The sequence below is a fragment of the Lampetra planeri genome, chromosome 1 (genome assembly GCF_965212315.1).
Source record: "Lampetra planeri chromosome 1, kcLamPlan1.2.h2, whole genome shotgun sequence".
NCBI lineage: Eukaryota > Metazoa > Chordata > Hyperoartia > Petromyzontiformes > Petromyzontidae > Lampetra > Lampetra planeri.
This window is the reverse complement of record NC_136107.1, coordinates 13135870-13280048: the sequence shown is the minus strand read 5'-3', so window position 1 is coordinate 13280048 and position 144179 is coordinate 13135870. Positions and strand designations below refer to the sequence as shown.

General features: G+C 45.9%; 3 protein-coding genes and 2 non-coding genes across 7 annotated transcripts; 2 read left to right on the top strand and 3 right to left on the bottom strand.

Moving 5' to 3' along the window:
* Nucleotides 1–8267: 8267 nt before the first annotated feature.
* Nucleotides 8268–13831, bottom strand: AKAP19 (A-kinase anchoring protein 19). Its single transcript, XM_078594009.1, has 2 exons — nucleotides 13492–13831; nucleotides 8268–12937 (listed from the first exon to the last, which is right to left on the bottom strand). The coding sequence occupies exon 2, from the start codon at nucleotides 12882–12884 to the stop codon at nucleotides 12582–12584; it is 303 nt and encodes a 100-aa protein (XP_078450135.1). The 5' UTR covers nucleotides 12885–12937; nucleotides 13492–13831; the 3' UTR covers nucleotides 8268–12581.
* A 10309-nt stretch (nucleotides 13832–24140) lies between these two features.
* INPP1 (inositol polyphosphate-1-phosphatase) lies at nucleotides 24141–43830 on the top strand. 2 transcript variants are annotated; one of them, XM_078593995.1, is made up of 7 exons: nucleotides 24191–24280; nucleotides 26970–27032; nucleotides 28698–28949; nucleotides 30566–30626; nucleotides 31329–31532; nucleotides 37270–37444; nucleotides 39568–43830. In XM_078593995.1, exons 3-7 carry the CDS (start codon nucleotides 28746–28748, stop codon nucleotides 40088–40090), a joined length of 1167 nt encoding a protein of 388 aa, XP_078450121.1. In that variant the 5' UTR covers nucleotides 24191–24280; nucleotides 26970–27032; nucleotides 28698–28745; the 3' UTR covers nucleotides 40091–43830. The 2 variants fall into 2 exon arrangements, with proteins under 2 accessions (XP_078450111.1, XP_078450121.1); XM_078593985.1 differs by lacking the exon at nucleotides 26970–27032 and having other exon boundaries at nucleotides 24141–24280.
* A 121-nt stretch (nucleotides 43831–43951) lies between these two features.
* LOC144718588 (dynein axonemal heavy chain 5-like) lies at nucleotides 43952–141396 on the bottom strand. Of its 2 annotated transcripts, none has more exons than XM_078593965.1 (76): nucleotides 140867–141396; nucleotides 136273–136370; nucleotides 135603–135797; nucleotides 134268–134342; nucleotides 134033–134131; nucleotides 130880–130951; nucleotides 122608–122709; nucleotides 120439–120625; nucleotides 119778–119943; nucleotides 117542–117635; nucleotides 116032–116130; nucleotides 114479–114660; nucleotides 113701–113820; nucleotides 112505–112706; nucleotides 108384–108479; nucleotides 107548–107721; nucleotides 107345–107434; nucleotides 106343–106498; nucleotides 105965–106104; nucleotides 104649–104800; nucleotides 103980–104187; nucleotides 102288–102375; nucleotides 101818–101941; nucleotides 100362–100528; nucleotides 96767–96859; nucleotides 95994–96197; nucleotides 94864–94944; nucleotides 93793–94197; nucleotides 93230–93348; nucleotides 92036–92172; nucleotides 91102–91264; nucleotides 87718–87829; nucleotides 86544–86672; nucleotides 85809–86008; nucleotides 84881–85034; nucleotides 84177–84443; nucleotides 80432–80560; nucleotides 79279–79494; nucleotides 78550–78696; nucleotides 77933–78105; nucleotides 77154–77332; nucleotides 75775–75962; nucleotides 74825–75019; nucleotides 74454–74588; nucleotides 73565–73754; nucleotides 72783–73000; nucleotides 72205–72516; nucleotides 71805–71894; nucleotides 71392–71628; nucleotides 70762–70929; nucleotides 69377–69583; nucleotides 68826–69155; nucleotides 68347–68553; nucleotides 66984–67226; nucleotides 66348–66502; nucleotides 65515–66179; nucleotides 63975–64255; nucleotides 63319–63534; nucleotides 61848–62015; nucleotides 60633–60851; nucleotides 60035–60211; nucleotides 58890–59081; nucleotides 58430–58585; nucleotides 56456–56638; nucleotides 55762–55932; nucleotides 54891–55269; nucleotides 53288–53559; nucleotides 52904–53068; nucleotides 52530–52797; nucleotides 50813–50934; nucleotides 49304–49651; nucleotides 48879–49067; nucleotides 48121–48253; nucleotides 47258–47466; nucleotides 45975–46196; nucleotides 43952–44939 (listed from the first exon to the last, which is right to left on the bottom strand). In XM_078593965.1, exons 1-76 carry the CDS (start codon nucleotides 141051–141053, stop codon nucleotides 44700–44702), a joined length of 14031 nt encoding a protein of 4676 aa, XP_078450091.1. In that variant the 5' UTR covers nucleotides 141054–141396; the 3' UTR covers nucleotides 43952–44699. The 2 variants fall into 2 exon arrangements, with proteins under 2 accessions (XP_078450091.1, XP_078450099.1); XM_078593973.1 differs by having other exon boundaries at nucleotides 136273–136367.
* Nucleotides 92794–92882, bottom strand: LOC144723943 (U6atac minor spliceosomal RNA). The gene has a single exon (XR_013586421.1). It is a non-coding gene; the product is annotated as a U6atac minor spliceosomal RNA (small nuclear RNA).
* Nucleotides 92883–93008, top strand: LOC144723940 (U6atac minor spliceosomal RNA). Its single transcript, XR_013586419.1, has one exon. It is a non-coding gene; the product is annotated as a U6atac minor spliceosomal RNA (small nuclear RNA).
* Nucleotides 141397–144179: the final 2783 nt, after the last annotated feature.

Genomic DNA, 144179 nt, shown 5'->3' with positions numbered 1-144179 from the left:
CATGTCTGGTCCCTTTGCGATGCACTACTTGGTACCTGTACTCCTGCAGGCGCTCTATCCATCTGGCCAGCTGGCCCGAAGGCTGGTCGATGCGGAGCGAATACTGCAAGGCCGCGTGGTCAGTGCGGACCGTAAATTTGCGACCATACAGGTAGGGTCGGAATTGCTGCACGAAGTGAACAACTGCCAGGAGTTCCCTACGTGTGACGCAATAGCGCTGCTCCGCTGATGAAAGCACGCGACTACCGTAGGCGATAACCACCACCCGACCCTGTTGGACTTGCGACAAAACACTGCCGATGCCCACATCGCTGGCGTCCATGTCCAGGATAAAGGGGAGGCCAAAATCCCGAAAGGCCAATGGCGGTGCATCTGTCAGACGTGAGCGCAGCTGCTGAAATGCCTCTTCCTCCAGAGGGCCCCAATAAAACCTCTGGTTCTTCGCCGTCAACACGTGCAAGGGCTTGGCAATGGTTGCGAAGTTGGGTACAAACCGGCGGTAGTAAGAAACGAAACCCACAAACCGGCGTACCTCTGGAACCGTTGTGGGAACAGCCCAGGCCCTCACGCAGGCCGTCTTTTCCAGGTCTGTAGCCACTCCAGACTCACTGACGACGTGGCCCAAGTAGCGTACCGACGACTGCATAAGGTGGCACTTCGACGGCTTGAGCTTCAAGTTCGCGTTCCGGAACCGCAGAAATACCTGACGTAATCGGTCAATGTGTTCCTCGAATGATCGGCTGAAGACAATGACGTCATCTAGGTAGATGAGGCACGTTTCCCATTGGAGGCCTGCTAAGGCCAACTCCATTATGCGTTGGAACGTCGCCGGCGCAGTCTGGAGGCCCATAGGCAGGCAGTTGAACTCGAACAGGCCCTGTGGTGTCCGGAACGCTGTTTTAGGCCGGGAGTCCGCGTCTAGTGGGACCTGCCAGAACCCGGACAATAAATCCAGCGTACTGAAAAATTTTGCTCCCGCCAGTGCATCCAATGAGTCTTCAATACGTGGTAGGGGATATGCGTCAGCCAGCGTGATGGCATTGAGGCGTCGGAAGTCCACACAGAATCTCAGTGACCCTTCTGACTTCTTGACTAGGACCACCGGTGCCCCCCAGGGACTCGAGGATGGAGAAATTATGTCGGCCCGCAGCATCTCCTGCACCGCTTGTTGAATGTGCCCTTTTTCCATTGGGCTCATTCTATATGTGTTTTGGCGCAGGGGTGCGGCATCTCCCGTGTTAATGTGGTGCTGCGACAGATTTGTGCGCCCTAGGTCGAACGGTCCCCGGCTGAACACGTCCGAGAACTCATGCAATAATGAGTGCAGCTGCTGTTTCTGGTCGGGCGGCAATCCCGGCTCAGGCCCCGCCAGCTGGTCCATCCACGATTCGGCCCCTCTGTCCTCGGACTGGCTGATGCTGCCTACAAGCTCGGGCTCTGTCCCTGGGGCTCCTAGTGACAAGGGACTAACGTTGGCCAGAACTGTTCCCTCCTGCACCGTCGCTGTTCTATCGGAGGTGTTCAGCACCTGAATGAACAGATGCTGGTTCCCCTGTACAATAGCTTCGGCTCCCACCAGCGCATGGCGATCCATGGCAGCTGACGCCGGAGACACCAGGATGGGTGAGTCTGGTCGGGCTGTCACGAGGGGGGACCGATATTGCAGCGGAATCAGCATCTGGGCTTCCGGGGGAATGGAGACAGACTTACTGACCAGAGCCTGCACGTAGGGTACACCCCGGCTGGCCCCCTCCGCCTTTAGGAAATGGAGATGCGTTCCCTGGACTTCGACCCGCCCATTGGCCAGATCGATTTTCATTGGCATCCGCCTCAGAAAGTCCGTCCCCAACAGGCAGAGTACGGGCAACGTTGCGGAGACAAGGATGGGTCCTGCTACCGAAAGCTGCCCAATCTGTATCGGGGCTTCAACCTGGCCCAGGAAGTCCATGCTGCCTCCATTTGCTGCAATGAACGTTGTCTTGACGGGGACTAAAGGTCGGATTTTATCCGGCAGCATCTCATGCATGGTGCTCGAGATGATCATGGCTGATGCCCCCGTATCCACCAAGATACACGCGATTTCACCGACCAGGACCGAGGTTCCTCACGTGGCCGCTACAACCCGCCTTGCCAGCTTCCTCCATTGTGTGGCTGAGTCCGGCCACTGACCAGGCAGCGTCTCGTTATCCTGTGGTGCATGGTGAGATGATGGGGGATGGATGTGAATGGACCGAAGATGGGGTTCCTCCCTTTGGAGTGCGTCGCAGCAGGGTGAGCGCGCCCTTGTTACATAGTGTGGGCTTCCCCCTGGGTTACGGGCTGGGCTCTCTATGTGGTGCAAATTGCCCCCCCTTGGTGACGTAGGGTGGGCCCCCCTTGTGGTGTGGGGGGGGGGCCCCCATTGTAGGGGGCGGTGGGGACTGGGGGGTGGGCCTTCCCGTGAGCCCCTCCCTTCTCCCCTCCCTTTCCTTTGTCACGGGGGCGTGGTCCCCCTGGTTCCGTCTCGCTCCGCCGCAAAGCGTTGGTGAGGCAGGCCGTGGAACTGCTCCAGGGCGCAATGTCAATTTTGTGTGCCGCCTCAGCACACGGGCCGTTGCCCCTGGCAACTCGCCGGCGTCGCAGGTAACTGGTGACGTTACGCCCGTCCGCGACGTCACGCCTGCCCGCGAAACCACCCCCGGCCGCGACGTCACTTCCGCCCGCGACGTCACCTCCGCCCGCGACGTCACCTCCGCCCGCAACGTCACTTCCGCCCGCGACGTCCCTCGCGGCCTCGGCGCGATTCCCGGCGCGGTCCCCGGCCTCGGCGCGATCCCCGGCGCGGTCCCCGGCCTTGGAGCGATTCCCGGCGCGGTTCACGGCCCCGGCTCAATTTCCGGCACGATCCGCGACACCACTTTCGGCCGCGACGTCACTTCCGGATGCAACGTCACGTCCGTTCGCGACGCCACACCGGGTTGCGACGCCACTTCTGGTCGCGACGCGATCACCGGCCCGGCGTTATCCCTGGCGCGATCCCCTTCCCCCGACCAGGACAGTGGAGACCGGGAAACGACACCGACGGCGCCCACCCTGAGGAGACTCCCGGTGAGTTCGCGGCGTCGGAATTGGAATTGCTCGGCCCGACCGAGAGGCCGGGCGGGACGGCGTCACTCGCCTGGATCCTGTCGGCGTTCGGCCCCGGCGGGTTCCAGGTGACGTTGGTGGCCTCCGGCTCCGTGCGGCACCCCCTCGCCACATGCCCTTCTCGACCACAACGGTGGCAGACCCACGGGGCGATGTTGTAGAGGCGGCTGCCAGCGACGCAGTGGCTGGTCGCGCCCCTGGTCCCTCTGCTCCGCCAGTCCCCGGATCGCCGCGTACACCTCCCGCAGCGATGGCTCAGGCTCAGACGTCGGGGGTCCGTTCCCAGCTGCCCCACAGGCAGCCTGTGGCGACGGTGCAGGTTCGGCGGTTGGTGTCGCTGGACCCAGTAGCGCCGCGGCAACGGCTCTGCTGTTCCCCCCCGCCGCGCCAGCCACCCGGCCCACGGGTGGCGCCCGGCCCATGACCTGCTCGTGGGCTTGGATGGTCCGGGCAGCCCACAGCGAGGTGCGTTCCTCCGGCGTCACCACGGGCATTACAACGCCAGCGCGGCAAGCGTAGGCGATGAGGTGCTCGACCACGAGGTCCTCGAGCGCTTCTTCAGCCAGGCGAGGGAAAGCTCTCCTCGCCAACACGAGCAGTGCACCCCTGTAGGCTAAAGGGGATTCTCTAGCCCCTCGCTGGCGGTCCTGGAATCGTTTAAAGGCTCCTTCCGCCGGGCAATAGATCTCCCCCAAAGCCTCGTAGGCCGCCTGTAGCGTGGTCTTGCTGTGCGAGGGAAGGGAGGTGTAAGAGGAGAGTGCTTCTTCGCCCAGAACAGATGGCAGCGCTCGTAGTGCCTCTTCGTCTGTCCACTCGAGAACAAACCCCTCCCAATCTTCTTCCTCAGCCACGAACTTGTCGTCGGGCCCCAGCCGACGCGGCCATCCTGCCACCTGCTCTCCGTGTTGGGTGTTTAGCCCTGGGGGTTTTGGCGGGAGCGGCGGCGGCTGGCGTGACGAGGTTGGTTGCGGCTCCTGCCCGGCCGGCTGGTCGGCCTCCGGGTCCCGTGGCCTCTCCTCCCGTAGTACGCGTGGGGGTGGGGGTCCCGGTGCTGGCGGGCCCCCCATAGGGAGCCTCTGCAGTAGCTCCTGGAGTGCCCTCTCCACGCGGGCCATGCGGTCCTCCATGGGGTCCTCCAGGCGATCCGGGCCCCCTGCTGCTGCTTCTGATAGCAGGCCCCCTTGTTGCCCGGGATGGGAAGGATCCCCGGCCCCTGCTTCCTCTTCTCTTGGCTCTTTTCCGCGGGGATTCTTCTTTGTAGCCATTGTATATCCCACCGCTGCCACCAGATGTAAAGGAGAGCCGACACAAGATTGCAGGGGTTTCGTCCTTTAATCCTTTTCTTCCATCCACACCTGTCCCCAGCCGTCCCAATATCGTTCCCGCCAAAGGGCCCCTCTTCCCGCCCGTTCTCTCCTTATATCTCCTCGATCACCCCTCCCACTAACCCACCTATTGGTGGGAATCCTTCCCCTGACACCCCTACACCATTTTAAAAGTATTCAGATGTTCCGCCCTTTGTCGATCCAATGCTGGATCAAGGCCTCCCCATACCGTGTCATCTATGGGGTTTGTTTAACCATACTTAATCACGCTGGTGAGTGCGGGTTGTGGAAGGATGGCCCAGAACCGATTGAGAAATCACTTACCACTGATATTGGCCATGGCCATGAATCAAACCCATTTGGCCGAGTTCATAGCGCAATGTGCTAACCACTCCACCTTCCATCTTGAGAGTAAAATGGCTTATATCCTCAATGCGGCACCCGCTTTCCTAACAGCCAGACGCCTCCTTGTGCCTGGCCCTGTTGATGGTTTTTCATTTGGTTCCCGCAGGATGGCATTGGCGATGGAGCCATCTCAAGGTAGACTGAGAAGCACTTGCAGTTGAGGGCGTGCCGTTGTTTTTCACCACTGCAGTCTGCAAGAGGCCATTAGCACATTACTCATGTAATGCTCATGTAATGTGCTATATATGGCCAAGGTAACAGACTGCCCGAATAAATAATTCAAACACTCTGTCATCGGATTCGAGGCCATTTGGGCACACGCAAAAAAAAATAACAGTACAGTACTAGATTTTTTTAAAGTGAATGCCTGAAGGGCAGCTTTCGCGATTGTGTTTTTACCCGACGGTGAAGGGGGACGTAAAACATAAGCCCCCGATGAAAGCACGTAATAATGTATTATAACACGTGCATTTAAAAATGTGTTAATTATTGTGAATTGCTCAGTTTACATACACGGTAGTATTTCCTGCAAATGAAGGGCCTCTATTTATAGTGCTGTGACATGTACATTTTTCAGTGGGACAAGATTAATTTTCTTTCCTCCGCAGCAAAACAAAATCCCTGAAGAGATTCACATATTCTTTCTCTAGATGGCAAGTAAGAGTCATGGAATTGTAATCCGTGCAATTTCCAATGAGATTTCTCAAAGTGATTGGGAATGAGGCTCCAGGAATGTCAGAGGAGAATGGATTCCTCACTTTTCAAGGGCGCCTGGCGGAGTAGAATTAAGACAATTTATTTTAAGGATATAACGACGGCGGCGGTTTGGGGAGGCCTTCATCTAACAGTGGATTGACCAAGGCTGACGGTGATGATAATGATGATACGTATATCGATCCATTCATCGATTAAAATACATTCTTAAGGCTCAAGATGCATGCACACAATCGTGCATTGAAGAATGCATTATTTAGATTTCATGTAAATACTGTAATATACAAATAATATGACAAGGTTGTGTAACGCAGATAAAACAATCTCAAAACAATACATATTTGATTTAAACAAATCTAAAAAATTTTATTTAAAGCTTTCGTGACTGCAGGGATTCATATTTTTGGTTATTTCGGTACAGTCACGTAGAAGGGAAACAATAAAATAATAAAAATATAAAACAATAAAATTCTCACGACGTTTCGACTGCAACACAAGCAATCATCATCAGATGTGAAATCCACAGCAAGAAAATTGTTTTAAATTTTGTTCAAATTTTCTCTGATGATGATTGCTTGTGTTGCAGTCGAAACGTCGTGAGAATTCTATTGTTCTATATTTTTATTATTTTATTGTTTCCCTTCTGCTTGACTTTACCGAAAGAACCAAAAAAATCTAACTATTAAATAATTACATTTTTTATCAAATCGTGATAGTTTTCGTCAGTGCAGATCTCAAACTATTGTACAGAGACAATGGCCATGTTTACTTTATAGATAGAAGAAAAAAAATAGACAGTCCCAGAGCTAAGGGGGGGGGGGGGTTGATGGAAGGAAAACTATTTAGAATACAATAAAAGAGCAACACGACAAAAATAGTGCAACGACCAGAGAAGTGGACTAGATACAGCAATATCGTCACGCAGGTGTTTATAGAGGATGAAGAGATCAATGGAGTAAAAGCCTAAGAGAAGAAAAAGAGCTACAAAACTCACGGTCTGAAGAGAAGTAATTCACTACACGTAGGAGGGGAGTTGTTTCACTTGAATGACCGCGACAGAAATAAGTATAACCAGTAAAAACAAAGTTTTTCACTATAAATCCTTTATATGCGTGGCGGCTAGAGTCCTCTCGTCCTCTGGCTTGAGATGGCTGTCACCTATGGGTCAGATGATTGCATTGCACCATTAAGCAATTGGTAATTAAATATAATATTTTTGTCCTAAAGTGTAACATTTTGGAAAAAAAATTTCACGAACATTAATTGTTACGCACAACGAGTCTGTGTGGAAAATGTCAGCTCGATTGGATCACGGGAAGTGGGTTAAAAACGACCGAAAGATTTGCACGGTCCCAAGTAAGCAAGCGAACTTAATATAAAGGATTTAATAAAGGATTTAAACATATATTCGCCTGTGGAGGACGCGGGGATCGATCCCGCGACCTTTGGCATGGGAAGCGAGGGCGCTACCAACTGCGCTACTCCACCACGGCCTGTGGAGGTGTCACGCTCTGGGCTCCTACACTGTGACGTTCAGCCAAAGCCATGAATGAGTTATATTTGAATAAATATAAAATATATTTTTTTTTGCCTAAAAAGTGTAACATTTTGGAAACATTTTTCACGAACATTAATTGTCTCGCACAACGAGTCTGTGTGCAAAATGTCAGCTCGATTGGATCACGGGAAGTGGGTTAAAACACGACCGAAAGATTTGCACGGTCGTAAGCAAGCAAGCAAGCACGCAAGCACGCACGCAAGCAAGCGAACTTAATATAAAGGATTTAAAAAGGATTGAACTGGTTCGTGAAGGGTCATGAATACTAACGTGTATACATAACGGATTGTCAGGCGCCAGTCCAAGGAAGCGTTTGTATTATTCTGCTTGTTTAAACTGATAAGGTGAGCCTTGAACAGATTCAGTGTGACATATAGGCCTCTTTTAAGACGTTTCGTGCTCTTATGCAATTTGCTTTCCATTGACAGAAACTTCAAAGTGCATTCTTGATTTGGATTGCATTCTCATGCTCACATGTCCTTTGGATTGCACTCTCATACTCACATGCTCTTTGGATTGCATCCGTTGGGTTGCATTAATACCTTTGGATTGCACCACTCTTCGCTTTTATATGAACATGCTAATTTCTCACATTAACATCACTAGCCCCTGGCCACTTCTTTATGACCTTTGGGCTACAACAATTTCAAACCTTTTTAAAACAGTCTGCTTCAGCAGCAGACCATGCTTTCCCACCTGATGACGGATGCTTATGTTGCGCCCGAAACGTCGTGATTTATTTTATTTTTTACACCTACGTGACTTTACCGAAAGAACCAAAGAGTATGTATTCAAAGTGCATGTTTGAACCTGTTCAGATAAATACGTTAGCAATACTGCTTCAAATGCCGTGATGAAAAATGACAAATTGCATATGGGCTATGATCCATACGCTTTTGGCCAAAGTTCATTTTCATCAGATGTATGGTAAGATCGCGGCCCGATGTCTCCACCATAGCCAGCCAAAGGGCATATCTCCAATGCGATGCGTTTCGGTCGATTCGTCAGTTTGTGACTGGCTCATTGCATTTACAAAGGGAGATGGTAAATGTGGTGCGAAATGTGCACAAAAATATCTACTTTAAGGGGCACGTCAAAATCGCGTAAAGATTGGGAATACTATGACGCTCGAAGCAGTAGAATTTCAACGGTTGTATTAATGTTTATATATCAACACAGCATATTTCACTTTACACGGACACATTATGTACAATAACTAAAATTTCAACATATTAATGAATCATCAAATATGATTAATAGCAGCACATCAAGTTGGTTTCACCCTTCTGAATGATACGCAGTGAAATAAATATATCACAACCGCCCACGTGCTGCCAATCATCTCTTAATTTCCTTTTGAATGTCCAACAGTGTACCTCACCTCTTATATTATGCAGCATACAGTCAAGTGATGGTTGTGCCGTCATCTCTTTACCCCCTTTCACATGTAATAACCAGGCCCCTTCTGTAATGCAATTATGGAGTGCAGTCTCGTAGACCTGTACTGTTGCTATGCGCTGTGCAAATATGTTGGACAGATACTGGGCTGCTTCTATCACATACACCCTGCGGATACCATATGCACAAATTGAGACTTCAAGGCGGATCCACATTGCGTTTGTGTTGAACATCTTGAAGCGATGGAACAGCGTTGAACACCTGCAGTTAATTGAACTCATTCCCCAACATGTTTGGAATTCACTCTGCATCAACCAAAGCTTTTGACTGCATATAAAACGTAATGCCACACTGTAAAATGTGCCTACTGCTTCATACGACATCACAAGGCTGGGGTTCCATTTAGAAATATGGGAAATTACTCAGCTTATTTGAAAATAAATATGTATTCATATACATTTGGTAACTTCTTGTTTTGCAAAATGGAATTGTGCCTCCATCGGTTACCACTGGCACTCGAGTGTGCTTTAAACTTTTGTTTCTAAAGTTTCTTACCGATTATCAATGCAATTGCAAGGAAGTTGGTCAAATGTAGCCTATATCGATTTATAACATTCGCTGCATTCTGCATGCATTCATTTGAAAACATAATTAGTGAGCTTACATTGTATCCTCCACGCAAGTGCGGTAGTTTTTATTTGAAAGGGCGTATCCAATTTTCATTTCTCTAATAGCTTTTATGAACAATTCTTGTTTTATCAAATTCAAACAAAAACGTGAATTGGAAACTCTGTTCCAGACACAATTACACAATACCTTGATGAATGGTTGTTCCGCTGGTGGCTCAGAGCTCATAGCTCACCCGGAGAGATAAACCAAACAACACATGTATACGTTTTACAGGAATACTTGAATATTGCCTTCTTATCAGGCTGGTTTTTTTAAGTCACAAAATCAATGACGAGATATAGGATTGAACGTTGGCACACTAATGCGTGCGATGATTCTACCCCCTAGAAATGCAATATGAATTGTTGCTATTCAGAGCCACGATTCAATTCAAGCATCACCTATTTTGTTGTCTCGCTTTACTGCGTTCTTTCTATAGTTTCTGGTTTTCTCTCTGCCTCGTTTGCTACAGTTTGGTTTGCTTCATGAGGCTAAATGTAGCATTAAGCATTTAATGACCGACAACAAAACATCAATCCCTGCACACGCCATTCACTGCACGTGTATCTCGAGCATTAAGAATCTACATAGCAACAATTAATCAATAATCTACGCTCCGAATACGTAAGGGTAAGGACCACGCACGCATAAACTACATGGAGCAGAAGGGTTTGACCTTTTTGAAACGAAATGCTATTACCTTCGTGGCCAGGTCTGTTAAATAAATATAACTCGTGCACAGCCATTTCATATGAGGTCTTCTGGCTGTCCGAGACAACAGCATACGCGTCATTGGAATGTGCAATTTAGATATTGAATTCTCATCCACACTGACTCCAACCATCACCTCTAAGCTTATAAGGTAATGCCTTATAAAAATAATAATCTACAGCCCTTTGGCAATCCACTTCTTGTTGAAGTGTTGTTGGGGTTGTTTGACTGAGCTCTAAAGTGCTGCTGGTCCGTGTATGTTAGTGAAGGGTGTGGGTGGCAAGTGGGGTGATCGGGACTGGTATTATCATGCTTGTTTACCCCGGAAAGCCTGACTGAGTCTCATGGGTCCTGCCAAGTTAGTGTTTAATCCCAACCGAGTTATTTGCAGGTACATTTTCATATTTGGCAACTTTGAACCATGGAACACAGTGGCCTGCTCTTTCGAATGATATTAATCACCACTAACTTTACCCGTGGCTGGGAATCGAACTTAGGTCGCTAGATTATTAGCACGGCATACCTACCACTGTGCCACCATCCCTCGCTCCGTCCCATGTAATTCCAATGTACTCTGTTTATTTCATAAACAAATACATCTACATGTCTTCATTATAATAATATACCAATAATTGAGTTGATTTGAAACATTGGCTTGCACGACCAATATTATGGTTCATAACCAATATTATGAGCCACGTGGGAGCTGAGCTTCTGTTAACGCCTGATAATTATGTGAAAGTAATCTCCAGCGAAATGTCGCATGAAAATTATTTTGAAGAATAAAAAAAAATAGCTTTTCCACTTCCAGTTTTGCTAACAACCCTTATCAATTGGCATAATTCCCACGTAACAACTTGATTTGATTGGCTCTGTCGGGTGGCGGAGGGTATGGGCATTATACCTTCATGATCTAACCCAAAAGAAGCTGATTATGAATTTAAAAAAGTGAGTTGTTTTGGGAGGTATAGCAATCACTGATGAAGTCCTGTAAAATCACTGTTGTATTTCAAGATGGGGCAGAAAAGGGACGTGTAGTGGTTACAAGCCCATGCCTAAGTTAAATTCCCAGCCACGACTAACATCAATGGCAAGTGATATCTAAACTGCTCCTTGGCCTCCTCCCACCTAACGTCACCAACCCATATTGACCAGTGTGGTCAAACAACCCCCATAACTTACACAACGCGAGGAGACTTTCATCCAGCAGTGGATTGACAAAGGGCTGTAAACCATTATTATGCAATACTTTTAAGACAGATTTAGTGTTCACTGTATACTGCACCCTGAAAACACCTACTTGAATAGGGGGCATCCATTTAGTACGTACGCATGGAGGGGGAGGTTAACCCAAATGCGTACGTTTGCATATGGGGGTCTACTGACAATGTACGTACGCATAGGAAAAGGGGGGGGGGGGGCGGGGGGCGGTGAAGCCTTGATAATAATTTGTCTACATTGGCCTTCACATGAGTTATATAGTCCGGCGGTGGACTATCTGTTTGCTTAAACACGTTAATATTATTAATCATTGATCGTTTATGTATGGATTAAATACCGGCCGTTCTATAGGATTCGGGGAGGGGGGGTGCGTCAAGCGTCCGTACGCAGGTGGGGGGGGGTCAAGTTTTGACAGATTTTATTGCGTACGTACTAAATGGATGGCCCCATATGATACATCTTTAGTCACTTTTTCATTGAGAACGTCTTTCCGTGATAATTTAACATGGAGAACATAAGTGTTCAAGGGTAGAAATCAGCAACGTAGCTTGGTTATATTGTGCCAAGATACTAGAAATGAAATGTGCCCCCTCTGTCCAATTTCCCCTTCTCATCGTAGTCTGGCGCCTTGGCCCCTCTGGCCTCATGGGCTCTGGTGTAGTTGCGCGCCACTTGCTTACTCGATAGCTATGCCACTAAGTCAAATACAAAGCCACACGCGCATACTGCACCCGACATGTGCAGATATAGCGCCAGTTTCATGTTGTTTACGGAAAAACATGTTCTGCTAATTTTCAGTAGAAACTGCATAAACAAAAGATACCAATAATTGCTTATCTTTTCAAACAAATATTGGCGGAAACTGCCCTTCTTACTAAAACGTGAATGTGGCCGATGGTGTGTTAGGCAATGTCGTGGGGGGAGGGACAAAGTTGCATGAAAAAAATACTGTGTTCTCTGAAATTCCTGATCTAAGTTTGGATTTATTCATTGGGTAGCCGGCCCACGGTTCAGTCAATAATGTCTGGATAAAAAAAACACTTTTTCTAAACCTCAAATATTATCATGCTCAAGCTCTTTTCATAACAGTGCCAACTCCGTTAATGCTACACAGCACTGTGCAGAATTCGAGATATTAACTCTTATCGGGTACAATCTGATCTGCAGAGTGATAATATAACACGCGCAACACAACAGCGTATTAGTCAAAACACAGGCACGAGTCAAACGCAAGAGCCTCTACAAGAACATACTGAGCAGTAACACTGAGAGCGATAAAACCTGACAATACAACACTGGCTTACGGTTGTTCGAGATTAAAACTGGCTGCACGGATACTACAATAAAAGGCGTACTCTCAAGCGATTCCGTATGCCATTTTCACGGGGAACAAATTAAAGGCAGCGCTTGACCTACGTGGACAACGCAATAGTCTCCGTCTACACCTCGGAGCGTCAACCGTTCTCGATGTAGGGAATGTCGTGGTAGCAGCGGTCGATCTGCGCACTCTGCCGCATGGCCCCAGCCATGATCTGCTCGGAGAGCTTCTGCGCGAAGCCGACCACCTGCGGCTCCACGGCTGGGGACGACGGCTTGTGGGCCCTCTCGAGCGCAGCGCCAGAATCTGATGCCTGCTGCTGCTGTTGGTGGTCAGCGTCGGTGGCGTCGGTGGCGATGCGACTGCTCGTGCGGGACTTCTCCATCCCCGGCGAGTTCTGGTGCACCGAGTAGTGGTTTTTGGACTTGAGGCATCCCATTGGAAAATCCGTCTACTGGGGGATTCGCGGAGCCGGCGTGCTCTTCTTCATGCCTGCGCTCCGGGGGAAATGCGAACGCTGTGAGTTGTTACATGCAGTGCAGGCAAGCGGGTCGTCGTTCCTGCGACGTCTCGCACGGGTTAGGCAAGCTACCGAACCATTGCTGTGATTGCGACAACAAGAAAAGAAAAAAATCCTCACCCGGCAGAGAAGCTAAACAAGACCCGCACTCTGAAGGGCAACACACCGCATTCTCTCTCAACCATTATAGAAATTAAAGTAGCTCGGGACGACCTGCGTTTAAAAGGCAATGCTCCGCTTCGCACGACACCAGCGCGACATTGGCACGCCTCTGCGATTGTTACCGAGGCAGGGCTTGTTATCATGTGCGGCGTGTCCAAGGGGAAGAGAGAGGGCTGGTGGGTCACTAAACAACGTAACTGGGGCTCATCTGGGCACTCGCAAAATAATCATTGGCAGCCGACCCAGCCGGGCTGCGTTCAATGCGGCAGGACGCCCTTGAACGACACAACCGGTCCCTTGCTTCGAATAACGCTGGTGGCGGTGCGCTATTATTCGCAAGGACAACAACAGCTGCGACGCTTACCCCCAAGATGTTTAGCGATCGTCCGTGCGACGCGTCCTGCGAATGTCGTCTCCCACGCCATCATCGACACTCGGGGCCACGGTGGTGGCCGGAACGATGGGTGGCCACGGCGTCAGGCAGCCGTGGTCACCGCTCTCCCGTCGTCACCTCGTCCCATCGGCTCCTCCGCCACGCAGCTCCTCTGAAAAACACGCGAGGCGCCAAGGGTGTGGGGGGCTGCCTGTGCGCTGTGCACAATCACTTATCTGCGTATTTACCTCCTGCCAGCCCACTAAACATGAGCTGGAGAAACTGGGGGGTGGGTGATGTAACGGTGATGGGTGGGTGGGTGGCTTGAAGAGGGGTGAGTGTGATCGGATGTGGGTTGGGGTGGAGGCTGCTTCCAGTGAGAGAAAGAGAGGAGTGGAGCAGTGCAGGGAGGGTGAGGAGGCGGGTGATGATGAGATAGTGAGCGGGAGAGCGGTTTTGGAGACGGAACGGCGCGCAGAAGCAGCAACACCAGCGGAGATGATGTTGCGTCGGGCGTGAATCAGAAGCTGCAGCGTTGGATAAATGTCACAAATCACACTTCCCCTCTCTCATGTTGGAATCCCATTACTATATAAGCTATGCTTGCAACCCTTGGGCAATCGCGTTCATAATTAACACTTTGTCATATTTATGGCGGGTGTGAGAATTGTAGGAAAATAAATGAATGGCGTTTCACGCAGAGCACGGACGTCCTGTTGACACGGTGATTCGCGTGGGGTCGTCGGGGTCGCGTGCTGACAGAGCGATGGCCAAGCCAGGCGGGTTAATACAGAGCGCGTGGGGTTGAAGGAATTTGGGAGGGTGTGGGTGAGTGACTTTTACTCTTTGGTTTTTTCGGTAAAGTCACGTAGGTCAAAAAATAAAAATAAATTAAATCACAACGTTTCGGAAGCAACACAAGCCTCCGGCAATTTTACTGAAGCAGTTACACCTGATGACGGAGGCTTGTGTTGCTTCCGAAACGTCGTGATTTAATTTATTTAAATTTTTTACCTACGTGACTTTACCGAAAAAACCAAAGAGTATGAATCCTTGCAGTCACGAAAACTTCAAATCTAAAATGAGTGACTTTTCTTCGCCATTACGTCTCGCAAGCCACCCTTGACACGACACGTAAACCAGATTCCAGAACACGAAGAAAAATAATTTTAATTATGTGGTTTGAGCGGCAAACACTCGATGACGCTGCAATCTCCATCCAGCGTGGTTAATATTGAATTTCACTGGCAGCTTGCGAAAACGCTTAGTCTTCTAATGTTTTTGATGATGGCATGTGACCAAACCACCTGGAATTCGCCCCCTTCCATCAGATCTCGGAAGTTAAGCAGATTTGAGTCTGGTCAGTTCCTGGATTATTTGATCACCGTGCACAAACAGGTCTTCACAGAAAAATCTTGACTTAAAGCTTTCGTGACTGCAGGAATTCATATTTTTGGGGTCTTTCGGTAAAGTCACGTAGATAGGTTCAAAGAAAATAACCTATCGACGTGACTTTACCGAAAGACCGAAAGAATATGACTAGGTACTCTTTGGTTCTTTCAGATCTAGATAGAATATGAATAGGTCATCACAGGGATGCGTGGCCACGTGGTGGGCAGTAGAGGGCAGCACAGCAACACCAAGTGTTCTGTACAGTACTTCGATGCCACAATGTCATTAATCCCTGCCTTCACCAACCCGCACTGACTAGCGTGGTGAAGTATGGTCCAATAACCCCCACGACCTGCACGGTATGGGGAGGCCCTTATTCAGTAGTGGACAAACATGCAACTTTTATTTAGAAAGATTTGTCTTTCATACCCACAATCTGAAGAAAGTACTATTCTGTAAAAACATTAACGAGGCCATGAATTTTAACATGGGCAAACTCATCACTCCAAGTGGCTATTACATTATTTAAATATCATCCAGACAATACACAGGTCTGAATGTGTAGTAACAATTTCAACCTGAAAACTATGCACATTAAACACATGACAACCAATAGGCAGGGTTATTTAATGGAGACGAAATTGCACCTAAAAACCCCAAAGGCAGCGTGCTTTATCAAAGTCACATTCAAGAACCGCACATCAATAGGACACTTGAAAACAGCAGCCTAAACAGGTCCATTCATGAGGTTATGGTTATAAGTACTATGTGGAGCTGCCGTGATGTACTGATTAGGTTAGCATAGTGGACTCCAGAGGTCGTCAGTTAAATTCAATGGTGGAAGTTTCATAAATCCCCATGTCTTTGTCCATCCAGCAGTATAAATGGGTTATGTCAAAGTTGGTCGATCGACAGATCACATGCGGTGGGGTAAAGCGGGCGTTTTTCCCAACTTTTTTCAAGACATCTGACCAGCTGGGAAGAGTAGGCCAAATATCCTCGAGAGCTCCATTTTAAGTTAAGTCAGCTTTATTGATCACATACTTGACTTAAAGTTTTCGGGGCTGCAGGAATTCATATTCTTTGGGTCTTTCGGTAAAGTCACGTAGATAGGTTCAAAAAAAAAGTTTTTTGTTATTTTGTCATTTTGTTATTTTCTTTGAACCTATCTACGTGACTTTACCGAAAGACCCAAAGAATATGATCACATACTCATGCATACATGAGGTACATGGCAGTGAGATTCTTTGTCCCCGGGTCGCTCTCTCTCAGCTTGTGCAAATTAACAACAATGTAAACAGCAGCAACAATATTTTACAATTAATAAAGAGCTACCCAGCCAACATCCGCTCAATGGCAAGGTCTCTCATTCTCCTCTGCTGCCCGCAATATGAAATATCCCCTCCCTTCCCCTCATCTGCGCCAGTCAACTCCCTACCTCTGGTCAAGTCCAGGCTCTCTTCTCCAGCATATTTATATATACCGCAATACTGTATATATTACCATCTTATAGTGTCACATCGTTTTTGTACAGTCTTAATAATAATAACTCCGTAACATGGCAAAGCAATTGCAAGGGCGTTTTGTATTTAAACGCTATAGAGAGTGATTTTAAATAAATAAATAAATAAACGTTGTGTGGCAGTATGGGTCACACAATTGTAAACAAAAAGTACACTCGTTGTAATGGACATGCAAATAGTAATGCTGAGCAACCAGTAAACCTGTTTGGTCATTTTTTATTCCCACGTTTGTGCTGTGTGTATGTACAGCTCATGAAAGCAAACCACAGCCGACATAAAATTTCGATTTAAAGCTTTCGTGACTGCAGGGATTCATCTTCTTGGTTATTTCGGTAAAGTCACGTAGAAGGGAAGTAATAAAATAATACAAATAAAACATAATAAAATCATTCTCATGACGTTTCGGCCACACGGCTGCTTGCGTTGTGACCGAAACGTCGTGAGAATTATTTTATTATGTTTTATTTTTATTATTTTATTACTTCCCTTCTACGTGACTTTACCGAAAGAACCAAGAAGACACAGCCGACATCTTCCATCCACTTACACTTCTCACCTGAGGCTTAACTCGTAAATCTGCATTCTTGCTCGACGGGTGTGACCTCACGTGTTCTTTGACGACATTCTGTGGTGGCAGTGTGGGTACACTTTTGCTGCACAGGAAGAAGCACCTGGGTTCAATTCTGTGTGGAGTTTGGATGTTTTTCCCCATGTTTTGCATTGGTTTCCTCTGGGTTCCCTGGTTTTCTTGCATCGTAAAAACACACACATATAGTGTAACTGGCATTGGCCTAGCATGCAAGATCAGTTCAAAGTTTACAATCCAGTGATGGTACCCGTGGTCTGGAATTGAACTCAAGGAGCCAGATTTATAGCGAAGCAAACTAACCGCTTACCCCTTTCAAATACTTCATTATTCAGCTTGTGTGGAAATGACAGTCACAGATTGTGTGGACACAATGGTGAGAATTGTAAATGTATGTGCATGATAAATGTGGTAGAATATACTGGTCTGTACTGGAATGTGTTCATACAGTATTTACTTGAATTGGTTACCATGTACTGGTTTTAATGCAGCCATTGAGTATTGGACTGCACCGTAAACCAGCAATCAAATGTCACTGTTTACTTTTTGGAAGGTAAAAATAATAATCTATGAGTCAACTTAAAATGCTCACATTGTTATTTGGCTGTTATTTCTATTATTACAGCTGGACATTGACTTATAAGATAAACAGAATCCTATACAAGAATGTTTTACATAATTTCATGAATGACAAAACGAACAGATTTGTGCTTCCATACAAGTATATCTAACCTATATAATTCATTTTTTGTCTATCTGTCTATCTGTCTGTCCGTCCGTCTGCGTACGCTCCCTTGCGGGGGATGTAGCTCTCGGACCGTGGGGTTCGCCGAGATTAAATTTTGCAGGTGGGCACGCCCCCGGCCCCGCGGTAAACTTAGGCATTTCCGATTTTTCGTCTCTAAACTTTAAATCGGCCCGATTATCGATTTAGTGCGATTTCTTTTTATTTATTTATTTAAAGCTTTATTTATTTAATATCGCCGACGGCGCGAACCACGGCGGTTGCCCCTGGCAACGGGTAGCAACAACTTCGCTGCGGGGTGGACGCCATTTTTAATTCCCGTTAAAAATATGCGCACGCATTAACACGCGACTCTGAGGTAAATTCATCAAAGTTTCACGTCCTCTTCACTCCCCCCCCACCCCAATGTGTGCAATTACTATTATAGGGTCGGTAGATAATAAAATTATAGAGATTAGACAGTATTATTGTAGCGCGGGGGGGGGGGGGTTAACGGCCCCAGTACCCAGCCTCAGCCGGGTGGGCAATCTAGGCGAGGCTGGAGGCTCTGCACGGTACTAGGCCTCGACACGCAAGTCTGTCAGGCGTCGACTTTGTGGTATAAACTCGATATACCCAGCGTTGCCCGGGGGAAAAATACATTTAAAATCTTCTGAAAACTTTAAAACATAACATCCCAATGAAAATACAACTGTGTAATTAAAACTCTAAACCCGACCGCGCCAAGAATCGATTCTCTGAATCGCGAAAAGGAATCGAAGGTTGTAGATTCATTTAGAATCGCCTTATTTCCGTTTAATATTAGTTGGTTATAGAGTTGATATAAACTGCTACGAATGGGAAATATCCGGCGTTGACCGGGGCTAAAATATTATTAAAAACTCCTGAAAACTTTAAAACATAACATAACAATGAAAATAAAACTCTGTAATTAAAAATGGAAACCTCCTATGCGCCAGGAATCGATTCTTTGAATCGCGCAAAGGAATCATCGAAGGTTGTAGATTCCTTTAGGATCGCCCTTAACATGTGGTGAGGGGGAGAGTGGTGAGGGGGAGAGTGGTGAGGGGGAGAGTGGTGAGGGGGAGAGTGGTGAGGGGGAGAGGGGTGAGGGTGAGGGTGAGTGGGGAGGGTGAGTGGCGGTTGTTAGTGGTGATTAGTGAGGGGTGAGTGGTGAGGGTTAGTGGTGAGTGTTGAGCGTGAGTGGTGAGGGTGAGTGGTGATTGTTGAGGGTGTGATTGGTGAGGATGAGTGGTGAGTAGTGAGGGTGAGTGGTGAGGGTGAGTGGTGAGTGGTGAGGGTGAGTGGCGGTTGTGAGTGGTGATTAGTGAGGGGTGAGTGGTGAGGGTGAGCGTGAGTGGTTAGAGTGAGTGGTGAGGGTGAGCAGTGAGGGTGAGCAGTGAGGGTGAGTGGTGATTGGTGAGGGTGTGATTGGTGAGGATGAGTGGTGAGTGGTCAGGGTGAGTGGTGAGGGTGAGTGGTGAGCGGTGAGGGTGAGTGTTGAGGGTGAGTGGTGAGTGGTTAGGGTGAGTAGTGAGGGTGAGTGGTGAGCGTGAGTGGTGAGTGGTGAGCGTGACTGATGAGGGAGAGTGATGAGGGAGAGTGGTGAGGGAGAGTGGTGAGGGAGAGTGCTGAGGGTGAGTAGTGAGTGGTGAGGGTGAGTGGTGATTGGTGAGGGTGAGTGGTGAGGGTGAGTGGGGAGGGTGAGTGGCGGTTGTTAGTGGTGATTAGTGAGGGGTGAGGGTGAGCGTGAGTGGTGAGGTTGAGTGGTGAGCAGTGAGGGTGAGTGGTGATTGGTGAGGGTGTGATTGGTGAGGATGAGTGGTGAGGGTGAGTAGTGAGGGTGAGTGGTTGTTGTGAGGGTGAGTGGTTGTTGTGAGGGTGCGTGGTGAGGGTGAGTGGTAAGAGTGAGTGGTGAGGGTGAGTGACGGTTGTGAGAGGTGATTAGTGAGTGGTGAGGGTGAGTGGTGAGGGTTAGTGGTGAGGGTGAGTGGCGGTTGTGAGTGGTGATTAGTGAGGGGTGAGTGGTGAGGGTGAGCGTGAGTGGTGAGGGTGAGTGGTGAGGGTGAGCGGTGAGGGTGAGCAGTGAGGGTGAGTGGTGATTGGTGAGGATGTGATTGGTGAGGATGAGTGGTGAGTGGTCAGGGTGAGCGGTGAGGGTGAGTGTTGAGGGTGAGTGGTGAGCGGTGAGGGTGAGTGTTGAGGGTGAGTGGTGAGTAGTGAGGGTGAGTGGTGAGCGTGACTGGTGAGTGGTGAGGGTGAGTGGTGAGGGAAAGTGGTGAGGGTGAATGGTGAGGGTGAGTGGTGAGGGTGAATGGTGAGGGTGAGTGGTGAGGGTGAGTGGTGATTGGTGAGGGTGAGTGGTGAGGGTGAGTGGGGAGGGTGAGTGGCAGTTGTGAGTGGTGATTAGTGAGAGGTGAGTGGTGAGGGTGAGCGTGAGTGGTGAGGGTGAGGTTGAGTGGTGAGCGGTGAGGGTGAGCAGTGAGGGTGAGTGGTGATTGGTGAGGGTGCGATTGGTGAGGATGAGTAGTGAGGGTGAGTGGTTGTTGTGAGGGTGAGTGGTGAGGGTGAGTGATGAGGGTGAGTGGTAAGAGTGAGTGGTGAGGGTGAGTGACGGTTGTGAGAGGTGATTAGTGAGTGGTGAGGGTGAGTGGTGAGGGTTAGTGGTGAGCATGAGTGGTGAGGGTGAGTGGTGATTGGTGAGGGTGTGATTGGTGAGGATTAGTGGTGAGTGGTGAGGGTGAGTGCTGAGCGGTGAGGGTGAGTGCTTGTTGTGAGGGTGAGTGGTGAGTGGTGAGAGTGAGTGGTGAGAGTGAGTTGTGAGGGTGAGTGGTGATTGTTGAGGGTGTGATTGGTGAGGATGAGTGGTGAGTAGTGAGGGTGAGTGGTGAGTGGTGAGGGTGAGTGGCGGTTATGAGTGGTGATTAGTGAGGGGTGAGTGGTGAGGGTGAGCGTGAGTGGTGAGGGTGAGCAGTGCGGGTGAGTGGTGATTGGTGAGGGTGTGATTGGTGAGGATGAGTGGTGAGTGGTCAGGGTGAGTGGTGAGGGTGAGTGGTTGTTGTGAGGGTGAGTGGTGAGGATGAGTGGTGAGGGTGAGTGGCGGTTGTGAGTGGTGATGGGTGAGTGGTGAGCGGTGAGGGGTGAGTGGTGAGGGTGAGTGGTGAGGGTGAGTGGTGAGGGTGAGTGCTGAGTGGTGAGGGTGAGTGGTGAGAGAGTGGTTAGTTTTGAGGGTGAGTGGTGAGGTTGAGTGGTGAGGGTTAGTGGAGAGTGGTGAGTGGTGATTGGTCAGTGGTGATTGGTGAGGATGAATGGTGAGTAGTGAGGGTGAAGTTGAGTGGTGAGGGTGAGTGGTGGTTGTGACGGTGAGTGGTGAGGGTGAGTGGTGAAGGTGAGTGGTGAGGGTGAGTGGTGAGGGTGAGTGGTGAGGGAGATTGGTGAGTGAGAGTGGTGAGGGTTAGTGGTGAGGGTTAGTGTTGAGGGTGAGTGGTGAGGGTGAGTGGTGAGGGTGAGTGGTGAGGGAGATTGGTGAGGGAGGTTGGTGAGTGGTGAGTTGTGAGGATGAATGGTGAATAGTGAGTGGGAGTGGTGAGTGGTGAGGATGAGTGGTAAGGGTGAGTTGTGAGTGGTGAATGGTGAGGGTGAATGATGAGTACAGTCAATATGCACTGCTGTTATCATACCAGGTACCACCACCACAATATGTACTCCTCTCATCATAGCAGATACCACCACAGCAGTATGCACTGCTGTAATCATAGCAGGTTCCACCACAATATGCACTGCTGTCATCATAACAGGTACCAACACAGCAGTATGCACTGCTGTAGTGATAGCAGGTACGACCTCAGTCGGTATACACTGCTGTAGCGATAGTAGATACTGCTATCGAGTTGGTAGATACCGCTATAGTAAATACTAAAACAGTCAGTATATACCGCTACAGTCAGTCAATACTGCTACAGTCAGTATATACTACTATACAGTCAGTACATACTACCACGGTGAGTAGCTACTAGAGTCAGTAGATACTATTATAGAGTGAGTAGATACTGCTATAGATTTTGTAGTTACTACTATAGTCAGTGGATACAACTATAGAGTCAGCAGATACTATACAGTTAGTCGTTACGAGTATATAGTCGGTAGATACTACTGTAGGCCCAGTAAATACTACTATGGTCAGTAGTTATTACAGTCACTAAATACTACTACACAGTCAGTAGCTACTACTGGCTCAGTAGATACTACGGTACAGTCAGTAGATACTACTACAGAGTCAATAGATACCACTTCCTCTGTTGTATGTAAGGTGTTGTTAGTATATATACCTACGAGGGGTAAAGATATTTTTTGAGGGGGGGGGGAGACCGCAATTTTCGGAAACCTTTTGACATCAACTATTTACCCCACACTTTCTACAACTTTTTGGACTTGTGAAAGCCTCTTATATATTTGTTGGTGGAGAAATGTACAAATAGCCCACCGGGCTTTGACAATACCTTAGTATCTGTGTATATATATGTAAGGTTTTTAAGAAATATATTTTTCACCCGGGCAAAGCCGGGTACTTCCGCTAGTAGAATATAAATGTCGCAATGGTAATTGTCTTTGTAACGTACTGTATTACGGCTGTTTGTATGTGCCAGCTCTGCTGGGCTGTGCCTGGTCTTCAGTACTAATTAGGACTTGGCGTGTAGAGGCATTGTGGTGGCAGTGGCGATTTTTCATTGGTGCATCATCATTTGTTGCAATGGTTCGTGCAGGTGCGGTTTAGGGCTTTGGACCATAAACGTCTCGGAAAATCGAAGCAAGCCCCCAGGGATCCATCTTCTGCGGAGAATGCTGCTGCAATAATGCCGTGGCAATTTCCCATTGGTGCATCATCATCAGGTATCGGCATCTAGTTCCATGGTTCGTGCGGATGCGATTTAGGGCTTTGGACCATACATTTCTGGGAAGTCTAGATTTGAAGCTTTCGTGACTGCAAGGAATCATCTTCTTAGGTTTTTTCGGTAAAGTCGCGTAGAAAGTACTTTCTACGTGACTTTACCGAAAAAAAACCTAAGAAGATGATTTCTGGGAAGATCGAAGCAAAACCCCAGGGATCCATCTTCTGCGTAGAATATTTCTGCAATAATTGAGTGGCGATTTTTCATTGGCACATCATCATCATCATCAAGTATCGGTATCTGGTGCCATGGTTCGTGCGGATGTGATTTAGGGCTTTGGGCAAAAGCAAAGTTTGTGGGTAATAATAGACATTTTCTCTACTTTTGAGGCATTAACATTCGGAAAATAACACTTACTACCCAGGAACAATTTTTTTTTTAAATATAATAATAGGGCTTTTCCCCTTTTTTCTGGCAACAAAACTGAAACCTTTTTACAAGGAATCATGTGTGCATTAACCACAATACTTGTGGTCAAAATGCAAACAAAAAACACTAATAATATATGCATTGTCCTTGAAACTGATTGGCCAGAGTGTGTTATATTATCAGAGTGTGTTTTTTGTTTGCATTTTGACCACACATATTGTGGTTAATGCACACATGATTCCTTGTAAAAAGGTTTCAGATTTGTTGCCAGAAAAAAGGGGGAAACCCCCTATTATTATATTTTGGTACTGGCAAAGGAGGTCTAATGTTGTAATATTATTTTTTTATTTAAAGCTTTCGTGACTGCAGGGATTCATCTTTTTGGTTCTTTCGGTAAAGTCACGTAGAAGGGAAATAGCACAGCCCTGGTCTTCACCTGAGGACGGCTGCTTGTGTTGTGGCCGAAACGTCGTGAGAATTTTATTTATTATGTTTATTATTTTATTATTTTCCTTCTTTCGGTAAAGTCACGTAGAAGGGAAATAATAAAATAATAATAATAACAATTCCCTTCTACGTGACTTTACCGACAGAAGGGAAATAATAAAATAAAAAAACATAATAAAATAAAATTATAATCAAATAATAATACTTTATTTTTTATTTTTTTATTTCCCTTCGACGTGACTTTACCGAAAGAACCAACAATATCATATTGATGTTGTTACACAATGCCAGTGGACAGCCCACGAGAGGGCGGTGTCTCCCAGCTCGCCCCTCACTCTCACCGCGGACCGAGGCCACGCCCCCCACACTCTCATCGCTGATCGAGGCCACGCCCCCCACTCATCGCGGACCGAGGCCACGCCCCCCACACTCTCGTCGCGGCCTGAGGCCACGCCCCCTCCATTCTCACCGCGGACCGAGGCCACGCCCCCCCACTCTCACCGCGAACCGAGGCCACGCCCCCCCACTCTCATCACGGCCCGAGGCCACGCCCCCACTCTCATCGCGGCCCGAGGCCACGCCCCCACACTCTCACCGCGGACCGAGGCCACGCCCCCCATCACCACTCGGCGGCCGGTGCCTCGTCGACCACCGCGGGGCATCGTGGAAGAGGTTTGGGGTGGTGGTGATGGTGGTGACCTCTCTCCTTTCCACATCGCAGATCATTCCTCGTGTGTCGGAGTCGAACATCGAGTGGACAACAAAGACGGTGTGGACGATACTCCCCGCTTCGATGTTTTTTCGCGGCGTTTGTGTGTTTGTGTTCGCTGCTTCTGTACGCCAAGGTTGTTGTTGTTCACCGTTGTTGTTGTTGTTTGTAACGCGAGTTTGTCGGTGTCACCGGAATCTGTTGCGGCGCCGAGGAGACGCATGGGGAGTAGCAGTCGAGGCAGGGCGTGTGCTGTGTGTTACAGTGAGTGTTACAGTGTGTGTGTTACAGTGTGTGTGTTGCAGTGACAGTGTTACAGTGTGTGTTACAGTGTGTGTGTTGCAGTGCTACAGTGTGTGTGTTGCAGTGCTACAGTGTGGGTGTTACAGTGACAGTGTTACAGTGTGTGTGTTACAGTGTGTGTGTGTGTTACGGTGTGTGCTGTGTGTGTGTTACAGTGTGTGTGTTACAGTGTGTGTTACGGTGTGTGCTGTGTGTGTGTTACAGTGTGTGTGTTACGGTGTGTGCTGTGTGTGTGTGCTACAGTGTGTGTTACAGTGTGTGCTACAGTGTGTTACAGTGTGTGCTGTGTGTGTTACAGTGTGTGCTGTGTGTGTTACAGTGTGTGTGTGTTACAGTGTGTGTGTTACAGTGTGTGTATGTGTTACGGTGTGTGTTACGGTGTGTGCTGTGTGTGTTACGGTGTGTGCTGTGTGCGTGTGTTACAGTGTGTGCTGTGTGTGTGTTACGGTGTGTGCTGTGTGTGTTACGGTGTGTGCTGTGTGTGTGTTGCTGTGTGTTACAGTGTGTGCTGTGTGTTACAGTGTGTGCTGTGTGTGTGTTACGGTGTGTGCTGTGTGTGTGCTGTGTGTGTGTTACAGTGTGTGCTGTGTGTGTGCTACAGTGTGTGCTGTATGTGTTACAGTGTGTGCTGTGTGTGTTACAGTGTGTGTGTTACAGTGTGTTACGGTGTGTACTGTGTGTGTTACAGTGTGTGTGTAACAACTACAGGGGCATCTCACTCCTCAGTGTGCCGGGTAAGGTCCTGGCAAGGATTATTCAACATCGCCTTGCTAGGCATGCTGAGGAGAGGCTTGCGGAGCCCCAATGTGGTTTCAGGAAAGGGCGGTCCTGCACAGATGCCATATTTTCTGTCCGTCTGCTACAGCAGAGGTGTAGGGAATTCCAAAAAGACCTACATCTCTGCTTTATTGACCTGGTCAAGGCCTATGATACCATCAGTAGGACTGGGCTCTGGGTTGTTCTTCGTGCTTTCGGAGTCCCTGACCCTCTGCTCACGATCATTAAGGACCTTCATGATGGTGAGCGGGCCCGGGTAAAACTACGTGGCCGGGAGTCGGAGCCTTTCCCTGTACACCTTGGGGTGCGACAGGGATGTCCTCTGGCTCCCACATTATTTAACATCTATTTCGACTGCGTAGTTCGTGAAGCCTTCAATAGCTGTACCGGGGGAATTACCATTTGGTACAGATACAATGGGAGGCTGATCGACGCCCGGGTGCGATCAAGGGATGGCTCCCTATTGGTCAACCACGTTATGTATGCCGATGATTTGGTAATAGCTGCTCATTCAGAAGAGGAGTTGGAGACGCTGCTGCTGAGACTGGAGCGTGCCACTAAGAGGTGGGGCCTTACCATCAGCCCCACCAAAACTAAGCACCTGCCTGGGTATTTTGTACCATCGGGCACTCCGCCCCCACAACTCCCAATCGGTGATGGGGCAGTTGTGGAGAGAGTAGAGAGTTTCCCATACCTGGGCAGTGTGCTCATGACCGGCTCCAGTTTATCAGCAGAGGTCTCACTCCGAATCAGTCGAGCGGCAATATCTTTTCATCGGTTGCGTAACGCTGTGTGGAAGCTACCTGGTCTGTCGCTCCGCACGAAGCTTCAGGTCTTCTCGGCCACGGTCATTCCCTCCCTTCTCTATGCTTGCGAAACGTGGACCCCCCTAGTGGAGCATCTTCGCCGGTTGGAAACATTTAGGCTGGCCTGCCTACGATCCATCCTGGGTTTAACCAGGCTGGATTGTGTGAGGAGCTCACAAGTCCTTGAAAGATCTGGGCAAAGTCCCATCAGTGAGCTCCTCCGGCAGGCAAGGCTGCGTTGGCTGGGTCATGTAGCCCGCATGCCCAGCCACCGCATGCCTAAACAGCTTTTGTTCGGCCGGATCGAGGGGGCTAAACGGGCGCGGCACGGGCTAGAGAAGAGATGGAGTGATGTGGTACAGGAGGACGTGGAGCTGAGTGGACTTGCCGATGACTGGTACCAGCGGTGTCAAGATCGGCCTCAGTGGAGGAGGCTCGTGAAGGACGCTACTGGGCAGTTGGAGGCAGTCGCCCTCCAACAACAACGGAGGGCGGAGGAGCGACGCTCACAACAACGAGCGGAGCGCCGGGTGGCTAAAGCACAGCAAGTTGGCACAGTAGGGGGCACAGGTGGTGCATCAGCCAGTCATCTCGGTCATCTCGGTCAGTCGACCCGTGGCACCTGGGTCTGCCCCGTGACCTCCTGCCAGCGGGCGTTCGACACTTCACGTGGCCTCAAGGTGCACATGGCCTGGCACAAGCGTCGTGGAGACGTCACCGCCACTTAGTGGCGAATGGCGGTTGTTGTTACAGTGTGTGTGTGTTACGGTGTGTGCTGTGTGTGTGATGATGAAGTGGTACACGATCTGCACCTGTCCTGGAGACCAGGGTTGGTGGATCACGTCGATGTATTTTGCTTCCAGAGCCACGAGGCTGCCAGGAGGCCAGGACAACAAATGGGTTCACGAACCCATCATTGCGGACTGGTTAGGACTATACACTCATCTTCGTGCTGATGAGATACTGTGCATCGAACCCGGACCGCTTAGCATGTTTGGCGACGTACGGTGCGAAAGAAGTTCAACATACGGTCCAGGGGTTGCTGCTGAAAATATGTACTCCCAAAAGGGCATAATAACAATGTATAAAATATATACATTTATATTTCATGTGGAAAGACAGATGTGTGGATGAGACATGTCTTTATATTTGTATATGTGCTCATCTTTTTTTTCGGGTACAATACTGTGGGTTCTTCCAACAAACTAAACTACTGTATTTTAGAATTAGATGACCAAACATCCGGTGCAGAACTTTACGAAAAAAAAGATCACGAGATCTTTTCAGCCACATACGGGACGTGCACTGCCATGGATGTTGAGGCATTTGTTTTCATGCAGAGGAGCTTCTAGTTTACTGTTGACCCTAGCCACCCCAGGAAGTATCGTGGTTATATAACCGCACAGCAGGACATGCGTGATTAGAAGCATTCTCACAAAAAAACATTTCAGATAAAAAAAGAGACCCCACAGCCATTAAGTGAGCTTTCTTGAGCTTTTCACTTTTAAGAGAGGGTCACATTTCATTTCTTGCACCAGGGCCCATGCCAAGCACACTCCTCTGTATCTCGGGATATAATTCTGAACAATTGGTAGGCTATGTAGAACTGGAATAAACTTACTCGGTGTTGGAGCAGGTACTCATAAGCAGCGGTGTATAGGTACGAAACCGAGGTTACAAAGAGATTATAGCAGAGATTGGAAAATCCTGACCTTTGCGTGCTTTGCACAGCCCGCAATTTCCTCCAAAACTCGGGCCTCTTCACGTGTAGGCATGTTCCATTACGTCCAATTTATGGACGGAATACATTCCGTGCCATTGTGTCATTCACTAACAATGGTAAGTTGGCAAGGCGATGTGTTTTGGATTTTTCATCAAGATGTGAATCATGCCCCCCCCCCCCCTCTGAGATAGCTCAGAGGGTATGTATTGTACAGATAATTATCAATCCTAAGTTAGAATTGTTCTATCTTCTACCTGTTGTTAAATGGCAATATTTAATGCTCCAGGTTGGTGAAACTGCATACCTTATTTCATGCACAACAGTGTGGACAACACATTTATTGTATTTGCAGGCACAAGCAACATATCACGTCATAGCAAGTACATATTACCTATGATGTATGGATCCGAAATGCGGATTTTATGTTTCATTACAAATACTGAAACGGCACAGAGAAACATGGAGTGATCCACGCTTGGAAATACATGAAGAGACAGACGGAGGAGAAGAATACATGAGTTAGGGAACACACGCAGGTTGAAGACATAGTATTTATACGTGACTTTACCGAAAGAACCAAAGAATAGTATTGACTGTTAAGAAAAATATGTGGCTAAAGGAGGTAACGGCCAGTGATTGAAAATAACGAGTGCCAGTACAAAAAAGTGAAGATAAAGCAATGAAATCGGTTTGCGTGCAATTGCTAGGTGGATTGCTATATCGCAGGATTGTGAAAGATGGTGACAGCTTGGGGAGGCCTTCATCCAGTAATGGATTGATCATTGCTGATGATGACTCATAACTTGGGCACCCAGATGTTTTGTTTGCGTGAGCGTGGATTGCACTCTGCTGATCTCTTTGTGTGCAGTCAAGCCGCCCTCCTCACTGCCGCTGAACTTGAGACTTTCTTGAGGCCATGGCGGAAATTCTGGCCTCGCTGTTGGAGGTGGCGGAGAAAGCGGCGAACATTGCGCGTGTCTGCCGTGCCGAGGAGGCACTCTTCAGCCTCCTGGTGGAGGAGAAGACGGGCGACGACAAGAACAAGAAGTTTCTGAGCGACTTCAAGACCTTGGCCGACGTGCTCATCCAGGAGGTCATTAAGCATTATGTGGGCAAGAAGGTGAGAGCGGTCATCATCAGGATTGGAATCTTCTTTGTCATCTTCATTGGTTTTAACTTAGTTTTGGACACTGATCTACAAAGACCTTAATATACAACTTACAAATATATACATCTAATTGAGGTATTTTTTGTGTAATTGGGAAAACTGCGGTGTTATGCAATGCCTTTCCGGACTTACAGGGTCTGCAGGAGGTGTGTCATTTCACGTGTATAAGGATTTGCGTTTATTAGGGACTTGAATACCAAGGCATCTACAGCATTCTTACAAAAACACAAAAAATGAGAAGGCAATATGACCAGGGCAACAAGGGGAAAGAAGCCACCTTTTTGTATATTTCATGTGATTGTGGATGGGCCAAACCTTTTGTAAGATTACTCGTAAATCACCATTGGAGCACGTATACCGTGTTCTCATGGCAAGAGGCAACTAGACTGATCGGCCCAGGTATGGCCCTGCATGGTTCGGATCTTGTCCCAATGCTTCATGAGTCGCACGTCTCTGTGGGTTTGGTGGCTCTTCTTCTTCCGTCTCCTTTACGACTTCCCGTCCTAACCCTCCACAGCCTGAAATAGGCTAAAATAGATGTACAGTCTATTTTAACAGGGTTTAGAATATGCTCACTTGGGTTAGGCCACGGGTCGGCAACCTGCTGCTCTAGAGCCACATGCGGCTCTTTAAGGACTGCTTCCTGATGTTATTTATGAAGGACCATCTTGTATTCACATGCATTGCGGCTTTTGAAATGTTGAGTTTTTTTACCGGATAACAAAAAAAACAGCTGCTCTTGTTATCATCCTTACCGACCCCTGGGTTTAGTGAAAGCAACTTAAAATCTGTCAAACATTTCTGCTGTCTTTTTCAAAACCAAAATACGGCCTGTTAGTTGATCATTGACTGCACATCCATTTCTTGTGACATCACCACTTGTAACATCACCACTCTATTTCGAGGGTGGCCTGCGTTAAGGCCAGCAGCACGCTTCTTAGATGTGAGCTGCATGGACTGGTAACAGAGAGGGTTCGGTGTCATGTCAGCCCATGTAACACTGTTGTGAGAATCCAGGCAGAGCTCCCTTGTTTGATTAATAATCCGGTCTGGCTCACTTTCCAGTGATATTGGACACATAAACACATTCCTGCGGAGGGAGCTGGTAGGAACGTTGGGTTACTCGGTCAATGGCCAGGGTCAACGGCGGCGTGGTGTATTCCGCAAATATGCCCGACTGTGAGGGCAGGCACAAGCCGGCGTGAGTAGGTTGAACGTCGAGTTTTATAAGGGCACAACGGGGTGACCAGCCCCTCCCCACCCAGCCCCACCCCTCCCACCCCCCATCCAGCCCCACCCTCTCCACCCAGCCCCTCCCCACCCTCCCCACCCAGCCCCTCCCCACCCAGCCCCACCCTCCCCACCCAGCCCCTCCCCACCCTCCCCTCCCCACCCAGCCCCTCCCTGCACGACGGACACAATAATCCCCTGTGGGCTGGTGTAACCAGGAGGTTCCTACCAGTATTAGTAGTTTGTGTGTTTCAGAGCCATAGCTATCAATCTCCTTGTTTGGAACTGCTGTAATATGAAAGAAATTCCCTCAAGCCCACTGTGTCCATTGTGTTTAGTTCCCAGGTCTGGCAGGGCACATTTATGGAGAAGAGAGCAACAAGTTCACTAATAGCTTGGGTAAGTTTTGCTTCGTAGTGCTTCCTGTGCTCATTGCAAATGTTGAAAGTAATTGCTTTGTTTAGCACTTGTTGTGTGTAAGCAGTTTTGTTTGGGTTCCTAATAATGTAAAAGTTATCGTGCTTGCTACAACATTCCATCCCACCCCGTTGTGCGCATACCACGATTATGAATGCCAACTAACAGGATTTATCTTCACAGTGGGCATGCAACTCTTCTCCTCTACAGCGATTCATTTAATTTTGCTTCTGGGTCACGATTCGATGAAAAACAATTATGTTTCTGATTGCACAGGTTTTTTAAATTTTTTCCAAGCAGTTTTGTTTTTCCAGAATATAATTTTTCGACCTCTGTTGCCACTGAGAATAATGTTCATCGCATGACAGTCAAACCGATATTTTCTAATTTCTCAGAGCTTGAATTTAGTCAATTTAAGTACAGGACCAAGTTTGTTGTTATGGCTGTTTTGTGCAATCATTGGTGACCAAGCTGAGACCATCAACTCATTACACTTGAGAAGCAATTTTAATTACAGGAGGCTGCTTGGATTTTAACCCAGGATATCAGCAGTGTCATCTCAGCACATTTGAGGCACCCAGCCATCTGAAGGATAGGTTTATATCGATGCATCGTTAACATGCCTGCCCACCAGCTGTGCTGCATTAATGCCTTTCACCTGAACGTACCCGCACGTGCACGCAGGTGAGACGGTATACATCGAGGTGTGCGCTACCCCCGCCGACACGGCGGAGTTGCTCACCCTCGTACTGGATGGGAACCACCAGGCCGCTCGCCTCCTCGCCGACGCCGTGCACTCTGACTCCGGGCTGGCGCCCGATCCCCGGTTGAAGGACATCGCCGTGAAGCTGGAGCCCGAGGACCTCGGGGTGTGGGTCGACCCCATCGGTAGGTGTAGCCCATGGGAGAGGATGAGCTTACGATCAAATTGCCTCGGATGTACTGGGTCTCGGCAGATCTCAGGTTGAGCCCGGTCAGAGTCTGGACTGCAGGCTGCCTGGGAATATCAGGTGCTGTAAGCTTCTACCGTGAGGTGGCCAGGAGATGTTAGTACAGCAGTGGATTGATTTGAATCTATCTGTGTTCAGTTTGTTGGATTACCTCCTCATATAGGTGGTTTGTTTCTCCAGATACTTCACTCCATGTCAGACAATCATAATTGGAATTGGCTGACATCTCAATATAAGGCCCTCCAGAAATAGGGTGCTGAGACTCATTTGGGGTTTCTAAGATCAATAATAGGCACACTAGCCTTTTGCCCGTCCAAGGACGGCTGTATTGCAGTAAATCTGAAACTTGCAAGCGAAAAGCAGACTGCGACGTGATATTAATTGCATTAATTTGTGTGCATTTTCTAAGGGCGCGGTGACACAGACCTATTTCATTTTAAGGTTATAATCCCTTGTTCATCATGACGTCCTTTTTACTTTGATGTCTCAACAGCGTTATGGAGATCGCGTGACGTGAGGCTTCTGCCTTTGTAGTGAGGGTTGTAAGTTGACGCCGAGGAGGGGGGAGGAGGCGCCTTGGCCCCGCATGTGGACTAACATCAGCCGCTAATTAAGTGACGTCAGCCGTTAATTATTATGAATGGGAGGACGTCACCTTATAATGATTATTAATGAGGGGGACTGTTCGATGTGGAGTGACTTCACCTGCTCATGATTATTAATAAGGAGGAGGGTGCTCTATGTGGAGTGACGTCACCTGCTCATGATTATTAATGAGGAGGGCTGCTCGACGTGGAGTGACGTCACGAGCATTGCACACAGACATTCTTGGCTCATAGTAGGTAATAATAATGGGCGGGGTGTCCATTTGGAGGACGTCACCTGTTCATGGATATTAATGAGGGTGGCTGGTCGATGTGGAGTGACGTCACGAGCGTTAAGGACAGACATTCCTGGGTGATTATAGTCGGTATTATTATTGTTCTTGTAATGTGTTGGGACTTAACCCTCAGAGGGACTATCAAGACCTATGTATCATGCGTTTCGTCAACATTTATCTTGGTAGCAAATTGTGAAAACATAACCCCTCTCATTTTGTCCGCATGATGCTCCAGCAAAAGCTGAAAAAGATAATTTCTTCGTGTAATGATGAGGGGACTTTATTTCTCTTCAAGCCACGTTTCTAACGAGAATCAATATTTGCCAAATGTACAAGTACTGTCGCTATACAGACTCCTTGTACCATCTTAAGTCTTTAATCCTATTTATATGTATGTATGTTGAAAGTCTTTTTCACCGTACATAGCCAACCATGCTAATAGGAGGTGCGGGGGAAGGACAACAAACTAAACACAAAAAGGTATACATTTTTTAGATTTAAAGCTTTCGTGACTGCAGGGATTCATATTCTTGGTTCTTTTGGTAAAGTCACGTAGAAGGGAAATAATAAAATAATACAAATATAAAACAATAAAATTCTCACGACGTTTCGACTGCAACACAAGCAATCATCATCAGGTGTGGAAAAAAATTCTTGCCGTGTTTTTCACACCTGATGATGATTGCTTGTGTTGCATTCGAAACGTCATGAGAATTTTATTGTTTTTTTTATTTTATTGTTTCCCTTATACGTGACTTTACCGAAAGAACCAAGAATACAAAAAGGTAGCTTAAGTGGTAGGCTTGTTATTTTTTGATTGCCAAAATAAAAACACATTTAGCTGTTAGCAGAAATACAATCGTAAAATTTGGCTTTAGTTTAGCAGTTAAATGTGAATGGTGGAGTGCCCACTTTTACATACATTTGACTGAAAAGATTTCCCATTGCAAATTACTTGTGCTTTGACATCTTTTAATGTAACATTTAGAATTTATGAATTCCAATTAACCTGTCCTCTATATTATTTATGAGTACCGCAGAGCATTTGGTTCTGTTTTTTTACCCCATTTAATTGCCTTAACTACCTGGGCTGCACAATGTTTTCCTCAAACTTCAATTCACTAAGAGTTGTTGTGTGGTTTATAATTGCACCGGGCAAAGTGCACAGCACTTGCCTGTGTATACAGTCCACAGCCTCGGCCTACAGTATTCTTATCATGAGGAAGTTTTATTGTTTACTGAAGCATAAAGTTAATAAAAACCAGTATTCATCAACATACCATTTAAGTCGACTTACTTACGAACACCTCAAAACTGCGAAACTCCTGTGGTCCAATTGAGGTATTGGGAAATATGTTGCTTTGCATACAGTTTTTGGTAAAAAAAAATGTGTTGACGTTTCTACTCATAACAAAGAAGCAAATTTGGCCCGAGAACATGTATTTCTCTTCGTTCGCCAAGATGTGATGTGAATATGACCACCTAAGGTATCAAAACGTCAGTCCTAACAATGTATTTATATGGTAAATAAGAGTGGATTATTTCATAACCCACTTGTTTAAGCTAGTTATATAATTTACTATTATTGGCCACGTGAAGAAATTAAAACCGCTAAATTGATGCAACGTAATGTGGGACTGACAAGTGAAATATCTGGTCTGGGTCGATGTTCTAATAGTCCTAAAACCTGATAAATGCCCATGTCCTATATGATAGAAAACCACTCTCATCGGTGGAGCCTCCACTTAAACTCGGGCACTTGACCCCTCCCCCAACATTTGTTTTAACCTAGGCACTGCCTCTTCTGAAATTAAGGACTGCCAATGCCCTATTTTGGCTATTCCCTTATTCCTCCCCTAATGGAAAAACGCATCTCTAGGCCAACAATGCAAGAAGAATGCTTATCAGGGGGTAATGTGGCCCTATAGGAAAGCGCCATAGAACTCAGTGGGCCGTAATGCAGTCAGCATATGAATTAGAATCTTCATTTATCCTGGAGGCACTGCTATTGATGAATCGGCAGTAGACTACGCAGGTTTGAGTGATGGATCGTGAGGTACGAAATCTCCTTCTGCGTTATGCAATCACCTGTCCTGCAGCTGGATACCTGCATGAATATCAAGTAGCGATGTGGTCGGTCCCAGAAAATCTCGGTGACTGCAACTACCCGGATGCAAACCTCTGCTCTCAACCTGTGCCTTCCACCCCAGAATGATTTATTTTCGCTTCCTCTGCATGTGATATAAAGTAAATTAACAGGCTAAGGGGATTGTTTAATCACTTTAATGAAATAACTATTTAATTCGTCCACTGCTGTGCTTTGTAGATAGATAATTGTATTTCAATAGAATGTCTTCACAATGTTAAACATGGATCAGTTTAGACTTCACAATTTCCAATAAAAACCATAATCCACCGTGTAATTTTGGGCATGCCTGGTAAATGATATATCTCTCAAGTGTGCTAAATGCAAAATATTTACAATTTAAGTATAAGAACCAAATATATATTTAAAAAAAATAAAAACACAGTTTTAGTCACTTGCTTTTTTCTTGCTCTGTTTTGACATGTCGTAAGAAAACGCATTATTCACTGTGCCTGTATAGCCTAGAGAGCCTGCTGTTTTGCCAACTGTGTGCCTAGGGACGTCATGGGAAATGAGACGTCGGTTTCCATTGAAGCACGCGTGTACGCCTACAATTTCTGCAGTGGCAGTTCAGAGTGCAGCTGTCTTTACAAACAGCACTGTATCCCCAACCCTTAGCTGACCCATTTTTTCCACACAAGTTATGCTGTGCCCATTAATACGCACCCATGTTTGTGCTGCCCTGCGAGCCCCGAAGCCAAATAACTCTGAATATACCCAACCTCATCGGATCTCAGAAGCAAAGCGGAGTTAAGCCTGGTTAGTACTTGGATGGGAGACCACCAGAGAATAGCTTGTGTCGTGATGTTCATGTGCCTGTGAAGTGGGGAGCGGGAGCGCGCTGCGCTACGAACCTGGCGACCCGGGTTCGATTCCCGCTCATGGCCAACACCCAGTGACGATTACTTGAACCGGTCCTGGGCCTCCCTCAGGTCGACTCAGCCTCAAATGAGTACCTGGTACGATGTGTAAACATTGCCATTAGGGAGACAAAGGCGGTCAGGCGTAGCGTTGGCCACCCACCCCCTTGTGTGCTGTGCCGGCCTTCATAGGTGCCCGCTAACAGCACTTGCCCATACAGTCTGTTACAGGCTATACGGGGGATCTGTCTTTTTGTGCATGTCAGGTAGCCAGGATAAGGCAGGATAGTAATGGATTGAATCTCTCTGTTAAGGTTTGAGTGTTCTGTCCCATATGCACAGTTTCCTGGGTATGCCCGTTCTCTTGGCTACGTACGATGCGAAAAAGAAGTTCAAAATACATCTGTACGCGAATGATATTGGCTAAACATCCCTTAATGTGGAGCCCTCCAGAGTCCTGACACTAAGTCTTTCCTGGGTAAATAGATAAATGGTGTTTACAAGTAAAGAAAACATTTGTTCAATGCAGTAACAGGCATAATTTCGGTCAAATGTGGCAATCAGAATACAATACTTTATATGCAGATACTTTAAAATTATACTTTTAAAGCTTCATTAGAAAGTCAGACTTGCTAACTTGATACCACTTAGCTTCTCTGGCAAATTATTTTTGTGGGAACGTTAAGTACAATATTTACAGGGTGTCCCCAATGTAGTGTTATCCCCATCATATAACTTTTACAGGATATGATTATAACTGACAGGTAACATGATAGAATGTTGCTCTGATATTAAAACATTATTGCGGGGGACGTACATTTTACACCGAATTCATAGCATTCATGTTTAACCATGCAACGTCTCGTCCATTAGGTCAGTGTTTGTCATTCTCATGACAAAGGATAATCTTACACCATATTCTATATCACATTTTACTTTTATCTACCATTATACTACCTGTTACAAGCGTAACAAACAAGCACAGGTAAACCAAACACAAACTTGGTAATATTGCGGTAACATGACCATTGTCTGCACACTTGTGTAGTTGTAAGCAGCACGCAGACCCTAAACAATACTTTGATTTATCTATAGCAGGGGTGTGGAACCTATGAGCCAAATCCAGGTCACGACTTCAATTTATGTAGCCCAATGCCACATGAAGCCTACCGCTTTGAAACAACCCGTAATTGATGTTTATTTGCCACTGCAAGCGTCTTACTGTCTTTTCGACCGAGCAACATTGTGTTTAAACTTCATGCCACTTCGTCACCGGTTATCTTTTAAGTATGTCTGAGCACGCAGTCGATGCATACCGACCTCGGATGATCAACGTTTACTGTCAATTGATGTGTGGCCCCCCAAAGCTATTTGAAAGTCCGATTCAGGAATGAAAATGTTCCACACCCATGCAGAGCAGCAACTACAATTTCACATTCAGGTGGTAAAGCCAGATAACCGCGTCAGGAGCAGCAGAATGTATTGTTGTAATGTCTCCTTGGTATTTGTGGATCGGGCATTGCGTCATTATTTGTTATATGGTCTATTCTGGATGACCACCGTTACACTCAAGAGTTTTAAAAATTTCCATTTGTGCATCAGATATCTGCATCTGCCATGGTTTGTGCGTGTGCGGTTTCGGGTGTATCATGAGCTCCGTGGAAGATCAAACCCAGGGATTTTCTGTTTTGGGTCTTTCACACCCATAATCTATAGCTACAATTCATAGCTGCAAATATTTTCACGAACATGTTTTCTCCTGGGGACGTGTGCACGCGTGCTTGACCAGACTCGACGAACCAGTACATCGAGGGTGCGTCAGATGACAAGGGCAGAGGCGGGGTGTTCGAGCACGGTCTGCAGTGCGTCACCGTTCTCGTTGGGGCGTACGGGAGGCACGACGGCCTGCCCATTATGGGCGTTGTCAACCAGCCCTTCGTCATGAGGGACCCGCACACCGGCAGGTGAGGGCACACTCTCTCTCGGCGCACGTAGGCCTCGCCAATTGGTTCTTCGAAACCTCTCACTCGTGCTGTGATTGGGATGTATTGTGAGAAGGGAGGATGTGTTAGGAAATGTGGGGGGTTTTACAGGTCGATGTGTTTCAGTGAAAGATGATGTATCATGTGTTTATTTTATTGTGGTGATAATAACCAGTGCACACACATGCCATTCCATGAGTTACAGGTGACATTTGCCACTGAATTGTTTTGCTCTTGGGAATCATATTACTGTAGTCTCTGGATTACCACATGATCCAGAGTTAAGACACATGCCAAAATCGTACATGGTGTCAAAAAATCTATACAAATATGGTCACATACAACTACCGGATTATAAGATGGTAGGTATGTATACGTCTCATAATCGCAGAATTATTGTAAGAATAATAATCATGCTCTTTACTAAAAAATGAGGATTCTGCACTGAAATGTTTGACCAATTCTCATGACTTTTTGGAATGTGGGAGAAAATTGGAGTATTCACCAAGCAAACGAGGAGGTAACACTCTCCACAGATATATTCAGCAATCTATTGCTCTACTGCCATGTCCTGGCTACCTTACAGCCCAAGCCAAAACCACATGTTTTGACAATACGAGGCACAAGCCTGCTTGGCTTGTGGGAATCTGATGATTTTTTTAAATTAATTTATAAAACATAGAATGATGTAAAGAGGGACATTGACTCTTAACACACAGTACTCTAAAATTCAGGGCACATTGCAGGTTCTAAATGGTTTGTCAAGGAGTGTATATATATATACACCTTCATTCATTGTGTGCACTTGAAACTGGTCAGAGGTGGTCTCTATAAATAATGCTGTTCATGTACTGCATGCCTTACTTGCATGAGGCAGCAACATTTTTCCTGATCTTAAATTATGGGAAACTACAGCAGTGTCAATCATGACTGATGCTTCATTCACAAAGTATTTGTGCATTGAAATAATTGCAGTCTACAGAGTTGGCAGTAATAGATTATAAATGTGTAAAAATGTACACATTTTATTTGAATATAGTAAGTGCAATGCACCACACTTTAACAGCAATGATCAAACCACTGCTGGATAAAGGTCTCACCAAGCCATTACCAGTCCATCTATTTCTTGAGCAAGAGCCGATTTGATAGCTCCGTCTCCATGGTGTGTGTTTTATCAAGTTCAGTTTTCAAAAATACTCCGGTCTGTTCTTGTCTGCCTTTTTAATACATCAAATTGATTCCGATCTGATAATAAAAAACAGCAGAATGTACATATATAATATACATTATGTATGTTGAATAACTGTGAATAAGCCAATCAATAATAGATATCCATTATAATTTATATGAATACATTAACTCACTTCCCCCTCTTATCTTTGCACTTGATTTGCTCACAAGTGATGACATCACATTTATCTCTTTATTTAAGACCGAAACAGGAGGATCTCTCCACAATTCTGGCTGTCGCTTGATGAGGCTGGTTGCAATTACTGGTGAAACGTCGTACTCGAATTGTAAATGTTGTGGATTTACTCTCCTACACACCGGTGTGTTTACGTGACTAACCTTACTAATTGGCTGTCGGGTGGTGGCGGGTTTAACGACACATTTATAATTACGCGTTCTAATCCAAAAAAACCTAGATTATAGGTACTCTGATATGTTTTCCAGTTGTCTTTCCCAACCCATATCAACAAATGTTTAGCCAACTTAGTTGTACGTGACTTTTTTTTGCTCTAATTTATCTTGAGCCCAACGTTGCAACTTTTTTAATCGGTTCTGCGATCATTTCCTGTAGTTCATATTTAAATGTTATTATGACAAACACCACCCCCAAACCCTCTCGGTTCTCACCCGGGCCCAGTGATTTGTTGTTTGGTTCTGTGTGCCCTGAAGATCAAGCAAGCTTAGGTGTGCTGGAGAGTGACAAAGCTTGGGAAGCACTGCTGTAGAGACTCTCGAGAACTCCCTCTAGTGGAGGCCCTGCCAACCAACAGTGCTTTGAGCAAATACTTGCAGCACTGCACCCGTCACCTTTTACACCATTGACTAATATCAAATATTAAACTGCTGTTCTCTTGTTATTGTGGTGTCGCTGCAAGGTGGTCAGGCAAAGGCTTCTGGGGCCTGTGTTACGACGGGGTACGCGTGAGCTCCATCCAAGGCCCTCCCCACTCGGTGGACCTCTCCGTGGTGATGAGCGGCAGCGAGGGCAAGCACGTCAGGTTAGCGATGGGGAAGCTGTGCGGTGGCGATAGCGAACGTGTCCGGCTGGTGGCCGGTGCCGGCTACAAGGCGCTGTGCGTGGCCGAGGGCTTCGTCTCGGCTTACGTGTGCACCAAGCCCAAGACCACGTATGCCTGGGACAGCTGCGCCCCCCACGCGGTCCTGCGATCCCTGGGGGGCGGCGTGGCCAACCTGCGGCGTTGCATGGCGTCGTTCCGGCAGGGCGTCGCTGAGAGAGGCGAAGAAGGGAAGGAACCCCCGCAGCTTGTCTACCACCAGCCCTTCCCGAACGGTAAAGGGGCTGAGATGTGGGCCAATATGGATGGATTTGTGGCCTACCGGTCACCAGCTGTGCTGCAGGCGGCATTGTTGGCCTTGGCGGAGTGCGAGCGAACCTGAGCACTCGCCTTGCAATTGTTCCCCTCTGGTACTGTAGTGTGGCGTGTCGACTTTTTTCCGTAACAATGCCTCCATCAGCTACGGTTTATTGCCGTTTTCTACACGAGACAATTCTGTTGCTTGGGTCATGTTCTATTGGGTGCTAGAGCTAAGTATGACCTTTGAGCTTGGAAACTTTGACTGAACTTTGTCCTTGTTAGTGTATTTTTCACGTACATAACTGTTCTTTTTGATTAGGAAAGAAAGTTACTTGTTTAATTGGAAAAAAGTTATATTCTTCTCATAAGCTGATTTGTAATATCTGTCAGTACTGAAATTTTTTTGCTAAATTTAAAAGGGTTGGCTTAGGTGGCTTAGGCACACGCCTGTAATCCTGGGAGCAAGAGTATGTGGTTCACATATTTATTTTAAACTCAAAAACCGACAAGGTTACGAGGTGGCTAGATGGTAGCACAGAAAGTGGATTAATGAGCCCACCTGTGCAGATCCTGGTATGCTTTGTGAGGTATCACCATGCACTCTAGTTTTCCTCCCATATGTAGCAAAACACTACTTTAAAATGAATTTTCTGAACATCCCAATGCAGGACCTTCCTAAAAAGTCTTTCAAATACTAAACACGTTCTACTTTGAACATGAGGCGGTATGACCACAACCACTGCATTGCGATGTCATTCGGAGCACAGTATTAGTATGGCTGAGCTCAGACTGTATGGATCGCATGTAGAAGTGGTCTCTTCATTGAAGGGCCTCCTGTAAAAAAAGCAATATGTACAGCCCTTTGTCAATCCACTCCTGGATGATGGCCTCCCCAAACCTGTGCTGGTCATGAAGCTTATTTGACCATATTTCACCATCCTGGTCAGTGGGTTGAAGGCATGGAAAATAGATGTGGAAGCATATAAAGTAATGTGCAACAATGGAGGTTCCTGCACTGCCTACCATGCAGCGCCCCGGCCTATAATACCTGTTATGCACGGTGGTCGCTCATCCAAAAACTATCCAGGCTCAAGCTTGCTTAGCTCTGAGACGTGATGAGGTGCATTCTGGGTGACATAATGAGTAAAAAGTCTCATGTATTCAAATAGAAAATGTATGGCGACTTCGATGTCCTCCCATTACACGATATTGATATTTGAATGTGGTATTTTTTTGCCTATTACATTTGCACATTTGTTTGCATACAATACATGTAAATGCAGTTAAATGTACATATTCAGGAACACACTCGGGTGATGTTGTATGGAACTGGCGGTGAGTGTTGAGAATACGCTTACTAAAGATGTGACATTGACCGATTATTGGACTATTTTTAGAACCTCGTAATTTTCCCCTAAATATCAAAATACTATCTTTATAAATTAAAGGGGTGACTGCATTTTAAGAAAAGTTACTTAATGAAAAATAAGGTGCAAGTCTATTCTATTCTACATTGTGTATTGTATAACATTTTATTATTCACTAGCTTTACTACCCGGCTTCGCCCGAGAATTGGATTGTCTTGGATTAATACACGGCCTACGTGGAGGGTGGGGGGGGAATGCATGACGTCAGCAGGCACACTGCGTGACGCTGCTGCATGCGGGTGACATCACAGATGTGACGTCACCGCTCACTTTCCGTGCAAAATATATCCATTATTGCACTACCCCCCCCCCCCCCCCAATACAAAAGTCTATTTTTTTATACTTTTGCATTGTGTACAGTCTGGAAGCTACCCACATGCCAAATTTCAAGTTTGTTGCATGTTGGAAAGTATGCTAAACATTTCGAACACACATTCACAAATTTCACTTATATATAGATGGTCCATGGTCGGTCCTCTTCTGGGTGAAGGCCTCCCCACACGTCTAAGTCATTGACGATGTCTGACCATATATTTGACCACACTAGTCGGTGAGAGTTGGGGATGGAGGGTCCAAGACTGATTCAGATACCATACGCCACTCGTGTGCTCGCTGTGGCGAGTTATCAAAATCTAGTCGCGTGGTTCATGGGTCAATGTTGTGCCACTGCTCCACCCCATATTTGATCAAAGTGTCTCATATACAGTCATTGACTAAATGCACATATAAAGCAGCTAAAGTTATATATGTGTATCTGTTCTCTTATCAAAAGGGGTAGTCCCATTATCGTCAATTCTCGAGTGCTTTCATGTCTCAATTCTTTGAGGTTTATCACAGCACGGGTGCTATCCAGTGCTTTTTTAATATATGTATTTTATATTAATACTCCATATAACTGCTGCTGTAGACTACACTGAGTTTGACAAATATTGGTATATAACATGACTGAATGTAAAAGTAAATAGCCAAGTTTATAATTTCCTCTCCTGTTGAGATATTTATGTTCAGGTTAATGAGCCTTTTTTTATTAACTCGTTAAGTGCGTGCACACAAGGTAGACATTGCACAGAAAACTTTGGCAAGGTTTTTAAGCCCAACGTATTACCCCTAATTCCGTTTTACATATTTGTGCTTTTATGGGTGGGGAAAATAGACCTGAATGCAGTACTTGTGGAAATGTATATTTAACTTCTTTCGCACCGTACTTGGCCAACCATGTTAATCGGAAGTGCATTGATTACCTGTTTTAACCTGGAGTCCAGGGTAATTAAAGATAATGAATGTCTACTTGTGACATTTTAATGCAAAATTCATTTGAGCGTTCCTTTTAACAGCTATTTCTTACGTGATAAACGTGCCTCTGTCGTTAATCACTCAGGCATGTGAAAACCATACATGCCTTATTTTTTTTAAGTCATGGATTTGGACTTGTATTGCTTTTTTCTCACATTCGACAATTATGGGTTAAGGTCTTGTCAAACAATGCATGCAGAAAGTTGCATATACTGTACTTGGCATAATCATAACGAGTTGAGACAAATGGAAGGCACCGTAATGCTTCCTTTTGGGGAGGCAAGGCTTGGGTAAGGACGAGGAATTCCAAAGGAGCTGCCTGACTGAAGAATTCCAGCTGTGCTGCCTGGCTACATGAGCTCCAACCTCCCTCTTTGTCCAACTCTTGCCTCTCCTACTCTCTTACCTCCACCTGTGTGGCAGCTCACACAAAACAACTCGCATCTTTACTATGACGATGCAGTAACATGACATTTTAATATGTTGACTGGTTTTCAGAGATATGTGTCGCTGTTTAAATAAATTTTTGGACAAGGCATATTCTATCTGTTCGTCATTTTTTTTGTTAATGCAGTCGTAGTACAGAAGCCATTTAGCACCATTTATTTCAGTGTTTTGTAACCTGCGATTCACAAGGCTTGTGGGAAGTGGTCTGCGGAACTGTTGTAGATTTTTTTTTTCTTCACAAAACCAAATGTAGATTTCCCATTGTACAACTTCGCTGTTATATAAAAAATAAATCGAATTCATTGTTTTCATTAATATTTAAGTGCTTTGAGAGCAGTTTAAATTTCGAAAAACATTTTACTGGTGCACGGTGAGGTGACCCACACAGAATGTGTTAAGCTTGAAAGTGTTGCGCAGGTCGAGAAAGATTGGGGACCAATGCTTTTAGGCATCTGAATGTCAGTGAACTCCAAGGCAGGTTCATCAGCTGAAACACTGTTCAACTTGCATGCTTGTATGGTTTGTTTGCAATGGGATTTTATTTACATATGTTTGTAAAATTTTGTATAATGGAAATACAATTTTATATACCAATGCATAATCACGAATGTATGTATCATGACTCACATTGTGAATAATAAAATACTCAACATATCCTCTTCGCATTCCTTATTTGGTTAATTTTGCTTCGTGACTTTATCACCGTAAATTTCTATGTGATCACAAATTTCAGCAGGTGTCTACGTGAAGATTTAACAAAATCAACGAGTCTGATATAAGTGCAAACAAATAAACTTTTAATGTCTAAGAGCACAGTGTATTCTTAATAAGCATATGAGAAAAGGCAAAGTTGCTGTAAAGTTCTGCATATAACTCACAATATATTTTAAAAGTGCTCTTTCTTTAAACTAACAGTAAAGTGCAAACAAACGCACATTATCAGTGCCTACTTGATACAGTGGCTCTCCCAAATGACCTGTGAGCCACTTAGGTAGGCAACAATAGTGGTGACTGCGACGGCGAAACAACAAGCGTGAGGTTTTGAGCACAGGTCAGGACGAACAAGAACTGAGTAACATGACTGAAAGTTGAACTACAAGATTTAAGTGGATTTAACGCAATTAATGCTGTTAGTGCATTTAATTTCACCACTTCTGAGAAAGAATGGGCATTTCCAATGCATTGCTGCTAAGCATATGTAACGATTGATCACCCAAGCAATGGCATTGTTACGATTTGGGCCCTTGAATCCCATTAAAAAATAAATTATTTTGTAGTATGTATTGTTTCTCAACTTTAAATTTGCACACTTGTATTCGCTCCATCAGCATTAATGTAACAGTTGCATATCGTTCTCATAAATATGAATCGATTCTCCCCTGCACGATTTTGAATTTGACGCAGGTATTGTGAGCGAAAGAAACAATTTGCAATTAAAGCATCTGTAGCGTGCCTAATTGCTGCCATGCTCCGACACGTGTTACCAACGTTTCACACCACCCTGGCCCGAAGCGTGCTCACGGGTTATTTTGTATCACAGAGCAGCGCCACCCCACGCAGGGTCCAGTGGTCGGGGTTCTGGGTGGTCTTGAGCAGCAACGGGAAGATGTACGTGAGGTCCGTCCGACGCGGCTTCTTGTACACGGGGCACGAGTACGGCACCGCCTGCTGCTGCTGTACCGCCACTGCCTTCCCCTTGGCGTCAGCCGCGGGAGCCGTGTTGATGGCGTAAATATGAACCACGGGCAGCTGCGTGAAGAGGACCTACGTGAAATGAATATGCTAATTAATGCCCGCGAGTGGGAACGCAGTTAATAGCGGGATGGTGTTACCGAATTGCACACACTGGCTTCCTTGAGTTTGCGGTAAATGAGAAATTTACAGTACCGTCAATTGCACAGTAAGTCGTGTTATGTGCATAAAATTTGGGACAAGAGTCGCATGTATTTGTGGCGGGGTGTTACATTCATCTTACAGTATTTGCTAAACTCAAAACTAAGCCAGGTTTTGCAGTGTTCCTGTCCTTCAACAACCATTTCCACAATTACTTTGTAAATCAGAATAAACACAACCCATGTAAATTGCCAGGCACTAAAGCTTGTCAAGTGGGTACAAAACCTGACATGCAGGGATTTTTAGCTTAAAAAATTCTGCAGACTAAAATATGAAACAAATCTAAAGCTTCTGTGATCTCCATTCATGCTTAGATGCCACCAGTGTGGCATGCATACCATCACAATAGAGGATGTTACAAATTCTTAAATAACAAAAATATATGTATGTATATTAAGTGGATAGTTGCCATTTTGCAATGATTTGTAAATAAACCTACAGTTACATAATCTGCACAGTATTGATTTTTTTCATGTTTATAATAATAGCTAATTTTAAAAATGTAAAAACATTTATTTGCATTTATAAGTCGCTTAAATGCCTCAGCAACTAAAAGAATGATGCTATGTATTCTAATTAAGTAATTTGCAGGTCATTTTTCAGATATGGCACATTTCGACCATGGTTAATATACCCGCAGTATTAACCAGGGTGGCCTGCTGGCTTCGAACCACAAGCCTTTGTCACAATTGGTGATCGTGGTACCGCTGGGCCATGTCGCCACCCCCGTATAATGTTGTACGTAATCATTTATTGTAAACCCTATAGCTGCTTCAGATTATAATCGCAACCCCAAATTCCAACAATTGAATGGCGAGGGGGTGAATTGTTTTCTGCCAAGTAACGACAGAGTAGCCATGTTAACCACATAATATTTTTTTATCGTGAATGGAAAGGGCTTTTCACCTTTGGCAGGGCCTCGGCCAGGTTGCCGCTGCGCCGGTCCCAGCCGGCACCGTCCAGGAAGAGGCCGTAGACGAAGACCCCGCCGATGTCGGTGGGCGGCGAGCCCGTCACATCCTCGCGCATCATGCGTGTCACATCGTTGTGCAGCGTCACAGCGTCCAGGGCCCAGCCGCGGCTCACGTTCTGCCGCGTCGTCTCCTGCCTCATGGCTGTCAGGAATCCCTGGGCGCGCGCAATAATCACCTCGCTGGGTTAACGGATGCTCCGCTGGGTTAACGAAATCCTCCGCCGCGGAGATGGAGCATTGAGATCAATTAATGTGCACAGGTGAGATGGATGGTAGCAGCACTGGACTGCAAGGGGTGGCAACGGCATGGGAGAAAAGCCTTCATCCAGCAGTGGATACATAATGTGTGATGATGCCCATACCATCTACGTGCATTTTTTTCATGTATTTTTTCTGTAAATTATTGGTAATCATTGCCGATCATTATGTATTGAGCAATGTAATTGCAGTGATATTGTTTATTGCAGGTGGACCAAAAATGATTGTCATATGATGCTATTTAGTAAATTGGTCATAAAAATTCTGCACTGACTCAAAAAGTACACGATATAATTATAAATCAAATGGAATTTACATAGCATTTAAATACAATCTCAAGACATGTAAGCAAACAGTGTCACATGGTCATCCTGGGTAAAGGAGCAATTTGATATAAAGAGAAAACAACTGTCAGGGGCAGAGGAGAAGAGGATGATCGTGAACCTGGATTTAAACAGGGACAGAAAATCAACAGCAGAGATGGTCATGGGGAGGGAATTTCAGACCACTGGTGTAGCAGAGGAGCATCATTACAGATTGAAGATTGATTGAAGGAACTAGCATCAAGGCTTTCAACTCCTATGAAACTATAATGACTGATTTTTCGGCACACAGTTTAAAGAATATAGTGAGCGTAAGTATACATTTTCCATTGATGTATTGCTCTATGCCTAATAATTACATACTTCAAAAAATGCAATCAACCTGACTGACCATTCCATCTACAAATGATCATAATAAAAAATACATAATTAAATTGGTAAAAAAAAGCAACGGCTTATGCATCCCATATCGTGGGATGATCTAAAATTGTTTAATTTTACAGTGCACCTATCAGCACTTTATTCTCTCTGACGGACAAATCGGCACACTTGCATGCATTACCCCCGCCACGTGGCGGCTTCCACTAAGCCCCGCTCGTGCTCAGCAGTGTGCAAAGAGATGCCTCAGCCATCACCTGAGGGTTGAAGAAGCCGGTCATCCAGAACTGGTGCGGCCGTCCCTGGAAGAGCCAGGTGTTGAACTGCGAGTTTCGCTCGAGGAGGTCAGTGAACCAGAATCCGAGCGTGGCCGAGTCCCACGAGATCTTCTGCCACAGAGCCGGGATGCGCGCGTTGTACATGTTGTCCAGAGCGTCTCGCAGGTCCTCCGACATGATGATGGTGCCTGTTTGCAGGGTGCATTAAAAAAATAAACGAGCACATGATTTGGATTTAAATCCAATTAGATGCAGGTGGCTCAAAGATTCATATTCACCACGATTTAAAAAAAAATTGTATATTCACAGTACATTTTGCCTGAAGCTATGAGTGTGTGTCACAGTCAAAGTCAACAGGAGGAAAGAGCTCGGAGGTTCGGAGGTTCTATCTTTTATTGTCTCGGCACTTTGGAGCAATTTCCTGGTTGCAAAGAAGGGCAGTGTACATATTTTCAGTTTCATCACATCAGCACCAATGACCAATGTGCCCGATTTTGTCAGAGTTTGAAAGCTCAGGATGGATCCTGGATAGTGCCTGGGTGGGCTATCCATAGGGACATCAGATTGCTGTAGGCTACTATCGGCAGATTTGGTGGACACCAGACAGAAATGCTGCAAAATACATTGTTGTACTGTACTTTCGTCGATATTCCGTGCATTCACCAACTCGTGCTGTCCAGCACCGTGAAGTATGGTCAAATAATCACGACTCACATTGTGTGGGGAGACGTTCGTGCAGCATAGCCAGCATTGGATCAACAAGGAGGGATCTACAGGTACATCGTATCAGTGACTCCAGTGTGGGATGGGTACTGCGGCTTGGCACACGGTGCACGCGGTACCGTCGATGGCCAGCTTGAGGTCGACGAGCGTGGTTCGCACGCGGCTGATTACACGCTGCATGCGGTCCAGCTCCTGCCGCAGAAAGATGTTCATGGGCTGGAAGATTCCCATTTTCTGCAGCCGGGATTTAACCTATACAGCAACGCAAATACACAAGGGCAATGGGTACCTTTTAGCGGGGATGGGCCGTTTGGGTCGGTGTTCTGGGTAATGATTTGTAACTTTAATCCTAACCCATATATCGATAGTAAAATTTTAATGCGCAATTTTATTCAGGGACTGTGTTGCTTTGGTATGGTCTGGGACTGTTTTTCTTATTGTTTTGGTGCCTTGCTCAAGCTTGATAATTGATGTACTTATGCAATTTGAACTCATATACTTTATGCATTTTTTGTGATTTGCTTACCTTTCCTATACTTGTATTGTTTGTTGTTGTAACTTTCTGACCTGCTCCTACTGGACATCTATTAAAAAAAAAGAGCTTCATAGCTCATCGGGTTTCTCCAGGATAAATAAAGATTCTGATTGTGCTGAGGGGGAGGGCACGGAACTCATCAATACGTCTAAAGGTGTGAACGTCACTTTTGATTGAAAGGGATTACATACAGATTTTATGAATTCTTGCATACATATCCCAATCTTATAATTGGATTCTTGTCTGGTAATTTTCATACGACCGCAGTTTTTCTGCACTGCCTGCAACACTCAGGCCTCCACAGTGCGGCTGAGAGCCGTTCGTTGGACACGAGCGGCGTACCTCGTGGGGGATGTATCCCGGCGGAAGCTTCTCCAGCATCTCGTCGGCAAGTCGGCGCACCACGCTCTCGCGGGTCTCCCCGGCTCCACCGCCACTGTCCTTGGGCTGGATGTTGACGATCTCGCTCAGCACCTCATTGGCCATGTTGGTCTGGTAGGTGATGTCGGCATTGGGGTGCAGGCCAAACACCTGGTACGGAGGAAAACACGGGGTGGATGCACGGGTTAGGCGCTGGCTTTCAAACCGCGTTGTGTTGCGTGCACGGCTTTACAGAGGGGGTAATGAACCTACGGCCCACCGGTCGCATGTAGCCCACGACATTATTTCGTACAGACTGCGGCCACGTGAGGTTGATCACTTTTAAACGGTCCTCAATCGATATTTAACCGTCACTGCGAGAACTTTCAGCGCCAAGCCTAGCTCACCTCAGGCGAGTCGACGAGGGGCAGGGCCTCGATGGCCGCCATGAAGTCGGCGACGGTACGGCCGCGCGGGACGCTGTAGCCACGGAAGAAGCAGAACGAGTCGGCGAAGGTGGACTCCCCGAACCATACGCGCGAGAACGTGTTGAGCAGCTGCTTGTCGAGGTCGTCGGTGACGCGGCCACCGTACTGCACCTCGCCCAGCATGTAGCGCACGCAGCTCCAGTTCACCCCGCGCCGCTGGTCCAGGTCGTCCAGGTGGTTCTGCACAAACTGCACACTCGCCGTGAAGTCCGCCTGATTGAACTCGTACGGGATGTTCCAACCCAGCGGCCCGAACTTGCGCCTCTCCTGGTGATGGCAACAGAGATGTCGAGAGAGAACAACGTTCACGATCATCAATGTGTATGAGATAAGATCTGGAAATCCAAGCAGGCTTAAGCCTGGATAGTGCATGGATGTGTGACTACAATGCATACAACTTGTGTTGCAGGCTGCTGCGCTGCTACGTTGGCAGCAAGAGGCAATGCAGAAGAAACCATTGTTGTACTGTATTATGCTCCAAAGTTTTTGCTTCCCACCTTTGCCATCTGGCATTAGCCAGCTTGGGGAAGTATTGTCAAAGAATCCTCATGACCCACAATGGCTGTACATATACATTATAATCTTGATTTGAAGCTTTCGTGACCTCAGGAATTCATACTGTTTGGTTCTTTTGGTAAAGTCACGTAGATAGGAAAATAAATAATAGATCTATTATTTTTCGATTTAAAGCTTTCGTGACTGCAGGGATTCATCTTCTTGGTTCTTTCGGTAAAGTCACGTAGAAGGGAAGTAATAAAATAATAAAAATAAAACATAATAAAATAATTCTCACGACGTTTCGGCCACAACGCAAGCAGCCGTCCTCAGGTGAAGACCAGGTCTGACGCTGTCTCCCCGACAGACCTGGTCTTCACCTGAGGACGGCTGCTTGCGTTGTGGCCGAAACGTCGTGAGAATTATTTTATTATGTTTTATTTTTATTATTTTATTACTTCCCTTCTACGTGACTTTACCGAAAGAACCAAGAAGATATATTATTATAAAATAAATAAGAAATCTTTTATTATAAATAATTATTATAAATAATAGATCTATTATTTATTTTTACCGAAAGAACAAAAGAGTATATACATTATAGTCATGTATATTTCTAACTGCATATACGGGATGATCCATTTATAAATTCCCCACTAAAATCAACGTGAGAAATTATAGAGCATATAACATTGTATGCCATAGCCTCTACATGTCTGCCAACGATCTCAATAAAGACACTTATTCAACATTCAAACACTGAAAGAACCAAAGTGTATTTATTCAAACCCTGTCATCTATAAGATATGTAGCCATCGCTTTCACAACATTAAATCGCCTCTTAAGACGCATCGTGAACGCAAGCATTGCTTGTAATCGACGCACTGTCACAAGTGTAACAATGAGACCCCGGGGGGAGGGCTGAGGGCAGACCTGTACGGTGGTGTGCAGGAACGCGACGGCGTAGAGCAGTGGCTTCCACTGCGGGAGGCTGTTGATGTCCAACTGGTCCTGCGTGATGCCGGCGTACGTCCTCTTGAGCCCAGCCTTCACGCCTGCACATGGCCGCGTTCAGCAAGCAATGGTTTTCATTGTCACAAACATTACAATCAAATTATCTATGTAAATAAAGACCTTAATCTGTATGTTATGTCTCAAAAACCTCTAGGGTACTTCCCGACAAGGTAGAAAGCTGAAATTTGGTCCAAAGGTAGCTTTTAGGACAAAAAACAGGAAAAATCTCAAAATCCGAGGTTTTAAATTTTAAGGCCCCCAAATCTCTATTTTAAGTGCCCCATAAAAAAATGTTTGTGCGTGTCATTCAGAAACCGTTCAAAATATAACATTGCAGTAGTTTTAGTTTGATAGAGCGTTAAACAGCAAATAAAATTAAAGCGAGAACCATTGTTCTATCTTTTATTGTTTTTGAGATATTTCGCATCAAGCGGTTTTGAACAAAAAAATACGAATTTTATGATGTTCAAATCTGAATAATTCGAAAACGGTAAAAAATAGGAACTTCCCTTCATAGAGTATTAAGTTCATTCATTTTTATTCTTTCTAATAAAAAAACGGAATCTTAAATTGAGCGGTTTCCGATGGGTACGTCTTTAAATATAAGAAGTTGAATCAAGTGGTCAACTATTATATATTTTTTGGAACAATTTTTGGAGTAGTTGTTAGTGTCTGATCGTAGATAAAAAAAAAATCATATCAGGTTAATTATTATATTTATTTAAAACTTTTTCCTGGCGACGACAAGCTTTATGAACTAGTCATTATTATTACTCACTGAGTCTCAAGAAAAGTTTTTTTTTTTGCGGTAGGGATGACGATAGTTAAGTATGAATGTTGTTTTCAATTAATTGTATAATTTGCGATAATTTCTCAAATTTGCTAAATGTGGACCATGAGGTCGACACACATTGACCTACTCTTCTTTGAATAATGTTATGGGATATTTAACTTCCACTGTTAAGCAGACGCTGCATATTGTAACGTGAATACACCATATTCTTGGTTCTTTCGGTAAAGTCACGTAAATACACCAATCGAATTAAGGGTGGACTACTGGATTCGAACCGTGAAATTCTAAAACAAGTGGTGAATGCGTTATCTCACTGCCCACAGTGCAAGATGGAATAAAGGAATGTATTAATATGCGCAATGGTGTTCAGGAGCTTTCATTATTAGATATTACAAGCGAAATAATTAATTAATTAACTTGTAAGTATTATGCATTTTTTGACTGCCACTCCCAAGGAGGGAGCGTGCCCGAGAGGAAATCCACCAGGGAAATGGAGCGATAAATTCAGCTCGTTGTAGGTACCAGATTAATTGCTGCATCCCGAGACCATGAGAGCTGGTGATGCCTTGGGGGGTCTTCATCAAGTTCTGGATTAATCATGGATTATGATAATGATGACTCTCTTTTAAATCACGAATGGCCCCTTTGGATACATTCACACCTTTGAAATTTAGACACGAGTGAATAACAAGTGGAAGGAACAGAACTGAACATTGGATTTCCATGTACGCTGTCAGTATTTTTTTGCCTTTGGAGGGTAGGCAGGGGATGTGTGGCAAGTGGTTGGGCAGCGCCTGGGGGAGGTGGGTCAGACATTGTGGGGGGAGGGGGAGTGGGGCGCACCTTGCGGTGGCTCGTTGGTGAACTTGATGGAGGACTGCAGCAGGTTGATGGGGAAGCGCGGGTGGCCCTCGGTGGTCAGCCACGTTCGGAAGGCAGCGTGGGTTCCCTCGGCCGTCGTTACGCTCTCTAGGAGCTCGTCCATGAAATCCAGGCCCAGGTGGCAATTCTGCAGGAGGAGCCAGCCGCCCTCCTGCATGCACTGCGCCAGCAGGCGGCGGGCGTGCACCTCCTGGCCCTGACCCATGGAGATGGCGCGACACGGTACGCCCTGCACCACGACCGCACAGCGTTAATTTTGAGGTAGGTGAGCAATAGATAGATAGAAGTGGCGGGTGCGCTGTGAGTGGTATGTGAGTGAGATGTGCTGCTCCTGCCTTAGTTTTGGCAAGACGCTCAATGTTCTCTGTAGGGTCGGAGCCCATGGACAGGAAGCAGATCATCGGTGTGTGACAGTCGCTCTCCGCCCACATGGTATCCATATCCAGGATAACCCCCTCGGCATAGCGCACCCCCATCGACTCCGAGATGTAGTGACGTGCCTGCAGCGAGTGTCCAGAAAATAAATATATTTAAAATAACTATAACAAACTAAATTAGGGCAGAATAGGGCAGAATAGGAAGTGAAATACAGCAAGTATCAACAGGCATTGATGAGACATCCTTGAATTTAAAGTTCAACTAAAGGAGGAAATCCCACGCACGAACGTCTCATGTTTTAAAACAGATGTCTCTGCTGGATACGCCCTCCATGCTCTCACCTGCGCGATCACTCGGTCGGGGCACCAGCTGCGGATAAGCAACAGCTTGCCAAACGTGTCGAGCGACGTGGCGTAGCCATCGGGCAGCGGGTTCTCCTCGGGGGCCTCCGTGTCGAACCAGGCGTGCCATGCGCGCTCGTGGTTCGATACCTGCGCCAGCAGCTGGCTGAAGTTAGGCAAGCGCGACAACTGCACCAAGTTGAGCCACGTCATGTCCAGGATCCACTTCTTGGCCTTGGGCTCCACGGCGTTTAGGTCCAACGCCGCACCACCTGTAAATTATCAACGCACGGTGCAAAAGAAGTTCAATATACATACAATGCACCATATATACACAACAATGGTATAGCGGCCCCTCAAACCAAAACCCCTGGACCCCCTTGCACTGCCAGATCACATGTCCACGCAAATATTGTTGTTGCAACGTGGCGCTGACATTCCCTACTCAAATTCTAAATTTCACCTGTACGATATTCACGCGAGAGGCTGTGATCTCCTGAAAGGCAGCTATACAAACTTGTTACGGACATTATGGATAACAGCACATATAAGGAGAACTCCGTTCTGTGTCTCCACATATGAATAATAGTTAATTTATTCCATCGGCCAATTGGATTTCCAAACCAATATTGTGTAGCAGCATATTCTTAAGCAAGAAACATTTGCACCAGTTTCAACCTTCTTGGCCTCATCATCAGATAAGACAGAAGATTTTGACATTTCAGACAAATGGCCTCCTTCAGTGATGTACAGTCTTATATTATAAAAATGTGAATTGGAAAATGGTATGTGGGTTTGAGTAGGCCTTTTAAAAATGGAACACAGAAGATATGTATACGTATTATGTCATGTATCCTTGCATGTGTATGGGGCTGGGCAGGAAGCAAGCTGTTAGTTTTACGATACAATAGTCCATCATGTCAATATAAAATATGTAGTTATGAACCTAAGGTCTGTGTAGGTTTGGCAGTGGAAAGAATGTAGGGGTTGACATCAAGTCAAGTTCCAAAGTAAATTACATTAGTAGTGGTAAGGCGAGAGAGTAAAAGTCTAAAATCTGTCTAAAATCATCTGCCACTGAGATGTGCGTGAAACTAAGTCACGCTCATTAACAGATAACTCACTGACTGTAATGTAAAAAAAGTCAAACTCGATGTCTTTTTCAATTAAATGTATCTCATGAAAGATTAACCATAGAAAATGTATACAGCGATACCTCAGTTTATGTCGGGGATGCATTCCTGAAAGCTGCGACGAATATCGAAAACGACGTAAATCAAAGCAATTTACAGGGTAGGTGGAGGCAAAGGCTGAGGTGACGGATACGAGAAAGGACGGATGCTGTCAGCGACGTAAGTGTGGGTTGAGGCGACGCAAATCGGGTTGTAGTATTAATAAAGTGACGAGGTATTTGCGAAAAGACGTAAAAAGGGGGAGACGTAAAGCTCTTAATATACAAATTCGAGCCACGATCTGGCTCTTCACTCAAGCCCTGGGATGAAAAATAAGTAAAATAAGGAAACACATTCTCATCCTGAATAAGTCAGACACGCAACAACATCAATCTGCAATGGATTTGCTGAGGCAACAAGGCTCTACACACCCTTGATGAGCGTCTGGAACTCCTCGTGTGAGATGCGCTTGGCCTGCCGGTCCACCTTGAGCGTGAGCAGCAGCGTGAAGAGGAACTTGTGGCTCTCGTAGAGGCCGCGCGCCGTGTAGCGGTACACCTCGAACGTCAGCGTCTCGATGATGGACGCGATGCGCTTCGTGGGGATGGGCGATCGCGCCGCGGTCTCCACTGACAGGTCGAAGAGGCCGAGGAACTGGCGCAGCGATGTCTGGTACATGGCGTTCACGAGGCTCATTTCCACGATGAGGAAGTACAGGATGCTGCCACGGTTCGCCACTGGGCGGAACTCCTCACGTGCCGCATTGATCTTCAGCTCTGTCTCAGCTGCTATGTTCAGCTTTTCGCTCACCTGTGGCATGCATACGGGATGGAGGATATGCATGGATGTGTGCACGTGCGCAGCAACGGAGGGCGGGGGAGCAACACTCACAACAGTGAATTGAATGCCAGGCAGCAAGATGACACATGGTGGCACATCTGCCAGTTAACTTAGTCAACTCATAACACGTGAGTGTGTCCCGTGACCTCCTTTCAGCAAGCCTCCGACAATTCACGTGGCCTCAAATTCCACCTGGGCTGGCACAAGCGATGTGGTGATGTCACCACCACCGAGTGGTGAATGGCAGCCGTTGTTGTTGTGTATGCATGGAAGCATACGTGAGCAGCGGTGATGCAGTGGTTAGCTTACTGTTCTTGGAACCCAGCAACTTGAATTTGAATTTCGGACACGGCTAACATCATCAGTGGCGAGAGATATCAGAAAGGGTTGTGGACCTCCGCTAGGTCGACTCAGTGGTGAGTGGCAGTTGTTGTTGGATAGTGCTCGTTCGATGAACCTCACCTCGTCAGACGTGGCCTTGGTGACACGCAGGACCACAATAAGGGACTCGTCCTCCACCAGGGAGCCCTGGGTGCTCGTGAGGCGGAACAGGAGGTTGTCCTCAAGCTCCTGCATCTTGCGCTTGTTGGCCGTCACCTCCTCCATCAGTGTCACGCGCTCGCTCTCCAGCTCCTGCCATCGAAGCGAGCGGCAGGTACAACTTTATAGCGCTGGATATTATGCTTCAGATTTCATATATGTTTTGCGCTCATATTGATACATTTATTATCTTGTGATTATTTAAAATTCTTTAACTTTTTTTTGTTGCACTCCAGGACCGTAATGGTTGGCGATGGCTAGGGGAAGTCTTCATCCAGTAGTAGATGATCTTTCATTTAAAATATTTAGTTTTTACATAATTTCTATTTAATGGTGCAAATCACTGCTATCTGTCATTTCAGCATTTTGAAACTTACGTGGTGCATCCACTTTATACGACAAGTGATTATCAAACCGATGATGACAACATTAAGAACATTTACGATTACAATTACAATCGTGATAACAATGACGTCCACGATGACAATGATCCTGATAATGATGATGATGATCAGGTTGTTCATGATGATGACGACAATGACAATGAAGACAGCCCCAAGGTTTCATCCCTGGCTGACCCCCGGTGTGAACCCCTGGTTTGCGGTGAGCATCGGACCTGCTTCTCGGTGAGGATGACACGGCCCAGCAGTTGGTCCTCCAGGCCCTTCATGGTGACGGTGAAGTCGATGATGGACGTTTTGGCGCTGACCTCAGGCGTGTATGCCGGGTTGGCCAGTTTGGTCGTGATGTAGAGGCTGAAGCCCTTCATGACATCCACCTCCTTGTCGCCCACCTTCACCTGTGAGCCGAGAGCAGACCAAGCAGGGTGAGCCGCTCCTGCCCCACTGTCTCTCTTAAAAGTCACTCAATATGCTGCATTGATAAGCTACTGACTATACATCTCAAGTACTATATACGATGCAATTATTATGGCTGTCTATTCATCAGGGTAGGTCATTCATTGGTTGGGGGGGTCACTCAGCAGCTATGAGGTGCTAAGGGGTTCCATCTGTTCTGCTGCTGTCGCAGAACAGTGGTGCTGGGAGGAGCCATCTGTTCTGCTGCTGTGGCAGAACAGTGGTGCTGGGAGGAGACATCTGTTATATCTACCTCCTGGGAGTGCACTCTATGCTGCTGTGTAAAGCCGGGAGATCCGCCAGGGTTGGTGCTTTGGACACCTGTGTACTCATTCCCTGGGCTTTCTCTGATGTAAGAAGTTCAAGTGTTTCCTGTCGTGCTGCCGAGTTCATGTTGTGGTTATGCCCGTATACTTGATCTTGTTGCTTTTGTTTCTCTGTGGTGTACTCGTCCCTTTCGCAATTTTCAGCGAACCATACTTCCATTCAATTAAAAAGGATGATGTTATATGAACTAACAAAAATATATTATAATGCTTCAACAAATTCCCATATTTCACGGTTGTGTATTCTCTGGATAATACAACACTTTTTTTCCCTATAATTTAAAGTAAAAGTTGGGGGTGCATTGTACAATCCGGTGTGTGTATTAACACGGTTGGTTACGTACGGTGCGAAAGAAGTTAAACATACATACGTGTGTGTGAGAGATACAACATTAATGACACTGGGTAAACGTTTTGGATGCATCTTACTTCATGGAGAATCTTATAATCATAAGAATAAAGGATGTACCGCCATATAACTTTGGAAATAAGCCAGGGCTACCCAATGCCAGTATTTTCACTTCATATGTATTTAATTTTCCCTATATAGTGGTCCAAATGGGTCGATATACGAGGGTACGCCATACCATCACTTCTCACAGTACCAAACACGTGTTCCATCACGTTTCAGAACAGTTCCTATTCCTTCACGATGATGTTTCCGCAGAGGGAAAACAGCATTGAGCGAGTGTGTGAGAGGGGGTGTGTGAGACGAGGTGAGAGGGGGTGTGAGAGGCAAGGCTGCGTTGGCTGAGTCATGTAGCCCGCATGCCCAGCCACCGCATGCCCAATCAGCTTCTGTTTGGCTGCATAGAGGGGGCTAAACGGGCACAACATGGGCTGGAGAATAAATGGACTGATGCGGTACGGGAGGACATGGAGCTAAGTGGGCCTGCCGAAGACTGGTACCAGCAGTGTCAAGATCGGCCTCTGTGGAAGAGGCTCGTGAAGAATGCTACTGTACAGTTGGAGGCAGTCGCCATCCAACAACAACTGAGGGCAGAGGAGCGACGCTCGAAACAACGAGCGGAGCGCCAGGCAGCTAAAATTCAGCAAGTTGGCAGAGTAGGGGGTACAAGCTGGTGAATCTACCATTCATCTCACTCAGCCAAACCATGGCACCTGGGTCTGTCCCGTGACCTCCTGTCAGTGAGCCTTCCACACTTAACGTGGCCTCAAAGTGCACCTGACCTGTCACAAGCGCCGTGGGGACGTCGCCATCACTTAGTGGCGAATGGCAAGTATTGCTATTAGTTAGGGTGTGTGTTAACTTGCAAGGGTCAATATGAGTGACTCTCTTTGTGTGTGTATGTATATAGAAGGTGTGTGAATGTGCGGGGGTTGCCGTTGGTGGTGTGTGAATGTGGGTGGGTGGTGTTGGTGGTGGCACCGGTGTCGCCTGCTTGCCTTGAAGGTGGTGCCGGACTTGATGAAGTTCTTCTCGAGGACGTTGTCAAGCGCGGGGTCCAGCTCCTCACCCACATCTTCGATGAGTAGGGGGCGGCCCAGCGACAGGCTGTCCTCCAGGTGCGAGCGGAAATACTTGTGATTCAGCGATGTCACCTGCAGTTGTGCGCACGGTCAGTCTCCTTCAACGCTCAGCTCTATTTGTTCTGTGTGCTCCCACTTCTACTCTCCCCGCCATTGTTCATGTTTTAGTTTTTTTGTTTGTTGCAGTTGCACCCGATTCAAGAGCCGAATGGCTCACAGGGCTGAACTTGAACCAACCCCCACTGACCAGTGTGGTAAAGCATAGTCAAATAACCCACAGGACCTGCATGGTGTAGAAAGGCCCTCATCCAACAGTGGACTGACAAAAGGGCTGTAAAATATTGAGTTGGCTCTGCTGTGTGTGAGAGCGAGGCACCTGCAGGTTGTCCTTCTCTCGGTTACGGATCCAGATCTTGCCCTGGCCCTGAGGGTCGATGAGGAGCGGGTAACGCGAAGCCTTGGCCACGATGATGCCGTTTTGCACGGACAGCTCGTCGTTGGGCAGCCCCTGCAGGTTCCACTCACCGATCGTCGCATTGTCCACCAGCATGGAGATCAGGTTAAGGTCCTGCGGTGGAGGGGGGGGGGGGGGGGCAAGTGTGCCAGCACAACAGTACGGCGAAGACAATATTTTTCTTGACATTTTTACAATTATTTTCCCCAGTTCTGTCCCAATTGTGCTATTAGTCATGTCATGACACAAAAATTTGCATCTCTTGCAGAGCAGCGCAATCCTTATCTTGAGAGAATGGCCCACGGAAACGGCTATTTTAAAACACACAATGGACAGGAAGGACAAGATCAAAGGTCTCGCATAATGCGCAGGCATAATGTACATCGACTCATTAATCCCCTCCCACTTTGCGCAAGAGCGCAGAAGTGTGGTCACCACATCAACGCCTCTATATAAGAAACGAAACAGGTGGACTGCTCCACAAATTTGGCTGTCACCTGATAAAACTAGTTGTAATTACTGGCAAAACGTCATACTCAGATTGTAAATGTTGTGGCATGTTCTGTTTACGTGACAACCCTTACTAGTTGGCTGTGTCGGGTGGTGGCGGATAATAACGACACATTTATATATTTACGCAATCTAACCACAAAAGAAAACCTCTATTATGGATCACAGGGCTATATCGGAGATCCCTTCAAATTACCTCCAATCCCACATTCTCTGCGACCGAGAGTAATGTTTGTCACGTGACAGCTAAACTGATATTCAATCCTCAGAGATGTAATTTTGTAAACTAAGTCCAGATGGTTTCTGTGTAGTCAGTGCTGACTGGCCTAAGATCATCGAGATGGGTTAATCACAGATGACTGCCTGGATTCGAATCCAGGATATCAACCGTGCCAGCTCAGTGCTGCCCACCTTCACCAACATGCACTGACCAGCGTGGCTAAAGTACAGTCAATTGACTCTCACCAACATATAGAGTTGGGAGGCCCTCAACGGGCATTGGATTGATACAAATGGTACCTGTGACAACGGCAAGAAGAGACAGGAAGGACACTCACGCTGGTGTAGGGGATGTTGCGCACGTTCATCTCGCGACGCCACAGCTGTAGCAGTTGGTTGCGGAACTCCTGGTTGAAGGGCCCCGAGTAGGACAGGAAGCCTGTGGCCAGCAGCACGTCCCCTACCAGTCGGGTCGTTTGGTCCTGGAAGCGCTTGCTCGCCTCTGTCCAGCGAATCTGCTTGCCGAGCAAGGGGATAGTGGTAAACATCTCCATATAGATGGCCGGGAGACTCATTGGTCAGATCGATTGAGCTAGCAGCTACCTTTGAATAAAATAAGGTCTCAAATGTAGTGAGGTTATGATCTCAGCCCACTCACCAATGAATGCACAAAGATAGAGCGGCCACAGTGTAGCAAGATATGATTGAAGATTGAGGACTTCTCATAGAGAAGAGCCAGCGATAAGCAGAGAAGAAATGTCTTGGACTTGGCCTTTAAATCATCATTAACGATGCTTTTGACAACGACGACAATGACGATTACAATATTGATGACGACCAAGTACGTAATAATTCGCAATAAAATACATAGCTGACAACGATGACAAATACAATGACGATTGTGACGAGGTTGTACGTTAGCGGTGCAGTGCTCGCCTTCTCCCCGCCGAGGCCATCGATTAGCGCCGTGGCATTGTTCATCTTGCGGCGGCAGGCCTCGGCGTCGTCCACCAGGATCTGCTTCTCGCGCACCGCTGTGTCGTACATGGCCTGCACCGCGTCCAGCTCACGCTGCTTCTCGTCCAGCTGCGCCTGCGCGCGATCCAGCTCTCCCTGCGCCACCGCCAGCCGTGACTCTTGGATAATCAGGTTGGCCTGCGCGGTGCGATGCGGGAAGAACGACGAGAGCATGGGTGGTGTTCGAAGGAGGGGATGTCATCCGGCAGAGGTGTCGGTATGTGACAAAGAAGAAAGTGTTAGGGGGGGGACAATGAGAGAAACTGATTGTTGACAGATAAAACAAATACGATTATTAAAACAAAAACATATCGGCGTGCAAATTCATTTCAGAAGCAGAATAGTTATTTATCCTGGAAAAATCCGATGAGCTATGAAGCTCTTTTTTCACAGATGCCCGTGGCTACATGAGGCATACCACTTAAAAATGGCCTGCAAACAATATTTATCAATTAGTGCAAGCATGTTAGCTGGGCTAATTGGATACTAGAGGGGAATATTTTCTACCTGGAAAAATACATTTTAGGACACCCCCAGTCACTCCTGTCACTGCACTTTGGTTTCTTACAGTGACAGAAGTGAAAGGAGGTGTGTGTGTTCATGCGTGGTCCGCCGCCAAAGGTATTTGGAAGTCTTATTTGGCATCTCAGTAGGGAACATGTTGCCCACTCCTGGTTTATAAGATGAACCTTCTAATTTTCTTGAGAGCTGTTAGAAAAAGGAGAGGAGGATTTGGAGTAAATTAGTTGGGTGCGAAGAAGAGTTAAAAGTAAGGAAACCGCTTCTGCTGAGTTTTAATAAACAGAACATGTACTATTATTAATGTAAATAGTACATGGATATGAATAATGTAAGGTTTACGTACTTGTGTAAATATGGACATTTGTAAGTCTTGGCAGCACCTACATGAGTAAATAATAGTAGGCATATTCTCAAATGTTTAAATTATCTAAACATTTTCAAAACAATTCCTATAAAAAAAACAACCAAGTACAATCAGAACTCGACAGACGATGGGTTCACTTGGCACGATTGTGGAATTTCGGCTAACGACTTCCACCGGTTGTGGTCTCCTATTCATGTCACCATGCTGGAAGAGGATACCAAGCAGCGACTTGAGATGAAACCCCTCACCTTCAGCGGCAGCACCTCCTTGTTGATGCCAAAGAAGGTGACCATGGCCTTGGTCCAGGAGCACAAGCCCGCGACGTTCCCGCACACATTCCTGGCCGTCTCCAAGTTATAGTCCTCCATATCCATATACGGCATCAGCAGATCCACCATCTCCTCGTTGATGGTGTCCTACAAACCCACCGCACAGCCGCACACGCTGAAAGTTAATAAAATCGAGTTTATTTTGATTAACCAGGCGAGGACTTAAGAGATCAGGATTAGTCTCATTTGCAAGAGTAACCCAGATCACCAAAATGACAAATGCAATAACATAAAATAATGTACAACAATGAAGCAAATATAAATCCGAGCAAAAAGAAGCAAATAGTGTGGACATCATGGGAAAACAACCGCATTACAAAACAAATAAAAAACAGTGCACAATCATGAATCTATAACTAATTAAAATACATTTCTGTCATGAACTTTGCTTGGACAAATTACTTTTGAAAACCATTCACAGTAAAATTAGGTGAGTGCCAGTCCTGGCTAGTGACCAGGCCCCACGGGACCCCAATGTGATTTAGTGACCTTATCTTATATGTGGTGATGTGGGGGTGGGAGGCATTACTGACGGATCTTATCCGTACAAATATAATGCTCTTATCCGTGCAGCTATCTGCAGATATACCATGTTAATATGACGAGTTTGACACCACTTCCAGGGCAGTCCTCTTATCTGCAGAAAGCCGCATATAATGTGATGATTTTGGAGGTTCCTGGAGACCTTTTCCAGTGAGTCATTATCCGTAGTTAAGCATGAATAATAGAAAGTATTTGCTGCAACTTTTGGGTCATTCTTCTATTTCAAATATATGTGTTGGCAATAGAATAACATTTAGTACTTCTGGGAGATCACTTCCAGATCATGCATCCATGGGTATGTGGAGAAAACAAGAATAAATAGCAAAATTTTCAGTTTACTCATCTTATCCGTGGATAATTGCAGACAATAGGAGAAAGCCATACATGTATGATGAGGTCGAATGCTGGTAAGCCTAACAGTACGCTTACTTACTTATCTACCAGTTATGTGTTACTTATTTATTGGATATTCTACTTTTGTTACTTATTTACTGTTTTAAGTTCACTCGTTTTCGGTTGTTATTTTTTTTTTCTTTGTGCACGTTATGATTTTAATGTTAACAATTGATAGTGGAATGTATTACAAATGTAAACTTGTATAAATATGATGGAATTAAGCTGCGGTAACGACGTTAAAGATATGAATGCATGTGGGGTATATGGAGGTGCGGGCTATCCTAAATTTGTTTTACACAAAACGCTGTTTTTGCGGGGTATATGTGTTTGCGGGTTATATGCGGGAAAATACGGTACTTTAAGCCCAGCCGAGTTTGTGATGGTCCAAATCCTGGTTACCTTGTCACCCAGTTCCAGATTGGTGTGACTCATTGATGAGAAGCCCTCGTACCTTAGAGAAGGTAAGCAATGAGTTGAGGAATCCGGAGAAGTTCATGAGCTTCTGGGCCTCACTCCAGGAGGGCCGCATGCATGGTCGCTCGGGTTCAGGCGTCACAGTGTCCACCCGGCGGCGGAACAGCAGCAGCACGCAGTCCATGATGCGCATGATGAGATGTGGAGGCTTAGTCAGCTTGCGCACCGTGCCAATGTCTGCAGGCTTGATGGTCTGCAGGCATGGCAGCGCAAGGATTCGTCAGTGGAATCAGAGCAACAGTTATACTTATTATGCTTTTTTACCCAGGAAAGTCACACTGCTAAGTTTTGCAGTAGGGGGCAATGTTGCTTTGTGTTTTCCAAAAGAAGTAGTTTGCTCGTAATTTTTCTAATTTGGTCAATTTAGACCATCATGCTGGCACACAAAGGCCTACTCTTCCTCAAATTATGTCAAGGGATCTTTCATGTCCACTGTGAAACAGACGGTGGGTATTTTACGTTAAACGCACCCGCAGTATTAACCAAGGTAGCCGGCCGGATGCAAACCAAGAACCTGTGCAACAAGCGGCAAATCCCCTCCCTCTTGGCCATGTCACCGCGATAAATTCCACAGTATTCACAGTATACAGTATGGTTCATCTGCTATTGCGCTGTGAGCGTAAGATCGCGTACCTGCAGGGCAGCCTCGGCCTCCTCTAGAGCGGGCTTGGCAGCCTCCAGCTTCGTCTCAGCCACGGCCTTGTCGGCGGCAATCTCGTCCACAATGGCCTGGGCCTTGTCCTTCACCTTTTGTACCTGCTGCTTCACGGACTCGGCTGCCTGCGCCTTTGAGGTGACCTCGCAGAGCACCTCGTCGGCACGGCGTGACGCCACCGCCAGCTCCTTCTCCTTCACCTCGAGCTCGCGTGACAGCTGGCTCACTGACTTCTCGGCCTCCTGCAGCTTGGAAAGGCCTGCGCGAGGTAGGATATAGGGAGGGCATTCCAAGGTTAGGGTTAGAGTTAACCAATAAAAACAGACATCGTCCAAAAGCGAAGGTTATTTTACTTCGCAAACATCTTTTGGGCAACATCAGTGGAACAAGGACTAGAGGACATCTGAGGCACATGAAAAACAACTATCTGGAACTAACAATCACACTCTCAGAAGTGGATGTGCTCAAGCCAGCGACAGGCACAATTGGGAGTTGGCTATGAGTGTTATGCTCGCGTGCGCTGATCTCTCGGTGTCACTAACACATTCGGTGAATATACTCTTGGTTCTTTCGGTAAAGTCACGTAGGTAAAGAAAATAAAGAATTAAAACAAATTAAATCACGACATTCCGATTGCAACACAAGCAATCATCATCAGGTGTGACAACCACAGCAAGAAATTGTACTGAAGTGGGAGAGAAGCCGGAGTCAAAAAAATTATTGCTGTGGTTGTCACACCTGATGATGATTGCTTGTGTTGCAATCGGAATGTCGTGATTTATTTTTGTTATTTTTTTATTTTGTATCTTTTATTCTTTATTTTCTTTACCTACGTGACTTTACCGAAAGAACCAAAAGTATGGATCCTTTCAGTCACGAAAACTTATAATCTAGAACATTCGGTGAAGTGAAGCAGACAAGCAATGATTAACACCCCCCCACCACAGCGATTCGACAAATTTCCATGATTAAAATTCGTTTCAAGAATGAGTTTTTCTTTAGCCTCATTATTACCATCCCATTTGTATTGGCTCATTTTTTAAAAGTGACATATGTACAGGCACATTAGTCCACATTTAACAATGATATTTATGTATGTAGGGCCCTTAGTCAATCTACTGTATTTGGAACAAATGTGATTAAGCTTATTCTATTAACTAGAAACGTAGAAAATATCTACATTTTAGAATTTGGGCCCTCCTATAAATTACAACCTGAAAGTTGATTGATTTCACTCATAAGGCAGGGTCAGCCTAACGTTTTATGTGACTTTACGTCTTGTGCTAAATGCTTCTAAATAGATGGTTCCCATCATTATTTGACCAAGTATTTCACATCTTATTATGTGTGATGCGAAATTTAACAGAAAATGGATAAAGCCTACTACCAATTATTTCCAAAAACATCAGTGAAAGTATTCCATGACAATGAACCCCATCGATCTGTGTTATTGCTCCGGACAAGGACGACCTAAGGCCACTCTAAATCAAGCATCTGCTGCATGCGTTATGCCCTTGCCTGTGCGCATGCGCTCCGACAGCAGGGACACATTGCTCAGCTTCTCCGAGTAGATGCTCTTGTAGCCGCCGATAAATGACAGGTACGACTTGGGCGTCACGTACGTCTGCCGGCGGAAGCGCTCAAAATACTCGACGCAGCGCTCTGCTACCATGTCCTGGAAAACGGCCATGGCATCCACCACGCCGCGCTTCACCTCGGGCGTGCATTCCACACGGTACTCGGCCAGGAAGTGGCCTGCGACGGCCGTGAGTGCATCACGCGGCCAGCTCTGGAACCAGTCCATTGTGCAGCCTGAGATGAGCGCCGGGAACTTGAGGGCGCGCGCACGGAACTTCTCGCCGACGGGAGAGAAGCACAACACGACGTGCAGGTTGGCACGCACGCGCGACAGGAAGTAGTCGTAGAGGTTTTCGTTGGTGGGCGGCCGCCGTGGGTGCTCCTTCTTCAGCACCGGAATGAGCTCCTGTGTGATCTCGTCGATCTCGTCGCGGGCGAAGAGGTTGGAGACCTCGCCTGAGGCCAGAACATTGTTCATGTACTCCAGGAAGGCCTCGTCCTTGATCTCGTTGTCCGTGAAGATGAACGTGACGCCCTTGCCCTGCTGACCCGTCTTGCGGTACAGTTGCTTCAGGTCCTCCATGAGGTTGCTCATGTTGTAGGTCCTAGAGATGTAGTAAAAAAAACAAATGGTAGAACAGTCGATGACATGGCATTTTGTTGAAGCAATTGTCTAAACAACGCTTATACAAATTGTAAAAAAAGATTGTCCCCTCCATTATGCACTGTTGATGATTGGGGTGTCATCTCAAAGCTGTGATCTGTGACCTCACCTGGAGAGTGTGATTTGGAAGCTAGAGTAGCCAGCGATGAAAGACGCAAGGCGTGTCAGGCTCTGCTTGCCCGACCCGCCAACCCCAACCAGCAGGGCGTTTCCGCGCGGCGTGCGGATGATGCGCGAGATCTTTATCAAGTGCACCATGGCGTCCTTCAGAAAAACACATTCAAATGGATTTTATGGAGTGCCCTCACTTTTATACCGTTTTGGGATAATTTGTTTGCAGAAATATTTCGTATAGGTTCACACTCAATGTATTTTGCTCTTGTAACATGCAACATTGGTTCATAACACACACATCTGGAATGTATGCATGTCACGTTCTTAAGTGTAGTGAGCTGACCGTCTCAACTTAGTCACCGATGACTGCTTAAAAGGTTGTCAAGTCATTTGGCTAAATATATTATTATTTATGAATAGACGTGTTTACCCACGAGAGCCTGAGTCTCGAGACTTCTTCAGGACGGTCCTGCTAATTTCAGAGTAATTTTTCTATTTGTGCAAATTTGGGACATGACAACGACACACATCAACCTAGGACCTTTAACAACGTCCATCGTAATGCAGACGGAACGTACCCTATGGTTAAACCACTCGCAAATTAAAAACATTGGTTCCACGCGTCACCCACCGCGAAGAAGACGAGGTCCATGTTGGCTCCGCGGACGCTCTCGTTGTACTGCACCAGGAACGCCTGCAAGCGCTCGGCGAGCTGCGGGAACGACGGGATCGGCTCGTACACCTTGGGTGCCTCCAGGTCGGCGTCATCGGGCTCCTCGCCTGTCGGCTCCGGGGCGTCGCGCATGAAGTCCACAAAGTACACCTCGGCCTCCATCGACGCGGCCGCTGCCGTGCCGTGGTCGTCCAACATGATCTGCCGCCGGGAGGAGAACGGCGTGACCATTGTCCAATTCGCTCCGTCCCACCCCACCCAGCGGGATTCCCATTCCATTTGAGAAGAATTCATTTGAAAAAAATTCAGCTCAGGTCAAAATAGTTTATGAATAGGCTCCATTCATCAGTCTATAATGGGGAGGCACTGTATTTCTCGTAAACAGGATCCAACATTAACTAAACTTTAGTATAAAGTTGTGTTGCTATTAGAAAATTACCACATTGAAAACCAACTAAATTGATAAATGGGTTGTCCAAAACTTGGGATACACAAATTATAGCAAAAATAACTATTTGCAAATGTACAAATTCATTTTTCACAGAAAGCTTCTATATTGCTAATTCAATTACAGGCAGACTTCACCAAACGTGAGGGTTATGTTCCTGTAAAATGCCATGTTGGGCATTTGAAAAACCGTGTTCGACAAATAATATACCTTATGGGAAAAATTATTATACATTATTTCTGCCATTATTATTGTACTAAAGGATGCTGAGTAACCCTTCATTTCTTGTGTGTGCACTCTCTATTTTTTTTATTTCCCCTTTACACAAAACCTCCATATCTATATACTTTTCCCGCATCAAGGCACTCACGCCCAACACTCTCCCAAAAACAGTGTCACTTGAATGTTAATAATTCACCATCAAGGCATCCATATGACTAACATCCTCAAAAACTGGAAGGCTAGATGCAAGCGGCAATGTGAAAATATGCGCAATGCCTTTCGAGGTGGAAACGAAAATATTAGCAGCGTTAAACTGGAAATAGCCAAAACATCACCCCTGTGTTCTGGAAAACAAATCTCATAAGGTAAACCATGTACTGTAGAGGCGAAATACGCATTCAATAAAGCTGCGTTAGGCAAGGTTCTCCTGTACTTCTGAAGCCAAACGCATGTTAGTTAAAGTCATGTTATCTATTTTTCCTACGATGTTTGTTTAATTTTACTATCCTGTTTCTTTATTATTCAGTCTCGTTTTGGAAGGTTTCGTCCACTCCATCAGCACAATTAAACAACAGCATATAAACAATTTGCATATATTTTGCAAAAATCAGAAAAAAATCAATTTATATTTCCATGCCCGATTCAACGCACCTTGCTCATGGTGCCGTTGAACCAGTCATTGTCCTGCTGCGCCGTGAAGCGGTCGGCGATGACGCGCACGCACTCGTGGCCGAAGAGCGCCAGCAGCAGATCGGATGAGCGGCACACCTCGCTGTTCACCACCAGCATCCCCTGCCAGATGCGGCTCAGGTCCCGCAGGTTGAAGATGTAGTGGAACTTGGCCGGCGTCGGCAGCATCTGTCAGACGCAGGGAGTGTAACAAAGAGCAGCTTCGGCTCAATTTTTGTTTAATTTTCAGTTGGTCATTTTGAGAGTGCACGGATCTTATTGTAAGGAATGTGCAAAGGGCCCTTAAAAAAATGTTATATTTAAAGATATTTGTGCAACCACGTTATGGCTTGAGGATTGACCAGGTCGGGGAGTGCCTTTTGTTTCCCCATTGTGAACTTAAAAGCGCTAAAGACTGCCACTGGTCCATGTGACCCCTGCCTGTCGACCGTCTGTCTCACCTTGACCTTGGTGGCCTGCCACAAGCGGCGCGTGGTGGGGACGAGTGCTGCCGCCAGCTGGTTCACCTCCTCGGGAAAGCCGCGCTCGGGGCAGAAGTGTCCCTCTGCAAAGGTGCGGAAGATCTTGTCGATGGAGGCATTGGAGGGCAGCGTGCAGTTGAAGATGCAGAATTGCCGCTTGAGGCGTTGTGGAATATCATTGCGGCCACCCCCCGGGTGGATCATGGCGGCCACGAACTGCACGTCCACGATCGTCGTGAACTCTCCAGGTTTCTCCAGGTTGTAGAAGCCATTGTTTTCCATCAGCTGCCGCACGATCTCGTTTGTGATCTACGGCGTGAGAAACAAATTAATTTACTTATCTGTCAGCCGAGCCCAAATTTCACGTCACTGGCCTCTCAATGATCATTTGATCCTTAGGAAACTCTGGTGATTGTTAAAATACACGATCAATTACATTTTACATAATGTGGATCCAACGCCAGCAAAAATAATCCGGTCTGTTCGTCAGCACTCCGACAGATGCCTCCCATCACCAGCCGAGCCTTCACCTGGTCTCCCCACTCGTTGATGATGGGCATATTGATGTCATCGATGAAGATGGTCATCTTGCGGCCGGCGGGCGGGCCGTACGTGGTGCCCATGCGCTTGTCCACGTAGCTCTCCACCGTGCGCTGGAACATGTTGGGCGTTGTGGCCGACGAGAAGTTGAGGCTCTTGGTGAGGTGCAGCTCTGCGTCGTACTTGTTCATGTAGCCCTGCACGAGTTTGTTAGCACACAAGGGGGTCGGATGCAATGAATGCGGTCCGGTTTTGTTAATACACGGGGGTGGGTGGAGTGGTGGCACAACATGTAGTGCTCTGCACCCTTCAACCCGCCAACCTAAGATTGATTCCCAGTGTGGGGAGGGCCTTCATCTATCAGTGAGTAAACAATGGTGATTAATTATTATGATAAATATCAGTGTCACTTGAAGGTGTAGCGCTCTCAACTGGCACTGTGTTAACACAAAAAACTCTTCTCTTCCAATATCTATCCCATGGGGCTTCGATTTGACTGCATTATTTCCAAATAAGTTTGGTAATAGATAATCAGACAAGTGGAAATGCACATTGTTATATATGAAGCACACATGCCAAACAATGCGTTTATTTTAATTATGTTTCCAATCAAAAGGCTCAAAACAAGGATCCTGATATGGCTGAGAGTTGGATCAGGAGCAGCCAGACCTATCTGCTATCAATAATCAACTCCCTCATATCAAATTTAGCATCAATGTAGCCAGATGCATTTAAGAAAGGATACTGGCCCTTTTTGGATTCGCTCCAGCTTATACATGTGGCTGATTCCTGCTTTCCATTGTAGTCAATAGGCCATCACAGGGTCTCAAATAAACAAATAGATCAATTACTTGATACTGAATCTTATTGGACTTTCATCAGATTCTAAATAAAGAACTTAATGGTTTGCTTGATATTACATCTCAGTATCAAGTTGTATTATCTTAATGAGCTCGAAATAATGAATCTGTCAGTGACATGGCTCAAAAGGCTACGCACTAATAAATAGTATTTTTTTTTACATTGCAGGATGTTGAAGTGATTGGCAGCTGCAATGCCGAGTCAGAAATTAACTATTTTTAAATAACCAATTGTCTTCATTTGAAAATGTCAACAAATCTAAATCTACTCAATTATGCTATAGGGTATTACTAAGGCATGCCATGTCTGGTAAATAAATGGGACACTGAAGAACATGTGACATAATTTGCAGCTGGGTTTGGTGGCACAAGTCTGTTATCCTGTCGACTGGATGTAAATGAATAAAAGATTACGTATCTTGAGGAAGGAGTGTACTGATGGGATTCTAATGGTAGGTTTATGGTCGGGGTGGTTCGTTGGATGGGTTTTGCCTCTTTACGAGCTGCACGGGCACCTTGATCATTACGGTCTTGGCGGTGCCCTGCTCTCCAATGAGCAGCACAGCCTTCTCCTGCTTCATGATGCACTGCATGAGGAAGTCCGTGCGGACGTTGTCCACGTTGGGAACCAGGATGGCCGAGTACTCGGGCACTGTGTCCCGGGGGTACGCAAACTCCGGCACCTGCTCGCACCAACCGCCATTTGCACGCATGCACACGCACATATGCTATCTTTAGTGAAAACTCTTGGTATGTCATAAAAAGCACAAAATCAATCTGGTCACTTATATGTACACGTACAATGCTTTGTCAATGTAATGTTGGATGAGGGCCTCTCTGTACTATGTGGTTTGTGGGGATGTTTATCCGAAATTAAATACACTGGTCAGTACGGGTTGGTGAAGGTGGGGAGCATCGATATTAAAGCATAGATACATAGTACAACAATGGATTTTGCTAACATCGGTAGCCTACCGCTTAAATCGGTAATATTGTATATGAACAAACCTCCGTTCTGTCTCCACATACAAATAAAACATTCGGCCTATTCGCCTTCCAGACTAATATTATCGAGTCTGTACATTAGACGGGCGAGGTTGGCAAGCCGGCGACGGCTTCAAATCTAGGACGGCACTGCTACTCACGCGCGTGTTCCAGTGCTCCCAGCCTCCGCTATCGCCGACCACGTACTCGAACATCGAGTCGTCATGCGCGGAGCCTGGCAGGTCAAGGCGCGCTGGGTGTGCGCGCAGGAAGGCCTCCATGCGTGCGCGGTCCTCCAGCTCGAGCAGCGCCCCCACCGACCACATGAGGGCGAACACCAGCAGCCGCTGCAGGTGCGAGTGCTCCAGGCGCCGCTCGTCCGCCTCGGGGAGGAGGCCCTGCGTGCATCCGAGCGCGTGGGCATGCGCCATGCAGCCGGGTTCGGAAGAGACAGCGAGCATGTACTGTTGTCTTAGTGTCGGGAGCGCTGAATTTCTTACTCAATATTTCCCGGGTAGCACACATGGTGACTAATATGACTCCTCATGTCAAAAGTGAAGGCAGAATTTCTTACCTTCAGGAGCTCGATGGCTTGCTTGATGTACATGCATTCCAAGATATCCATTTTCGGGTTGACAGCAGTGAACACAAAGTTAATAAGATCCTAAAACAAAGAAATCAAAATTAAATCTATGGCTCTGCATCCAACTTTGTAATTCCAGCATAGATTGTTTTCAGTAGTTCTGTACAGCTCTCCAATATGTTTTTGGATTGTATGCCGTGTGGTTCTTCTGGATTTTCAAAGTGGTACAATCAGAAAACACATCGGAGAGCTATAACATTGTGACCTCTGCAACGTTTGCTCTGTATCCTCTAATACTGTGTCGTTAACTCACATGAATACAAGTCAAATCCCAATCATCAATGTTAACGTATCCTGACAATAGGCCCTGGCGTCGTGCAATGAAACGCACCTGGAAAATGCTGTCCATGGTGTTCCACAGCACCTGGGCCTGCTCTGTTGGTAGGCCCTGCAGCCAGGCCTGCACTATGGGCCTCCAATCGAGCACGGACGAGCTCATGAACACCATGCCGTTGCGCGAGACGGTGGCGGGCGACGCATTGTCGATGTTGTGCGGCTCGAACACCACCTTGCAGTTGGGTGCCATGGGGATGCGGTCCCCGTTGGCCAGCGTCAGTGTCTTGTTGTCGTCCAGCACAGAATTGAGATTCTCGATCCAAATTGCGTCCACGGGCCCATCCAGCAAGATCCAGATGTGTTCGCCCTGCAAAACCATAACGGTGAGCATGGATGTAGAGAAGCTAGGGGTAAAGCTTACAGATTTCTCGGAGGATCAACCGGGTTACACGATGAGATGGCAGTTGCTCCCTCCATCAGCCTGGACCACACGGCTCTTTGTGACGTTGGTTCTGTCTCTTGCTCACAGGCCCTGCCTACTCATCTGCCAACCCCGCCCACTGCTCGATTCATGATTTTCCCATATCCGGAATCGAGTATGAGACCAGAACATTTCCAAATTCAAGCATTCACCTTCTTGGCCTTGAGCGTCTTCCTCCAAAGCGTGGAGAAGATGCCGTCCGTCCAGTCGTTGGTGGCGACGTCGAGCGTGCCGAACATCTGCGGCGCCGTGATGGCCTTGGGGTTCATGCGCATCTCGCGGTGTGGCTCCCCGCAGTCCGTCATTGCCTTCATGAGCATGTGGATGCAACACGTCTTGCCGGCACCGCTTGGCCCCAGTGCCATCATGCCTGCCCACCGTACCACGCGCACAGGCATGTCGTCAGCGTAGCAGAGTAGGTGCGTAACAATGCATAGATTTAAAAGCGATTCTTACGCTTACGTATGTATGTATGGTGTGTAATAGGTTCACGTGTCCTATGAAGTCAATAGGGCCCATTAGCTTCACCCCAGTGTAATAAAAATAATAAAGTCTTGAATAGAATATGAACTCAATCGCAACAATTAAATGACTCGAGAGGGTTTGGGCGAATCATTAAACCCCTAGATATTAGTCCGAGCTACCCTGTGGTGTGTGTCACCAAACACACAACCACAAAGTGTACACACAGCAACGGAGCATCAAATTAAATGTAACATAAACGAATAGTCCATCATAAAAAAAAATTACGATTTACCATTTATGCCAATTATATGATGTTACTTTGAGGCTAATGAAGTGAAAAAAAAACACGAACACATGAGAGAGAAAAATAAAAAAATACAATCGAGATGAACAACTAAACGAAAAAGAACTGATTCTTGAATGGGAACCGCAGCGAGAGAGGGATGGCGGTACCATCGGCGACACCCACCGTGCCGCACGCGCTGCGTCTCGTAGAGCTGGATGATCTTGAGCACCCAGGGCGGGTGATGCACCAGCCCTGCTGCCTTGGTCTGCGCCAGGATGGCCTCCTCCAGCTCCGGATACCCCGCCTTGTCCAGCGTGATGCCCGGAAACAGGTCGTTTATGAGGCTCATGAAGAGTGGCTCGTCCTCGTCCACCTAACAGTACACAACATAACGCTTGATCGGCAGGAATTATAATTTGTCTACTCCTACGTGTTGACACCAATAATGATAATATGAATAATGATCCTGGTTCTTCAGCAAAGCCTCACTGGTTCTTCAAAACTCTTTTTTCACATTGGACCTGTTAAGGACATTTGGCTGATGCTTTTTTTTATTTGCCACATTAAAAATACAGCCCAGAGATAACCCACATAAGTAAAGCAATAACATCCATATGCCAGTCAAATAGGAGGTTGTGGTTCGAACCCAAGCATGATGCCTGTAGATGTGGAGTTTGCATTTTTTCCCCGTGGTCGCAAATATTTTTCTCCGACTCCTCTGGGTTTTCACCTCTATATTTAGAAACATGCATTTAGTGTTTGGCTGGTACAAATTTACACGTGATAAGCCACTTCGTTGAGCTTTCATTTATGGCTAGGTCGCTTCTGAAAAAGAGCTACATAGCTCAGTGAGCCTTACCTGGTAAAATAAAAAAGTTGATAGTTTAAATAGTTGTATAGTTTTTCGGTATATAAACCTACTTTCTATGCTGCATCATACAGGTACTTTGGTGTACCAGCAAGACACTGTCACAAACACACGTACACAATGGCTAAATTCCTGTCAGATCAACCATCGCAGTGCGGTTGCTGGTTTTTAATGCGTGTACCGAAGGCGGGGTGGGCTGCTCACCAGCTTAGAGAGGTTCATGTCACGCAGCACGCGCATGACCACTGTCTTCTCGGGCTCCTCGGGGTTGGAGCGCTTCACAGCGCCAAGCGTGCGCAGTACCGACAAGATATTCCTCAGCCCAAAGTCGTAGTGAACCTGACCGACGCCGCAAGCAACAGCAGCAGAAATGTCACGGCAATTTATTGTTTTGCTATTAGGGCTTTACCAGATTAAAAACCGGCCGTATTGGTTAAAGGGTTGCCCAAACCTTGGAGACACGATATGCAAACATGCTTTGCTCTGACAAATACGAGATTTTTTTTAAAGCCGATGGTCTGCTTCCGTGGCTCAAATGACAGGCATGGAGGACAGGCGAGCCTGTTCGCTCGTACCTGCTTGGAGAGCTGCTCCTCGCACAGCTTGTATAGAGTGTAAAACTTGCGGCTGAGAATCTGGTTATCCCGAAAGCCAGCGCTCGCCAGCTTCACACGCATGATGATGGCACGGTCCGGCACCATCATGGCCACCGTCCGGAACTGGATCTTGAGATTTTCCGGGAGCTCCTGCCGCCCCGCGTAGCCGGGATTCTACCCGCAAGCAGCAACAATTGTGATGGGCAATTCGCGATGAGACGGGATGTAGAACACACTTTGATGCATCTTTGCTTCTCTGGAGCAGGTTGAATGATCTCTGATTTTGGGATGCAGAGCTTCATTACAATATATGCACATACATTGGTTTACATGTATCACTTACACCAGAGTTTTCCACACTTCAGTTGTCACTACTGACCAGTGTTGACTTTTTTCATTGACCAATATATAAATAGAAATGAAATCATTACACACAGCAAGCGCGAAGACATTTTTTTATCTGAACTTAATTTAAAGTACAATCCTATATCTTAATTTCAATTGGTGTCTGCTCTGAGTCACATGGGCCATGTTTACCAATCATCAGGTAAGTACAGTGTGCAATGACGATCTGTATTTGAACAGAAAAGATCGGTTTATGTGGAAAGGTGGACCATGTTGGTTCACAACAGCTGAACCTTGGGAGACATTGACTTGTACCTCAGCGAGTGTGTGTGCACTTCGCAGAACGGGAGCCTGGGGAGCCATTGCTCATCATGGAACCAAGTCACTGAGGCCTTGGTGAGTCACTGTTCACCACGGTGGCAGATGTAGCGGGGTGGTGCGATGGAGGTGATCGCTCCCCTCCTCCCCCCCCTTGTTATTAATATTAATTATAGTGTAGAGGCCGATTTAAAAAGCGTTACATTTTAGGGCTGCCCCCTACCCCCACCACCCTTGAGAAAATTCTATATACGCCTCTGGCTCACCATGGTGAGGAAGATGCCGAACTCGCGGTCCATCTCGACGCTGTCGCCGTCCGTGAACACGAACTGCGTGCGCTTGTTCTTCTTGCACTGCAGCACAATGTAGATCTGCTGAGCGGCCACCGACAGCACGGGCAGCTCGATGCGATTAAACTCGTCGAAGCAGCCCCACGCGCCCGACTGGGCCAGCCCTGCGGAGGCAGACAGTGCGAGGAGGAGAAGGAGAAAAGGGACACAGAGATAGGAAGTGGGGGGAGAGGTATAGAGTCGGCAAAGCAGAGGCAAGGTTGGAGGGAGGAGATGAAGGAGAGGGAACACATGGTGGGGGATTAGCAAGAGAACAAGGGAGGCAGAATCAATTGCTGCATTTAAACAATTATAGTATTTTATATTATTTTGCTGCAGCTTACTCTTTGTCTTCTCTATCTTCCTGTCCCCCTTACTGCCTTTGTAATAAAGGACTCTTTCTCAGTGTCGATCTCCGTTGTCCTTTATTTGGGTTCGTATAAATCTCGCTCACTCGGCGTCCTCGCTCAGGCCCGCGTCTCCTCCGACGATCACTCCACAGCCACCCTGCTGCTCCGTTCTGCAGCTTCACTGCTGCTCCGCCCTGCAGCCACACTGCGCTCCGCTTTGCAGCCACCCTGCTGCTCCGCTCTGCAACTAGCCTTCCACAGCCCGCTAGCCCTCTGCGCCCTGACACCGATGGCTGACGGTGCCGACGTCTCCCAACACGTGGCGATCGCGCCACTCTCCCCGTACTGCCCAGCGTGGCCTCCTCCCGTTTCACTACGTCTCAACTTCCCGATCCCCTTCCGGTTCTCTCCCTAAATCCTCTCCCCCACGTGACCCTAACTCTTCCCTCTCCTCACGTGACCCAGACTCCGCCCCCCTCAATCCTTGCTCGCATTACACCTTGATGATATTGTTATTTCTGAGCATTGTGTACAGTGTTTTGAGATGCAGTCCCGTTTCATAAATTATATGAAGATGATATGAACTTTATAGTAACCTTGCGAAGCAAAATACTTTCATGGGAATATTGTAGAGATTGCGGCAGTCAATAGGGCAATATGTACTTAATTGTTTAAATAATGAGCTATAATTGCAGCAATCATACAGACTCTACAAGGACAACAACTGGCTCACCCAGTAATTTATTAAGTCAGAGTTGAGGCCTTGATTTTAATCCAGCTGACGTAACAAGATGGATGGGAGCAGCAGTGGCCTCTAATGGATAACAACAGCATGGGGAGGACTTCATCCAGCAGTGGACAGCAGTAGCTGATGATGTGGATGACGAACAAGAAAACAGACAAGTGGTGGCAGCCAAAAAATAGAAACGGTCACGGGGGCAGCACGGAGGGAGTCGTGACACAAACCTTTGTAGATGCGGCCGAGCCCACGGTAATCCATTTGGTCAGAGCAGTTGAAGACCACGACGTACTTTCCCAAACACTTGCCCATGTCCTTGGTGGTCTCCGTCTTGCCGGTACCTGCTGGCCCAGCTGGGGCCCCACCCATGCTCATGCCCAGTGCCTGGGACAGCGTGATGTAGCACCTGAAAGCAGAACACACGGCACCGCACGCTTTTTGCTTTAGCTGCTGAGCTCATCACCTGCCGAGGATCCTACATTTCATGGGACGTGAACAATGGAGGGGGCACGTTTGGGTTCAAATGGGTAGAAGACTTGAAGTTATGTCTGAAAATGTATTTCAGATGTCACCTTTTACATGTTTCAATTTCTAATAACAGTGTTGCATGTTTTTTTTGCAGCTAACAGACACTTTGGCTTGATGTAAGCAAAGTTATTAGGTATGATGATTTTCAGATGTAAAAACCTATTTCTAAACGAATTATTAAAAACTAATTATTCCACTAATAATAACACAAGTTTGCTGTGAAGCACACACAAAAATAAAATTAACAAATTCGCAGAGTCAAATGAAGAAATAACGAATGTCTATTCTAAGCATGTGATGCTGGCACCCTCCACTTTCGCACATGGTAACGTACCGTCAAATTACCCCAAGCCATACGACGTAGGGAGGCCCTCACCCAGCAATAGATTGACAAAACATGCAATATATATACATGTGCTCGTACAGCTAACCCAATAGAGGAGGAAGGTATGATGCCAGGATGGATGTGGGTGCTGACCGGTCGGTGAGCGGGGTGATAACCAGGCGGTCGGTGCAGCCCAGGTACTCATTGCAGTAGTGAAAGTCGACGTCCGTGATCTGGATAAGGCACTTATCCGTCTCCTCCACAAAGTAGAAGCGTGACTGCTTCAGCCACTCAAAGTCGGCCGTCGACTTGATATTCATGCGCACCTGCGTAGCACACAAAGTGAGTAAGTCCATCAGTCCATTCACTTGGACAGCTAGGGTCCATTGCTTTAATTACAGGTGGCCTCTGCATAAAGCCTCATCCCACATCTCATTAACGACAGAAAACATAAGAGTCATTGGACAATTCATGGAACCGGGGGTGACTGCAAGCTCTCAACCTGATTAGTTTGGCACATCTGCTTTATCTGACATCAGTGGTGAAGCTTTAAAAGCGTGTATGTGCGTGTGCCATCCACTAACATGTCTTTAGTTTCATTCTTTCTTCTTCAAAAAGCTGTAGCAGTCTATGGATGTGTTTGATTTTTTATGTGTGTTTTTGTATTTGGCATGGGCCACCCCTGACCCACCAACAACTTCCATGCACTCCTCCCATGTTCGTCACGACCACCTGAAACCCCACACCCCCACTTCTGCCCCCCCCCTCACCAGGTCATCAAAGATGTCCTTCTGGTGCACGTGGATGGTGATGAGCGTCTCGTACTTGACGCGCTCGCGTTTGGTCAGGTCGCGTGTTGTCATGTCGATCAGCTCATTGAGCAGGTCCAGGAACTTCTGGTTGGTGGCTGGCATGATCTACATCATTGTGCAACACACACTCATCAGATCAGTAAGTTTTTGTTTTGTAGCTGGAATGACGTTTTCTCTAAGTTGTGTTGGTTTTAAAACAAAAGTATTAATGGTTAAATTATAGGTAATGATTACAATAGCAAATATAATGTATACAGCATCTCAATGAAATTGCATCTAGAGACACTTTACAAAAAAAGAAAACCTGCTTTTAGGATAGAAGTGGGATGGTGTTGGTGGGGTGAAGTATTGTTGCTAAAGCACGGGAAGGAACATTGAGATGGTTTGGCCATATGGTGTGGAGTTGTGGAGTGCAACATCACAGAGTTTTTAAAACAGAGATTCGGGGAAGGAGAGAAAATGGAAGACAAGATGGTAATGTGAAATAAACAGATACATGAGAATATCTGTGGTGACAACAAAGGAGGCCTTCGACAGACGGAAGTGGAGGAGAGCGATCAGGGTTACCTCTGAGCAACTAGAAATGTGGAAACAGCAGCCATAAGAAGAAGAAGAGGGGGTAAGGGCTGTGAAGGCCAGAAACGTGGCCTCATTCTCCAAGCAAACGTTGCATTTACTGGTCCCCACCTTGCGGTCATTCTTAGCATTATTGAGGGCCACCTCAGAGTCCCGCGTCCAGATCATCTGGATGGCCAGGAGGCCAACTTGTGCCGGGAAAGAGGTCTGGAACTCGTGCAGCTTGAAGGCACCGTCCTCAATAATGGCGGCCGCCTGGCGGATGACGGCGTGCACTGTGCTGCGCACGCCGGTGAGCAACGAGCCAAGCCACGTCTCCACATTCCCCTGCCACCCGCGCCACGGTCGCACATCAGAAGAATCAGAATATTCATTTACACTGGAGGAATCCGATGAGGTATAAAGCCCTTTTTCACAGATGTTCAGTAGGGGTATCATGATCACAGCGCTTTGGTTCCAGTGATTCTTGTGCACTCAGCTATGTAGGGATTTGAAAGCTTTTCTAAATTTGAACGAGTTAATGCATTAGCACGTTTTGTCTATACGTCTGTCTATCTGTAGCGAGGGGTCATGATAACTCTCGTGAAAACGATACAATGTAAATTATATTTTAGTATAAAGCTGTGTTGATGTTAAGGACTTTCCATAAAAAAATGGCCAAATTCGATTAAAGATTTCCCAAAATTTGGAGATAAAAACCAGCAGTAAAAGTATTTGCCTTGCTGGCTGAGGAAGATGACATCATACATCATGCGTGAGCACCTCGCTTCCCTCCCGGTGAAATATCAGCTCCTTGTGCAGCTTGAAAGGTAATGTTATTATCGCTAATTAAATACTTACAAGGACTAAAACATGTTGCAAAGTATGGCACAATATGTGCATGTGCATGATTTTTCATTCTTGTTTTGTGTTCAATTCACGACAACACTGTAAAGCTTTGCCGGTTCGTTGGTACAGTGAGTCCTTAGCCGTGGGATGCATGATAGTAGTGGGTGAGTAATTGTTCACATCCCCTCACAACTTAATGAATTGTTACAATTATGTGTTGTAATTAAATTCCAGAATCTATTATTTTATTTTGCCATTGCGGTTTATGCAGCAGCTCCAGCAGGTGCATGGCTTACGTGAACCAATTATATACAACATACATGAAGTAGAGTAAACAAAACCATAAACTATGCCTGTACCGTGAGCAGAAGCATAACATTTTCACTGTATTATTTCACGCGGAGTAGTGAATAATACACTTTAATAATGTACTTACCTGGGCCATGACGGGCTCCACCAGGGTGACGGATTCACCCTCCTGGGACTGGATGCTCAGGATCTGCTCGTAGTTCTTCTCGTGGAAGCCCACTTGGTTCACGTTATCGAACAGACCGAGCAAGTGAGCCTGCACGCATGCGTACACGCGCATACTCAGCAACACGGCAGCCTCACCGCATCAGCAGGTACTCGCAAACAACAAGCTTTCGTGACTGCAGGGATTCATTTTCTTGGTTCTTTCCTGCAGTCACGAAAGCTTTAAATCGAAATTTAACCTCCACTATGGGGTGGATTTCCACAAAACTTCAAGATGCTTCAACAAGCTCCGGGATAAGAAGGCTCAGCTAATCGAGTCTCTCACCTTTCTGAAGAGATGCCGCGACTCTAAGGTAATACCAATCACATTTACATTAACCTCTGCTGCCGTAACTTCTTCTAATGCTAAACGAATTCTGTCTAGAACTAGCTTAGCTCTTATCTCAGAGAAAATCAGACTTACACGCACCGAACTAGATCAGTTAGACAAGACACTCTACAAATCACACTTATCTTTGACTGCAACAATGTCTACATCAGATTGGGAACATGTAGAAAAAATGACTGCCTCTTCAGCTGCCGCTATGTCGACCAAATGTAAGGACAATTTGATTTGCAAATTTAACCGCCTCTCAAACAAGAGACCGGACCCACACACTGAAAAGCTAGACGTTAACAAAGTCGTAATTAATCGCAGTAACAGTTCTATTTCGGATGGTCTAAAATCCGTTTTAGTTAAAGGACTAAACTTTGCAGTCACACCTAGACACATACCAGTTAATGATATCATTGCCCGAGTAGATGTGGCTCTCAAGGGCCTGAGTCACATCGCTGCAGACGTAGCAAGATCTGAAATCGCTGCTAACCTCAAAAATGCTAAAATGCCAGCTAGCAACATCAGCAAAGATGAGCGTTTTGAATTAGCTCAATTAAAAAAGAGGGATGACATTGTCATCCTCTCAGCCGACAAAGGCAATGCCACTGTCATCATGGACAAAATAGAATACAACAACAAAATTCAAGAACTACTCAACGATGGCAGCTATACAAAAATAAAAAGAGACCCCACGAACAGCCTCGTCACCAAAACCAACAAAATCATTTCTGCTTCAACCGCATTAATTGATCAGACCAAACAGTTCTCGTTGAAACCTTCTGCAGCCAGGCCACCAAGCTTGTACGGCTTGCCAAAGATACATAAAGAAGATACACCTCTTCGTCCCATTGTCTCTACTATCAACTCCCCCACTTACAAACTGGCTCGTTTTTTGTCTGAAATCCTACGGCCTTTCACTGGAAAAACCACCTCTGCGGTACAAAACTCTACTGACCTGGTATCGACAATCAAGGGGATTTCCCTGTCCCCAGACGACCTGCTTGTCAGTTTTGATGTGGTTTCCTTGTTCACCAAGGTTCCTGTGCCTGACACCATCGCAATCATTGAAGACTTGGTTCATCAAGGACTGAATGCTGGGGTACCCCCCCTGGTGAGACACTGCCTAACCAATACATACTTCACCTGGAATGGAACCTTCTACAAGCAAACTGAGGGCACCCCAATGGGCTCCCCCCTATCTCCGGTTGTAGCCAACATTTTCATGGAGAAATTTGAGACTGACGCCATCCAGACTGCCACTCTACACCCGACCTTATGGAAGAGGTACGTAGATGACACTTTTGTCATCTGGCCACATGGCCGGCCTGCTCTAGACCAATTTCTCGACCACATCAATTCCATACACCCAGCCATCAGATTCACCATGGAAGTCGAAAAAGATGGCAAGCTACCCTTTTTGGATGTCCTAATTAAAAGGAGACCTGATGGTTAAATGAGCCACTCTGTCTACAGGAAAGCCACCCATATGGATGCTTACCTAAAACCGGATTCCAACCACCATCCATCCCAGAAGAATTCCCTCATCAAGACTCTATACCATAGAGCCCAATGCATCTCCAACCAGGAACATATTGCCAGTGAACTCAAACACGTACGCCAAGCTCTTAAGGCTAATGGTTACTCCGACTACACAATCCGCAAAGCCATCACTCCAACCATCAAGAAGGATCCTGTTGAGGAGCCTTTCAAAACCATCACCTTACCCTACATTGCTGGGGTCACAAAAAAGATCTCCAAAATCCTGGTAAAACACAAGATCCAGGTCCGATTCAACACAGTACATAAAATCCGTGATCTGGTCCCGTCTGTAAAAGACGTGGTTCCAGACATACAGTACCCTGGCGTTTACAAACTAAGTTGCCTCTGTGGTAGCAGTTACATTGGAGAAACCAAACGACATGTCTCGGACTGCATCCGTGAACATAAAGCAGACTTGAAACACGGTAGGGCAAACATCTCAGCCGTGGCAGATCACTGTTACAATTCAGTGGGCTCACATGATATTGACTTCTCCAAGACAGAGGTTCTCTGCAAGCCATCCAGCTACCATGAGAGATTCGTCCAAGAGGCGATCCACATATACAAACACAGAGACAATTTCAACCGAGAAGATAGATTCTGGCTCAGCAATCATTGGAAGGACGTAATAAACCATTTCGGATCTTAACTGATTGTGTTCACGTTTACGGTGACTTTCAGACTGCAGTCCACTCACTGACATTGACTATATATCTTGTATTCTCCGCAGAGAATGGATTCTTTGCTCCGCTGCAAGCTTCCTACCACCACTCTCCCATTGACATATTTCGTTGCTTCCTCTTAGTACCTTTCACGCGACGGTCAATGGTATAGTGTATAGCATATTGTATAATAATAAATAATATTAAAGTGTAATGTTTAATACAATGTATAAGTAATATATAGTATCGTAATTGTATAGTGAATATATAGCAGTGTGGTATACAGTTGGGTGGGTAGAATAATACATAGTGTAATATTACAATGTATAGTCTATAAGTATATTAGTTGCTGCGGCGCCATATTATTAACATTCCTTCCTTTATTAATTCTAACCTTACTCCCTCCCTTTGACACTGCTAATCCTGCATAATGCATGGGCATAATGACTTTAAACCCCTCGCCAAACCTCCTACGCATTTCACAAGTAGTACTAATCGCATATCTGCATTTCCCATAAATATGCAAAATTCCTCTTGATATGCAAATAATTTTTGTCAAGACGCTCTTCGCTCCTCCATCCCAGCATAAATAGTCGCTCCAAGCCTGGGGCGTGCCATCCAGACTCTGTCTCCTTGACAACCCTGTTCTCCACCTGAAGACGGCTGCTTGTGTTGTGGCCGAAACTTCGTGAGAATTATTTTATTATGTTTTATTTTCATTATTTTATTATTTTCCTTCTACGTGACTTTGCCGAAAGAACCAAAAAGATGAATCCCTGCAGTCACGAAAGCTTGCAACCAAAGGGCTCTATGTGGCTTTCCAGTAAAATATGCACGTTCAAAGCATCTAGACGCAATTGTATCAAGAGATGTGTTGTAACAAGAGAGGGTTATATTCTAGAAGATTAGATTGAGGATGGGATGAAATATCAGGAAGTGGAAGGATTTTTTTGTATGGGGAAATGATGAGGGAGGCAGAGGAGAACAAAAAGTCTTCCGCATTTCCTCTTCTCTCTCCTTCCCTTCTCCATCCCCCCCACCACCACCACTCATTTCCCATGTGTGTGACACGATTTGCAGGACACCTATCCTTAACCCTATCTGTGGCACGCACACACACACACACACACCTGTATTGTGTGCGGATCTGACGCCTGACCCAGGATCTCCAGCAGGGCCGGGTCGGACACAAAGAAAAACCTGGGGAAGACCAGGCGCTTCTTCTCCAGGTAGCCCGTGAGGCTCTTCTGACACATCTCCAGCTGCTCTAGCAGGTGTGGTAGCAGCTGCGCCAGCGTCTCGTCGCCCACGCAGCACACAACAATGCCCGGGATTTCGTGTGCGCGCTGCATGATCTTCTGCCACGACTTATCGATGTTCTGGAATCGCTTGGCTTCCTAAAGGTGTGCCCGCATACCCAAATCACAAACCGACAGCAGCAGTGAAAACGAAGTGAGTTATTTATGCTAACGTGTGTGATCGTTTAGTGGGAATGGTGGTGCTCTTGAACCCGGTGACCAGAGTTTAATTCTTGACTGTGGCTACCAAGGAAAAGGATTTACAACTCAATTCGTCTGACATAACATCTCATCTGAAGCATTGAAATATAACAGTATCCAGAGATATCTGAACTGGTTCCTGGGAAACAACTCCTCTAAACTAACCTGCACTGGGCAACATGGTGGTGAATCATGGCCATATAACCCCTAAAAACCACAGGCATGGGGAGACCCTCATCCAACAGTGAATTGACAGAAAGGCTGTATGTGTATATGGATTACATTGGGATTTGAGAAGTGTGGATCGTGTGTCTAGGGCAGGAAGTAGGACAGACCTGGGGCAACTGCTTGGCAATGTCTCCACCAACGAACACAGCCTCCAGGTAAATCCAGAGGTTCTGCACCATCATCCAGTTTTCGATGATCTCCGTAGTATTGGACAACTTTTGCACCCACTGCTGGATGGTTGGCTTGAAGGGCACGTTGTACCTGCAGCAGCAAAGATAGGGCATCGGTTACACAGTAGCTGTTGTAAATAAATGCTTTGAACATAGTCAACATAATCATGTGTTTAATGTCTCAAATCTGTAAATAATGAGAATATTTATACTCATACTCATGAAGAGAATATTTATCATAACAGAAAACTCAGTGCAGGCCAGAAAAAAAGTTTCAAACATGTATATAAACATGCATTCAGCCTCGTGCAATGTGCAAAAATCATCAACAATTCCTGAAGAACTGCTGAAGGACCTCAATGCAGTTCTTTAGAAACTGTTGGTTTTTACATAATTCTCGAGACTGAGTTTTTTGCGCACATTTCTGTGTGTTGTTAATCAGAATATTTACATCTCAATATTTATCAGATTAAATCGAATTAAGTATATTTTGCAGTATCAATTTCATTACCACAAAAATAACAAGGCTCGTTTATCAGCCATAAAACGATTCACCGCCCCCCTCTCCAAGTGATTCAAGGTTGTGGTTAAATGCAAACGATCTTTTTGGCAAAAATTTACCATCTAGTTTGTCTTTTTTATAATTTGTTCTATCTAATTTGTACTTTTGTTGGTGCTTTAGCCTTAATGTAATATTAACATGTAATGAGCATAACCCCTTATGGTCATCCTCTCAGACATGTTCACCCCTTTGTGTGCTATTCCATCACCAGCCATCATCCCAAATTATGCATCGGCAGCTCCAAATGTCGTCATCCTCTATCCCCGCCCCCCCCGCAAGCTTCTACGCTTCTCTCCCAATCACCTGTTGCTCATGAGCGAGGCGAGCACCATGAGGCTGTCTTCCATGAGGGCCACCTTCTCGGCCGTGTCGCTGCCCTTAAGCAGCAGCTCGCCGCGCGTCTTGAACGGTGCAAACGTGAAGCACTGACTGCTCCACTCGCTCACCACGGCCTTCAGCTTGGCGTCAATGTCACGCTCCTTTATGGCGCTGATACAGATGTCCTGCACAGCGATGATGATGACGACAAACCGTGCATTGAGAAATCCAGCTCCCCGAATTCTACAGCCCCCTTGACCTCTCTCTACACAGATCCGCTTAATGCAGTCAACACATGGCTGACTCTTTGAAGCTATAACTTTTTTTTCTATAGCCCTTTAGTTAAAGAAATTACGTTTTAAAAAACGCTTGCTCAACCACGTGCAAATTAATAGGTAGAGAATCTGTACACTGATGGATTAAAACCTCCCCAGGCTGTGTTGATCATAGGGGTTGTTTGACCATTCTTCACCACAAGGGAGAAGTGACATAATGGCTAACATCAGTGGCAAGTGATATCTGTACCAATCATAGATGCCCGCCCAACTCACACTGACCAGAATGGTGAAGTACGGTCTAATAGCCACCATGGCATGGGGAGGTCTTTATTCAATATCACCATTAACAAAGAGCTGATAAATACTGTGTTCATCATTAATCACTTTGAATAACTAGCTGAGCATGTTGAATTGTGTGGAAGATAGGAAGAGTGGGCGGTACCTCGATGTCATCCTTGGACGTGAGAAGAGGAGCCTCCATGATGTTCTTGAGAGCAAAATGGTCTGACTCGATGTCAAATGTGTGTCCAGTTACGGTCGTGATGCGCTCCCAGTGTCGCGACATCATCGCCTGTGGCAGTACGGGGGCGCAGACAGGCGATGGTTAGTGTCTTCTTCCAGAAAAAGTGACCGCAAGCCGGAACCTGGGACCAAAGTTTGTTGTCCTTCCCCCACACCTCTGAATAGCACGGTTGGCTACGTATGGTGCAAAAGACATTCAACATATATACATACAGTAGGTGACAGTGGGACACGGGAGAAGGTAAAGGAGAGTGGAAGAGGAGGCATGGGGGCCAATGGTTATACATTGAACTGTATTGTAGACAATTATTAAAACTGTTATTATTCATATTACACTGCATTACCCTGATGTAATAATGATCGAGTCTCAACTCGTTTCTCAGGAGCGTCCTGCTACTTGTTTGCTGTAGGGGGCGATACATGCTATGCATTTTCCAATTAACAAATATGTAAGTAAGTTTTCTAATTTGGACCATGACACTGACACATGGCGGCCTAGCCTTCTTGGAATGACATCACGGGATCTTTAACGTTCACTCTGCAGCAGACGGTGCATATTTTTTTAATACAACCGCTGTATTAACTAGTGCAGCCTGCCGGATTCGAACCGTGAACCTCTGCAACAAGCGGCTGGGCCATGTCACTGCCCCTAATAAGATAAGGATTCTTTAGACAGAAAACTGAGATAGGATGTGGTGTAGTGCTTGTCCTAGTTATAATAGTAAACTGCATCCGTTGATGGTGTCATTTAGAAGGAATACCAGTGCAGAAGGCAACGGGAAACCACGTCAACCGTTATTCCATAGCTATGGTTCAAGAAGCTCAATAAGCCATAGCTATGAAGAGGGGGACTGGGACAGGATGGGATGGAAGGAGATTGAGCTATGGACCTGCCCTTGGACAGAAAACTTGACTAAGTGAGAGGGAGGAGTAGCAAGTGAAGAAAATTAATTTTGGATAAAGATGTGTACCCTTAACCTTATATTTCTCCTTCTGCATCGGCAGAACAAAATAGCGGAAATTGTCAAGGAAACTGGTAGTTATTTCTCACAACCAAAGTTTCCATTTGGTGATGCTAAGTTACACAAATGGACCTTATTGGCCATCATCTCCAGCAGCGGACACGTCTCATTGAAGTTGTCGATCTTCTTTTTCAGGTCCTCAAATGCCTGCCACTCCTTCAGGGCCTTCGGCAGCTTGCGGCACCTGGCCAGAGCAACAAAAGTCAACAGCAAAAATAATTAGATTTTTTCAAATATGCAAAAACAATTTACATAGCAACTTAATGTAATCGCATCTCAAGATGCTTTATATACATTTTTTTTTATTACAAAAGGTAAAAGTATGGAAGGTGGAGAGGGGTTCAGGACAAGAAATCATGGGAGAGAGGAGAGATGGCACCACTGCGGCACAACCCGGGAGGAAGCAACAGGTGCTCAGCACCAACAGAAAGAGAAATATCCATAACCCTAATTTTCCGTATGTCGGAAACCATTTTCTCTCAGTCCTGTATCACGCTGTCATCCGTTTTCTATTGCTACCTGTGTAATAAAAGACTCGACCACGGTATCTGGCTTGGTGTCCTTTATTCGGGTTCGTCTACTTTTCCTACACGGCTCTCTCCCTCTGAGACCCTCCGCTCGGCGCCGACGCTGCTGTCGCTCCCGTAGCCTCTAGCAGCCTCGCTGCTGATCTCCTCGTGTCGCTCCCGTAGCATCTAGCAGCCTCGCTGCTGATCTCCTCGCGCAGCCTCTCCGGCTGCCCTCGCTGCAGCTCCACCACTGCTCTCCCTCTCTGAACAGTCCCACTGCTGCCTCTTCGTGCAGCCTCGCTGGCTGCTCTCGCTGCAGCCTCGCCACTGCTCCCTGGGTTGGTCACCGCTGGCCGACGGTGCCAATCCGCTCTCCGAGTGTATGTGGCGATCTCGCCACTCCTCCCAGCCTTCGCCCTGCGTGGCCTCACCCTAGTCCAGTCTCCACAACCTCCCTTCCTCTTCCGGTTTCTCCCCTTAAAGACCCGAACCCTTCTCCCACGTGACGTCACATCCGGAAGGTCGTTTATGCCCGCATTACACCTGTATCGTATCGTATCGCTGTACATACGCTCTGCACTTCCTATGATTCTGTGAAATGAAATAACACTACCCATTATTAAACTAATGGAACAGAAACTATTTCCAATTGTTGATTTTAATATTAATTGTTAACAGAAAGCAGTCACTTCTGAATGTTTACCGTGCATTCGGCAAGGCCTCGAATTCACATACAAACACATACACGCATACAAAGACAAAGGTGGAGTAGGCTTGTCTATAAAGACAAATATCTCCCATATAACCTTAACAGACTGTTGGGGCAAGTTCTGTTATCGAGCACCTATAAAGGCCGGCAGGGCACACGAGAGGGTGGGTGGCCAGCACCACCCCCGGCCGCCTTTGTCTCCCCAGTGGCGATGTTTACACACCACACCAGGTACTAATTTGAGGCTCAGTCGACCTAGGGGAGGCCCAGGACCAGTTCAGATAATCGTCACTGGTGTTGGCCATCAGCAGAAATCGAACTCGTGTAGCGAGGTTCGTAGCGCAGTGCACTAACCGCTACACTACCGCTCCCCACTACAACAACAACCACCATTCACCACTAAGTGGCGTTGACGTCACCACGACGCTTGTGCCAGGCTATGTGCACCTTGAGGCCACGTGAAGTGTCGAACGCCTGCTGGCAGGAGGTCACGGGGCAGACCCAGGTGCCACGGGTCGACTGACTGAGATGACTGGCTGATGCACCACCTGTGCCCCTACTGTGCCAACTTGCTGTGCTTTAGCCACCCGGGGCCCCGCTCGTTGTTGTGAGTGTCGCTCCTCCCCCCTCCATTGTTGTTGGAGGGCGACTGCCTCCAACTGCCCAGTAGCGTCCTTCAAGAGCCTCCTCCACAGAGGCCGATATTGACACCGCTGGTACCGGTCATCGGCAAGTCCACTCAGCTCCACATCCTCTTGTACCACATCACTCCATCTCTTCTCTAGCCCGTGCCACGCCCGTTTAGTCCCCTCGATCGGGCCGAACAAAAGATGTTTAGGCGTGCAGTGACTGGGCATGCAGGCTACATGACCCAGCCAACACAGCCTTGCCTGCCGGAGGAGCTTACCGATTGGACTTTGTCCAGATCTTTCAAGGATATGTAGCTCCTCACACAATCCAGCCTGGTTAAACCCAGGATGGATCGAAGGCAGGCCAGCCTAAATGTTTCTAAACGGCGAAGATGTTCCATTAGGGGGGTCCACATTTCGCAAGCGTAAAGAAGGGAGGGAATGACTGTGGCTGAGAAGACCTGAAGCTTCGTGCGGAGCGACAGACCAGGTAGCTTCCACGCAGCGTTACGCAACCAATGAAAAGATAATGCCGCTCGACTGATTCGGAGTGAGACATCTGCTGTCAAACCGGAGCCGGTCATGAACACACTGCCAAGGTATGGGAACTCTCCACTCTCTCCACAACTGCCCCATCACCAATTGGGAGTTGTGGGGGTGGAGTGTCCGATGGTACAAAATACCCAGGCAGGTGCTTAGTTTTGGTGGGGCTAATGGTAAGTCCCCACCTCTTAGTGGCAAGCTCCAGGTTCAGCATCAGCACCTCCAACTCCTCCTCTGAGTGAGCAGCAATTACCAGATCATCGACATACGTAACATGGTTGAGTAATAGGGAGCCATCCCTTGACTGCACCCAGGCATCGATCAGCCTCCCATTGTATCTGTACCAGATGGAAATTCATCCGGTACAGCTATTAAAGGCTTCACGAACTACGTGGTTGAAATAGATGTTAAATAATGTGGGAGCCAGAGGACATCCCTGTCACACCCCAAAGTGAACAGGGAATGGCTCCGACTCCCGGCCACGTAGTTTTACCCGGGCCCGCTCACAATCATGAAGGTCCTTAATGATTGTGAGCAGCGGGTCAGGGACTCCGAAAGCACAAAGAACAACCCAGAGCCCAGGCCTACTGATGGTATCATAAGCCTTGACCATGTCAATAAAGCAGAGATGTAGGTCTTGTTGGAATTCCTTACACCTCTGCTGTAGCAGACAGACAGAAAATATGGCATCTGTGCAGGACCGCCCTTTCCTGAAACCCGTCCAGTGGTCCAGACTGTTGTTATGATGTCATGTAGGGCTGTCTGTGCACAAACGCCACCCTCCTTCAGCATTTTGCTTGGGAGATCATCTCTGCCCGGTGCCTTTCCTGGTCTCAGGCTCTGGATCGCCTTCAGTAATTCCTCAACAGATGGCACCTCAGCCAGCCACTCACAGGGGGTGACTTCTTCTTCCAATATTTGAGGCAATGCAGCCTCATAGCAAACAGAAAACTGGGGCCCTTAAATAACGAATGACATGGGTGTAGCTTCCCCCTTCGCTTTTGCTATCATCAGTGAGCCCCACTACCCCCTCCACAGTGGGGTCGCTCCACCCGCCAGTCCCTACTTGTTCTGGAAGTCCAACAGCTCGTTGTTGATCTTCTCGATGTCGAGGTCGCTCCAGAGGATCTCGTAGTATCCGTCGACGCTCTCGATGACCGTGTTGTAGAGCCCGTACAGCTTCTGTAGCAGCGCCAGCTCTCGGCGGATCCGCTGCAGCTCGGGGTAATCTGCAAGTACAGGAGCAGTGGTTATGGGTAAGGGCGTGGGATGGAGGGTGGTGGAATGGTCGCACAGTGGTGTATCATTATTCATGACCGCTTTCCCGTCCTTAAACTGACAGAGATATATTTTCTTGACATTATGGTTATCCTTTATATTTTTTACTTGCTATTTTCGAATCAAGTGACTAGGTCAAACATTGCTGAAGAAGTCATGTAATGAGCAATAAGATACAATTACAATATGATGAGAATAAATAAAATATCAAAATAATTCAGCATTTCAAGATATTGTATAGAAACAGTAGGCTAATTTATTGCAGAGGAAAACATGTTTTTTTTTTGCCTGGACTTTAACAGGGGCAGGAAGTCAATATCACACATGGCAGGAGGAAAGGAGTCCCAGATGATGGGGCAGCAGAAGAGAATGAGCGATCTCCCACTGAGAGAAAGTTCACTGAGGAGCTTTGACAGAAGGTTTTGATTGCTGGAGCAGAGAGTGTGAGGAGGATCTTGAAGACAGAAAGTGTGATCTTGAATTTGAGCTGGGATAGAAATAGGAGCCAGTGGAGTGATCAGAGTATTGGGGTGATCTGGTTTCATTTACAAGTATGTGCGAGTAATGTGGCAGCGACATTTTTAATGAGATATTTATTTAGAATTCTGGCAGTCATACAATGACGGAATTCCACATCTGGTGGAAGCATATTGAGAAATACAAATGCCAAACATTGATGAATCTGCACGGTACATCTGACACAGGACGATCACGCAACCCACCTGTGACCGGCAGCCCAAAGAGTTCCTCTCCACCCGAATAGGTGGTAAACTTCCGCCACAGGTCGTCAAACTGCATCTGGCACATCTGCAGTCGGTCGCTTGCCTCCTGTGGAGCGATCCCTGCCTCTCCAGGCCCCCTGATACGGACGCAAAATGTGTAATTATTCAACTAAGATAACTGTCAACATTCAAAGTGATTTCCTGCTCAAACAATTGAGGTATTACTCATCTCCTGTTTACAGCCCTGAGACAGTGTTGGAAATTCTACATTCTACAGAGACAAGTCTATCCAGAGGTCAACTCCTGTTGACTTCCCGTGTTGCGGACCTCGGAGGTATGATCGTCTGAATCAACCCCCAATTACTTTTGTTATGCAGCAATTTATATGACAAAGTGTAACCTTTATTATGCAAATGATAAAAAAGGCCACGAGAATTTTTTTTTGGAAAAAGCCTTGTGAGAGATCTCTTCGATGGGCATTTTCTGACACATGGGGGTTCTGCTGTCAGAGATCTCCAAATGGATCCTGCATCTCGTGACATGACGCTGGTAGCACAGTTGGAATATATTGGGGAAAAAGACAACAAAAATATAACAGATATCACAGCATTTGCTGTATAACTGCTGAGAAGCCAAACACGCAGGGACATCTGTATGGAATTGTAAATAACAATACACTCATATTTTTGGTTCTTTCGGTAAAGTCACGTAGAAGAGAAATAATAAAAGAATAAAAATATAAAACAATAAAAATTCTCACAAAAACATGGTTAGATGCCACGAAGTAGGTGGCAATGCCTTCTACCATATGTGTTGTAAAGACCACATGGGTCTCTTCCATCCTTATGTGTTGTATGAAAGGAGAGAAGGTTAGCACTCCCCTTGATAAGGACGGAAGAGACCCTTGTGGTCTTTACAACACATATGGTTCAGGCATTGCCACCTACTTCGTGGCATCTAACCATGTTTTTGTGAGAATTTTTATTGATTTATATTTTTATTATTTTATTATTTCCCTTCTACGTGACTTTACCGAAAGAACCAAGAATATGAATCCCTGCAGTCACGAAAGCTTTAAATCAAAACAATATACTTATTTATTAATAAGTGAAAGAAATAGCTTCACAGGAAGCTGGTTGCAAAGTCAAATGAGCGAACATACATGAGGACAGACAGGAGGATGGCTCTACTCACTGGGTGTCGTAGTCGAGGTGGAAGGAAGAGAGGTCTTGGTGGAACTGCGCGACGCCGGTCAGCAAGTCGGCCTTCATCGTAGGTTGCAAGACCACCAGCGTGTTCTGCACCTGCACACTCTGCAGGGATCAAGGGGCATCATCTGTAGCTCCCAAATATCTGGGAAGCTCAACTGGGGACACATGGTGAACTGGAAGACCCTCCATCCATCAGCCCCACAACATTTTACATAGCCACGCCCACTCAACTACTAGTCCTGCCCACATAGTGAGTGGCCATTCATCTGACATTGGCCCCACCTACTACTCATCTGTTTGGGAGTTGACTAAGCCCATATTTCTTCCAGGGTCGATAAAATTAGTACTACTTTGTGAAACAGTCGACACTGTTTGTCCTATGCATAAATTAACTTCTGCCAGAGGAATAATTAATTTACACTACCGTGTCATGGATGTAAACATGAAACGAGCACTGTCTCAATGCTCGTTTGAGCAAAGAAAGTATATATTTTAAAGAAGAAATAGGTTCCTAGTCTCTCCTTTAAAGCAACGACAGGACGATACCTGGGTCATGAGGTTCTTCCAGCAGTACGCAAGGCCATCCACGCGGTCAGCACTGCTGTCGCGGAACGTGAGGTCGTATTTGGCGAGCATGGCGAAGGCCTCCTCCACAGGCCCGATGGCCGATTCCATCTGAATCTCGGCGGCGCGCAGCTCGGCCAGAACCGCCATTGCCGCCCGCACATCCTCCAGGTCACAAATGGGCCGCGCCAAATGTTTGGCCATGGCCTCGGAGAAGGCGAGCACCTCGTCGGTGGAGGCCGACGCCTTACGGTTGAGGGCGGCGCCAAACGAACGCTTCCACGTGCGGCACTCCTGCACGAGCGCCAACTTGAGTGGCTCGGTCATGGCAAGCACGGGCCCCACGGTAAAGTGCGCCGGCAAATCCTGCACCTGCTGCTCCAGTTGCTGTAGGGAGAAGGGTAACCAGGCTGGGTGAGTGCCTGACCTTGTATTTTATTTTGTCACTTTTCCCCAGTTTCATCCCAATTGTGCTATTTGCGGCCTGCCATGAGACGAAGTATCCAGATGCATCTCTTGCACATTAATGCAACTCTTCGTGATAGAGAATGGCCCAAGGAAGTGGATACCACAGGACTGCCTCTGAAATCCAATCAAGTGACCTAGTCCACATAAGTAGAGGGGCAGCACTTTCAAACCCACTCTGCTTTTTCAGAGTAATGTTGCTTGCATGAATCAAACTGATATATGTTTTGTTTTGATAGATGGAATTGATTCATGTTAAGTGGAGAAACACTTTTAAGGTAAGGAATGTTCAGTGCAGCAATCTTTGGTGACCAAGCTGAGATCATCAAGTAATTATGCTGGGCAAATACAGGCAGCTGAAAGCCAGATTTGAACCCAGGATCTCAGCAGTGAAAGCAGTGCTCTGAACTCTGAGCCAACTGGCCCTGTAGAGTGCCTGATATTGTGCTTTACTTTTTGATGACAATATGTGTGCAAGCTTCTAAGTGGCTTAATGCAGCAGACATTAAAATTTCACCTACATGTTGTTGACGCTAAACGTGAAGGTGGGTGTTTAGTAATTTACTGGGGGTGATCACATTCACTCACAGCATAGTACACCATCTGTGCGTTAAACTCCGACATGGTGGGATCTGTTGTCATAAACTCCTTCACCATCTCCTCTGGTTCCTGGAGCACAAAGATTCGTTCTCTGGTTAGTGAAACCAATATTTAGCACTGGATATTCGTTCCACAACTGTAATATTGTATGTCAGAAAATTAAATTTTGACTTAAAACTTTCGTGACTGAAGGAATTTATATTCTTTGGTTCTTTGGGTAAAGTCAAGTATATAGAAAAAGAATAATCAAAAATAAAGTGAATACAAATTTAAAATAAATTAAAAAAACACTAATGTAGACTGTAGGCTGGTTCTTAATCGTAATGAGTGTACTGGCAATCTATAATGTAGACTGTAGCCTGGTTATTAAGTTTGGTGAGTGTATTTGTAGTCTATAATGTAGACTGTAGCAATTGTTATTAAGCTGAGTGTACTGGCAGTCTATAATGTAGACTGTAGCCTGGTTCTTAACCTCGGTGAGCATACTGGCAGTCGATAATGTAGACTGTAGCGTGGTTATTAAACTTGGTGAGTGTACTGCCTACAGTCTACATTATAGACTGCCAGTACGCTCACCGAGGTTAAGAACCAGGCTACAGTCTACATTATATACTACCAGCACTCACCAAACTTAATAACCAGGCTACAATCTACATTATAGATTGCCAGTACACTCACTGATATAGAACCAGGCTACAGTCTAAATTAGAGTTTTTTATTTGTATTATATTTTAATTCTTTTTATTCACTTTATTTCTTATTATTTTTCTATCTATGTGACTTTACCGAAAGAACCAAAGAATATGTCAGAAAATTCGTGCAACATTTTCAGGCAGACATCTAAAGTCAAGATTTTATCTGCTTAAACAAATGCTGCTGGAAAAAAACATTGGTCCGGAAGGCTGATCAGCTCACGTTAGCCATAGCTGGCAATCAAATTCAGGTTGCCGGATTTATATATCGGTGCGTTATCCACTGCACCTCTGTTCCATCCAGGGTCATAGGAGCAAGCAAAACATCCTCTACGCCACCTTCCTCACCCAGAGAGAATTCACCTCAGTAATCACTTCAGTCTCCTCCGTCATTCTTAAGTCTCACTTGGGTGGAGGGAGGCTCACCTGGCTCCAGAGGCTAGAGAAGCATGAGAAGTTCTTGAGGACCTCGGTGGACTCCACACGAAGAAACGACAGAACGGAGCTCAGGTGGAACATGACTTTGCCCACGTCCTTGTGCTCGGTGATCTGCTTGTCCAGCGTCCGTGGGTTTATCTGCTTGATGACGATATTCTCGTCGCCAAGTTCCCGCGCCACCTGCATCTCCAACTGGGGACAGCAGTGTTTATGGAATCTCTCAATATTCCATTATTCTCTCTGGTTGTGTTTGATCAAAATATGACTTCCATGGCCTACATCAGAGGTTGGGAATCTTGTCCTTCCTGTGGGCCTAGTAAGACATTAAAATAGCTTTAGTCGGTCACACATTCGTTGAAACTAAACTTTGATCACTCTAGGAATGTATGCATTAACAGTGTGCTCAGAGATACTTGCAAGACAACAAGAGAGTTTGCTAAACTTAGAAACACGGTGTTGCCAGATCAAATATTTCCCTCTAATACCTACTTAATGTGGCTAAGATTATTGAAGTGCCCGGTATTGTTTATGGGTCATTTTAAAGTGGCGGGCCTCATGTGGCAGCAAACCGTATTGACTATGACCTGTGGGCCGTAGGATCCTTACCTACCCTTAGCATAAGCAACCGTTATCTAATATTTTCCCACTAAAAAATGCACGCCCACCTTCAAGTTACTTTGAGCAGAATAAATCACTGAATTTAAATTACAGGTGCCGAGAGATGAGTTCTGCTGACTGCTGCTTTGATCGATGAGGCTTACCTGCTGCTGCTTCTGCTGCAGGTGAGCGTACTTCCACACCGAGATGTCCTTTGCCATACCCAGCATCACGTTCACAGCTTTGTTCAGCGACGACTAATGGGAAAATGGAAAAAAATTACACAACCATCGCTGTTATACGTTCAATGACACAACTTCATGTCCACACACTTACAAATATCAAAACACAAAGTCAGCAATCTTACACTTAGATTTGCAAATATCCAAATGTGACTAATTAGGTCAGATCTCAGAAGTTATGCAGGGTTGAACCAAGTTAATATTCGGAAGGGTGGCCACCAAGGCTTGCCGGGTGTTGTCAGCAGGGCCGGATCATGGTCCCGTGAGGCCCCTGGGCACATGTCTTTTGGAGGCCCCCCCCACCCACCCGCTTTCCTATATTGGTGTCTTTCTTGCCTTCCTCCTCGCAAATCATGCACTAGATCGTCAAAATCTAGCTGTCTGACAAGGTCTGACTCTATTGACATAAGTGGCAATGTGCTGAAATGTGTTTGGCACATGCTACTCCGCAGCTCATTTTTTATTCTGCCGAAAAGGGAAAATGTCTGCTCACCCTGGCAGTTTGTCACTGGCAAAGTTAGAAAAATCCAAAAGTGCCACGAAAATATTGGGGAACACTGACTGCAGATTCAGTTCCTGCAACGTCTCAAGCAATTTAGTTGGGCACTTCTCACCCTCAGAGTCAGACATGAAAGACTTGCATTGGATGAGTTTGTTGGCAAAGTTCATGTCCAGGTCTGATGGATATGCAGCGGAGAGTGCATTTACCTTTTCCACTATGACATCACTGTTAGACACCTGATCTGACATAAAAAGAACGCCAAAGAAATTGGTCAAACGCTTGTAAGCGTCCAAGCGATGTTCAAGGCATGCCACTAGCTTATCAATGAACTGCTCCCTCCTCTCAAGTGTCACACCTGGCTCTGAGCTCTCATCTGCAAATGTTTTGCGTTTGCGTTGAGTAGATAAAAGAAAAAAATAGAAAAGCACATAAAAGAAAATAACCCTAACCCTTTAAAAAGGCTGTTAGAAAATAGCCCTTAGGAGGGATTGTGGAAAAAGACTAGCTTTACTACCCGGCTTCGCCCGGGACTTGGATTCTTGTCTTGGATTAATACAGGGCCTACGCGGAGGATGGGGGGGGGATGACATCAGCAGGCACACTATATGACGCTGCCGCATGCGGGTGACATCACAGATGTGACGTCACTGCTCACTTGCCGTGCAAAATATATCCATTATTGCGCCCCCCCACCCCGCCCCAAAAATACAAAAGTCTATTTTTATACTTTTTGCATTGTGTACAGTCTGGAAGCTACCCACATGCCAAATTTCAAGTTTGTTGCATGTCGGGAAGTATGCTAAACATTTCGAACAGACACACATATTCACAAATTTCCCTTTTTATATATATAGATGCAAAAAGTATACGGAATATATTAATGTGGCGTAACAAGCAAAAAAACAGGCATCTGTCTGTGGTTTTCCCTTCCAAGAAAGGTCTTATATACCTGCCTGACACAGAGAGAATAATGTTGCTTGCAATTCAAAAGAGAAGTTTTTCTCATTGGCTGAACAACCAACAAAGGTTTCTGATAAGTCAGTGAAATGACTTGGTGGAGACTATGCACATAGGCCACACCCCATCGATGGGGAGGGGAAAAAAGACCTCGTAAGAGCTGTTGACAATTTGCATGTCAACGTTAGCATTATCTACTTCCATGGATCTAAAAACAGATGGTCTATAGAAAAAATGAATGGGGTTTTCCTTAATCTTTAAGTATGGATTGGGTCTATTATATATGCGTTAGTGTATCAAAAAATGTAGCTTTTGGCATATTTTTTTAATGTTTCACAAAACCGCGGTGTATTTTTTTATATTTGATTTGTCAATGGCGAACTAAGCTCTCAACAAACGACAAGCCCTAGGTCTCACTAGATGGCTTTTTAGTACAGTTAATTTGGTTGTAAGGGCAGCTAGCTGGCAAAAATGGCAGCTAGCTTAATAATTTCTGCTAACAAGCTGAACCATATGGGCAGCTAGCTAGAGAAAATGGGCAGGTAGCTAGAATAAAGGGTTAGCTAGTTACAGTAAGTCAAATAACTAACGGCTTGCCATAATATGACGCCCTTCAAACTCTCCTGTTATGCAGAATGAACTGACTTGTTGGTGAATATTGTATCATGTCACAGCATATTGTAGCATGCCAACCAGTGGCTCAGTTGTACAGAAGCCCTGTACTCTCCGAGAGGCTCTCGTTTTAAGCATGCACTGTATGTACCAAGGGGCCCAGGTGTTACGCTGGATGTATGCACCGAGGGGCCTGGGGGCCCTAGTGGTCAACTCACACTGAAAGCACCCAGGGGCCCGGGTGCCCTAGTGGTCAGCTCACACTTTAAGCACCGAGGGGCCTCACATTGTAAGCACTGCGGGGCCCGGGGGCCCTAGTCATCAGATCCCGCTTTAAGCCCCAGGGGCCTAGGGGCCCTAGTGGTCAGCTCACTCTTTAAAACGCCAAGGGGTCTGGGGGCCCTCACACTGTAAGCGCTAAGGGGCGCAGGGGTCCTCGTGGTCAACTTACGTTTTAAACACAAAAGGGTCTGGGGGGCCCTCACATTGTAAGCGCAGAGGGGTCTGGGGGGCAGTCGTGGTCAGCTCACGTTTTAAACACAAAAGGGTCTGGGGGGCCCTCACATTGTAAGCGCAGAGGGGTCTGGGGGGCAGTCGTGGTCAGCTCACGTTTTAAACACAAAAGGGTCTGGGGGGCCCTCACATTGTAAGCGCAGAGGGGTCTGGGGGGCAGTCGTGGTCAGCTCACGTTTTAAACACAAAAGGGTCTGGGGGGCCCTCACATTGTAAGCAGAGGGGTCTGGGGGGCAGTCGTGGTCAGCTCACGTTTTAAACACAAAAGGGTCTGGGGGGCCCTCACATTGTAAGCACTGAGGGGTCTGGGGGGCCCTAGTGGTTAGCTCATGCTATAAGCACCCAGGGGCCTAGTGGTCAGCTTGCGCTGTGCGCACTGAAGGCCCTGGCGTTCAATTTCCTTCGGCATTCTTGGGCCACGCAACATCGTGCGCGGCCTGAGGCTTGGAGGCCCCCTAGCAGTCTGAGGCCCCAGGGCACTGGCCCCACTGGCCCGGTCCATCAACCAGCCTTGGGTGTTGTAGGTGGAGGGTTTGTTACCTGGTCAGGAGTTGGCAGAGCTCCATGTCACCCCCTTGTATGCATGGTGGGTTTTCTATGGGTGTTATTATATCCTCTGACATGAAGCCAAACATTCAGATATGGAATTGATAAAACATCCCAATGCAGAACTCTCCTGAGCAGGAAAAGACATCTTGAGGACCAGGGCAAATCATTGGTATTTTTCCTTTATCTTTATACTTTTGAGGAAAGGAAAGTTAGCCGCCTAATTTTGGCTTAACCTAGGTTTAGGACCGGTTGAGAATGTCATCCGCAAACTGACGTTATGGGGGTCATTGAACTATACTCTAACCAGTGCTAAACCACTCCGCACACACATGCACACATCCTCTCTCAGCACCTCGCCGACCCACCAGGTGGCTAGGGTCTCACCTGCAAGTCGTCGAGGCTGGGCTTGAGCAGCACGTTGGGGATGGCCAGCATGATCTCGGTGCAGAAGACGGGCATGTGCGTGTGACCCTGCTGCAGTCTCTGCTGCTCCGCATAGGGCCCGGCCGTCTGCAGGCGGCGGCGGAGGGCATCCAGTGAGCGCCGCGTGCCTGCCCGCACCGATAGCGGAGGTGGGGAATACGCATTCAAATTTTATTTGATGCAAATGACCAATTAACCACGTTTGTGTAATTTAGATACCGATTGCAAATTACAAATGTAATTAAATTGTATATTGCAATGACATATAATTTAGATATTGCCCATATCATTGCGGGCCACGTGGGATGGGGGTCAGGATGAGCTCCACTAGATATCACATTTTAACAGGCAACTCCATGTCTTATGAATCTAATGAATAGACAAAAAAGTTTCAGCTTGTACCATCATAATCAGCCATGTTATATATCCACTGCTGCATGAAGGCCTCCCCAAGTCATTGCCATCTATCATGATCTTGCTATGCAACAATCTCTCTTTCCAAACAAATTCATGTTGCACAAGCTAAACGAAGGTTCAGACTTTTCTCTACATTGTGAGCAACAAAGTAAAATGCAGCAAAATTCAGTTGTACTGTACTAGGCTCCCACATTTATGCTTTCTTCCTTCATCAACCCACAATGACGGACGTGGTGAAGTATGGTCAATAACCACCATGTTCCACATAGTCTGGGGCATCCCTCATTCAACAGTGGATTCACAAAAAAGCGGTAAACGTACAATAATGATGCATCAATGCATCGATTGTAATAATTTCTTGCACTCGTAATGCATGAATCAAATCGTGCTCTTCAGATCTGCAGCTTTGGCACAGCACTTATATTATAACATATTTTTTTGGTTGTGCTATACAGCTTTCCAACGTGCGCCTTTTCGCGTCATCTGGTCCAACACCATGTGAGACTAGGCTCTAAGAAAAGCTGTCTCAGGTGTGGACCAATCAATTTCAAGGACAGTGCATACATTATCAGTTGTGTATTTTGTTTGCATTCCGACCGCAGGTATTGTGGTCAATGCAAACATGACTCCTTGTAAAAAAGGTGTCAGTTTTGTTGCCAGATAAAAGGGTAATAAAACAATTATCATATTTTGCTACTGGCAAAGGAGGTTCCAATGGTGCTCTCCAATGTGTTTTCTGGTTGTACCATGTGGTGTTCGGCATGTTGTCCAACATCAATAACTAGCAGCAGCCAACAACTTTATATAACTGTGGGAGAATGTCAGCTGCTCCATTTATTTCCTGAAGGAACTCCCCCAGTAAGTGGAGAAAAGCATTGGATGTCATGCCGAACAACATGCGGTACAAATAGAAAACACATCGGAGAGCTGCACTTATATTTGTTGCCAGGCCCCATGGCTCTTGAGTGGTGTTGGCTGTGCTGGGAAATTGGACACTCACAGCGGACGAGCGCCTCCGTGTTGCGCTGACAGATCTGCCCTGTGAAGTTGTAGTAGGCGCACGACAGGCACTCCTGGCAGCGAGTCTTGTGCTTCAAGTCCGGGTGTAGGCATGGAAATCCATCCTGCGGCCGGTTACACATCGACCACCATGAATCACAGTGTATCAGGGCACCACTAAACTATAAATTACAGTCAAAAGACAAAGTAATCACTTTCTCAAATGAGCAATGAGGAGGCGGGCACTCGTAGTCACTCCTTTGATTGCTAAACAGGCTCAATACTGCTTAGTCGAAATCCAATAATGGTAACTGGGTCGTACATGAGCCCATTGAAACCATAGTTTTTTTCAAGAGAGAGCTGTGTTTAAATAGGTATAAAATATGAACAAAACAAAGCCCAGTGTGGCAGAAAAGCAGTGCAAATAACACACCAAATGAGGGAATACTGCGGCACGTGGAGCTTGACTACCTTGATGTCGGCCTGCTCAGCAGGCTTCAGCTTCGTCTTGAGTAAGTCGAGAAGGTCCAACACAGACTTCTCCACAAAATCGCTTTGTCTGCAGGACCAAAGGTAGTTCGCAATCAAAGCATCCGTAATATGCACACAATTCAAGAAATGAGCATCACCAGCATCATTTTGACAATATCATGTTCATATTTCGATTTAAAGCTTTCGTGACTGCAGGGATTCATATTCTTGGCTCTTTCGGTAAAGTCACGTAGAAGGGAAATAATAAAATAATAAAACATAATTAAATAAAATTCTCACGACGTTTCGGCCACAACGCAAGCAGCCGTCCTCAGGTGAAGAAACAGACAACTCTGTTTCTTCACCTGACAGCTCTGTTTCTTCACCTGAGGACGGCTGCTTGCGTTGTGGCCGAAACGTCATGAGAATTTTATTCTATTATGGTTTTTTTATTATTATTTTATTATTTCCCTTCTATGGGACTTTACCGAAAGAACCAAGAATATGAATCATGTTCATAGCTGCATAAAAATGATGATACAAATCAAGAATGGAAAACTTTAAAACATTTCCAGCACTGACAAACATACACCATGGGAAGTTATACCTGGAATGTGTATGCAGCTGGCATAGTAATTTGCCACGCCCTTTTTTAAGTGTAAAACCAATCGATGTAATTCAATTGTGTATGGCACATGAATCTATTTGTTAATGCTCTAAGATTTTCACAAACCATGGCTATACTTATGGAAATGCTACCATAAATGATGTAAAAATATGCGGAAATGTTTGTGTTAGTTGCGTAAGCGCAAATAATGCAGCGCGGTGAGGGTGCGGAAGAATACCACGGAGCGAGGCGTAGGTCCCGTCTACCAAAACGCCACCTTGACCGAACCCAAGCTTCACTAGGATTATGGTAAATGGAAATTTTTGTAGCATTACATAATTCGTTTCCTTTTGTAGCAATATGTAATTGTTTGTTTTCTATGCTTAGAACTATCTTTTTTTCCCATGTTTCTATTGCTAGTTTTCTTCATTTTAAGTTTATTTCATGAGATATTTACTGTACGTACTGTGTGTGTAAGTGTGTGTATCTGAATTTGTGTGTAGACGAGACTACTCCATCTTTGTCTCTGTGTGTGTATGTAGCATTCGCCCGTTTCTCATTGAAAATAGGCACATTTCAAAATATCACTGTCCTGGTCACAAAAGCAAAGTTTGTGGGGAATAATAGCCATGTTCTGTACTTCTGAGGCATAAGCAATTAGGAAATAACACTTACTACCCAGGAACAAAATTTTTTTTACAATGTTATAAGAACCACTTCTAAAACTTTATGTCAATTATGACAAACTCATTAGACAGAAATTAGCATGCTGGCTAAAAATTATTAAGAGCAATGATAATTTATACAAAAGGTGAATTCTAGACAGCAAATGGTGTGACTGCAACCATAAAATCGATCCCCCCATCATGCTTTGCAAGTCAGGTGACATCAGCCTACTACGTCTGTAATGTGCATAGCCTTGTCCTAGACCACCAACCCTAAAGAATAAAAATCAGTCGTGTAATTTTAGACTGCAGCAGCAGTAGAACAATGATGGAACTGTATATCCATTTCATCCTTCATCATTGCGCTCATTCGAACCGCATCTAGCGACCGGTGCTACACACCGATCTTTGAGCACTCACGTGGCCAGGCTCTTGGTGGCGGACGCGACCATGGTCTCGGTGGCCGCCATGAAGGCCAGCATGTCGAGGGGCTCCTCCTCAGGGAGGGTGAGCAATGGTGTGAAGGACATGTCATAAAGCGTGGCCTCCACGCGGCACTCCATAATGTCCACCACTTGCTTGGTGGTCTGCTTCAGCTGCACCACCGCTGCCTGGATATCCTCAATGTCTGCAGGTTTTTTGGCACAGGGGTTTGGAAGATTCATTAAGTATTATTATTATTCATTAAGTGTCTGAAACTCGTACTGACTTATCATGTCTAAGATATTCTTAAATAACATATTCAAACAGACTTCCATTCTGTGGCATTCTATTGGCTTTCCAGATCAATATTATTCAGCATGTATTTTTTCTTTATTTTAGTATTCAAATCCAGTAGCATAATATGGCAATAGTGTAAAATAGCACTCTTTCATCACATTACTTAAAATACCGTAGCTACCACAGCCATTGTTCATCCACTGAAAGAGTCAGTGCACCACACAACAAACTCGTCAAGCAGCTCCAATTATCTTGTAGCAAGTCATCACCGTGGACATGAAATGACATTGCCGTGGATTTAATGGCCCATTTGCAGCTGCCCCCCATGTGCCCAATGATGCTGTCTCAGGTCACGTGAGGCTGACTCACAAGTGTCGATGTTGAGCGATGTCCAGGAGATGATGGTGAGGCCTGGCAGGATGGCGTCCTCGACAAGGGCAATACACGGCGTCATGAGCGGCTGTAGTATGGGTGGAATGGAGGACACTGCCTGCGTGTACTCCCTAAGAGCCTCAAGCAGCCTGTAATGGGCCCGGGGACACAAACCCGCGCACCACGCCGGCGCACACACACAACAAAGTCAAGGTGAATTCCTGCTCAATTGGGCATTGAGATGGTACTCGGCTCTTGTTTACAGAACCGGCACCAACGGTAGCAATTCCAAATTTCCATGGCGGAGGCAAGTCTATGCATAGGACATCCACTGTGGTACTAATTTCATTGATCTCGAATGGATTATGCGTTGTCAATCTCTAACCAGCATTGAAACTGGCAACCTTCTGACTGTCGCTCCAGCGCCAACCCACGAGGCTTGATCTTACACACACCCACGTATTGCGCCTATATACACACCACATAGACACAATGCACACACGCACCTACATGTGCGTGCACACCCCCAAATAAACATAATTTACCCATACATAAACACATACATATGTAAGGACAGTACAGGGCCTGGTTGCCGTGGTTAATAATTGACTCGACGAGAACGGACAGGGTCACGTAAGGATAGTACGGGACCTAAGTGGTCATAAATAATAATTGAGACAGGAGGAACAGACAGGGCCAGATAAGGTGAGAGAGAGTTCGGGAAAAGGCGACGTGGCCGGGTCCGAGAGGGGGATAAAAGACGGCGTGGAGCAGGGCTCTGGGCTGCTGTGGGGGAATCAAGAAACCGTCGTCGCCTTGGAGCGGGCTGTCTTCATCATCTTGGATCAGGGCACCTTATAGACCTGGAAGGCTATATTTACATACTGTTTTCGTGACTGCTATGCATCCGCTCCTATGTAGTCAGCCAACTACATAGGGAGCGTCGCGTAGAGTCATAGAAGTTACCCAGCTGGATATAGTCATCTCGCGGTTATCCGTTAAAATATCAGTGAGTCGGCGGACTTTATTCATAAATATATATAACTGAACAAGACGGTGTCTCTGAGAGCTCCATTACACATACACACAGTGGTCACCCATTCATGGTGGTCACCCGTCCAAGTAATATCCGGACAAAACCCTGCTGAACTTTTTAGATAAGACGTGATCGCATGCATTTCAGGTGATATGGCCATAGGCTGAACTCAAACACTTATATATATTAAAATGTATATGTGAATATATATTTCAATATTGAAAACGTGTTTCATCAACTGGATGGGTGTGCAAACGATAGGCAGGGCAGCCCTCACCTTGTGTGGTGCTGCTTGATCTGCTGCTCTTTTTGACATAGGTTAATGACCACCTCGGGCACCTGGAAGCCCAGCTTGTGGAGGTGCTTGGCCTCCATCAGCAGCTCGAAAATGGCCAGGTCAAAGTTGACAAAGAACTCCTGAGAAAGAACATTTCCAATTATGCGATGAATGATTTGAGCTCACACTCAGCTCAGTGATCTTTAGTAGGTATGTAACTGGGGCTTAATTTGAGCTGCCGAGTCTATCGGCAATACAGAAAATATTTCTGCATTCAGCACACTACATCCAATATACCTCTCGCTCAGGTGTCATAGGCATGGAGGTGTGAGGTGGCTAGGGGATAAAAACCTTTCCCCCTCTGGGCAGCTACATTACCTTCTTCTTTGGGTAACGAACGAGCAACGACGCGAGGAGGCTGTTCCGGACTAGGTCCACGGCGCGGCTCCAGGCCCGGTGGTACAGCAGCTCAAATTCCAGCAGCACGGCCGCCATTTTGTTGTAGTTGCGCACGGCGATCTTGCCCTCGGACGTCTGTGTACGCGGCAGCAAAACGTCTGCATTGGAACACTCATTATTGCATCATTGGGCTCTTACCTGGTTTTTAAATAAAGTCTAAATATCGGCCAGGTTACTCAGCAGTTGAACGAGTAGCTCACAATCAGAAGGTAGCGAGTTTAAATCCTGGTTATGGGTTGACTCAGCTCATTCTCCCTCCGATGTCAATAAAACAGGTACCACTTTGTGGAAAATTCAGCAGCGGTTGTCCTATGGATAGATTAACCCTACCATAGGAATAGGGAATTTCCACCAATGGCTTAGGGCTGTAAACAGATGAGCATCACCTCAATTTTCATTAAAGCATGGAGTATGTGGCGATTTGTATATTAAATTAGATTTTTGCTCTCATGATAGACGCATGAAATGGTGACCCCTGCAGCCACTAAAAATGCTACATTCAGCCAAATGTTTAAATAATATAATTGTTGAATCATGACTTGAATCGTGATAATCCATCAAATCACATGGGGGAAGAATCGTTACATGCCCACTAGATATCATTGTAAAAAACATTTTGTGATGTTTTATAAGTTTACATCAAGTCAAAGTGTTGGATAGGTTGGAGCTCATACTCAACAGTCATGAGCCAGTACTGACATTTCCTTTATTGGGGATCAGTCTGTATTGCACTGTAATTGTAGTTTTCGGCCCTTTGTCAACCCACTACAGGATGAAGGCCACTCCTTGCCAAGTCAGTTACAGGGCTTTGTTTTTTCAACTGCGCTCAAAGACCCAAGTGATTTTAAAACTCTTGCAACCCCCTACATGAAAACACAAGTTCGTAGCCATCTCAACCACAGATGTAAACTACAACCTCACCTGAAGGACGTCTCGCTTGTTGTTCAAGAACTTCATGGGGATGTCGATCTTGCGGAACAGCTGCCGGGCCCACATGATCTTCCCGGACACCTGCCAATCAGTGCCAAGGGATAGGCACAGGGCAGCATCAAAGTGTGAACGAGTGAGTTCCAGGACGGGCGGCAATGGAAATTGCGATGGTGCTGTGCTGCGGCGAGTCTCACCGGTGGGATGTTGCGCGGGATGGGCGGGCTCTGCTTCTGCTTCTGGTAGGTTCTCCTCACCATGTCCATGTCACGCGCATAGCGGTGCAGCACCAGCTGGTACTTCTCCATGAGCTGCAGGCGGCCGCCTGCAATCCGCTCAAACTTGCCCAGCAGCTCGAGCATTTTCTCTGTCTGGAGGTGACCCAGTCGTGTGTATATTAGCCGTGCACGTGCTGTGATACACCCAGTGCTGTAGAGGTGCAGTGCAGCTATCAGCCCATTCCTTTAAAGCATCCTGCTGAGCAGAATATGCTCCAAGGTGCAATGTCTTACTTGCCAGATGTAACCACTCCTATTTCAGTGGAAAATGAGAGATATCTTGGTAGCATGCAACCGTGGAAATCCTGACCAGCCCGTGGACCACATTGTAAACCAATGTGAAGTTAAAAAAATCAGCGGAGGCATTGAAGACATCCCGAGGCTGTCCTTTGCCTATCAGACATGGACTTACACAAGAAGAATGCCTTACTGAATAGAAGAGCAAATTGAGCAATGGCAGCGTTGTCCTTGCAACTGGTAAATCATGCCAAATCGTGAAGGTATCCAGCAGTTCTTCTTTTGTACAGCAGGGCCATTAGCAACATTAAATCTTGATGTCAAGGTTGGTGAGCCAGTTGAGGGCTATGAGAACGATGTTGTAAATGACGAGGACGGTGCCACCAAATTGGCAACGATGTGTTCCACAGTTTGGGCTCTGATTATCACGGTTGGCTAGGTACGGTGTGAAAGAAGTTCGACATACATGATAGTCACGGTCGCATTGTGGAGTGCTTTCATCTTCTCCTGGCACTTACCGTGAGCGACTTCTCAAACCACGAGTCAACAAATGTCTGCAGGCTCTGGTAGAGTCCTTCAGTCTGGGAGCAGAATTCTTTGTAGTCTATGTCAAACTGGTTGATGAAAAGTGACACGTATTTTGATTAGCATTTTTTAATTGGAGGAATATTTTTCATTGTTACAACATATGCAAGGTTAAATGTTTTATTCTACATCAAACCCACTAACATGCAATGTGGCCAAGTGGCTCAGAGTTCAGAATCGGCACAACTGAGACCGAGGGTTAGATTCTGTATTTCAGCCATCGTAATTAAACCGGGTTCTTAACTATAATATGGATGACCTCAGTTGGTCCTCAACAACTACACAAAAAAAGGCTATCGCCTTCTTCTTCTTGGTTCTTTCGGTAAAGTCACGTAAAAGGGAAGTAATAAAATAATAAAAATAAACATAATATAACAATTCTCACGACGTTTCGGCTACAACGCAAGCAGCCGTCTTCAGGTGAAGAATGAGACACTGCCAAGCTAGGAGCTTATATATAAGCTGAGTTGGAGGTGGAAGAAGAAGAGAGCCTTAACAAAAGAATGTGCATATCAAGAGGAATTTAGCATATTCATGGGAAATGCGTAAGAGGTGGGCGGGGGGGTTTCAAAGTCATATTATGCCCATGCATTATGCAGGATCAGCAGCACCAAAGGGAGGGGGGGGTAGCATTAACAAAGGGAGGGCATGTTAATAGTATGTAGAAGCAATGAAACATGTGAATGGGAAAACGGTGGCAGGAGATCCGTAGCGGATCAAATAATACATTCCCTGTGGAGAACACAAGATACACAGTTAATGCCAGTGAGTGGACTGCGGTCTGAAAGTCACCATAAACGTGAACAACAATCAGTTAAGATCCGAAGTGGTTTATTACGTCCTTCCAATGATTGCTGAGCCAGAATCCATCTTCTCCGTTGAAATTGTCTCTGTGTTTGTATATGTGGATCGCCTCATGAACGAATCTCTCATGGTAGCCAGATGGCTTGCAGAGAACCTCTGTCTTGGAGAACTCAATGTCATGTGAACCCACTGAATTGTAACAGTGATCTGCCACGGCTGAGGTGTTTGTCCTACCGTGTTTCAGGTCAGCTTTATGTTCACGGATGCGGTCCGAGACATGTCGTTTGGTTTCTCCAATGTAACTGCTACCACAGAGGCAACTTAGTTTGTAGACGCCAGGGTACTGTATGTCTGGAACCACGTCTTTTACAGACGGAACCAGATCACGGATTTTATGTACTGTGTTGAATCGTACCTGAATCTTGTGTTTAATCAGGATTTTGGAGATCTTTTTTGTGACCCCAGCAATGTAGGGTAAGGTGATGGTTTTGAAAGGCTCCTCAGCAGGATCCTTCTTGACGGTTGGAGTGATGGCCTTGCGGATTGTGTAGTCGGAGTAACCATTAGCCTTAAGAGCTTGGCGTACGTGTTTGAGTTCACTGGCAATGTGTTCCTGGTCGGAGATGCATTGGGCTCTATGGTATAGAGTCTTGATGAGGGAGTTCTTCTGGGATGGATGGTGGTGGGAATCCGGTTTTAGGTAGGCATCCGTATGGGTGGCTTTCCTGTAGACAGAATGGCTCATTTAACCATCAGGTCTCCTTTTAATTAGGACATCCAAAAAGGGTAGCTTGCCATCTTTTTCGACTTCCATGGTGAATCTGATGGCTGGGTGTATGGAATTGATGTGGTCGAGAAATTGGTCTAGAGCAGGCCGGCCATGTGGCCAGATGACAAAAGTGTCATCTACGTACCTCTTCCATAAGGTCGGGTGTAGAGTGGCAGTCTGGATGGCGTCAGTCTCAAATTTCTCCATGAAAATGTTGGCTACAACCGGAGATAGGGGGGAGCCCATTGGGGTGCCCTCAGTTTGCTTGTAGAAGGTTCCATTCCAGGTGAAGTATGTATTGGTTAGGCAGTGTCTCACCAGGGGGGGTACCCCAGCATTCAGTCCTTGATGAACCAAGTCTTCAATGATTGCGATGGTGTCAGGCACAGGAACCTTGGTGAACAAGGAAACCACATCAAAACTGACAAGCAGGTCGTCTGGGGACAGGGAAATCCCCTTGATTGTCGATACCAGGTCAGTAGAGTTTTGTACCGCAGAGGTGGTTTTTCCAGTGAAAGGCCGTAGGATTTCAGACAAAAAACGAGCCAGTTTGTAAGTGGGGGAGTTGATAGTAGAGACAATGGGACGAAGAGGTGTATCTTCTTTATGTATCTTTGGCAAGCCGTACAAGCTTGGTGGCCTGGCTGCAGAAGGTTTCAACGAGAACTGTTTGGTCTGATCAATTAATGCGGTTGAAGCAGAAATGATTTTGTTGGTTTTGGTGACGAGGCTGTTCGTGGGGTCTCTTTTTATTTTTGTATAGCTGCCATCGTTGAGTAGTTCTTGAATTTTGTTGTTGTATTCTATTTTGTCCATGATGACAATGGCATTGCCTTTGTCGGCTGAGAGGATGACAATGTCATCCCTCTTTTTTAATTGAGCTAATTCAAAACGCTCATCTTTGCTGATGTTGCTAGCTGGCATCTTAGCGTTTTTGAGGGTTGCAGAGATTTCAGATCTTGCTACGTCTGCAGCGATGTGACTCAAGCCCTTGAGAGTTACATCTACTCGAGCAATTATATCATTAACTGGTATGTGTCTAGGTGTGACTGCAAAGTTTAGTCCTTTAGCTAAAACGGATTTCAGACCTTCAGAAATAGGACTGTTACTGCGATTAATTACGACTTTGTTAACATCTAGCTTTTCAATGTGTGGGTCCGGTTTCTTGGCTATCGCATTGAATTTGGTTTTTCGCTTCATTTGACAAAATTTCAGCTTTGAAAATTCTAAAATATTGGAATCCCTACCAGACAATTAACTTGTCTACAGCAGGGCATGTGGGAAAGTGCAGCATCCCTCATGTGGATGAAAGATCAGCAGTATTTGTGAAATATTCCCTGTTGTGGTTTGTTCTATAACATAGGCTGATGCATTGCTCTATGAGAGACCGTAACGGGTATTTCTTTACATCATGATGCCAATAGTACAATTTGAATAAACATTGACATGTTTTTTTACAATTATAATCACAAATATTAATATACAGAAATTGGCACATCCCCTAAGAGCCAGCTCACTCGGACACGAGTTAATGCAATGTCAGCTCTGAAATCTAGACACTAATGCACTGATCTCTCTGTTCAGTGAGCTGACACTTTCTGTAATTTTCCGCCCCAGCAGTGCTCTGTGCTGCTGAGCCATCAATCATTGCACACCAGACTGGGAGCCGATATCCTCCAGTTTCACGGGAGAGGAGGGGCAGTAACACACACCACCCCACTGTAGAGCACAGTATACACTCGCTGCTCCACAACAATGGGGCTAAACATACGTTACAATGGCCACGTAAGATAAAATACCCTCGGATTTACAGTAACGTGCAGATATAGCACAGACAGTCTTACTATACATAGAAACCCGTGTGTAGCATTGTCACAGTGCAGTATATGGGAGATGGGCAATGCGTGAATGTGGCAGGTGCATGGTGTGAGAATGAGTCGTGGCATCATGAGACCAGTGATGATTGTAATTGTGTGGTGGTCACACATTTAAAAACAAATGCGTGTTGTGTCCAAATGCAGTTACAGATGCGCTGGTGTCTGTATCCATAAGTACCAATTCTTAGGAACATGAAATAAGTAATCCTGCCTTTAAGAGTGCGCATCGCCCACTAAATGTGTGGGAGAATTGAGGTCTGCTAAACGCACATTACACCCTGCACAGTCTCAAAGTATATCGCAATATTATGTTCCCCCATTGCAGAGGATGCACCGTAATCATGTTTACATCGGGGATGCCTTCCTAAAAAGTGCAACAAATATCGAAACGACATAAATCAATTGCCCACTTCAGCAATTGTTTCTTGCTGTGGTTGTTCCACCTGATGACGGACGCTTGTGTTGCGCCCGAAAAGTCGTAATTTAATTTATTTTATACCTACGTGACTTTACCGAAAGAACCAAAGTGTAGTTATATACCTAGCGCGCACTAAACAAATGTACGCATGTACACGCGGGCGACTGTTGGCAACTGCGGGCGCACCTCGCTCTTGCGGTGGTCGAGCACATCGTAGGTCTTGGCCTTGGTGTTGGTGGCGAGGGCCTGGTAGCGGAGGAATATCTTGTCGATGCCCTCAATGCGCACGTGCTGCAGCCCTGCTAAGCTCTGCATCGTCTGCAGCATGTCCGACAGCTTGCGCAGCCTCATGCAGAAGGAGTCAAACTTCCCAAAGATGTAGTTCTCACTGCAGGCGACATCGGTAAGCAACAACAATTTCCCGCAGGTAATTTAGTTTTTTATAGAAAGTCATCCGATGATGGGCTGTCGTTGATCACAAAGGTTATCTAGACAAGTGGTTCCCATCCTGTGGTTTGTGGACAACTAGTTGTCTGCAAAGCAGTTTATATTGATCCAAGGAACTGTTTCAGATAACTCAATTATAAGTAGTTTTAATTTTGAACGTTTTTATTAATGAATGGTGGTTTGTAAACTAAAAACGTGTGGGTTTGCATTGGTCCATGGTCCCATAAAGGTGGGGAACCACTCATCTAGACTTATTTTTTGCTGCGATAGACTTTGTTGGCCAAGGCATGCAAAAAGAAATTAACAAATTTCCATATTACATTTACCGATATAATAAATTGGCACAACGAGATCTCCCTTGTTTGTAACCTTGCAAAGGTTAATGCGATGACTGATATGATGCATATTTCAAGGGGTGCCAGCTCACTGGAAGGTTTCCCAAGCAGGAATTAGGAGAGAGGGAAAAACACTATTTTGATTCCGCAATAAATCATCTCAAAGTGCAGCATTGAAATTATTACCCGTAGGTATACAGAATATACAATTAAATATGAGTAAATGTACTCTGGAGTAGTGTTATTTATACGCATATGATGCATGTAACGGGTCAAGATTTAATTTAGTAATAAAAATTGTTGAACATTGTGGTCAATGTAGTGCATTTAGTGGGAGCTACAGATGGAAGTCACAACAACCCATTGCATTCAACATACAGGAATACATGACAATTGTATTGCATAGAATTTGATGTGTGAAATCAGCTCATGCGAAGGAGATAGATGATCTGGTACAACGCAGCACAGTGAGAGATTGCAATAGCTTTGGAAAGCCTGCATCCAGTCATGGATAGATCACAACTGATGATGATGATAACAATAATTATGATCATGAGCAAAATAATGTACTTTAATCGTTACATGGGGTGTTGACCCTACCTGAACTCAAACTGGCGTGGGTTGTTGCTCTGATGCAGGTGCTGCTTGGTCTCGTGGAAGCAGTGCTGGTACTCTTCATTGAGTCGTATGCACTCACTCATTCGCTGCAGCAAATTGTCCCTGCGGGTGGCAGGCGACACAACGTCAAGCGGTGCATTTGCAACAAATCACAAGATATTGAATTAATAATGATTATAAACCAGGTTCTATGCAAGAATTTGTGCACAAATAATGTGACTAGCCAGGTGGCTCAGCAGTGTAGCGAGTGGCTTGCAGTGGGAAAATTCAAATCCTGATAGACGACTGACTCAGACCATCATCCTTCCTCGGTAAATAAAATAGGTATAGCTTTGTGGGGAAGTCAACAGTTGTTGACCTGTGGATAAACTCGTCCCCGCCATCTGAATATCGAATTTCAACCACTGGCTCACGACTGTAAAATAGGTGAGCACTGCCTCAATGCACAATGGAGCAAGAAAGCACTTTGATTTGAAAAACATTGCACAGATAACTCTCAACTATCCGGGGACAAACTGAAAATAATTCAACTCCAAGAAATGCAACTGCTGAAGGTGTCCACAGCAGTGTGTGGCAAAAGCTCGACCACAAAAACAGTTTACAAGAGGATGCATAATTCAGGTTTTAAACGGCAGTTATCAGGATAATACTTGTATACACTAACATGAATTTGTCAAAAACACCTTCACTTGGGCAAAATAAATTAGATCATTATGATTCTAATACAACTCTAATTTGGCTGAGTTATGCACAGGCTCACCAGTCGTGGTCCCAGATTTTGCCCCCGCCCTGGTGCAGGTACGCCTTGCAGGTGGCGATCATCTGGTTGGTGACCTTGACGAACAGCGACGTCATGTGCTCAGATGAGTTGTAGTAGCGGGAGATGGTGTGCACCATGCGGATGTTGCTCATTAGGCCTGGGATGGTCTGTATTAGCAAGGGCTGCACACAGACAGATGATTATTATCACAAAGTATACATAAAGTACATCTAATATTAATTTTAAGTATTTTGGTATTTGGATGTAATGTTGATTTTATTGATGTATAGCCCTTTGTCAATCCATGGCTGGATGAAGGCCTCCTCATTCCGTGTTAAGCTGTTTTCGGGCTTATTAACCATATTTCACCATGCTGGCCAGTGACGGTTGGTGAGGGAATAAACGGTGTTTTTTTTCCCCTGAACTTTGTTCCAATTGTATTATGAGAGTTACAGCACGAGACAAAGCGTCCATTCAAAACTCTTGCAGAGCTGTGAATAATTCCATGTTACTGAATGGCTTGCGGAAGGAGATATCGCATAGCTACTTCTTCCATTCCTTCACGTGAGCTTGAGCCACACGAGGGGTAATGAATGTACTTTCCTGAGATTTACAAAGATTTTTTTTTCAGAGTTAGACTTTTTGCCATCTCCTGAAAAAAAAACTAATTTAACCTGATGCGTTTTTGTCCGAAGACAAACTGGCTCAGATCACCAAATCGCTAAAATTGAGAATTCAGATTAACCTGGTCCAAATTTTTCTAAATGACTCGTAAATGGCTAAACTAGGTTATAAATTGTCACCCTTCCCACAAAAACTTGGCAGGACCCTCCTAAAAATTACTATTGAAACTCAGCGAAGCATTCCTGGGTAAACAAGCGTAATAATAATCTTCTATCTATATAAAAGTCAAAAATTGTGTGTGGGTTTGTGGGTATGTGTGTGGGTTTGTGTGTATGTGTGTGGGTTTGTGTGTGGGTTTGTGTGTGGTCGCGTGCTTGGCTCTCCAACGGTGGGGTTGATGTGAAAAAAATATAGCCAGGTACCACGCCGTAAGCCCCGCCATGAGCAAGCGCTATTCCTTTTTCACATCCGTCAACTTTAAATTAGATGAATTAGCGATTTAGTGCGATTTTTGTGCGCTTCCTATTTATTTGTTTACTTATGCCGCCTGCACGACCATACCGGCCCATGCCAAGTCGCACGCCTTCGGTGGGAGTGAGGGGGACATTTTCTTTCGCGTTAAAAACTGCTATAGGGTGAGCATGTACTACTGTAGTGATAGCAGGTACCACCACAGTCGGTATGCACTGCTGTAATCATAGCAGATACCACCACAGTCAGTATGCACTGCTGTTACATTTTTAAGAGTAGGTTTGAAATTTAAATTTGACCCGGGCAAAGCCGGGTACTTCCCGCTAGTATTAAATAATAATGGGCGACTAAACCCAGATTCCAACCAAGGATCTCAATAGTACTGGCTCTGTGCTCTTACGCTTGAGCTACCAGGCCACCTCTTATGCCTGCATTTACAATGAGATACTTATGCTTACAGGCGAGTGCTTGGCGAGGGGCCCGAAGAATTTTTCGAGGCTGTAGAGGTATTTCACATTGTCCTTGGCTTCGCTGGCTTCCTCAGTAATTCTGGAATCCTGATGGCATCAAAGAGCAATCTGTCAAACGTTAACAATCATTGTGCTTCGCTAATTAGTTAACACATGCATTTTTAATAAACCTGACAAGAAAATTGCTTATGAAAAGCGGTGTTCACGTGTTTCTTGACGTATAAATAAGTATACCTAAAAAATATCATATAACATCCTAATTTATGTAATAACAGTTATCTTCAGCATCTTGGAATAAACCAAAAACTAATTTCAAGCCATCTGTTTCGCGTGTCCATGCACGTGTTTATGTACGCTGCCAGCGGTTACATCTTAGTTTGTGTTGATATTACTGGTAGGAACCTCCTGGTTACACCAGCCCACAGGGGATTATTGTGTCCGTCGTGCAGGGAGGGGCTGGGTGGGTGGGGAGGGGAGGGGAGGGCGGGGAGGGGCTGGGTGGGCAGGGTGGGGCTGGGTGGGGAGGGGAAGGTGGGGAGGGGCTAGGTGGGGAGGGGAAGGTGGGGAGGGGCCGGGTGGGGAGGGTGGGGCTGTGTGGGGGGTGGGAGGGGTGGGGCTGGGTGGGGAGGGGCTGGTCACCCCGTGGTGCCCTTATAAAATGCAACGTTCAACCTACTCACGCCGGCTTGTGCCCGCCCTCACAGTCGGGCATATTTGCGGAATACACCACGCCGCTGTTGACCCTGGCCATTGACCGAGCCAACCCAACGTTCCTACCAGCTCCCTCTGCAGGAATGTGTTTTAGAGATATGTAACAATTCATTCCCACCGCCTCGTGGCAATTTCTTCGTCACGATTCAGGTTCGAGATTCAAATAAAAATAATTGTTATTTGTCTCATCTTTACCATTTTGTTTATTTAATGTATTGGGTTGTCTGTTTTGTCGAGTTTATTTTCTGCATTAGTCTTAATGTAGTATCAACTTATAATATGTATTAAATGTGAATTAAAAAATTACACGCACAATTAAAATAAAATGCAAAAATCCATGGCAATCAATTAATCAACGCATCTTTATAAGCTTGTTTATTTACTTTGAGCCCTTCGTCAATCCACTGCTGGATGAAGGTCTCCCCAAGCTGTGTCAGTTATGGAGGGTTGTTTTTACCATACTTCATCACGCTGATTAGTGCTGGTTGAAGAAGGTCATATGATCGGTTCAGATATCACTCGCCGCTCATGTTAGCCATGACCAGGATCGAACTCAGGTGGTAGGTTCAAAGCGCAGTAAGTAACCACTGCACCCTACTATTTTACCATGGTTGAAATGTCAATTTCCACTGACTTGAGAGGAAGGTAATTTGATTCCTGAAAATCGATGGGAGCAAGAGCCGTGTCATGCCATTGGTTTGGTATGTGGGCCCGCGGCTATGCTAGACTACACTTCATATGCGCGGGGATGAAAGGCGCGCCGGAGTGAAGGGCCGGCAGGTGGTACCAGCTCTTTCCAGTGCTTGAGTGAGCGCGACCGTGCAGCTTGAAGGAGCCCCGTAACTTTTTGCACACGCTCACTCTTCAGTTCCTCCAGCAAACTACAAAACGACAGCGGAAAAAGAAATTAAAAGTCAATCGAAATACAATTTTAGCCAAATTAAATCAGCAGTTGTTGAACAGAAGCATAAGATTACATTAAACAGCTCAGTTTAAAACAATGTTTGGGATGTTTCCAATTGTTTTTAAATTGTGTTATTGTAATAACACAGTATTTTCAAGAGATAAAAAAAAACATAATTTGGAACTCTCACTGACAGCATTGCACCATGTTAGAGAATGGCCTCTGGTAGGTGACATCATAGAACTATTTCTAAAAATGGTGCAATTGAGTACACTGGGGATGCTGCACTTCGTCACCTGTTCGGCTAGAGGTGACCATTGCATGGCAGTCATATTGGTATGTATTTATTCCTCAAGAGCTAGAAATGCACATATACAGCCCTATTTTCAATCCACTGCTGAATGAGGGCCTCCCCATGCCGTGTGGTTTATGAGGGTTATTTGACCATACTTCACTACGCTGGTCAGTGCAGATTGGTGAAGACAGGCAGCATAAACATGGCAGCAAAGTACAGTATAAGTGTTTCACTGCCTTTTCTGCTCCCTACCACGTTTTCCCACAGCAGCCTATAACACCTGTTTCATGGATGTAAATATATCAAATTAAATAAAAACCGAAACAAACTAATTTGCTACACACTGATGGCAACATTGAGATCATGAAATCACTAAATCGAAGAATCCAGTTTAATGATGGGTTATTGCCCAGATTCAGACCAAAGTTCTCAACTGTGCCAGCTCAGTTTTCTCACACAGATGTGAGCTTTCCTGGACCACCCGGTCACCTCCTCAATATTCAAAACTCAATTTTAAGTTGTGGGTGGCCGGGGTGATTTTTTGATCCTGTAGAATAATAAACTACTTGCTTGCGCTTGTTCGCTAAAATAACAGAGGCAAAAAAGGCGAATCGAGTGAAAGGAATGTCTACATTATTCTACAAAGCCATGTTGTTACAGCTCGGCACGTGCACTCGGGTGTAATGGAACATACTCTGCATCGTACGGTCAAGGCTCTGCAGCATCAGATCCGATGAGTTAAACTAACAGTGCCACGTAGAGTCTGATGAATAGTTCCTGCACCCGCTTGCCTTTGTAAGTTGAAAGTTAAAGCTACATGTTATTTTTTGACGGGTGTTGAATTTGTTTTTGGTTAAAAATAAATAGGAGCCACGTTATTTCTGTGGAGTGTGCAGTGCCCAAATGCACAATCTGACATGGAGGGGGAGGTTGTGTGGGATGAATGATCTTTCCTCTCTTTACATAGGTGTAAATTCATGCATATATTTATATCCCTGTGGTTAATCCACTGCTGGGTGATGCATCTCCAGCCACCATGTCGACTGTGAGGGTTATTTGACTCCACTAATCTGGTCAGTGCAGGTTATTGAAGAGTTGGGAGGACTAGGACCAGTAACGATATCACTCACTACTGATGTTAGCTGTGGGTGGGTATCAAACTCATGTTGCCGGGTTATGTTGAGTATGCAAACCACTGTGCCACGACTCCCACCCACTCCCTTACATATATATGTACTTGTTGAAGTAAGATAATTACGTGTATTAAAGTAAGTTCAAATTAATTATATTAATTGGAACATTAATTTGAACTTACTTTAATTAATTACATTAATTTGAACTTACCTTAATTACAAAATAATAGTAAAGGAGATGGTGGTTATGAGGTGGGTATTCCAGCAATTGAATCTTGATTCTATTTGTGCAAAGCATTGAGTGCTACCTTCTCATATGCATGGGCAGTTTTCTCCGGGCACAAAAGTTTCCTCCCAAATTGCACATGCTCATAAATGTAATTGGCCATACATCCCTGAGGCTCAGTGAAGTTTTCCTGGATAAAGGGCATTATTTTTCTTGTCATAATAATTATCATTACTTTTACGAGACTAAGTGAAGGCCTACTAATTAGCACATGGCACGATGAACCTGACAACTTGAGTTCAATTCCCCCGCCATTACCAATCTGCACTGATCAGTGCGGTGACGTATGGTTGAACAATGCCCATGACCGACACAGCGTGGGAAAGCCACTTTCCAGCAGCCGATAGACAAAGGGCTGTTAAATTATTATCTTTAAACATTTAATTCTTCAAAATAAATAGGAACCTGTTGAAGCGGGAAGTGCGCTTCTTCCAGTAGACGAGCTCTGCTGAGGGCCCGACATTGTCGGCCTCCTTACGGATCTGCTCGCTCTCCACAAGCACCTGCTCGATCTGCTTCATCCACACTGTCAGGGCAGCCTCCAGACGCTCCACCATATCCGTGTTCCCCACTGTGATAGGACAGTGGGGAATACAACACAAGTAAGTCTAACCGACCCTCGCCGATTGCCGGGCACACGCAGGGGCATAGTTATCAAATGCGCATCATCACAACGTACATTTTATACCACGGCTCCCATGCAGAGAAAAATCGAGATGCCCTGCGGCTGCAGACCCCCGGTGGCAGCTTTCATTGTGAAGTACAAGGTGATCGTAGGCCCAGCCAGTAAACAGACATGAGTCTGTCACTACCGGGCAATATTGCTATGTGGCTTCCCAATTAATTTATTTTAAAGTAATTTATAAAATTTTCCAAATTTGGATCATGATGCTGGCACACTTGGCCTACTCTTTTTCAAATAAAGTCGCAGTATCTTTAACATCCACTGTGAAAGCAGACGGAGCTTATTTCATGGTTAATCCACAAGGACTGTGACTGTGCTCAAACCGAGAACCTCTGCAAGGAGCAGCAAATGCACTACCGCAATTTAACACCAGATCTTCACCTGAAACCGTGTAGTCTGCAGGACCCATGACGCCGTCGAGGATGGTTCCCAGATCCGCCTCCATCAGCTGCACCTTCTGCTGAATGTTCTGCCGCACTCCTGACAGGCTCTGCATGAAGTAGTTTACGCTGTCCAGGAACACTTCGACGGCGGGGTCGTTCTCTCCACTTTTTATTACTCCCCACGTCTGTGTGCGGGGGTGGGCCATGGTGATTGTTGGGTGATAAAAAAAAAATGGAGCAGATCGTCAGAGAGGTGAAATGGGCAATGAAATTACGAGAAGGACATGAGCAGAGCACAGAAAAATGAGAATCGCTTGGAATTGGGTAGACAGATGAGATGGGGAATCAGAATCTTTATTTTGACTGGAGGAATCCGATGAGCTATGAAGGCCTTTTTTCACAGATATCCAGTACTTAATGGAGTATTATTGTTTATTGAGTATAAAGTAAAGGGCTTTGGCAGCACCTGTGGATGCCATCTGACCACCAGACATGTACCAAAGGGCTCATCCATGTATTGCGTTTTATTCTCAAGTCAAAAGTATAATCACGGATATTTTTTTCTAGATATCAATTGTAGTATCGTGATGTTGAAAACAAATGCCATTCAATTCCTCAACAGTAGTATAATTTAAAAAAATTTATATCATAATTTTTTTATAAAATCCATCAATAGGAGTCTCTATTGAGCAATTATAACCAAGAAATCAACCCATTCTTCAGGTTCAGGTAATGTCCTCTCAAAAAATAAAGATGCATTTGGGAAAGGGATTTTTGTTTAATATTTTTGGGGTATTGCTCGTTCATGTACTACTTTTGGTTCTCGAGTTATAAGCACAACGACAAACTTGTTTCAATACATCAATAGCGTTTAAAGCACGGCAGAGTGTGCAGTGAGGGACTTACATGATCATAAACATAACGTGAGGTATCTGAATTATTACTCGTTTTTTTAACAAATCACACCGGTATGAATCTTAGTAGACTGTAACCTAGTTAAAGGCCATCAATCACACATGTTTAATAGAACAATTTCACTTCAACCACCTTTATAATATACACAAGTACCATACACAAATACTCAGCATATATATGCCATTTACCTGCGTAATATACCAACATAAGCATTATTATAAGCATTATTTTGAGCACCTCAGCCAACTGGAAAGATACCGTAACCACTGCCGCCCCCACAAATTGGATACACTGGCCCCCTGCCCTGTTTTCTCAAGAGCATGATTATAAAACCATAATGTCTGAAAGGGCAGAGCTCAATAATGGCTACTGAAGTGCTCTGAGGTGACCTTTGTGGTGGGGCACATCTATTCCCTGTTACTTGCCTCGATCACCACGCTGGGATTGGAGAGCCACATATGCTTGCTATACAATACTGTTGCATCCTTTGAGATCAACAGCCGTGCCGTCTTTGCAATTCTACACCTATCTAATTCTGCACAATGACGCATTACTGTGAAATCCTGCATGAATAAATTATATCACCATTTGTAAATTTGTAAACATTAGATTTCTTTGTGTCCCATTGAGCAGTAAAATAAATGGATGAAAGACAAACACAGCTGCTATAATGGTCACGATGTTTAACTTACAACTTTGTAAGTGAAATATAAAATCAAACATTTTATCATAATGCAGATTTGTAAATCTGGCCAGCATGCAAATAAGCTTTATTCCTGCATGAGCGATCTTCAATTTTAATGAGACGTTTGAAATCACATTGAATTGTTTCATTCAGAAATGCCTTTGTTCTAGGCATGTAAATGATGCACCTTTTCTGGGGATTGAAGCAACTTTGATTCACAACTTGGTTCAATATTCAATTGATTTTGGTCTCATTTTCACAACATCGTGTGTATTTTCGGGGTTTTTTTGTCTTGCGTTTTTGACAATTTTACTTCATTAACTTATACATATCATTAGCACATCACTTGCAAATAATTTGCAGTCATTGGAACGAATAGACTGTCACACTCACGATGTGTATTTTGTCAGTGTAACATTCTATTTTAACTGACAAAACAATGTATCATTACAAACCTACTTTCCATTATAATTGTACAGTTTTTGTATTAGTATAAATCATATTGTGTTGGCATACTGTATGTAGTTGCACTTTATATTTGAATCAAGTCATGAGGAACATGAGTACCTCCTGAGATTTTAGAGCTGGGATCATTAAGGAGGAGAGGAAGCTCTCCACGCCTTGTAGAATGTCCCCTTCAGGACACTCCAGCACACCAAAGTTGATCTCCTGTGGAGACGCATTATCACAATCATGATCATTCTCCAATGCAGTAACGCTTCACTGACCATATTTTTGCCAAGGGTCCTACTTTGAACATTTAAACAATGTCTTTTTTTTAAACACCTGAGCAACCAGCAAAATATAACTCGTAAAACAGTGCTCAACAATCAGCAAGGGTAATGCAGGAGCCTACTTGTTGTACTGCTATCTATTAGCATCTAGTTGCCCCTCCTGGTGAATGTGTAATGTAGTAACTCCACGGGAGACGACTTCACGGGTAACACACTCTTTATTTTCTCAAACTTGGTTACAGGTGACTAACACCTACTTTGTATCTCGGGTGACAAACACCCACTTCGCTACTTGGCGACTAACGCCCACTGAGTTACTCGGATGACCAACATCCACTTAGTACTCGGGTGACAAACACCCACTTAGCTACTTGGCGACTAACGCCCACTGAGTTACTCGGATGACCAACATCCACTTAGTACTCGGGTGACAAACACCCACTTAGCTACTTGGCGACTAACGCCCACTGAGCTACTCGGATGACCAACATCCTCTTAGCTACTTGGCGACTAACGCCACTGAGCTACTCGGATGACCAACATCCACTTAGTACTCGGGTGACAAACACCCACTTAGCTACTTGGCGACTAACGCCCACTGAGCTACTCGGATGACCAACATCCACTTAGCTACTCGGCGACTAACGCCACTGAGCTACTCGGATGACCAACATCCACTTAGCTACTCGGCGACTAACGCCACTGAGCTACTCGGCTTCACTAGGTCTTCAGCTCCGTCTTCGGGTCTTCAACTGGGTAACTCTCCCCGAGTGCTCTCGCGCGTCCCCCTTTATACCCCACCTGCGGACGTCGCTGCGAGCACCCACTTATTCGACCAATCGCCGGGTGCTGGCTACGATCCTCTTTTCCCACATCTCATCGTGCCTCACCACTCACTCCGCGCCGCCTCGTCATCTGTCACTCCCGGCGCGCGCGTCCACACCACGCCCACAACGCGTGCCCAACCCCGCACCCCGCGCCGCCCCGTGATCCATCACTGTCACAGTCGGCGCACGTCAATACCACCACTACATCACCCCCTACCACATAGCTCGCAGCCGCCCCGGCTGCTACAAAAATTACAAACCCTCCCTGTGTGCCCCGTAACACAACACAACAACAAGAACAACAACTAAGCTAACAACACAACACGACGCGAACACCACCATCCGCAACCCTCAACCAATGCCACCGCGACAACAGAACAATATATACAAACCGGCGAGTGACAATAGCAATGTGTATACAAAAAAAAAAATAAATGGAAATTTTTTTTTTTTCTTTCGACTCGTGCAGTGTCCCCTTTTCTTCCGAGCGTCCCTACAACGGGACATTATCCCGGCAGAGGGGAACACCGGGCGAGCTCGGTGTAGAGCACAAAAAAAAAACCCGTCCTCATGAAAATTGTTGAGACCTAGCCCGAGCCCGCCTTGCCGGTCCGTCGTACGGCACCAGACGCGGTTGAACGTCCGGTGGTGCCGGCGGTTCAGGAAGACATCGGCCAGGCATCGAGGACTCGTGCTCTCGATGGTCAGCAGCCGTCAAGCCCGAGGCACCTGGGGGTGGGTCAGGTGGAGACACGTGAGGATCAGCCTGCGACACCTCCCTCCCCGAGTCGACGGTCACATCACACGCCCGGTCGTCACGGCACAGAACGGGGTCACACGGTGCCGCATAGGGCTTCAGTCGGGAGGGGTGCACATACCAACGGCGTTTCCCCCATTTAATCTGTATACTCTGGGGCCGTGCAACCCGCACAATTTCCACCGGTCCCCTCCAAGGTCTCAACAACTTGGGGGACGTAGCCAACGGTGCATGTTGACAATGCAGCCAGGCCTTATCGCCTGGTTTCCAATCATGCGTATGCACCCTCCGCTCATGCAATTTCTCGTTTGCAATTTGCCGCGACCGCGAATTCAACCTTGCCCCCTCCCGCGCTTCAGTCAATTTGGCGATATTAAATTTGATGTGGTCTGCCAATTTAGATTTTGCACGTGGCTGGGAAATCCCCAGTTGGACGTCCATGGCCGGATCGGCCTCCCGCCCATACATAAGAAAAAATGGGGAAAACCCTGTCGCCGCATGAGGGGCCATTCGATAGGCCGCGAGTACCCCCGGCACCTGTAAGTCCCAATCAACCTGATCGTCGCAGACCTGTTGGCACAACATAGACGTAATCGTTCTGTTCAGACGCTCAACCATCCCGTCAGTCTGCGGGTGGTAGGGGGAAGTACGCACTTTCTTTGTACCCAACAGGTCGCACACCTCGCGCAACAAAACGCTCGAAAAATTCTTCCCTTGATCCGTCAGCAAGCGTTCGGGGGCGCCCTTGTCCAACACATAACCCTGGACAAAGGCGTCCGCCACCGCCGCAGCCGACTGGTTGGCGAGCGGCCATGCCATAGGCCATCGGGTGAAGTATTCCACGCCAACCAGCAGGAACCTATTTCCCCTTGGTGTAACCGGAAAGGGCCCCAAGATGTCCAACGCTACCAATTCGTTTATACGCGAAACCTGAATGGATTGCAGCGGTGGATTAGCCGCCAATGGTGGCGGTTTCCTTTTGGCGCACTCTACGCATCCCTTAAGAATATTCGCCACGTCGTTACCCATCCCCGGCCAATAATAATCTCGCTGGATTAGGGCGAGCGTTTTGTGAAAACCCAGATGCATGAGCCGTTCATGAGCTGCCAGAACAATCCTACCCCGCATAGCAACAGGCACCACGAGCACGTGACGCCGGGACATGTTGTCCCACCTCATCAACAGGCCCTGTCTGCACACCCAGGAACCGACCCGCGCCTCCCCTTGTTCGGGAGCGCCAACTTTCCGACGCAGCGTAAGTAGGGAGCTGTCGGACATCTGGAGGCGGCCCCACTCAATGAGGGGCAACGACAACAGCGAATCCCTCCCCGTGGGGGCGTCCTCTCCCGGGGTGTCAGTGGCGGCGAGCGCAACTCCCGGGGCGCCGGCGACCGGGGGTTTGCACCGCGCTGATCCCAACAAACATGTGCAGTCCGTGCACGGCGGCAACCGCGACAAGGCGTCCGCGTTTGAGTGCCGCAACCCTTTTCGGTAAATCGTCGTGAATTGGTAGTCTTGAAGGACCTCCAACCATCGGGACAATTGGCCCGATGGCTGCGCCACGCGCATAGCGTATTGTAGAGCCGCATGGTCCGTCCGGACCGTAAAATGACGGCCGTAAAGATACGGCCTGAATTGCTGTGTAAAAAACACAATGGCTAACAATTCACGACGAGTTACGCAATAGCGTTGTTCTGCGGGGGAAAGAACCCTACTACCGTAGGCGACCACCCGTTCAACCCCCCCGACCAACTGTGAGAGCACCCCCCCGATACCCGTATTGCTGGCGTCCGTGTCAAGCAAAAACGGTTGTGTGAAATCGGGGTAACACAAGGGGGGAGCCTGCACCAAAGCGTCACAGAGGGAGCAGAACGCATCCTCCTCCTCTGCCCCCCAGTGAAACCTCACACCCTTAGCCGTCAAAGCGTGCAGGGGCTTGGCTATGGTGGCAAATTGCTTGACAAAACGACGGTAATAGGAGGCAAAACCAATGAAACTACGAACCTCCGTGACCGAGGTTGGCGTTGGCCATGAGCTGACGCAATGCGTCTTAGCAGGGTCCGTCGAGATCCCTGAACGACTCACGATATGGCCCAAATACCTGACAGATTCCCGAAGCAGAAAACATTTAGCCGGTTTAAATTTTAGCTTAGCGGAACGCATCCTGAGGAACACCGCTCTCAGTCGCTGGAGGTGCTCCTCGAAAGTCCGACTAAAGACGATAATATCGTCAAGATAAATCAAACAGGTATCCCATTGGAGGCCTGACAAAACCAATTCCATGAGTCTCTGGAACGTGGCGGGGGCGGAATGTAAGCCCATGGGCAAACGGTTGAATTCAAAAAGGCCCCCAGGTGTGCGGAAAGCAGTTTTAGGTTTAGACTCGTTATCGAGTGGCAATTGCCAAAATCCAGAAAGCAGATCGAGTGTGGAAAAAAACTGCGCTCCCGCCAAGGCATCCAGCGACTCATCCATCCTGGGGAGCGGATACGCATCCGCCATCGAGATTTTGTTTAAGCGGCGGAAATCGACACAAAACCGCAAGGACCCGTCCTGTTTCTTTACTAGGACAATAGGAGCACCCCACGGACTAGAAGAGGGCGAAATGATATCGGCCGCCAACATATCATTAACCGCCGATTGCACATGTTCCTTCTCGGCCGGGCTGAGCCGGAAAGGATTCTGACGAATAGGGGCCGCGTCCCCTGTAGCTATGTGGTGGCGCAACAGGTCAGTGCAGCCGATATCGTACTTATGTTTGCTGAACACGTCAGCAAACTCGATGAGCAAACCCCTCAATGCTCCCAATTGCACCCCGGACAAGTTAGCAGAACCCGCACACAGCGAGTCCAACCACTCAGTCCCCTCATCACTTTGAGGATGCGACTCGACAGTAAAATCTGCTTGAGCCACGAGCCGTTCCTCAACGGGCAGCGGCGCGGCGTGAGCCAGCACCGTTCCCTGCGCAATTACGGCCGGCCGCGACCCCGTATTCAGGACCATTACGAACGGCTCACTGTCCCCTCTCACCATGGTTTGAGCAACCGCTAAGTCGAGGCCCTTACTGGCTCTGTTTGACGGCCCCAACAGCACCCCCTGTGCCTCCGCACCCACCTCGAGTGGCTTCCTGAACCGAAGGGGTACTAACATTTGCGATCCCGGGGGTACCCGTACAGTGTGAGTCGCCAGCGCCTGCACCGTCGCACAAACCGTGCGCACTTTGATAGGGCTCGACAAGAAGGCAACCCGCCGACCTGACGGAAGCTCTATGCAGGCCTGATCAATAAGAATTTTGATGGGCATTTTTGACAAAAAGTCCGTACCTAGCAAACAGGGAACGGCCAGCGATGATGATACAAAAATAGGGCCCGCTAATTTAATGTCCCCAATGCAAATAGTCGCCCGAATCTGGCCGATGATCCCCAGGGATCCCCCATTCGCCGCATAAAATGGCACGTCTACCGGCAGAAGGGGTCTACTTTGGACGGGAAGGATGTTATAAATAAGGTCCGAGATGATGGTGGCCGACGCACCCGTGTCAACAAGCACCCGGACCTCAACCCCGTCAATGAACCCCGTTACCACGGACGACCCGGCTGACGCAGCCACGATCCTGTGGGCCAATTCGGACCACTCGACTGCTTGCGGGCCGCGTACGGACCCCCCCCGCCGAATTGAACCCCCGGCACCCAGCCGCGAACCCCCCACCGCGAAGCGGCGACCCGAATGTGCCGTGTTTGTGGACCGAACGTGTGAGGTGCCGCGACTTGCCGGGTTTTGTTGGGATGACTTGTGGCCCTGGTCGTCGTCCCGACGTGGTCCTGCGGTGCGCGGACGCGGGGCCCGGCACCCGGCTGCGACGTGACCCCGAAGGCCGCAGTTGTAGCAGACGACGGACGTCGTAGGTTTCGGTTGCTCCAGCTTGCGGGGCGAACGTGTGGGCGAACGACCTCCCGTTCTCCACTCCCCCGGACACGGTGCAGCGAAGGCCCGCTCCTGCACCGCAGCTGGCTGAGGTTCGGCGATCGTGGCGGCCAGTGCCGCATTCCCCGGCCATTTGCAGACGACCCCCGGCTTGCGTTTGAGGACCTCGTACGCGTGAATGCTCGTGGCGATCGCCAGGGAGCAGATCTCCATCTCGTCTGCCACGTTGATGGGGACCCCCAACTCGTGGGCCAACACCAGCAGCTGCTCCGTCACCATGGCGTCCTTCCCCTCCTTATCCATGCGGGGAAAAGCCGCGTCCGCCAAGGCGAGCAGTGCCGTGCGGTAGGCTAGCGTCGTTTCCCCAGCCACCTTCCGCCGATCGTAGAACTGGTGGCGGCACGTGGAGGGCGGCCCGAACACCTTCGCCATCAGGTGTAGTGCGGCCTGGAGCGTAGAGCGGGACGACCTTGCAGCAGATGTGAAGGCTGCAAGCGCGTCGTCGTCAAGCATCGCTGGCAACGCACGCAGGGCAGTGGTGTCGGACCACCCCGACATCTCCTGATGAGCGAGGAACCTTCGTTGGAAGGCTCCCCAGTCGCCCCCATCCGCCTTGAACGCCGACAGCGCGGGCAATCTTTGCTGGAGGACCCGATCGTCGTCGACGTCGGAGAGATTTTCCCGCGCTCCGCTGGAGTTGTGTAAAATGTCGGCTCGGTTGTCAGGCGCAAAATGGAGGGCTCCGGCGCGCGCCGATGACGTGGGCTGCGCTGCGCGGAGGTGTCCGGCCACGTGGCGTCCGTCTTTCCCGCCAATCGGTGGCGGCCCCCCAAAAACGGCGGCAACTTCCAGGCTTTTGGCGCGAAGCGCCCTTTGGCGGGAATCCTCCACCGTCGCTTCCTCCACGACCCCCGCAGCCGTTTTTCCGCTCGCCGGAACGGAGATGTCGGCCAAGACAGCGGCGGCGGCGAGTAGCAACTCCGCCAAGCGGGCGTGCGCGTCCTGGAGGCCGGTGTCGGAGGCAAGCGGAGCGTCGGCCATCACCGCGAAGTGCTGCATCGGCGGCAACTCCTCGTCCTCTACTCCCGAGGTCGGTGTCCCCGGTACGCCGTCGTCATCCCGACCTCGCTCGTGGGTACGGGTAGTCTTCCTTGTGTCCATACTTCTTGAAGACAGGTTTACTTCTGACGCCAGTTGTAATGTAGTAACTCCACGGGAGACGACTTCACGGGTAACACACTCTTTATTTTCTCAAACTTGGTTACAGGTGACTAACACCTACTTTGTATCTCGGGTGACAAACACCCACTTCGCTACTTGGCGACTAACGCCCACTGAGTTACTCGGATGACCAACATCCACTTAGTACTCGGGTGACAAACACCCACTTAGCTACTTGGCGACTAACGCCCACTGAGTTACTCGGATGACCAACATCCACTTAGTACTCGGGTGACAAACACCCACTTAGCTACTTGGCGACTAACGCCCACTGAGCTACTCGGATGACCAACATCCTCTTAGCTACTTGGCGACTAACGCCACTGAGCTACTCGGATGACCAACATCCACTTAGTACTCGGGTGACAAACACCCACTTAGCTACTTGGCGACTAACGCCCACTGAGCTACTCGGATGACCAACATCCACTTAGCTACTCGGCGACTAACGCCACTGAGCTACTCGGATGACCAACATCCACTTAGCTACTCGGCGACTAACGCCACTGAGCTACTCGGCTTCACTAGGTCTTCAGCTCCGTCTTCGGGTCTTCAACTGGGTAACTCTCCCCGAGTGCTCTCGCGCGTCCCCCTTTATACCCCACCTGCGGACGTCGCTGCGAGCACCCACTTATTCGACCAATCGCCGGGTGCTGGCTACGATCCTCTTTTCCCACATCTCATCGTGCCTCACCACTCACTCCGCGCCGCCTCGTCATCTGTCACTCCCGGCGCGCGCGTCCACACCACGCCCACAACGCGTGCCCAACCCCGCACCCCGCGCCGCCCCGTGATCCATCACTGTCACAGTCGGCGCACGTCAATACCACCACTACAAATGTATTGCATTTTTGATGAAATTGGTGTAATCCAAATATCCAAAGTACCACATTATTGCGAGTGTGCCAAAAAGACCAAGATAAAACTAGTAACAGTTTCAGGTCACTCTGATATGATCACTTTTGTTTATAAAACCCTGGAGAAATACAGTTGCACATGAATGTATATGACAATTTACATGAACAGCAATCAGCAGTAATGCATTTCATGCATGTGCAACACAATTGTGAAAGCATTTAAATAATTTTGGGGCCAGGTTAATGTGATGTGAGGTGGAGCAGTGGTGCAGTGGTTCACCCACTACACTATGAACCGGTGTGTGAGTTCGATTCATGGCCATGACTTACATCAGTGGCGAGTGATATCTGAACTGGCGCTAACCAGCGTGATGAAGTATGGTTAAATAACCCCACGACCAGCACAGTATGGGGAATCCTTCGTACAGCACTGGATTGACAAAGGACTGTACAATGCACATTAATCTGATGGGCGATTTGGACTGCAATGACACGTGCTCTCTTTGGTTTCAGGCATACCTGGGCCATGTTAGCTGTCGATATGGCTTTCTCTGTGGTGCGCAGGAAGAAGTAGCATGTGCCTGCGAAAGCCTGAAAATGATAAGAGGCATCACTATCGTCATCATAGGCTACATTGCATTGTTGATAATCATTGCTTTGGCTGCAAGGCTGGGATGCCAAGGCAGGGCCTTTTAGCACTGATTTCCATATACAGTTTCCGAGAGAGCTTAGTCCCTAATAGCAACACATCTTTATACTAAAGTTAGTTTGTATTGGACAATATTTACAAGAGTTATCAAATCCCCTCCCTACAGAGAGGACAAAGGTAATGTGCAAACAGCCAAAAAAGTTGAAAAGCATTAACTACTGTTAAAAATGAGAATAGGTTTTCCCCTTTTTTCTGGCAACAAAACAGGTGTTAAGATGTTTTGTTGCCAGAAAAAAGGGGAAAACCTATTCTCATATTTTGGTACTGGCAAAGGAGGTCCCATGATACATTTAAAAGTAGCACAATCACTTCCATTTTTAGAATTACAATTAAAACACTCGGTCAAACTTGATTATACAGCTTATGTATGTTTATATTGTTGAGCAACGATGGTATAACAGTAGTAGCATAATTTACGTGCATACAATTGTTCATCATAATTCAATTCTTTGTATATGACCAGATGTTTTAGGCAGGGGCCAGATGTTTTTGGCAGGGGCCTATAACGTCTGGTAAAACAGCAGCATTTCTATAGCAGGCCTGGCTCTGCTGAGACCCTGCTAATTAAGCCCATTGACTGATCTGATCGACTAGATTATTTTAAATAGGAGATAGACTCTTGGCTGCCTATTTAGTTTGGAAAGTATTGTGTTTTGTAGGATTTATTAGTTAATCAAGATTACGAAAGACAGAAGCCATACTCTTTGGTTCATTCGGTAAAGTCACATAGGTGAAAAATAAAAAATGAAAAAATCACGACGTTTCGATTGCAACACAAGCAATCATCATCCGGTGTGAAAACCACAGCAAAATTTTTTTACTGAAGTGAGAGAGATGCCAAGGTTAAGGACGTTATATAAGTCAGAGAGGAGTGGGGAGGGAAAGGAAGGGGGCGATAGGAGAGGGGGGGCGTTGCGTGGACGTTAGGGACTGGGACGTGAGACTGGTGCAATTGAAACGTCGTGGTTTTTTTTTATTTTTTTTTTCACCTACGTGACTTTACCGAAAGAACCAAAGAGTATGGATCCTTGCAGTCACGAAAACTTCAAATACAGAAGCCATGGCTAGACAATGCTTCTTGTAAAGCATGGGATGCTCTTCAATGCTGTGTCTAGAACACAATGGAAGGCACAGGAAGGGGTGTTTTAACCAGCAACCGTCCAACTCAAGAGACAAGCTCTTACAAGCCTCAGTTCACACAGCCGTTCCAAAGCAGACATTACCTTTATTATTTGCTCCCCCGCCAAATGTTTGGGTTAAATGCTGATCCTGTTTGAACAAACTGAGCTACAATAATTGCCAAACAGTGGCTTGGCAATAAATGCTATCAGAATGCAGTGCAGATGACGATTTAACCAAATAAGTAAATAAACGATTACTCTAATGTATACATACTACAGTAGTAAATAAATGTTTTATGATGATGACCTCGATTTAGGAAGATTATAAGCCTTGCAACCAGAAAACTATAAATATATATTTTTTATTATTATATGGATTGTGATTTATACATGGAAATAATGCATTACAAGAAAATATATGCATTTTTATCCTCTCATATCTCAACGTGTTTATTTGAAGTTTATCAGAATCAGAATATTTATTTATAATGGAGGAATCTGATGAGCTATGAAGCTCTTTTTCACAGATGTCCAGTAGAACGTTGCAACAACAAACACTACAAAAACACGATAGGAGTGCAAAGTATAGGAAAGGTAAACAAATAGCAAAAAGAAAGACATACAAATAAACCTAAACACAATTTTGATCTTACCAGGTAAAGACCACCAAGCTTTTAACTTATTTTTCATATATTCACAAGAGTCACCACGAGCGCGGTTCCCTTGCTCTCTACTGATTTAGCATCGCACTCCATGGAGACAAACTGCGCAGTTCATTGACGATGGGGATTGTATATTTAAAGTGTTTCAGACAAGACTTCAAACTATTTAGCGCGATAAGCTTAGCCTGCCCTATGAGTGAAACCAATCAACCTTTGAGCCATCATTTTGGTGGCCTAAATTTAAAAATGTCTGTTTTTAGAGTCATAGAAATTTAAACACAGACCTGGCAACAGCTGAGCAAAATAGCAGCTTTCTAGTACTTCCGGAATATTAGCATTTACATCAATAATTCACTGTCACAATCTTCGATGCACTGTGCATAATGTCCACTTGCATAAGAAACGAGGTCGACAAAAGCCTGAGATGAAATCAAAATTCCATCAAGGCAAGAGACCCATTTTTACTACCCATGTGTCAGGCTGACCGGAGATTAACATCTACACTTGAAAGTAAAAAGCCTCACTGTTAGACCACCTCTCATACAAAAGCACAGCAAGGAAATCCCTTTGCTGATCACCAAACAGTGTTACAGTATAAGCCAACCTCTTGTTGTATCCCAGTGAAACTATTTGCACGTTTTCTTCTTCCCGCATTTCTTACAGAATGTCTCTATTTATCTGATGAACACAAGCATAACGGAGAGCTCAGATTCTGTCAGCGAGTGAGCTCACAGAGTTTTGAAGACAAGCCTGGGCATGCAAGGGAACACAGCGCAAGCTTCGTGCACAATCCAATCGTGTGTGAGTGGCATTCCACATTTAAAGTTGCAAAAACGCCATCTCTTGAATGATAATGCTGAAAAAGTCTTCAAAATACATTTTAAAAACGTGCTAACGAGAAGGTAGAAAACGATATTGATGTAGTTAACCAAGAGAATAGAGAATAGCTTTAACCTACGTCCTGCGATGGCAGTGTCATGCCGCCAGTGCGCAACTCAAGCTGTGCATCTTTGAAAGGTCCTCTGGCAAAAGACCAAGATGCACATTAAATTGATAGGCGGCGCTGCTGGATAATACAAATTGCAATCGGCAGAGTACCACAATTCTCTCAGCAAATCACACTTGCAGCAGCCTAGTGCAGCACTTCAGTGATGCACGTAGAGATGACGGGCCCACTTACCTCGTCGGCACCTGTCGTGATGAACAACCGCTTGTGAGACACGTTGCTTCCCACGTGACTGATGGACATCTCTCCGCGAGAATAGATAGTGTCACGAGGCTGGGAACCATAGAAAATTATGAATTTGCATATTCACAACAGACAGAAAAAGCCCGCTATAAAGCAGTTCTTAGATTATTATTTTTAATCACACAATTACGAGAAAATATTAATTAAAAAAATGTGTAACACTAACCTGGGTAGATTCTTGGCAGAAGAACATGAGCCTCTTTGATCCGTTGGCAACAAAGAAATCCTTTATTTGTTCAAACTGGAGTAAAGGGAAGAAAATTTAATTGAAAAATGATGACTGTACATTATTTTCAAGGTAAATGCAATGCATTCAAGTTTCATCTTTAGTTTGTTTCAAATTCAATATTAACTCAACATAATACCCTACAAGGGCTAACTGATGTTTAAGATATATGTGTGAAGTTGGCTTAGTCATCCTGGGTTTGAATCAGGGTAGGTAACTAGAGATTAAACCGAGTTCTCAAGTTTAGCAAGATGATGGTCTCAGCCTGGTCACCAATGACTGAGCAAAATACCATAATATTCAAGTTTTATTTTTACAATTTAGCTAAAATCCAGCTCTGAGAATCAAAAATATTGGTTTGACTGCGATATTACAAACTTTTTTCAATAGCAGGGTATGTGGCAAAGTGCACTCCCTAATATGTAGATAAAATATCACTTGAAATAATCTCAGAAGTAGACGCATAAACTTTCCCTCTGCGGAACACTGTTTTCCAAGAGCTAAAAATGGAAACTGTATTTCATGACATGATGCCAATAGTACAATTGGGATAGCATTTGTAAAAATACAAAAATTTGTTTCGTTATTAACTGAACGTATAAATCATTCTTAATTTGGAGCTTTCGTGACTGCAGGAATTATTCTTTGGTTCTTTCGGTTAAGTCACGTCTAAAAATAAAATAATAAATTAAAATAATAGCGACGTTTCGATTGCAACACAAGCAATCATCATCTGCTTATGTCTGTCTATAGTTTTCTAGTTAGACGTATAAATCATATATAAATCAGAATCACTAAGACTGATGTCATCTTTTCAACAGTTCCCTGTGACCTTGCACAGCTTAGTGTGGGGTACGCTATGACCCCCTCTCGTCACCCACCACCAAGGTTCTTGAACTATCTTTTTCCGGCAGGCCACATGATAAAATTAGCCTGTGCTGGCGAGTCATGTGACATCATACATTACGTGAATCGACGTAATGTCACATTGGATAAACACTAATCTACACCTCTGATATCCAGGTTACTCATCTATCTGGTGTTTATTATTTCACTAGTCGTCATCTTTTGTCTCCAGCTCTCATCTCCATCCATTGTCTTTCTCTCTTTCATCTCACGCATCTGTATCTCTTGCTTTCTCAGCGAGCCATATCTCTTGGCAGGCCACATCTCTTGGTGGCCACTCCAAGAGCCTCCGTGGGCCACATTTGGCCTGCGGGCAGCCAGCTGAAGAACTTTGCCTTACACAATGCACGTGGTGCCCAGAAGACCTACCCTCTCGTCCGCCAGGATGGCATCTTCCACGGCGGCCTCGTCCTGACCCAGGACATCGGCTAGCTTGGAGATGAGGTACTTGTGACGTCCGTCCAGTTGGGCCCTCCGCTCGTCCCTGGTGACCTTGGTCTGATTTGCCATGCTTCGCAGAGCCTCGCTCCCAGGCCCCGATGATTTCCATCCAGCGCCTGACATCTACACATATCAGCCATGGAATGGGACACATTCTTCTTTCGTGTTAAGGTCTCTTATCGCAGATGGGCAGTATCAAAATTACATTTAAATGTTTAATTGTATTTAATTTGTAATTTGTACTTGCTATCTAAATCACAGATCTCAAAGTAATAGCTAATTTCAATCCAATTAAATTTCCTCCAATAACATTTGCAAAATAAGAAAATTTTCACGTACAATTCACGTTCCTCATATTACACAAAAAATGGTTTATTTGTGTTAAGCATTTCAATCAAAATCCACTATCTTCTGAAATGTGCAATGGCGCAGCGCTCATCCACTCTGGCAGCTGAACAACAAATATTTCCTATTAAACGTCTGCTTTGGCTTGATCTACGAGGCTGTGAATTGGGGGCAATGCAGCATAAAATGTGAATTACGTAAGTGCCGCATATTAACTAAACGCCGATGATCTCTGTATATGTGCAGCTCGTACCGTGGCTGGGGTGGCCGTGGTGGGTGAAGGAGTGGGGGCTCCACCATTTTGCTGACTTAATCTGGCTCCACGCCCCTTGGTTCTTGATCCCTCACCTGCTGAGAAAAGATTAATGCCCAGTCTTTCATTTTGTGTCTGACTTATTCAGTAGAGATAATAGCCATGAAAACATTTTACACCCCCACTCCTCAAGGCATTCAAAGAATAATCACGATTTGGGGTTGTAATTTGACAGAAAGGCAATTTTATTGTGTCGTTTTTGCTGTGTTGTCGTCTCACTTGTATTTTCTGTTGAGTTTCTGTGTTATTTATACAGTTTTATATTTCATTAGCCTAAATGTAATATCTGCATATTATTTGTATGAGTTGTATATAATAATTTTTCATACGCACGATTTAGTGTATGCATCGTGACAAGTAAGACATTATGTGAGTCAATTAATCGATTCGTAGTTACAGTAATTGCATTCTTATGTAACTCGTGTTTTTCTATTGTGGATTATATGCATTTGGTAAATACAGTGGCATAGCTGCCAATTGTGAAATTGGAGGAGGGAGTATAAGTCAGTGGGGTAGGAAATCTTGTTCAGTTGTGGTGGGCACCATAGAGATAATTCCCCCCCTAGAAACCACCCTGCTAACATCACAACAGGCCAAAAATGCAATAATACATGTTATGTTTACATATTACTCATAATTGACGGCACTTTGTTAATCCACTGCAGGACGAGGACCTCACCATATTGTATTTGTCATAAAGGTTGTTATACCATACTTTACCACACTGGTCAGAGCAAGTTGGTAAAGGGGAAGGGTGTACAGGATTGGTTTAAACATCGAGTGTTAGCCACTGATAATAACCATGGCTGGGAATCAAACTCAGTTCACTGGGTTAAAAGTACAATGCACTAACCATTGCGCAACTGCTGCCTTCAATGATTCAGGAAAAATAACAGCTGCATGGCAGTACACAACACCAATATAAACTCACTTTAATGTTATATTTCCATTTCACATGGCATACTGTACCGATTCAGTCATCGGGATTGTTTGACCATATTTCACCACGCTGGTCAGTGCAAGCTGGTGCGGGACTGGTTGCGATAGTGGCGTTTTCCTGTAATCCAATGTATGTATGTATGAATGTTGAACTTCTTTCATACCATACGTAGCCAACTGTGCTAATTGGACGTGCGGAAAATTATTTGAAGGAAAGTGTTGGCAGAGCACACATTGTGAACACCTAAACCTGCTGGGCTGCGTGGTACCCAGATGATGATAGTACAATAAGTGGATTGAATATATCTTTGCAGAGTTTTAAGTGTTATCCCTCATGCAAAGGTTTTATCCAGGTACTCCCTGTTTTCTCCCCTTTGCCAAGCATTAATGGACTTAACCAAACGAACTCATTAACGGACTTAACCAAACGGACCCATTAACGGACTTAACCAAACGGACTCATTAAAGGACTTAACCAAACGGACTCATTAATGGACTTAACCAAACGGACCCATTAACAGACTTAACCAAACGAACTCATTGACGGACTTGGCCTAACATGCTAATTCAGTATTTTCTTGAACACTTTTTTTCTTTCCTGCATTTGTATTACGAGTTTAGCATCATGGTTAACAACCACTTTATTAATAGGATGTTGCGATGATAAATGCATAATAAAGCAAAATAATGGTTAAGTAAATGATTAATACAAAATAGCCAATACTGCAAATATCGGGATTTTAGCTCTACCTCCACATAAGTCAAGAACCAAGACACACCAGATGACAGCACAATTACTTCAAGCGAACACACCCAGTGACACAGCACTGACATTTAAATGCCAAACATCAATATTAGCAATGACTGATAAGCTTTGGCTGTATGGGTCATGGTTGCAAGACAATATTTTTTATCCTCAGTAGCCCATACTTTGTCACAAGTAGCTCGGGAAAGTTCTGATCCACATTTGTTTTCAGATTAGGCCACGTAGTCGTTTCATGGCAAAATTATTGTCATTAACCCTCCACCACCTGAAAAAATTGCCACGTTTACAAATATATTATTTATACGTGTCAATGTATTGATATATAATATTCTGGCCAATCAAGCTCTCCAGTGGCGTAAGACTCCCCATGACGGAATTTAACATCAACATACGTTTCACTCAAACTACTTTGGGCCTAATAAGGTAGGGAACTCAGAAATTGTAAAATTAGACATAAAACTACTACATGGCCTAAACCAAAAACAAAAATGAATCAGTGAATTTTAAGTTTGAAGGAAATGTATGATGTGAGTATTGCAGCTCAACCTCTTATACAATCTGAATAGAGAACACTATGGTTTGAGCACTTGACTCAAAATCAGAATGTTGTGGGTTTATATCCCATTCAGAAATTGACTCCTCTATCATTTTTTGTGGGAAGTCAACAATGGTCTTCCGCCCCACCTTGTTAACGTGGAATGTCCACATATGGATTTCACACCAAAGGAGATGTCACCTCATTGGAGCAGGGAGATACTTTGACTTTATATATTACCTTTTTACGACCACAGTCCGAGTGCAGCCATACCTTAACACTGCCACTATAAACGGTTATGAATTTAGGATTTAGTTTAAACTATGTAAACTCTTATCAACATCTTAGCAAAACTTCTATTTACAAAGTCTGCACAATTGTATTTGTATAGCATATTTGTATAGCTACTGGGTGCAAGATTATAGCATATTTTTCATTTTATGCCTCTGAAAGTCATAAAAAACACTTTATGAAATGAGACAAAAAATGTATTTTGGCTGTGGTGTAGCAGCAAGGATATATGGAGAATAGCATTGCCGTTATTAACAAGGCGTGAGAAGGCCTCTTTCTAGCAGTCACTTAACAAAGGGCGCGATATTATTTTAATTACTGTACTTTAGTAGTCCAGTATTACCACCTTTTTATTATTGCTTACAAACAAAATGTATTTTTTTTAATTCGATGTCTTGTTCTTGGGAATTTCATTGTAAAACAGGTGACGAGTGCCTATTTAAAAACTGGCCATCAGAGAATATTTAAATCTCTCAATTCTCATCAGGCCCCATGGTGTTTAAGTGGAATCTCCGACCCTTATTTAACTGATCTCTGGCCTCTCAGTTCATGTGCTATGAGTGAAGAAGGCCCATAACGTTTCCGATTTAATATTATTTTTATTTTAAGGCCACCGTGTTGTTCATTGTATTGAGTTTTTTTCGTCAAGTGTTACAAGCAACGTGTACTGTACTCTATTTTCTATACCAAGATCTGTGCAATTGTTGGTTAATACTGAACTATTACGGATCTCTCCATAGGAATGTGGAATTTCAACTACTGGTGCAATGTAGTCCACCAAATGAAATAGGTAGAGGGGGTCCACATTAGTTTAAGCATTGAGTCACTTAGTGTCTGTCTCTTTTGCGAAGTTGATAACCGGAGACATCCTTCAACAAATCATTTTAAGAACGTTACCAACATTACAGTACGGTACAGTACCAGCGACGCAAACTTTTCCATGTATCCCTCACATTGCAAGTGACACGTGTAAACCGAGGTTACAATCCACGTTTCTCGTCGAACGAGTGCTGTTTATTCGAATAAATATTGTTCATAAAGTAGGGTGGATAAACCAATGTGTACGTCCCAGTTCCTATAAACATATCACACTTACAAACTGGACAACACGCTACGTATACGTCTTTACACAATCAAATACCAGTGCTCCTGGACAGATTAACAACAACAAATAAATAAATACATGAGTTTTAATTTTATTTAACAAAAAAGGGTCCAAGCTGCAAGTGCTGAATCGTACGAGGGCATGAAAGCTTCCTCCTCCGACCAACTCGCGACTCAAACTCTCTGCTCAGCGATACAAACTCCAACTATTTTGTTTTGCAACTCGTACAACATTAAAGAGGGACGATGCACATCGTTGTTGTACCGTACTGCTACGATTCCACGTCTACTCAACGCCACCCTACGTCTCCTGGCCGCCTTCACCGGCCACTGACCAGAACCAGCGTGGTTTGAAGAAGTTTGGTCAACTCTGAACCTTGCAAACGAGATGGTCCCATCTCAAATCGTGGGTTTGTTTAGCGGGTTAAAATGTAACAAACGTGGTCTGTGGGGGAGGCCCTCATCCAGCAGTGGGTTGTCAAAGAGGTTGTACATTGCGCGTACGAATAGAATGTACACGGACATACTCTTAGATTGTTTCGGTAAAGTCACGTAGGTAAAATACTAAAATAAAACAGCTAAATTTACAGTATCCTGTCCCACCTGAAGACGGACACTTGTTGCCTCCGAAACGTCGTGATTTCATTGAGTTATTTTCATTTTTTATTATTTTACTTCATCATTATTTTTTCACCTACGTGACTTTACCGAAAAAAACCTAAGAGTATGAATCCTTGCAGTCACGAAAGCTTCAAATCTAGAATGTACAATAATAACAAAATAAGCCATGGACAATTTCACAACCGGCGTTAAGACGACGGACATACTTCCCCATAATTGTCAATGGAAACCCAGAGGGTGCTTGTGTGTGTGTGGCGGTGTGTCCTCCTTCTTCTTACCCTTGATGCTCACGAGTGGAGGGGACACGTCGTGGCTGTTTTCTCCGGGCTCGGCACCGCCAGGAACCGGCTCGACACCGTCCGCCGACTCGGGATCGGGGGCCACTGAACCCCGCGGCTGCCGGGATTCTTCTTCTGCGGAGACCCCCTCGATTTCGCCATCCTGGCTGGCAGCTGGCTCAGCCATGAGGAAGCTCCTCACCTCCAACAACACCACACAAGTGCCCCCGGCCCCCCCCCCCCGGGGCTCTGTAATGTTCTATCTACAAACTTTCATGAACTTCTTAACGGTAGTCAACTGCGGCGGCGGTGGCGGGGGGTGGTGGTGGTGGCAGGAGAATTGCCTCGCGCGGGTCTCCTGCAAACTCTGATAAATCAACACCGACCGACCGTGTAAAGTTTGCGAAAGAAAGCAACGTTGTTAAACGTCTCAAGGGCGCGACGACTGCAAAAGTTACACCGCTAAAAGTGTCGACATTTAACACGGTCTGGAACGCCGATTAAAGTGGCCCTCCTCGCCTTTCTCAACTTCAGCGGTGCCTGATGTGAGGCGCGCGCGACCAACGCCACCAACCCCCGCCCCCCGCCACAGTCTCTAACAACAGTTGCGAGGCAACCGGCCCCGTGTTCTATTCATTAAAAGTTGTTGGTGGTGGTGGGTGGGGGTGGTGGTGATACTCTTAGTTTTTTTTCGGTAAAGTCACGTAGGTAATAGAAATTAAATAATTTATTATTTTATAATAGAAATAAAACAATAATTTATTATTTTATTTCTATTACCTACTAAATAAAATAATTATGTTAAATAATAACCTACTAATGTGTTGTTTTATAATAGAAATAAAATAAAATAATATTGTATTACTTTATTTTTATTACCTACTAAAGATAATAATGTATTATTTTATAATAGATATAAAATTATAATTTATTATTTTATTTCTATTATCTACGTGACTTCACCGAAAAAACCTGAAGCCACGTAGATAGAAAAAATCAAATAATAAATTATTTTTCTTATTAGAAAAATAAAAATAATAAATTATTTTTATTTTATAATAATAAATTATTATAATTTTTCTAATAATAAATAATAAATGCTGCAAAAAATGTTCTATCTTACGTGGTTCTAGATTTGAAGTTTTCATTACTGCAAGGGTCCATACTCTTTGGTTTTTCGGTAAAGTCACGTAGGTAAAAATTTTTATACAAATGAATTAAATCACGACGTTTCGGAGGCAACACAAGCTTCCGTCTTCAGGTGGCACCGTCACAGCAAAATTACTGTATCAAGTGATTTAATTTATTTTTATTTTATTTTTTACCTACCCAAAGAATATTAATTCTTAGTCACGAAAGCTTTAAGTCAAGATTTATTTGTTTGTGTTTTTCCCTTGTGATGGGACTTTGTAAGGATGAACGTTGAGATTTATATGGGCACTGGGGTGACCAATAAGGTCAGAATTGGTCTGTAATAAGGTAGGGCACTGATACGGGGTTGACAGGAATGTATTTATATCTGAAGCGTGTGTTGAGAACGGCGTTGTAGTTTAGCTTAGTAGTCGTAGTAACATGGCATTGCCCAGTCCATTATGTCAAACCACTGCTGTGTGACGAGGGGGGCCTTCCTTCCCTCCACGCTGTTGCGGGGTCGTTGTTGGTTGACACTCAATGTTTATACCACATGCAGTGGTGGGTCAGTGCCGTGGTGGTGTTGGTGAAGGCAGATGATGAGCATACTACACGTGGACACGTAGAGGGTTATAGTACTGTACAACCATGGTTTTTTTTTTGCTGAGAACATCAATCGATTGAAATATAAGAGCAAATTAACTGCAGTACATGAACACTCAATTGTCCAAATTGTACTTGCATTTTAATATTTCCTGTTTGCTCAACAACCAAATCGATTGCCATTGATTTGACAACTTGATTTGATTGGCTCTGTCAGATGGCTGAGGGTTATGGTTGAAAATGAACATTATACCTACACAATCTCACCCAAAATCAACTAATTCTGAATCGAAATATTTGGTCGTGAAAGCCTGCGTATGAAATGTAACTCCAACGTCAAATTTGAGCAAACACTTTGCAAAGATGATCGCTCGAGTTGTTAGGATAATGGCTTCTGTCCGTTACTGTTCGTTACTGTGAGTTTGGAGTCTTCAATCCGACTATGTTTGTACTACCAGCGACCTCGGTCGAGTGCTGTGTGGTGTGTATTGCCTGTGTTATGCGTGTGTGTCTCTGCACCGCGGAATAATTCGCAGCAATACAGTAGTGAAGCGAAACGAATCATAACTGGCCAGCCCCACATAACAGTTGGCTTGGGACCAAGGCCGTAGCTATGGAGTCAACATTGGGCGGGGGGGCAAATCTTCCTGGGGGTCTGAGGGTCCCCCCCCCAGAAGAAAAATCTAAATTTTAAAACTCATTTTCTGCCATTTCCTTGCCTAAAATATTTAAAAATTCACTAACACAAGGGGTGGACTTTTTATGTATTTTTTACAATAATATCTGATAGTGTATTACATTGCTCTGTTTTTCTTTTTTTTACCTTTTCTTGTTTCGTTGTATGTAATGGCAGAGATTAGGGATTAATAATGTACAACCATAACCACAATCATATACACATAAATCTATGCATTGTTATATGAAGACAAGTCCAGATATTGTGGCCCAGGTTTAACAAATTGTTGTTTTTATTTACATAGCATAGCAATTATTTTGTAAATATCTTTATAGCAATACATCCCCCCCAATATTCAAATATGCTCAAAATGATCATATATATTGGGGGGGGGATGTGTCCCTCCCCAAACTATATTATAATTACGGTCTTGCTTGGAACGTGTATAGGTGATGCCGTTGCAAATATGGAATATATATCGACGTGAAACTAATATACCGCAGTTGTGTCTGCAGTGCTTTAATATGCTCACTAACATCACTTGCCCCATCAGTCATTAAAGGCTTTACTAGGTATCGCTGTGTGTGCTGTGTGTATGATTGGTTGTGCTATGTACTATGCCACTACTGTATATTGTGTGTGTGTCTGCATCTTCGGTAGGAATGGGTGATTATATGCGACATGTGCTATGTGTACGTGCTGTGTGTGTCTGACTGCTTTGCATTGCTATGCGCTGCGGCTGGCTGGGTCAGTTGCCCAGCGACGCCAGCGTGCGTCCTGGTGATGCCCTCACTCCAGTGATCACTTCCCAAGGGCGACCGGTGGAAAGCGTATGGGACTTATAATCCCCAACTGAACGCCTAATACAGTGCAGTACTGACTTGTCCACGGTGCCAGATCAGA

What these genes read in the sequence shown, in the direction of transcription:
- AKAP19 (XM_078594009.1), bottom strand. Translation starts at nt 12,884, where the DNA reads ATGGGATGCCTCAAGTCCAAAAACCACTACTCGGTGCACCAGAACTCG.
- INPP1 (XM_078593985.1), top strand. Translation starts at nt 28,746, where the DNA reads ATGGCGGAAATTCTGGCCTCGCTGTTGGAGGTGGCGGAGAAAGCGGCG. An exon ending in CAAGTTCACTAATAGCTTGG is followed by an intron (nt 30,627 to 31,328) that starts GTAAGTTTTGCT and finishes ACGTGCACGCAG; the next exon opens with GTGAGACGGTATACATCGAG. An exon ending in AGGGACCCGCACACCGGCAG is followed by an intron (nt 37,445 to 39,567) that starts GTGAGGGCACAC and finishes TGTCGCTGCAAG; the next exon opens with GTGGTCAGGCAAAGGCTTCT.
- LOC144718588 (XM_078593965.1), bottom strand. Translation starts at nt 141,053, where the DNA reads ATGGCTGAGCCAGCTGCCAGCCAGGATGGCGAAATCGAGGGGGTCTCC. An exon ending in AGGAGCAGCTCTCCAAGCAG is followed by an intron (nt 74,589 to 74,824) that starts GTACGAGCGAAC and finishes GGCGTCGGTCAG; the next exon opens with GTTCACTACGACTTTGGGCT. An exon ending in ATGGCCTCGGCGGGGAGAAG is followed by an intron (nt 60,212 to 60,632) that starts GCGAGCACTGCA and finishes CTCGGCAAGCAG; the next exon opens with ATTCGCTGGACAGAGGCGAG.